Source organism: Periplaneta americana, chromosome 17 (assembly GCF_040183065.1).
Source record: "Periplaneta americana isolate PAMFEO1 chromosome 17, P.americana_PAMFEO1_priV1, whole genome shotgun sequence".
Lineage (NCBI taxonomy): Eukaryota > Metazoa > Arthropoda > Insecta > Blattodea > Blattidae > Periplaneta > Periplaneta americana.
In genome coordinates, this window is record NC_091133.1 from 13,892,000 (window position 1) to 14,018,566 (window position 126,567).

At 35.8% G+C, this 126,567-nt stretch overlaps 2 protein-coding genes across 12 annotated transcripts; one reads left to right on the top strand and one right to left on the bottom strand.

The window, feature by feature from the left end:
• Window positions 1-5,416: 5,416 nt before the first annotated feature.
• On the top strand, window positions 5,417-49,576 carry LOC138692620 (zinc finger protein 235-like). 10 transcript variants are annotated; one of them, XM_069815656.1, is made up of 8 exons: window positions 5,428-5,555; window positions 13,426-13,481; window positions 15,602-15,747; window positions 16,030-16,127; window positions 20,004-20,234; window positions 30,550-30,687; window positions 40,918-41,000; window positions 48,508-49,576. In XM_069815656.1, exons 5-8 carry the CDS (start codon window positions 20,130-20,132, stop codon window positions 49,370-49,372), a joined length of 1,191 nt encoding a protein of 396 aa, XP_069671757.1. In that variant the 5' UTR covers window positions 5,428-5,555; window positions 13,426-13,481; window positions 15,602-15,747; window positions 16,030-16,127; window positions 20,004-20,129; the 3' UTR covers window positions 49,373-49,576. The 10 variants fall into 10 exon arrangements, 9 of the variants coding, with proteins under 9 accessions (XP_069671760.1, XP_069671763.1, XP_069671757.1 ...); XM_069815657.1 differs by having other exon boundaries at window positions 5,442-5,465; XM_069815659.1 differs by lacking the exon at window positions 15,602-15,747 and having other exon boundaries at window positions 5,417-5,465.
• On the bottom strand, window positions 31,430-99,655 carry LOC138692619 (zinc finger protein ZFP2-like). Of its 2 annotated transcripts, none has more exons than XM_069815652.1 (5): window positions 99,555-99,655; window positions 87,431-87,528; window positions 83,344-83,454; window positions 79,514-79,596; window positions 31,430-31,643 (listed from the first exon to the last, which is right to left on the bottom strand). In XM_069815652.1, exons 2-5 carry the CDS (start codon window positions 87,521-87,523, stop codon window positions 31,631-31,633), a joined length of 300 nt encoding a protein of 99 aa, XP_069671753.1. In that variant the 5' UTR covers window positions 87,524-87,528; window positions 99,555-99,655; the 3' UTR covers window positions 31,430-31,630. The 2 variants fall into 2 exon arrangements, with proteins under 2 accessions (XP_069671753.1, XP_069671752.1); XM_069815651.1 differs by lacking the exon at window positions 31,430-31,643 and adding an exon at window positions 71,588-76,343.
• Window positions 99,656-126,567: the final 26,912 nt, after the last annotated feature.

A 126,567-nucleotide genomic window follows, 5' to 3' on the forward strand; every position in this document is an offset into this window, starting at 1 on the left:
ATGAGATAAAGGTCATAATGCTGGTGAAATGAGACCTAGGTCCAGCACCGAAAGTTACCCAGCATTTGCTCATATTGGGCTGTGTCCCCTAATCATTGTTTTAAATTTTATTAATGCAATTACACTACATTTGATAGAAATATATTTTACTCTTTATGCATTCCAATTAATTTATATGGTTGAAACGCTGCCCTTCGCGATCGGGTTAAGCCAAGTTCCCACACTGCCAGCTGCGCAGAAGATACGACTGGACCCAAATTGAAGCGATCGCTCGCCGCCATCTTGGGGCCTGTGACGATAGCGGACGGAAAGGAATGCTGATAGAACGCAATCGTAAAACAAACTAAGATTTATTACTATACAACAAAAAAACAACCAAACATGAGCCTAAGAGTAACAAGGATAAAGACAAATATGAATAGTAAAACGTAATTACCAGCATTCTTGTGGTATAACATCAAATAATCAAAGATATTAATCCTGCAACTGTCAGTCAATAATAGTCGTCGTCTTTGTGACTTGGGGATATTTATATTTACATAATTCATCATATCCGTAGGATGGGCTTCCTGAAATATATTTCAATAACCGAGTGAGAACATTAACTTAATCTTGCACATTGTGTGCATTTTGCGGTCGTGAAAATAGCGGACGAAAAGTAATGCTGGTAGAACGCAACCGCAAAAGACACTAAGATTTATTACTATACCATAAAAAAACAACCAAATATAAGCTAAAAGAGTAGCAAGGATGAAAACAAATATAAACAGTGAAACGTAATCACCTGCATACCTATAGTAGTCTACAACAGCAAATAATTGGAGAAACTGGAACTGTCAGTCAGTAATCGTCATCTTTGTGAACAACAAATATTAAGCTGTTATGCTAAAACTGCCAATTAAAAATTCTTGTCTTCGTGATTGGACCTAGTCATATTTATACAATTCATCAAATATGTACCGATGGAGTTCCTGAAATATTTAATTAATCGAGTTAGAACATTAACTTAATCTTGCACACTGTGTGCATTTTGCTTAGGCCTAATAATAAATATTTCAATAAACAAGGAAATGCATCAACTGTTATTATTAATTCGGATATGTGCAAGAATGTCAAAATATTGTAACTAGACCATATCTAGATAGTATGAAAATACTTACCCACATTTATTTTGCACTCACTTATTGGTTCATAAATAAAATTGATTTAGAGAGATGCTGTCTAACTATCTTCTTGTGCAAAGCAATACTGGTGGTGAATTGATGGTATAAATACATCGCGTTTTACAGCAGATAACCATTTACAGAGAAGCTCAGGCTTTTGCAATGGAAACCTAAAAATAAAGTTTGCGCTTACTCCTATAAAACATTCTCTTCTATTAACACAATAAATATGTACTAATGTTCTCAGTCATTTGCAGTATCCTAATACAATATGTAACTAACTTACTTGTGAAAAGAAATTTCCGAATTCTTCTTACGTCGATTCGTACAGTTGTATGCGGCACAACTATGCACCATGATTCCACTTAGGGAATTTATATAGGAGTACGATGAAAATAAATGATAAAAGAACACTATTTGTACAGTTGTATGCAGCACAAGATCACACGATGGTTTCACTTATAACAAAGAAATATGATTAAAATACTATTTGTATAGGCCTCATATGCAGCACAATAGTAGGCCTACACTGTGATTTCACGTATATCACAGGAGAACGATTCATTTAAACTATATAAACACTATATATATATATATATATATATATACACACACACACACACACACTATTGATTAAATTAATACGCACGTACTCCTTACACATTCAATAATACTGAATAACCTTCTATGTTATTTCAAATTAAGCGGAATTGTGATGTAAACATATTGTAATCATATGGCTCTCTGCCCCAAGATGGAGATGCGTGAAAGTGTTCAATTTTTGGTCGAGGAACAGCGCTCGTAGTGAGTCTAGGTTAAACTATAAAACGTCTTTGGGTTAAGCGAGTCACATTGCCTGCCTTAAGTCCTGTATTAGATCACGATGGCAGTGACACAGTCTATTGTTCCTAGTACTCACAGCGCTCCAAGCGGCTAGCAACTATCGCGAGAAATGCAACTCGTTGGCAAAAAAATCATCCCAAGAATCGTGACTGTATGTAGTAGACTGTGACCACACTATACGTTTCTCTTTCTAACTGGTTGGTCGTAATATATTATAATATATAATGGTTATATACTGTGTCGAAATTACAGAATAGGCAAAGGGTGCGGCGGTGTAGCAGCTTACATTAGATCTGATCTTCGACCTAAAGTTATTCTTCATTCTCCCTCCGAGTTCAGTGCAGGGCCTGAATATTTGTTTATTGAAATTTATGCAAGTCTACAAAAGTGTCTTCTGTGCGTTGTCTATATACCACCGAAGGTAAATCATTTAACTGACGTAGAAAATTCACTTTTAGATATTTTGCCGCTTTATGAATACGTTGTAGTAATGGGTGACTTTAACAACAATCTTCTAGTAACGTCCTCTTCCAGTGTACGGCTCTCAACCATGTTTGCGGCCTGCAATATGACAATTCTACCGCTCCAAGACTGCAGAAACACTACTTGACATCATAGCAACTACAAATCCCCACAAAATAATAACGCACGGACAACTACCGGTGCCTGGGATTTCTGCACATGATCTTCATGATCTTATATTTGTAGAGTATGCATTGCAGTGTCGTAAGGCAACACCAAAACGAATTCAGTATAGAGAACTGCGACATATCAACGACGCCTCTTTAATTTCTGATGCGTTATTACTGCCATGGCGTGATATTTGGACTCTCCGTACAGTAGACGAAAAATTACAAGCTTTTAACAACATTGTTGTTACTTTATATGACAAACATGCCCCAATAAAAACTAGACACATTACGAGACCTCCAGCTCCATGGATGACGACAGAAATCCGATCACTGATGAGAGACAGAGACGAAGCTTTTCGGAAATTCAAGAGACTGAAAAGTGACACAGATTTCTTGCGGTACAAGCGACTAAGAAATATGACCACACAGACGATTAGAAATGCTAAGCTTAGAAATGCTTACTGCCTCATTGAACCTGATATTAGAGCATCCGATATGTGGAGAAATGTTAGGTCAATGGGACTGGGACAATCTAAGTCACAAATTGACAATACTATTTGTCTAGATGATCTAAACAATTACTTCACATCCACCACTACCCATGCACCTGACGCCGCAACGAAACAACAGACTATTAATAAATTCATCTCGACACCCGCCACAGCACGAGATAAGTTCTTCTTTTCCTACATAACAACTTCTGACGTAAAATCAGCACTAAAGCGCATCAAGTCAAAATCACAAGGAATAGACAATATAAATATAGAACTTCTGAGCAAAATTATGGACATAATTCTTCCGACACTAACCCATATATTCATTGCATCCATAATGACTTCACATTATCCAGACATATGGAAAAAGGCTATTGTTGATCCCCTTCCTAAAATTAAGCTACCTGTAACACCTAATGACTATAGACCATTTAGTATTCTTCCTGTTCTCTCAAAGGCTTTGGAACGAATTGTGCACAAGCAACTGACAGATTACCTCAATGCTCATAATATTCTTGACCCTTATCAGTCAGGCTTCAGAACGGAACAGAGCAAATCGACTGCACTGCTTAAAGTGACTGAGGATACATGTGAAGCTTTAGACAAAGGACAGATCACAATACTTTTAGACATTGACTTACTAATTGCAAAATTAAGAGCACTGCATTTTTCTGATAATGCCTTAGCGTGGATGGACTCCTATCTTCGTGAACGCCAACAGTGCGTGTCTATTAATAATCGTTATTCCACTTGGCGTACTACGAAGACTGGCGTACCACAAGGCTCTGTTCTAGGACCTTTACTATTTTATATTTATATTAATGATATTTCTTCTAATCTAACATACTGTCGATACCATATTTATGCTGACGACATACAAATCTATCTGCATACCCGACCTAACAACATAAATGACGCTATAACTAAAGTTAATGATGACTTGAATTCAATATCCATATGGTCGAAAACGCACGGACTTAATCTAAATGCAAGTAAATCGCAGGCTATCTTAATAGAACATCAAAGATCAAAGTGTGACAAACAAAATTTGCTACCGATAATTGTAAATAATACTACTATTCCATACAGCTCAACTGTGAACAACCTTGGCATTTTTATGGATTGTCACCTGGAATGGAATGAACAAATGAATCACGCTTCCAAAAAAAAAATATTTTCTATTACTCACTCATTAAAGCGACTGAAGCACTTTCTTCCTGATAAATTAAAGTTAATCCTTGTACAAACACTCGTGATGCCACACTTCGAATTCTGCGATATTATATTAAGTAACCTAAATGGAAATTTGGGCAGCAGGCTACAACGTGTGCATAATGCGTGCGTCCGTTATATTTGTAATATTCGTAAGTATGATCATGTTTCCCAGTCTTTCCAAATTCTGTCTTGGCTAAGGCTAAGCGATCGACGAGCCCTGCATTCTCTTGTTCTCTTATTTCAAATTCTGCGCACCGCTACCTCAATCTATTTGGTTTCTCGTTTTCAAAATTTATCCGCACATCATTAGCTAAGTACAAGATCTCATCACAACAATTTACTCATTATACCCTACCACAAGACATCGTTATATTCTTCATCTTATACAGTTTCATTTGCTAGAAATTGGAACTCGCTTCCGAGTGATGCAAGGGGTTGTTGGACAATAACTTCATTTAGGTCAAAATTACATAAATTGTTACTTAACAAATTAACTGCTGATTAATATTTATTACATATAATGAAACTGACATCTGTCCATTCTTATTACAGTATTATCATTAATTTCTCTAAATAGATTTACAAAACCTCTAATGGCAATTACATTAATATTCTCATTATAGAAATATATTTTAGATTTATATATAGGCCTATATATTTTTTTTTCTCCCTGTAACATAGTCTAGTAAGCTTATATTAAATTAATTTTCATCTCAAATCTCAAATTAATTATAATTTATTGAATTAAATTAGCTCATAAATTAAGTTGCTACTTTACCTTATAGGTTTATCTAAATTTAAATAAATGTGTAGTCTACTAGTCGTTAACTTAACTGAAGAATATTGCTAGAGAACCTTTTAAGTGTAATGTGAATATTCGTAATTTAAATATGTATTGTATTGATTAAGGCTGATTGAGTAGAAGAGGAGGCCTTATGGCCTTAACTCTGCCAGCGAAAATAAAACATTATTATTATTATTATTATTATTATTATTATTATTATTCGCACTTTTTTTAACTTGTTTCCGTGATCACGGCACACTTGATCGTAGTTGAAGCTGTTCATATCCCGGAATCGTTTATTCTAGTTATTGTGACGGACAGAAGGCAGAGTGAGGTTATCAGATAAAATTGTTGTTTATTTTCATTTTGATATTTTATAGTGTTAAGTCCGTATCTGTCGCTATTGCCACCTTTTGTCTTTGGAGTAATTATTATTATTACAGGACTCTTATTGTGCGGTTACAGGCATTCATTAATTTTACATTCATGCTACTTTGTAAGAGGTTATAGCTTACACTACTTGGGGGCACTTGTATAAATGACAAAGTAAAAGTTTGCATATACTTAAGCTTAATAGGAATTACTTTCAGAATGCAATGTGGCATTTTATAAAAGCTACACAAAATATAACGAACAGAAAATTATGATTTTTCGTGCTTGAACTAACATAGGGGAAACCGAGGATATTTGATACACAGGGATCTGTGGTGTTATGGCAGAAGCTGATATGTACAATGTTGGCAAAAATATATTCAAGGCATAGTATTCACTGGCCACTGAAGGAATATTGCACATTTATCACTGCCAATGTGGCGCTATAAACCAATTTTCAATACTTTTATTACAGTCACAACACATTTCAATTCTTATATGTTATATATATATATATATATATATATATATATATATATATATATATATATATATATAATTGAACAGGTTATTTGAAAAACCACTCGTCCATTTTTTTTTTCAAAATTGAGATACGCATCATATAATATCTTTTGGGGTCGATACATCGTTTTATGAAGAAATCCCTCAAATTTAGTCATTCTTCTAGCATAAAGAGCCCGTTGAAAAATGCATATATTTGAGAAACCCCTCAAGTACAGGACATGAGGGTTTTCTCAATTACATCACTTTCTATGATTTTGGAATAGCTTTGAAACTGTTTAATATTTATATGTTGGTAATGTTAAAAAGTCTCGGTAGGAAATTAAACACAGACTAAATACGGGAAATGTCTGTTATTCGGTTGAGAAACTTTTATCATCCAGTCTGCTTTCAAAAAACCTGAAAGTTAGTATTTATAACACACACAGACACATTACCGGTTGTTCTTTATGGTTGTGAAACTTTGACTGTCACTTTGAGAGAGAAACAGAGGTTAAAGATGTTTGAGAATAAGGTGCTTAGGAAAATATCTGGGGTTAAGAGGGATGAAGTTACAGGAAAATGGAGAAAGTTACATAACGCAGAACTGCACGCATTGTATTCTTCACTTAATATAATTCGAAACATTAAATCCAGACGTTTGAGATGGGCAGGGCATGTAGCAGTATGGACGAATCTAGGATTGCATATAGAGTGTTAGTTGGGAGACCGGAGGGAAAAAGACCTTTAGGGAGGCCGAGATGTAGACGGGAGGATAAGATTAAAATGGATTTGAGGGAGGTGGGATATGATTGTAGACACTGGAATAATCTTGCTCAGGATATGGGCTGATGGCGGGCTTATGTAAGGGCAACAATGAACCTCCGGGTTCCTTAAGAGCCATAAGTAAGTAAATAATGTTAAAAAGTTGTATATTTATATGTTGGTAGCATTAGTATGATTTGATATAACTGGACATTGCTGTGTGTGTGACTTTACCTAAGGATGATTTAATAGAAAATTCTTATCAACCAACTTTTTTCACAGTATTATTGACTCATACCAATAATTATTTTTGTAGACATCAAAATATAGGGTGTGGCAGTGGGATATGACGATTTTTAGAGCCCTGTTGTGGGGCACTCGGGAAGAATTGAAAGGGAACACATTTACTGAAAGTAATCCAGTACATTGCAATTTAATAATGTTTGATTACTTTTTAAAAATTACATTCCATAAGTAGCCTCCACGGCAATGAATACATTCCTACAATCTGCTATGAAAGTTCTGCACAACTCGCCCCAAAAACAGGTTCGGTAGCACTAATTTCGTTCCTTATGTTTTGTTTCAGTTGGATGATGGTTCGAGGCTTGTTGCAATATACCCTACTTTTGAGATAACACCGTAGGAAATAATCAGCGCACACTGCTCATGGTTCAATGAACTGACTGCGAAATATGTTTCCAGGACAAATAATGTCACGATTTGAAGACATTGCCTTGCCGCCAAGATCTCCAGACCTGACTGCAGCTGATTACTTCCTATGCGGTTATCTCAAAAGTAGGGTATATCGCAACAAGCCTCGCACCATCATCCAGCTGAAACAAAACATAAAGAACGAAATTAGTGCCACCGAATCCGTTTTGTTGGGGTGAGTTATGCAGAATTTTCATTGCAGATTACAAGAATGTATTCGTTGCCATGGAGGCTACTTCGAAATGTAATTTTTTAAAAGTAATCAAACATTAATAAATTGCATTGTACTAGATTACTTCAGTATATGTTTTTCCTTTCAATTCGTCCTGAGTGTCCCACAACAGGGCTATAAAAATCGTCATATCCCACTGCCACATCCTATATAATACGTGTATTAATACTTTACAACAATACAATACTTTCTATCGCATTCTGCTTCATTAATAATGACATAATTTCCCACATTTAATCTTTTATTTGAGAAAGCCCTCATGTCACAAATATTTAAATAATTTTCCTGAGGAACTGACTTGTGTTAAAACCTCAATTTTGAACTTGAAACATGTAGTTACAACGTAAAATTAAGGGAAAAATATATATTTCCATAAAATTATTTTCATATGGGAAATATTTAGTTTTTTATCTCTCCTGAAAATTTTATGATTTTGGACATCAGGGGTTTCTCAAATAACGTGTTCAATTATCGCTACATTAACACTTTAATATATCACAAAACATACACTGAACGAACTAAATGTAATTATTATGAAAGTCGCAATATTTTCTTCCTGGTATTATGGCAGAATACGATCCACTTCCACTAGATGGCCCCCGACACGAGTAGCAGGTTTGGTAATACATGCATGATACTAAACGTGAGTAATGTTACTCGAGGTATATAGTATTATATGACAGGTTAGGTTAGGTTATATTAGGTGTGTATTATGTTACAAGTTAGGTTAGATTAGGTGTCACAGTGTTCAGTTTTCTCTCCTGTTCAACAGATTTTCATCAAACTTTATGCAAATCTTCAGGGTAACGTATTTAATTTCATTACAAACTCTGGTTACGTTTGTATAAGGGGAACTACCCTTTTCTAGGGAGTAAATTAACACAATATTACTAACTTCTTTTCTGTCTAACATATTTTTCATAAAACTTTATGAAATATCCTTTTATACGGGGTGAATTTAAACAAAATTAATAACATTTCTATCAAAAATATTTTCATGCAACTTTAAACAGAACTTATAGGTAGAATGTTCGATTTGTGTATAGCTATCATTTATATTGTCTTATAGCTGTCAAAAAAAAAAAAGTTTCTGCACTCGTGAAGAGCGAATATTTTCTGAGTCCAATTCGGATCATGGTGATGTTATACGATGCTTGCTCTTGTAGAAGCAGTTTCGGAACTATGGAGTCAATCAATATCTCCGTCTCGTAGATTCGAAGGTTGTGAGTTCGAGACGTGTTCAAGTTATCATTTTATTTTGTTATTCTTTAGCGATGTAAATAATATTCAATTTGCCATTTATATTCTGTAATCGTTCTTTAGCGATATAAATAATATTCAAGTTATCATTTATATTGTCTTATCGTTCTTTAGGGTTATAAATAATATTCTCATTATCATTTATATTCTGTCACCATTCTTTAGTGAAATAAATAATATTCAAGTTACCTTTTATATTCTGTTATGTTCTTTAGTGATATGAATAATATAAATTTAATGTTAGATTTGGAAAAATACAGTTGCGTAATAGTAATGTTATTTTTTTCTTATATTATTACATTCTACTGTCCTGTAACACAATAAAATGGAAAGGAACGACACACAGTGGTCTGGATGGAAAGGAACGACACACAGTGGTCTGGATCACTTAAAATCTGGTAAAAATAATTTTTTCATCTTCGATACAGAATATTTAAATCACATTCTAATAATTTTACAATACTTGACCTTAAAAAATTACAGGTCATTTATTAATAATAACATACATATTTCACGATATATTTGTTCAAAAGTGACATCCTAACTTGTGTAATTTTACCTTAGTGATGTGATTTTAAAAGAGCCGTGATCAAGTTTCAAAAATGGATAAAAATAATAGTAAATATTTTTATTATATAATGTTATATGTCTTTTACATTATACACACTAACACCTAAATTAATATTATATTTTAGTATTAATTAGAATTTTTTAAAGGCAAGTATAATTTTTAAAGAGGTACCCAAATATATAGAGAGTATTAAAAAAAATGTATAAATATGTACACTGTGAAACTTACACAGCTGTTAAGGGAAGGCTTCGTTTAGGGAATGTTGAAGGTTTCATCTCCAAGATTATCCAAGAGTAATCTCTACGAGCCCAAGATTACCCCTGTGCACTGTTTCCTCAATTCTCATATGCCACAACTGTGATAGCTCATAGTCATAACTCGCGTTCTGTTTACTTTCCATTTAAAAGGGGGTTCTTTCCAAGCTGACTGAAACACTAACTGTATTCAGTCATCTTGATACATTAAGTGGTTCAGGGTGAGTTTATTGTGCAAGTGCAAAATGAATTTCTCTGTGAGTCACCGTGAACTTCACCATAAAATTAGATAATGGAGAAACAAATCGCTTATGCAACAAGAAAATTATATCACGTCATATTTGACTAATAAATTTGAATTTAATACTGATTTTAGTGCTATAAAAAAGTTATACAATGCCATTAGACTACATTTTTTTCTTCTGTATTATCAGTGATGGGTGAAGTGTGGTTATAGTGAAACAAATTTTTCAAACAGATATTCTCGTTGGTTAGATCATGACATAACATTGCCTATTGAAAATATTTCATGTGTATCAACGCTGAAAAAGCATACAGATATTCCAAGCACATCGGTAAAGCTGGGTCACTGTCGTCCTACAAAAGTATTTGGGGAATGAAGAGAAAGAAGTAAACGAAGAAAAACAAAAGAAACGAGAGAAAATGTGTCTTCTGAAGAGCTCTCTTATGCAACAGTAATGAGTTTAAGGTCAGGAGGTGATGAAGCAGCAGCCAAATTGTTAAAAGAAGTAATAACCCAACACAAAGCAGAGGCAAAAGAATTAGTCATTATTGGAGGAAAGAAAAAAAGGGAAGTACTAGACTCACAAATGAAGAAGCTCTTTCATTAATAATAAATTCAAATCTGTCCAGACATCAATATAAAACAATCAGAAAAATGGCAGTTACACATAACCATGATCTCTACCCCAGTTATCAATCCATTTTAGAAGCTGAAAAGTAAACTTACCCCAAAGGCATACAAGTGACCGAAAATGAATGAGACGTCAAATTACGGTCTCTGTTACATCATACAGCCTATAGAATCTTGAATATTTCACTTCTAAGTAACAAAGATAAAAACTACATGTTGCATTGTAAATGGGATTTTGACTGCAGCTCTGGTCATTCGCAATATAAACAGATATGGAATCAAAAAGAGAAAAGTGACGTAAATTTATTTCTTACGTCATCGGTTCCCTTGCGCTTGGTTGATACTGAAAGTGGAGATGTTGCATGGAAGAATCCCCGTCCTTCATCAACGCGATTCTGCAAACCTATTCGCCTTCAGAGGGTACACGAGACTACAGAAATAGCCCAAGTAGAGAGAGAATATGTAGAAAATCAGATACAGGACTTGCAACCATTTATATTAGGTAACATCACAGTTCAGTTTTCACTAATTGAACTATGATAGACGGGAAAATACGTAATGCATTAGCCAAGTCATCCAGTATGAAGTGCTACTTCTGTGGTGCAAAAATTTCACAAATGAATAATCTTGAATTTTTACAACAGTCAGAAGATACCTCAAATTTTATTTTTAGATTATCAATTATATATGCACAGATAATGTTTTTTGAATGAGTATTACATATATCTTACCTGCTTGAATTTAGAAATGGAAGGCAAATGTACGAGATGGAAGTCGAGAAATTATGAAGAAAAGAAAGAAAACTATTCAAGATGCATTTCGAAATAGATTAGAGCTTATTTTAGATACATCGAAGCCTGGATATGGGACCACACATGATGGGAACATGGCAAGAAGATTCTTCAAAAATATTAAAGAAGCATCTAAAATAACTGGAGTTGATTATTATTTAATTTCACTATTCAGTGTGATTCATACTACAATATCATGTTTTCAAAATATAAGTGAATCGCGATTCAATATATATTGCAGAAAGACCGCAGAGCTGTTCGTCAAATTATACCCATGGTATTATATGCTACCAACAGTGCACAAAATTCATATTCATGAGGCATCTATTGTGAAATCAGCTTTATTACCAATAAGAGAACTATCCGAGGAGCAATGGAAGCATTAAACAAAACTCTTCGAAGATTTCGACAAGAATTACTTCCAACTCTGACTTATTCCGTAGACTGTTTTTGCATCAGATCCTTTAATTTCCAACCTGTAGTGGACTGCAGAGACGTCCTTGACTTTCCCCATCAAGTGCACGTCTGATATAAAATGGGCTGAGAGTGTAATACTTATTTACTTTAGAGGTGGCATATAAACATTGATATTCTCGGGAACCAGAACCATAGCCGTGTTTTTCATACGACCACCAGTAACTGTACATTTTTTGATTCGTCTTTTTTAGATTTTTTATGAGGAGTGGGGGAAGAAGAGCACGGAACATTTTTAACTGGCCCCCTCTACGGAACCGTTAGTGTCAGCCTGCCACCAGGGAGACGTAAGAAAAAACACTTAAAAATTCTTCGCAGTCTGTGCTGGCTATGAGAACCCTCCCACAGCCCGATCCCAAGCAAACCAACTCACTCAAGTTACCCATCAAACTCGACATTACACACCTAATGACAAGTCTTACACTAGAGGCAAGTCGCAGTTTTATGCCCCTACCACGAGAATAACCGCCCATGGCTCCTCACTCTACACACTGGACTACTCGGCTAACTCTGACCTCGGCCACCAAAGCCGGAGTAATCTGATAGCGTGCAACTTCAGAGAACTTGTGGTTGCGACACCCATTAGTCAGTGGTAACACGTCAGAGCGATATATCCGTCCCAGTGAGCAGAGTCGGTTACCGGAGCGTCTAAATCGCCTCGGGCCCCCATTGGGGCTCTACGTGAGTGTACTTGATGTCTGGTCCGGGCTCGGCACCTAAACTTTGCATATAGGAGCAATATGAAGGGTCCACTATTGCTTCGTTGCTGGGCACCCTGTCTGGCCACACAATTCGGAAGTCGCGTTCGAGACCGTGGGACAGGACCACAGAAATAGGAAAGATTTCCGCTAGTGAGACGGGCGTTATAAGCCTAGGGAACTTAACCTACTAATGGATATAATTAACTAGAAGAGGAGGAAATGAGGCCTAATCAGGCATTCTCAACAAATCCAGTCTTGCAAATCTGTACAGCGGTGATACAAGGAAGAAAATGGGTGTGATGATGTGGTGGGCGTTCCACGTGCAAAGGTGGTCGGGGAAGAGAAATAGAGCGATGAAAAAGAAGAGAAAACAAAAAGGGCTGGGTGGTGTTATGTCGATTAATTTTCGAAAAGAAAAGCATGAGAGTCACCATTCCATCCCCCAGTCAACAACTTGGCGGAACCCACCTCGACCGTATTCACCAAAAGTATTTTATTGTCTGGATAAGTTAAATATGTTTGTTTGACGTTACGGGAAAATATAGTATGTCTACTCGTATTAGCTACTGCTAGTACTAATAAAAAATTTAATTTTCTTGTAATGTATCCCTGATTTTTCCTGAAAGAACAACCTTTAAAACTGCTCTCCTTTGAAATAAGGAACCTGTACATTTATCAGCTTATGCCACAATACCACAGATATGATACAGGATAAATGTTGGCCCGATCGTTACCATTACTGTTCTGAGATTCATTTGTTTCTGTTGATGGTTTGTTGTCATTTGTAGCAAGTTTGGAGTGGAAGAATGATCTATAGCTAGAATTGCAATCCTGACTGATCAAAGTAAGTATTACATCATTTTTCAATAATGTGGATAAGATTTATCAATAATTATTTTGTGGGATTGTTATCTACATATCTTTAAATAATTATATCTGCAGCCCTAACCACTTTTCAAGTAAGAGTATATTGTTTGTTTGTTCCATGGAGATGTATGATACAGGTGAACAAGGGATATGTGATACGTATATCAGTCATCTCTATGTGAAACTGCATTCACATTTATTATTCATACAAAAATTCTTGTGCTTTACCTATCATTCTAAAGGTGAGTTAAAGTTAAAAAAATCATGATCCATATTTGGTGAAGCGTATAGTGAAGGAGTTTGCGGACAAAGGAATGGGACTAAGAACCACTGTAGATAAAATGACTTTAAAGAAGTGTGTAATTCAATATAAAGAAGAAAACAACATTAGAACCAAACTGGAGGGCTAGACAAATTTTCATCAGGGAAGAAGAGACTATGTCATTAGAATATTAAAAAAAAAAAGCCTCCAAAATGCATTTTGGGCTTGGTACTGTAAATGTAGACAATTAATTGGCTTATGAATTCACACAAACAAAATCGCAAAACTTATCCATCTACATGAGGTGAGAACCAAATGGCAAAGTACGATTGGTTTAGGGGTTTTATGAATCGCAACAAAGAAGTCTGTTCGACTACTAGGAACAACAAGCATTGTAAGAGCAATGTGAGCAAGAGCAATTGCAAGCTTTCAATAGAGCAAATGTGAAGATTTTCATGATACTGTAAGCCTAGGTCACATATATAACAGATTGCTCATCCCTATGTTAAAATCGGTAGCACTTTGAAGAGAACAATTGCCAGGATCGCCATCCGTCTGCCATAGACGAACACGAGATGGCAGTACATTCACTAATGCAATTCAAATGGGAGCTATGACGTGATTCCTTATGTAACAACTAAGTGGCAGCATAGTAAACCTGACAAAAGTTTTTACCGTCAAAGCCTATAAGGCTGAGCAATCTGGGTATATATGATCTAGGCTGTAATTTAGAGCATGTTCTTCTACGAGATAACTTGTAGACTTATTGGATGCAGTTTAGAATCAACATGTAAGTGGTAGAAAATTTTAATGGTCACAAAAGATATTTCTGTGATTTTAGTGAAGGTTTTGAAGGACTATCTGTGGAATAGATCTAAGATGTTGAAATGTATTGTGATTAGCTTTAGCAAAAGTATTATTTATATTCCATTGTACAACTTTGAAATACCTTATCAACATGAATCATTAGTATTGCAAACCAAAATCTCATTTAAATTTTGTGAATTTTGAATATAAGATAACTATCATATATCCCCAAGGAGTGTATCACATATCCCCATGATAGGGAGAACTGATACTCTTTGCTTACAGATAAAAATTGATTGTTTTTTGTGTGTTCAAAAAAGTTTAAAATTGTGATTTTGTTAATATTTTCAATATGCTTTGTGTTAAGTAGCAATTAAGTAAAGAAAGCAATAGGAAGCATATTTAAGGCCAGAATATTATTTTTTTTAATTCCTGTGTATCAAACATCCCCAGTCTCCCCTACCAAAATGTCCACTAACAATGGCGGCATTTTTGACACGTTTTCAATACTATCAGTGTGTCAGGCCGCGAAATTTTCAAACGCACTTCGTATTGTAACCACTGAACATAAGCTTCTTTGGTAATTTCTTATAAGTTGTCAATGTTCCTTATGCTGTTTCTTGCACTTACCTACTCTGTTGTGTTCTCTCTCGCGTGTCGCACGCTGCGCTGTACAAGTTGTCTTCCTCTTCTAAATCTAGCTTACAGTGCCTTTTAAGGACGGGATTAACTGTTCGGAATTTAGAACAAACAAATGCGCGGATCTCTCATGCAGTGTCAGCGTGATTCTTACCTGGATTTATTTTCGCATGCACATTCCATATCAAATTCAGAAGTTCCCTTCGTGCTCTGGTCATACATGTTGCATATACGAAGATTAGGTTTGGTTAGTTTAGGTTTTTATTAACCAAATCAATTCATTCCGCGCATACGCAGTTATCATCTCACAGCTGACAATGTACATATTTCGTCTGAACGATTAGTGATATTAGTGCCCTCTTTTGTTTCACTTTTTAAACTTATACAAGAGAACAGAAACATACAGTAAAATAAGTTCAAAAACGACAGTTGGGTCTACAAAACCAGAGTCCCAAACCGCTTCCTAGCATAGTGGTAAAGCGTCTGACTACAAATCGAAAGGTTATCGGAGCGAATCCCAGCTACTGCATATGTGGTAAGTTAAAATAAAAATGTGTAGTCATAATTAAATGTAAGATAAATAAAAGTAGAGTCATAAAAGGAGGATACATAAAGAACGAGGAGAGATAAGATGAAAGGAAACAGAAGATGGCGAGGAAAGGGGAGATAATAGAAACAAAGAATTATATTTTAATTTCTTATTGACAGACACAGTTTAACGTAACTGCAATAACGACCTATGAAACATCGAAAGCTTGTAAGAAATTACCGCGTCTTTCATTCTGCAGATATGTTAACACTTAAATATCTGTTATAGTTGCGATGGATGTAATCAAGAAGGAATCTGAGGTTGATCCTTTGGCTATACAGTGGAATGATGAGACTGATAGAGCTGAGAAGAAGCCTATACCAGAGGTAAATGGATTGTCACTGGTTGCAATTCCTATGTGAAACGTGTTTGACATTGTAGAATATTACATGAAGGTTTATGAATATGTCCCACAGTTTGTAGTTAGCAGACTTTCAGTACCGTAAAACGGGGTGACTTGATACGCCTGGGGGGACCTGATATGTTTTGTAAGTTCATGTTTCGGAACAGAAACATTAACCTATAAAATGTATAAAGTCCTCCCAGCATGTCTAGTCTCCCTGTTTTATATGCTGGGAGACTTGGTACATTTTGTACATATCAAGTCACCCCCAAGTGTATCAAGTCACCCCGTTTTACCGTATATTCTAAGAAATTTCAAATCTAGTGTCGTTTTTTGTCATGTTTGCCTTTATGTCACATGTTACATGCTGCTTTTATATTCTTTCATAGTATTTTAAGAGCTGATAATAATAGTTTTGGTTTAAACTGAGTTTTGAAATAACCTTCAATCACAATGCTCTTCATAAATCCTTTTAGATTCTAATGCCTTCTATTTGTAATAAATATAGTATGTAAGATCAAGAAGCTGAATTCTAATACAACTGATTAGCTACTTCCATATCTTTGAAATGCATGCTGTAGAGCAGATATAGGCCTACCTCCAGAGTATAGTAGCACAATCGCAACAAAAGTACGTGGAACGAGGCACGTTTTTGAATAATTTCTCTATGCAAGATAGTTTAATTGTAATTTATAGTAATTAATTCAAATTGGTAGATGTTCCAAATCCATTATCCTTTTCACTTTGCTGGTCATGTGTGTGATGTACATGAAATATAAATAGATATTTATACAAATGCAGCCAATTATTTCCAATTGGAACAGTAGCAATATTAAATTATGGTATAATACGCTGTTTGATCAAGGCCCTACAGTCTCGGCTGCGCAGAACAAGGAAACCGGGGCAAATTGAATGCTGTTGGAGAGCAGACGCATAATAGCAGTACGTAAATCACGCAATTTAACGCTGTGATGATCTAAAATTGAAAGATTATGGCCATTTTCGACGTTTAACGTAAAATTAGGACGAAATGAACATATTCAGTTTCATTGATATGCGTCACAGCATTAAAGGAAAGAAAATACGTACGCAGCAATTTATAGAAAACATGCTCATATGCCTATAAATAGGCCTACACAATACACATTATAGAATGTATAATTTTACGATAATCAGCATATTGTTAGGTTTCAGAGAATCGAACATACATTACTTTTAGATCACAAGACATAAATATATGCACCTTCATTAAACAAGTTCTTATTATAATGAAATTCTTAAGTGAAATAAATATGTGATAATCCGTACCTATAGACCTGTTGTTAAGTTTTAGAGAATCGAAAATTATATTACCGGTACTTCCAGACCACAGGACATAAATAATCTGGCAAAATATAATGCGTGAAGGTAGCGAAATTACATTGAATTCATTCTTCAATTAATAAAGAAAATGCTATCAATTACAAAAGGTACCAGTACCTAATAGGCTACATTACAAACAATAGGTAACGTGACGATCTAAAAACAAAACATAACCACTTTATGCAAAATAAAACGACATAATTTTTATGAGTGAATTTCTTTACATACTATATTGTTATTTTAAATAAATAAAAAAATATATATATTATCACTGCTTGCGGAGTGGTCGTACATGCTTGTAATTTTTATGCATACCGGTATATGTAATATCAATAAAATAGCATTACTTGTTTTTTTTTAGTAAGATATATTCGGCAAAATATAAAAGGGTTATTTATAGGTGAACTGTGAATCATAAGTTCACAAAGAAGCCTTAGCTATTGTAGCCATTTATTTATTTATTTATTTATTTATTTGTTTTGTTTGTTTTGTTTTGTTTTATTTATTTATTTATTTATTTTCAATGAAAGTTTATTATCTTGCAGATAAATAAATTTACAGAATAAAAACAAAAAGTTATCTTTCCACTAATTGTGTTTAACATCTGATGTGTAAGTCTAAATAATTCACTCAATGGGATTTCTCTACAGTCTGATATACCTGTACTAACAATTAAGTATTCTTTATTGTTGTAAACTACTGATTGATTTTTAATGATAGTGATATTGTAACAACAGAGATAATATTATATCGTACCTTTTGCAAATGGCTTGGAAAATGAAACAGGGATGTTACATCTTTCAAAATTCTATTGCCATTACTTTCCCAAAAATCTGTATCTTTAAAATGAGACGAACACAATTATTTTACATAATGTGAAGGCACAAATTTGTCTCTTATTATAGCAACAAGCCACTTAGGAAGTAACTCGGGCTTCTTCATAGGGAACCTGTAAAGACAGATTGTTGCCTAATTATAAACTTTTTCAGCTATGGTATCTAAGATATACTTATATTACAGTTTCAATGTAGCCTCCAGAATTCAATTTTATTATTTTAAAGCGTGTGCACTTACTTGTGAAAAGAAATTCCTGACCCTCTATGCCACGTGTTATTGCACTTACACGCCGCACAGGAAATCACCTTTCACACTATTTACAAAGCACATCACTTCATATCAACTATAATAATATTAACAAAACAAAAATTAATACTATTATCACATCAATTTACATTACTTTCACAGTGTTCACTAAAAACACCCGAGATAAAACAAAGGACAAGTATGACATTATCGTGTTTACTTCTCTGTTTCTGCCAGTAACATGGCGGCGTAAACATGCGCAGTCTGTTTTCAATTTTGGACAGAACACCAGCTCTCTGTGTGAGTCTAGTATACTATATAACGTCTTTGTGTTTGATAGTGTATGTATTAGTGTTCTGCTTCTATTATTGGAGAGCAGTTGATATGCATTACCGTGTTAGTGTGTTGGTGAGGAATAAATAACATGACACCTGAACTCTATTTGGCAACCATTCTACTTTTTTGAAACAGATAATTGAAGGGATCCAAAATAAAAAAGTGGACTTCACATTACAAGAATAAAAAAAAAAACAACTATTCTAGAGATCATTCGTGAATAAGAACAATCATAATAACTTAGATATAACAGTGGTAAATGAATGTTATATAATTAACTTAGCTATTATTATTTGTTTTTCTTGCATCTGTACGAGATTAAAAAAAGAACTTATGTTATCATTGATTCTACGTTAAACTTTGGCCTATATTGGTGTACATGTTTGTGATCTTTTACATTAAAATATATTCGCCATTATTGCAACGGAATTTTATGGAAGGGTGTTATATTGTAAGAATTTATGATATAGAACACATTATTCCACAGGTCTCCAAGACTGATATTTATCTTGAAATTGCAACTCCTGTGAGGGCGAAAGAACGTACTTAGATAAATGTGCTTGTTATTTACAAAAATAAATTTACAGGCCTAGGGAAAGATGGTCCACCTTGAGACAGGAAAATTTGTTAAATTTTTTGCATTAATGTTTGCTGTGGATATTGACATTTCTTTGTGAACAATGTTCCATCATTATTACATTTTATAATTAATCTTATAAATTTGTGCTAATGATAAGGATTTTCAGATTAAAAGCTGAATTGTACAAAATGGCAAAATGTCTCGTAGTGGTGAATAGTGTTCCACCTTGAGAAAGTGACAGTTCCACAATGAGACACTTTATTTTCTGATCGATTAATATAAATATATCAAGGAAGTGACATATATATATATATATATATATATATATATATATATATATACGGGCTGTTTAAAAATACGGGGCATAATTTCAGGTATGTATTTCCCACATGTAGACAATCAAAATAGTTCATTACAACATGTGTCCGGAAATGCTTCATTTCCGAGTTATGGCCTTCACAACATTGCAATTCACCAGAACCTTTTTTCTTTCCGCAGGTCGTTGTCATTACAGAAGAAGTTCAAAATGTCCACCTCCTGCTTGAATACAGACCTCACATCGATGTCTCATTGACCTGCGAACACGATCCCAAACTCCAGGAGTAATGCGTATATCCTCAGAACATGCCACAATTCGATTCCGAAGGGATTCCAAATCAGGCACCGGAGACGAATAAACCAATGATTTTAAATGGCCCCATAAGTAGAAATCGAGAGGGTTCAGATCAGGTGAGTGTGGAGGCCAAGCAATTTGGCCACCTCTACCTATCCATCAATCAGGAAACCTTTGATCCAAGTACCGGCAAGCCATACGACTGAAGTGTGCAGGAGCGCCATCATGCAAGAAGTGAATGTGTTGACGATTGATAAGTGGAGTGTCTTCTAAAACATGAGGTATGGTGTTTTCCAGGAAGTTTGTGTACGCCTGCCCCGTAAGTCTGTTTACAAGAACATGGGGTCCAACTAATCGATCACCAATGATACTGGCCCACATGTTGAGGGAGAACCGCACTTGGTGATGAGATGGAACAGTTGCACGTGGGTTTTCATACGCCCATACATGCTGATTGTGGAAATTTTTATGCCATCTCATGTGAACTGTGCTTCATCTGTAAATAATACTAAGGCAGGAAAGTTCGGATTTACACCACACTGCTGCAAGAACCACTGACAGAACCTAACTCGTGCAGGGTAATGTGCCGGTGACAGGGCCTGTACACGTTGCAAATGATAAGCATACAATTGATACTCTTTCAACAGTCTCCCGACAGTTGTATAAGGAACATTGACTTGCAACGCTATCCTTCATGTGCTGATAGAAGGGGTCATGTTCACAGCCTCCAGAATCTTCTCCTGTACTTCTGGAGTTGTAGATCTTGGTCGTCCCCTTCCCAAACCAGGAGAGTTAAATTTTCCATACTCGCACAGACGGTAATGGAGACGTACAAATGTCTTCCGATCTGGACATTGTCGCTGTGGGTACCTCTCCTGGTACAAACGACGAGCCAGCGCAGCATTGCCGTCCACCTTACCGTACATGAAGTGTATCTCTGCCAGCTCTTGATTTGTGTGTGTGTGTGTGTGTGTGTGTATATATAATACGGGGCATAATTTCAGGTATGTATTTCCCACATGTAGACAATCAAAATAGTTCATTACAACATGTGTCCGGAAATGCTTTATTTCCGAGTTATGGCCTTCACAACATTGAAATTCACCGGAACGTTTTTCTTTCCGCAGGTCGTTGCCGTCAAAGGAGACATTAGGAGGGCACTCTGACAGTTCATTCCGAGGCGAAGGTTACATTCAGTGTTGTGTAGGCGTTATACTGTGCGACATGTATTCAAATCAAGAGCTGGCAGAGATACACTTCATGTACGGTAAGGTGGACGGCAATGCTGCGCTGTCTCGTCGTTTGTACTAGGAGAGGTACCCACAGCGACAATGTCCAGATCGGAAGACATTTGTAAGTCTCCATTACCGTCTGTGCGAGTATGGAAAATTTAACTCTCCTGGTTTGGGAAGGGGACGACCAAGATCTACAACTCCAGAAGTACAGGAGAGATTCTGGAGGTTGTGAATATGACTCCTTCTATCAGCACACGAAGGGTAGCGTTGCAAGTCAATGTTTCTCATACGACTGTCTGGAGACTGTTGAAAGATTATCAATTGTATCCTTATCATTTGCAACGTGTACAGGCCCTGTCACCAGCACATTACCCTGCACGAGTTAGGTTCTGTCAGTGGTTCTTGCAGCAGTGTGGTATAAATCCGAACTTTCCTACCTTAGTATTATTTACAGATGAAGCACAGTTCACATTAGATGGCATAACAAATTTCCACAATCAGCATGTATGGGCGTATGAAAACCCACATGCAACTGTTCCATCTCATCACCAGGCGCGATTCTCCCTCAACATGTGGACCAGTATCATTGGTGATCGATTACTTGGACCCCATGTACTTGTAAACAGATTTACGGGGCAGGCGTACACAAACTTCCTGGAAAACACCATACATCATGTTTTAGAAGACACTCCACTGATCAATCGTAAACACATTCACTTCTTGCATGATGGCGCTCCTGCACACTTCAGTCGTACGGCTCGAAGGTTTCCTGATTAATGGATAGGTAGAGGTGGCCAAATTGCTTGGCCTCCACGCTCACCTGATCTGAACCCTATCGATTTCTACTTATGGGGCCATTTAAAATCATTGGTTTATTCGTCTCCGGTGCCTGATTTGGAATCCCTTCGGAATCGAATTGTGGCATGTTCTGAGGACATACGCAATACTCCTGGAGTTTGGGATCGTGTTCGCAGGTCAATGAGACATCGATGTGAGGTCTGTATTCAAGCAGAAGGTGGACATTTTGAACATCTTCTGTAATGACAGTGACCTGCGGAAAGAAAAACGTTCCAGTGAATTTCAATGTTGTGAAGGCCATAACTCGGAAATGAAGCATTTCCGGACACATGTTGTAATGAACTATTTTGATTGTCTACATATGGGAAATACATACCTGAAATTATGCCCCGTATTTTTGAAACACTCTGTATATGAATTCTACAAACATCAGATGAGTAGATATCGGCTATGTAATCAGGTTATGTGTCACGGAGTCAATGAATGTTATCAGCAAACTCGATGCTGCCTTTTTGTGTGACGACAGGTTGGTGACTGGCAAAATCATTGTAATATCAGCTTTATTAACCAATGCTTCTTCCGGCACTTCTGAAAAAATGAAACTGTTCCCTATTTTAGCACTTCTACTTGGAAATGAAACATTGTAATTCTTAGTGCTAAGAGAAAGCACTTTTCCAACATAAAATAAATTTTTCTCATTAACTTGAAATTTTACAAGAACAAAGTTATTCACGTCTGCTTCTTGGGTTGTTGATCTATTGGTGACAGAGAATGTTTAACTTCGAAGTCACTTCCAGAAGATGACTGGTCAGAATTTGCTACATCTAACTCTTCAGAGCAATCCGATATCATTTGTGTAACTTTTTTTCTTCATCATTACATTCTTCTTTTTCTGTTTTAATTCTTCTCTGTCTCCTATCCAGCTCTTGTTTTATGGGAGTCTTCTTAAGATAGCATGCCTGTGTCTGGAATGAAAATCACATCTACCGTAACTGCTGCCCTATGTATGCTGATTTTTTCCTTCTAGAACAAGTTTTACAGCATATTTCATACTTTCGGCTGTCTAGGACCCTTTATTTGTTTTAATTTTACGATTTTTAGCCATTTCTGAAACATCAAATACGTAATTATACATTTATCGCATTAACTTGGTTGACAATGAGACAGCTGTTTAGTAGTGTCTCACTCTGCCCCACATTACTTCTTCAATGTAACAGGTCATAGTAAACTTTCTAAAACAAGTTATGTGCTTTTAATTACGTTAATTTGTAGTAAGTGAATATGTACTTCACCTGGAATAAATCATATTTTTCTTACCTGATTGAACAGATAACTAGACACTTCAATTGCTGAGGTAAAAAATTTACATACAGACTGGAAAATGGCGAAATGTTTACTAAGACGAAATTTCGAAGGTGATCGATTCGATATCTTGAAAACTACTGCCTAATAGTTCATGTAGGCTGCCACAAGAATGAGACGCTTGTCGGCTAAACCATTCAGATTTTAAAGGGAATGTCTCATTGTTGAACATGTCTCATTGTGGACCACTCTACCCTACATACCTTCATATTTATAAATACACACAAACATACATATTACGGAGGATTTAGGAATGCTGCTAAGCGATATAGCACTGCTATCGTATTTACGTCCATGTATATGTACTACCAGGTAGTGAGGAGAAAAAAGTATCAGTGAGTACCAGCTGGGTCAGCATTCGATATCCAATACTGTTCACAACTTGAAACACTGACAAATGATCTGGTTGAAAGGCGATTGATTTTTCCTGCAGAGTATACTGTAGACCTAATAGTTCGTAAACTTGACATCAGCAAGATATTTGTCCCGGTTAGTACATACATACATGCAAACATACGAAAACATAATGAACAACACCGAAATATTTTCACTAAATATAGAAGTATTCTAAACAGAAATTTTAGATATGGAACCCCTGTTCACTGACGTCAAATGTTTGCAGTAGAGGACATTAAAGTAATTGCAGTTTGGTTCTCATTAATTAAATGGTGGTGGTTTTATTGATGCTGTTGCCAATTTCGCTCAATTCCTTCCTAATGCTGTATAGACTTTTCTCCTGAACCTAAACACCGTGCAAGAAAATACTATAAACTAGGGAAAAATTATAACATGATTAATATCCAATGAGAACAATCGCAATCCACTAATCCCGAAAGGGAAATGAAACGTTATAGAACTAAGAGACAAGTCAAATTCCTTTACCAAATGAGAACAGTTTCAATTTCAAAATCAACGAGGAAAGGCTATCCATCGTATACTTGGTAATAAGGACTGCATTGTAATATTGCAACTTCAAAATTAGAAGATCATTTCCAAAACCTCTACTAAGCTAGGAACAACTGCGTCAGAAACAACTGTCCTAACGCACTATTGGATTCCAATAGGCTCGTACTTAATTATTCATCTTCATGTTCATATTCATGTTCTCTCATCATATCAGAGATGGAAGTCTTCCTGGCTATTTGTAGAATTGCCGTTGACACATCTCTAGGTCTTGATCACGTCTTAATGAGAGTCGTTAAAGATTTCGTCATGGCTGACCTAGCACTGGATTATTCTGTAATTCGTATTGAACTAGAATTATTAGATTATTGGAGTGAGTAACACTTTTTTTTCTTTCAGTTTGTGTTTTATACATGTATCTTGAGATATTTCGATTCAGAGAAAATATGTACAATGTACAGTGATTTTTTTTTACCCTTCAGTTACTTATCAGACATGTAATTACGATATATTTTTATATATTTTATTTTATTTTTGTTATTGAACATAAAACAGACAAAGCCCAATTACAATGTTCAAGTCTGAAAATTGATATAATATATAAAACATAAACAACATAAACGAGGAAAAGGAAACATACTCTTATTACAACTGAAACAAAGTAGAAAAGAGAGAAAAAAATACATTGAAAATAAGGTGTGACAGTAGCTTGAAATTAACTAATAACAATATTCTGTAAAATATGATAACAAATTATTCTGTATATAGAAAAAATCATATTGAAAATATCAACATTCGGATGAGAATGTAATTTATTGTATAATTGTAATATTTGGAGAAGTGGGGAATTTTTTGTGCGATTCAGTATTTGCTCTTTGTATGAAAAATAAATTTCGAAATTTTGTTTTTATCTTGGACGCATATAATGTTATATAATAAAATAAACCAGCACAATCCAATTTATTGTTAATAATTTTATAAAGAAAGTTGAAAGATTGACAGTTTCATCTAATTTACAAACTAGTAAAATGGAAATGTTGTAGTATTGGAGCATAACTTTCATAAGTGGAATAATTATTATAAAGTCTATACTATAACCATTTTAGAAATTTACTCTGATATTCTTCTAGTAACAATATATTTATTATGACTTGAGGCTTTCCCGGTGTTTCAGGTAGTATAACCCTTCTTGGGTTCTCAGCCAGATGAGTTGGAGATTTGCTTCCAAGCTTTCGACGGCTAGCTCTGCCATCTTCTTCAGGGAATGAAGTGTTTTTTCGATGCATTTCCTCCCCGTAAAGGTGAACAATGTATGACTTGAGGCTTTCCCGGTGTTTGATGTAGAATAACTCTTCTTGGGTTCTAATGAAGATGGCAGAGCTAGCCATCGAAGGCTTGGAAGCAAATCTCCAACTCACCAGGCTGAGAACCCGAGAAGAGTTATTCAATATATTTATTAGTAACAGGATTCTAGAAAACCGCAGCATATCTTAATTTATATCGAACAATGGAATTATACAAAATTCTTATAGTTTTGACTTTAAATTTACAAGAATTTCTCATAACAGAACCTAAACGTTTATAGAACAAATTTATAATATTATTAATATGACTATGAAATGTAAAATTACTGCTAAATATTATACCTAAATCTTTATGTTCATTTTCTGCTGGTAAAGCTTTTGCCTCTATTTTATACGAAAATTTAATTGTATTTTTCAATCTAGAAATGGTCTTATGCATACATTTATTAATATTAAATGACAATTTAGTATTAATACTCCAAATATGAAAGTTTGTAATATCTTTTTGAAGTAGCTTGCAATCTGATGATATTTTTATCCAATCATCAGCAAATAGTAAAATATCATCAGCAAATAGTAAAATTTTAGAATGATGTACACAATTCACAATATAATTAAAAAACAATAAAAACAATAATGAACCAAGATTAGAATCTTGAAGGCACACCAGAATTTATTGTGAAAGGCTTAGAAGTAAGTCCATGAAAATTCACAACTTGTACTCTTACTTTCAAAGATTTAATTAATGATGCCAGTGAGAAAGAAAATCCAAATTGTTTCAATTTTAATAAAAGAATATCATGATCAACCTTATCAAATGCTTTCTGAAAATATGTATAAATAACATCAACTTGTAGTTTATTATGTAGTTGGGTGAAAACAAATTTAGTAAATTTGTGAAAGTTGATCTTCCAATCCATGTTGATCATGTGAAATTGATTTTGCTGCGAAAGTATAAATTTGTTTATATATTAATGATTCAAGTATTTTAGCCGGACTTGATAAAACTGTAATAGGTTTATAATTTTTTAATTTCGTTAATTTTACCAGACTTAAATATTAGAGTAATTTTTGTACACTTCCATTCTTTAGGGAAACAATTATATTTTATAATAAGGTTGAATATACTGTACTAGCTAGTGGTGATACTGAATTATCTGCACAAGCTTTAAATATATAAGGTGGTATACAGTCTGGTCCTGCAGATTTTTTGGGACGTAATTTTGTTATAGTACATTTTATATCTTCATGTGTGAAATACATTATGTTTAAGAGATTACAATCATTGACTACATCAGTTGATACATCACACACAGGGTCCACATTATAAGTGGGTTCAGTTGAAGAATAAACATTGAAAATAGTTGACAAAACCTTCACATATTTCATTCAACAATGACTATTTTTTCCCATAATATTCCATAGAATGCAAGTAATTCTGCTTTTTCTTTTATTCTTAACAAAATTCCAGAAATCATTATAATCAAATAAAATTGTACTGTCTATTTTATTGATATATTGATCCTAAGCTTTTTTAATTTCATTTTTCGTGAGACTCCGATAAAATTGATACATCAGTAAATAATATCCTGAAATATGTTTCTTCTTTCTAAACTTCTATTTTAGTTTTAAGTTTTTTATAACACTATTATTAAACCATATAGGATACGTATTTTCATATGGTATAGTTCTGGGAACATACTGTTCCATAATGAAATACATTTTAGTATAGAATATGTGAACAGCAAGGACAACATCTTCACAAAGGTGAATACTTGTCCAGTCACATTGTTGTATAAGTCGATATAATTTCTCAAAGCCAGCTTCATGGAAATTATTTTGTCCAGATTGACTGACTGACGAATGACTAATTTAACTAATTTAAATGTTACAGACAATGCAGGAAGAATGACTAATATCTATCTGTGCTAAAGACGGAATTTCTTCTTCAGCCTCTAAATATTGCTTATTATGAGATCAAGAGTTCTGTTATTTATATTAGATATTTTATTATGAGATTTTAAATTGAATAAATTCATAAACTTCATTAACTCTTTTCTCTTTAAGCGATCCTCTCGAAAGACAATAAGTAAAAGGTAAAGGTATCCCTGTAACATGCCATGAAGGCACTTGGGGGGCATGGAGGTAGAACCCCATGCTTTCCATGACCTCGGCACTAGAATGAGGTGGTGTGGTCGGCACCACGCTCTGGCCGCCTTTTACCCCCGGGAAAGACCCGGTGCTCAATTTTATAGGAGGCTGAGTGAACCTTGGGGCCATTCTGAAAATTTGGCAACGAGAAAAAATCCTAGACAATAAGTATCATTAGTAATTTCAGGTATGTTAAAGTCTCCCAAAATCAGAATTTTATTATCAGAAAAATTATTACAATTTTTATAAACGTTTTCAAAAAGTGATTGTAAATTTCAATTATTAAATTGGGTGGGAAATTTACTACACAAATTAATTATTTTGAATGATTGTAAAATAATTTAATCCAAATACATTCCAAAGTATTTTCTATTTCGAAAATACGTTAAACTTCGAATGAGGATTTTATAGCTAATAGTATTACTCCTCCATGTTTTTTTCTTTGAAGTATTTGCAAATCTGTCATTCCTAAAAACAATATACCTGTAATTAATTACTTCAGAATTATAAAATGAACTACCATCAAATGGGCAAACTTGGAACAGTGTCTTAACTTGAAACATTATCATAGGGTGTTTTCGTTTTGTCACAGTAACACCAAACTGCAATAGAACCAATGTGCTGCACAACAAAGTAACAAGTGAAGATTATGTTGCCACTGTGAGAAAACGAAAATGTTCTATGATAATGTCCATGCCTGTGGAGTAACGGTTAGCACATCTAGCCGCGAAACCAGGTGGCCTGGGTTCAATTCCCGGTCGGGACAAGTTACCTGGTTGAGGTTTTTTCCGGGGTTTTCTCTCAACCCAATATGAGCAAATGCTGGGTAACTTACGGTGTTGGACCCTGGACTCATTTCACCGGCATTATCACCTTCATCTCATTCAGATGCTAAATAACCAAAGCTGTTGATAAAGCGTCGTAAAATAGCCTACTAAAATAAAAAAAAATCTATGATAATGTTCCAAGTTAAAACACTGTTCCAAGTTTGCCCATTTGACGGTATTTAACAAAGTTTCACTTATTGCTATTACATAAAAATTATTACAAAGCACATTTCTAAAAAAAATCATTACTTTTTGTCTTTAAGACCTCTAACATGCTGATAATAAATAGTAAAATAAGTTACTGCACTCAGTGAGATTCAATAAATTTAGTAATAGGTATCGATTTCATTTCTAATTTGGAAAACAGGAGATTGATCATGAAGGGGGAGAAATATATTTCCGGTTCTTGTCCATACATACTTGACATATTTAAGTCTTCTTGCTTCACGAGTCTTGGCTAAAAGTTTCCTCTTGTCACTGCATTGATGTAGACTGGATTATTGAATTTGTAGCTTAAATCAAAGGTGTTGAGATTACACTTCACTCTTCGTTGCTTCAGAGTATCTTTTTTAAACCGCTGATGAGTGAATTTAACTATAATAGCAGGAACTTGAGTGTCAGACCTGGATTTCAGGTGGTGACAAGCATCAACAATTCATCTTTGATTTCAAGCCCAAGAACTCTTCCTACATTTTGCACAACAGTAATAGGATTTTCTGCAGGTATCACAGGCATTCCGTGAATTTCGACCATGTTCGCTCTTGAGTACTGCTCAAGATCAACGAGTTTCATTCTCAATTCAATATTTTCTGCACGTAAATTATTGTTTGTAATTTTTAATTTTTCCACTTCCTGCATACATGCATCAGTGATATTGGCATGCTTTTGTAGTACCAGTAATTCAATATTTGCATCAAGTTTTTCATGTGCAAGATTCAGACTTTCCTAATTCAATTTCCCTGTCTTTACGTAGTCTCTTTAGCTCTTTCACTTCCTCAGACAAAGAAACAAGTAACTTATCAACATTCTTTACATTAACTTCATATTTCCCATACTTCGTAACATTTTTATCAGTATCCGTTGTTAGTTATTTTGCTCTTTACAGAATTCACATTTCGTTGAATTTTCTTCAGATTCATATCGTTAAATATCCTCATCCTTCATAACGACACAACTAATGTGAAAGAACTGGTTCCTCGTAACACAACATATTGTCTTGCTCATATAACAGTCTTATATACATATTTAGTAAGTATTGAGCTTCGTGACTGTATATACTAGACTGTGGTCATTTTTTGTTTTTTCACGCCTTTATTACATATCTTACAAATCATGATGATGAATAAGGCAGTGGTACTCCTATGTTTTATAATTAAGTACGTCTTTCTTTTGTTTTAGCATTAAATTGAATCAATCAGTGTAGGTTATGACTTATGACTTTTCATTGTTGCCATTACATTATACATAACTTGAAAGAGAATTTTGAGTCGTAAATATTATAATTATAGACAAAATTTCCGCCAAAGAATGAATTAATATATGAGTTGAATCACAGATCATTCATACCTGTAATGCATAAGTTTTTAGATTCAGCAGCACTTCTTTATAGATAAAACTCGATAAATTTGAGAAGTCCACCTAGCCATCAATACGCATAACCATATTCCTCACTCCTAGAAATAAACATTTCCTTTTTCTATCGTATGTAGCTGTTAGTGTCTTGTTCATATTTTACTATTCATTGTTTTCTTTATACTGTATTTTGCATGCACCTTAATGAGCAGTCAACTGGTATCACATCCATACAAGCTGTTATATTTTACATATTCATTATGTCCCTCTCTTCTGCAGGAAGAGAATTTATTCTATCTTCACGTGGCTGGAGTAAAGACGGAAAGTGTGGACCACAGCTATGAGCTCACTTCAGATATTAAAGTTGAGGAAACTGCAATGCCAACTAATTTTGTTACGACAAAGTGTAAAGTTGAGGTATGTTGATCGCATAGGGTTTGCTGGGTGTTCATTCAATAATAAGTTTGTTTTCTTTTTTTTACAGACAGTTACTATAGCAATGATCCTCCAGGAATATTAGCATATTAAAAAGTCATTAATATTTTCTGTGTAAAAGTATTTGATCCTTTATTGAATATATCCTAAATTTAAACTACACACACTACCATGTGATTCAAGAACATTGCGCAGTACGTTATTCAGATGAAAAAAAAAATCATAATATTATAAATATATGTCATACTTTTAAAATTTTAAGGTTTAAGGACTTAAATTATGTACGAAAATTGCAAAATCATTGCAATACATTCACATTTTACTCATCTGAGAAATCAGAATTAAAGCCGGTATTGAAAGACTCAACCTTCTTTAGCAATACACGCAGTTGGCGAATTGTGAATTGTGCATGCTGAGGTAAAGCATAACCATATGGAATCAAATCGAAAAATGTGGCTGGCCAAAAGTGAGGGTTCACCATGGTCATCCAGCATCCTGGGTATCCATATATATATAATGCTTTACTTCCCCTGAAAAGTGAGGCGGTGCACTATCGTGCTGGAAATACATTATTCCTAGCGTATGCTACGATATTTGCTCAAATAAATGGATATAATTATTCTCGCAAAATTTGCAACTACTTTTACCCCATAAGACTACTTGTCCACAGTGCTAGTTTTCTGTCCATTGCAAAGAATTTCCAGCATGTCACTATTTCACCATGTAAACTGCACAGCGAGCTGCTAGATTGCAGTAGCTATGAGGAAAAAGCATAAAAATGTCCACTGGCATACAGTGCGATCCTTGCACCGTGTACACAGTGATAAGGAAAGTCTGGCTCTACCTTTTTCTGGCTTAATCAGGTTAGATATTCTTGCAGCTGGCGCAGCAAGTCTTCTGTACAGTGCTAGATATTCCATTGTCTTTATTGAAGAAAACTGCAGAAGAATTAGAAAATACTGTAAGTATTGATATAAATGATGATATGAATCGTCCAATTCCAAAACTGTGTAAATCCATTTTTTTTTTTAATTGAGATAATGGCAGTTTCGTCATCTACCTAAATGTCTCTAGCAATTTTCTAATGAATGTTGTGCCTAAATTCCCTCTTTCCTTCCATAAATAAGCTTCAAATATGACGAACACTGCAAACAATTAGGAAAAAAGTTATTGGTTTTTGGCGTTTCCTGAAAATTGTTAAGAATGGATGTAGACAGTTTCGGAATTGGAGGCTTCATATATATTTGTATAATGTATTACCTAAACTTTAATTTATTATAGTGTGTATATATATATATATATATATGTATATATACATTCATGATTTACATCAACACACTCCCAGGCCCAGGCGTCGTTTAGTCTCTCTCTAAGCATTATTGCGCATTTAACCCTCAATGTCAATGGGAGGGACAATATTTTCTATGATGGATACAATTGCGGGAGTAGTAGAAGATAGGTAACTGTAGGTGGCTTAAGCTAACACAAATAGCCCAGCCCTGCACTATTACATTAATGTTAAATATTATGAGAGGCTGATATATAATATGCAGGAATGGTTCTGATATTGTGAATTAGCATACAGTATACACAAGAATATTTCTTATTTTAATGAACATTTTGTCTTATATTTTCACTTCGTTTGTTTAAGGTCAAAATGGAAAAATTACAAATGACACGTGAACGAGTAAGGCAGTTAATCTTATATATAAAAGTCAATGTGGCTATGTATGTATGTACTCGATACAAATCTACACGCTTTGACCAATATTTGCCAAAGTTTGCACATTTAACCTTCATAACCCGGAGAAGAACATAGGCTACATTAAAATTGGACAGATGGACGTTAAATTAATTAAAATATGAAAAATAAAAATAAATAGGTAAAATATTCATGTATAATATTAAAATGCAAAAGCTTCTACAATTCATTGTTCTTTATTATTGTCTGTTGCATTCAACATCGACTTTCACGAGGCCATGGAAATTATAACACGAAATTAAATTACATTGTTGATACATCATGAAGGCTAAAATCTAGAAGACAATTAATGCAATAAGTATATTTACACAGTCCAGGATCGTATTATGAATTTCTCGATGCAGTTGTGCATAGCGAGCAGGCTGTGTTTATCCAACTGAATTCTTTGAAACCACAAAGATTGCTATCACATAATTGAATACTTAATATTGAATCACCAATATTACTATTACGAAATATTGATCCACCAAAATTATGCAATGGAACGAGAATTGATGAGAGAAACTCATGAAAAACGTAATAGAAGTGACAATATTAACTGTCAAAACGAAAGGGGAAGATGTTTTTATCACATGTATTTCTTTGATACCCACTAACATGCCTTTTGATTTTAAGCAACTGCAATTTCAATGCGACCAGCATTTGTAATGGTCATTTATTAAAATGAAGCTCAAGGACAGTCGCTCAATGTTGCAGACATTAACTTAAAAACTGAGTGTTTTTCACATTCTCAACTATATTTCATACAAAGCAGTGAAAAAAAGATTTTACACATATCAAAAAGCACTTCAATGATAATTTTGTCATGTTGCTAATGTAGTACTGTATGTGAATGTACGTAAGCCCACTGAAAATAACACTGTATTAATTCTAAAATATACGTATTGTTATTCATGTCCAAAAATTTATTACTGCGAAATTCTATCAGTATAATCACATTGCCAATGTAGTACGTTATGCATTGTGGAAAGAGCAATCTCTTAATTTCCAAAATACTGGCATACGTCTCTCAGAATATTAGTCTTTATCTTAAAAAATGACTTCTTCCGAGTTTATATTGTATCTGTATTCTGTATATAAAAAATAATAATATAATTAATATGTTCTGAATTTGTGAGATACAATTTCTCAAGTCATGATTTAAAAAAAAAAACTGGGTATTACATTATAAGCGGGCTTACAGCGATCATGCAGTAAAAAAACTTCCAATGTAAATTAAAATATACGTAGCCTATAGGCTATATTGATTCTTTGGTACGACCGATCTAGAGATAAATTTTGGCTCAGAATGACACTGCAACGGGTTCAGACTGGGAACAAGGGAATTCCCTTTCATCGTCAGCTGTCTCTGCAATTTAAGTGAAAGCATACATAGACATGAAGTTACGTGAAATGTATGTCAGCACAGCATAGATCAATGTACAGATCTTATAATTAGTATATCTCTGCTTCTGTTCAACGTCACATTTGCGGTAGGGAGGAAGGAAGACGGCAGAAAGGTTGTAATGATTTTTAACATGCTGACTCTTATGACTAAGACAAGCCATTTGGAATTTAACAGTCTAGAAATAAAATATAAGATCTGTAGAACATTGAGTTAACGTTAAGTGGGCCGAGGGGTGCGTTTTTGTTTTGCTGAACTTCAAGGCAATGCTGGAGGTGTGCTGCTGACAGGAAAGATTGGGCGAGAGCTGTAGGAGAGGCCAGGGTTCTTCACGGACTGTAGCGCCAGGAGAATGGAGAATGAAAATCAAAGCAATGCTAACTCATTTAAAGTTTGTGTGGCTGTAGCCTGTATATATTTTCGTTTAGTTTTATTTTATTTATAGTTTAATTTTTCTATTATTTTATTTATATTTCTGGTGATGTGGAAGAGAAGGTCTGACGGCCTTAACTACGCCAAAATAAATAAATAAACACACACACACACACACACACATATATATATATATATCTATATATATACTTACTTACTGGCTTTTAAGCAACCCGGAGGTTCATTGCTGCCCTCACATAAGCCCGCCATTGGTCCCTATCCTGAGCAAGATTAATCCAGTCTCTACCATCATATCCCATCTCCCTCAATTCCATTTTAATATTATCTTCCCATCTACGTCTCGGCCGTCCCAAAGGTCTTTTCCCCTCTGGCCTCCCAACTAACAGCATTTCTGGATTCGCCCATACGTGCTACATGCCCTGCCCATCTCAAACGTCTGGATTTAATGTTCCTAATTATGTCACGTGAAGGATACAATGCGTGCAGCTCTGCGTTGTGTAACTTCCTCCATTCTCCTGTAACTTCATCCCTCTTAGCCCCAAATATTTTCCTAAGAACCTTATTCTCAAAAACCCTCAATCTCTTTTCCTCTCTCAAAGTGAGAGTCCAAGTTTCACAGCCATACAGAACAACCGGCAATATAACTGTATTATAAATTATAACTTTCAGATTTTTTGACAGCAGACTAGATGACAAAAGCTTCTCAACCGAATAAAAACAGGCATTTCCCATATTTATTCTGCGTTTAATTTCCTCCCGAGTGTCATTTACATTTGTTACTGTTGCTCCAAGATATTTGAATTTTTCCACCTCTTCGAAGGATAAATCTCCAACTTTTATAGTTCCATTTCGTACAATATTCTGATCATGAGACATAATCATATACTTAGTCTTTTCGGGATTTACTTCCAACCCTATCTCTTTACTTGCTTCAAGTAGAATTTCCGCGTTTTCCCTAATCATTTGTGGATTTTCTCCTAACATATTCATGTCATCCGCATAGACAAGAAGCTGATGTAACCCGTTCAATTCCAAACCCTCTGTGTTATCCTGAACTTTCCTAATGGCATATTCTAAAGCGAAGTTAAAAAGTAAAGGTGATAGTGCATGTCCCTGCTTTAGCCCGCAGTGAATTGGAAAAGCATCAGATAGAACTGGCCTATACGGACTGTGCTGTAAGTTTCACTAAGACACATTTTAATTAATCGAACTAGTTTCTTGGGAATACCAAATTCAATAAGAATATTATATAAAACTTCTCTCTTAACCGAGTCATATGCCTTTTTGAAATCTATGAATAACTGATGTACTGTACCCTTATACTCCCATTTTTTCTCCAATATCTGTCGAATACAAAAAATCTGATCAATAGTCGATCTATTACGCCTCAAACCACACTGATGATCCCCAATAATTTCATCTACATATGGAGTTAATCTTCTCAAAAGGATATTCGACAAAATTTTGTACGACGTCAACAAAAGTGATATTCCTCAAAAGTTATTACAGTTAGTCTTGTCCTCCTTAAAAATAGGTACGATTATGGACTCCTTCCATTGTTCTGGTACAATTTCCTTTTCCCAAATTGCAAGTACAAGTTTATAAATTTTTAATATATATATATATATATATATATATATATATACATACATATAAATTAAAAACATTTGAACATATGACACGTGATGAAATGTTTTCTTTCGCTGTCTGACCTACAGTTGTTTCAAATTGAGTTAATCCTTATCAGGCATTCGGCTAAGAAGTTCATTAATTCATGTAAATGACACTATGCAAAGATTTCATCTTCATGGACAAGGAAATCTTAGTAAAGACAATTCGTTTTGGTTGTCTATAGTTGAGTTTCTGAGATTTCCGAAGTCTAACAACCAGTGTAATTAAAAAAAAAAAAAAAAAAAGATAACCCGGGCAACGCCGGGTGCTTTCAGCTAGTTATGTTAATAAAAACGAAATCATGTCTGTGGGATGTTGCGTCACCTGATTATAAAAATAAACAAAAGAGACACATTGCAGGAACAGAGATTGGCCTTGAACTACAAACATCATCAGAAGCCATAAAACAAAAAATACACAGCCTACGGTCACGGTTCACATCTGAGAGAAATAAGGTGATGTGTCACAAGTCAGGCAGTGGAGCTGCTGTCACATACAAAACCAAATGGGAATATTATGATGCACTTGGTTTTATGTTTTGTCACGTGAGTAAGGACGTGTCACAAGACTCCATGGTAAGCACTTCATATGTACTGATTTTGCTAGGAAACGTCACCTTCCCTCCAGTAGTATTTCATGAGTTATTTTCTGATGTCCTTTGCAGACGCGGGTGGATTTATATTTGAATTTCTTTGTAGAGGCTGAAAGTGGCCTGGCTCATTTCGCCAAGTTGTAGGAGTGAAAGACCTATTTTCGTTCTCTTTATCGAAAGCATCCCTGGAGGCGTATAGTCGAAGAGATCATATTAAAAAAATATGCAGTACACATACAGCACAGACAATTATCGTTACTTTACTTGGCTCTAGTTCCACAGTTCTCCTCAGAACTTTAAATCGATCTGGCATAATGCCAAAAACATTCTCTGTTATTCTTCTTGCCCTAGACAGACGATAATTGATTCTTTCCTGTACAGACTGATGCTTGAATGCAAAGGGCTTCATAATATGAGGTTCCAATGCTAATGCATTGTCGGCAACAATCACAAATGATATAGCAATATCCCTTCCAGACAAAGGTCTGGCACAAGGAATATTTAATATATTATTGTAGAGAGCACTTGATAAGGCACAAGTCCTATCAAAAGTTCCTCAGTCAGAATTTTGACCTTATGATCCAGTATTTGAATCGTGGATTGGAGAAACAGCACATGTCACAATGTATGGCGTATTGACGTGTGCTGTTTCTGCAATCCCTGATTCATTTATAGTCTGCTATATTTTTCATCTGCTAGTGCCATCAAAATGATATTATGAGCATTCTTATAGTTAAAGTACAGACCAGAGAGCTGCAAAATAGCGCTTACAACCGGTTTAGATTTGACCAGTTAGAGAACATCACCGACTGAATATTCTATTTTCAACCATTTACCCCTTATGTTTTGCAAGTAGACAGAACACCAGGTGCTCTTCATCATACATGAAACCGACATTTTCTGAGTACATAAGCAGAGTAACAATTGAAGGAAATTTACTTTGTCTTATTTAAAAATGTGTTTGATATAGGTCTACAATTATTGATTGGACACTTTAATACACTTATCTTCATAATTAATATATAAATGAACAAATGGACACCAGTAACAACGGAGAAAATAAGTGTAATGCAGAATATGAAATCTGGTGCATAAAGAAATGCAAGATTAAAATAAATTAAAATTACTTACTAAAGAGAAGAGTAATAAAGTTCATAGGTCTACAGTCTAGTGTAATATTTACACTTTAAACTCAAAATGCATACCTCTAAAACAGTAATTGTTAATATATAATGCGTTTTAATTACATTATTATTTCAACAATAAATCATTTTTTAAGAAGATAGAATGTTACTAACAAAAGAAAAGTATTCTGAAGCTCAAATGCTTGTGCTTTCACGAAGCATGTTGTTGCCCTTGAAGGTACCCAACTGTAATATCTGGTCTACATGAATAAATGAATCAATGCATCTATGTATGAATCAACTAATTTATCAGTCAATTAGTGAATTGATGAATGAATCAATCCATACATGAATGAATCAATCGATATATATATGAATGAATCAGTGAGTAGATGGATGAATGGATGATGGATGAACCGATGGATGATTGATTGATTAATTGATTGATTCATTGATTGATGGTACTGAGACAAGATGAATTACCAGTTAAATGGTAGGCCGACACGATGATAAACACGTCCTTGTAAGGGTTCTTGTAACTCCTGCATGGCTTAATGTGATCTGCCTTTGCCATCCACTCACGAAGAATGAGAGACAACTCGAATATTCAATGAACCGACCCTTAGACACTCTGCGAGATGGGAGAGCTTTGCATAGTGACTATAGCGCCAGTCATTCAGTAGTAATATATAATTTCTATTTTTCATAACCGGTTATGCACGACTCTAGTACAGACTGCCACTATTAGTCGGCACTTTGATGTTAACATATTTCTCATCTAAGGCACCAAATAGATTAAGGAAATTCCACTTCTTATTAAACTCATTAGCTACCTGAAAGCACTGCTCTTCTGTTTTTGGCACCTAGAAGTACAAAATAGAACATGAAAATAATTTGTTATAATGGTATTACAATCACAAGCCATAATTTATTCTCCAAAACTATTGGTTTCAGAGCACAGTCTCAGAAAAAGGGGATATGCATAGGGCAGAAACTCCAAGTGATGACATTCAAGAAGATGAATGCACAAATCACGATTCTTTGCCATCCTCCACGAGTCCGACCTCTCCGAGATCTACATCTCGGAAAGGAAAGAGAAAGAAAAGCATCGGATTGGAGGAAATGGCAGCGATAAACAGATGTATGTCAGTCTTCGAGAGTGGTACAGGTAAACAAACAGACGAATTTCACATATTTGGAGAATATGTTGCAAATGAACTACGAGTGATGAAAAATGACTACCTGAGGTACAAAATGAAAAACGCTATACAGCAAGCTATCATGAACGTAAGTGAAGAATATGCAAACAGGATATTTGGATTACAAATTATGGGTACCTCGTTCAGAGCATCAACTTCTACAGACACCTTGTAGGAATTCATTCTCTTGCCAAGTGACAATAATTGAAATAATTTCTGTTTGCTTGCTTTTATTTTTACTTCATTTTATTTCTTCAATTCACATGGTTTCGACGATTTTGTAATTGCAACGATATCCATTTAGTTGTATTGTTTAGTGTTCCTGAGGTAAGCAGCTTCATGATATCTGTATCCTTTTACAGAACTACACGAATTCTTTTCTAAAATTTAACAATGTTACTTTTTATTTCTCTCCAGTAATATTAATATTGTGATTGCTATTTAAAGATATCATATATGGAAGTACAAGAAAGGCAAATATTGTCATTATGTGCCATTCACTTAACCAGTAAATAGTTCTGTGCCTGCAGAGATTATATGCAGGTAAATTGAATTTACTTCCTATGACCAACATCGTGAGGTTCATTATTATTTAGACTGTGCTGTGCATTATTTGTTAGTTTAAACATACAATGCTACATACCTTTCATTCTTTAATAGAGCAAAAATGGCCTCACACACCTCGGGTGAAATTTACAGGTTGGTAAATGGTATAAATATATCAGTGACTGATAATTATCACCTGAAAATAATTTTAACATTTCAGAAACTTTGAATACGAAATAAACATCCCGTGTTTTTATAATACACGCACGCACGCGCGCACGCGCACACGCGCACACGCACACACACACTCTCTCTCTCTCTCCCTCCCTCCCTCCCTCTCCCCCTCTCCGCCCCCCCCTCTCCCCCTCTCTCCCCATCTCTCCCTCTCCCTCCCTCCCTCTCTCTCTCTCCCTCCCTCTCCCCCCTCTCTCTCTCCCTCTCCCTCCCTCTCTCTCTCTCCCTCCCTCCCTCTCCCTCTCCCCCCTCTCTCTCTCTCTCTCTCTCCCCCCCTCTCTCTGAAACTTTCATTTTTGTCGTCGATTTGCAAAAGAGGACATGTCGCAAAAACTATAATTAAGTTAACAAATTAAAATGTTCATATATATATATTTTTTTTATTTAGATCACTATGGATACATACATTCAGGATCTTTTTTTTTTTTTTTTTTTTTTTTGCGATTTCCCAACACTTTGTTATTTTGGACGTGTCCCCTTTTGCAAATCGACGACAGATTTTAAGCCATGTTTGCCTGTTGCTAAATACCTAAAGGTAATGGTAAGACATTCCCTTGGTGATAAAAATTTCCTCATTAATGTATCTTCCTTCTGAATTAGTGGTGCCACCTTCTCCAGCAAATATTCACGAAGCAAGTTATCAACACCACACTTTTCACAGTTCGAAATCGAGTCCTTTACCCAGCAGATTCTCCTTTCTTCCCTCCCTCTTAACCTTCGCAATATTTACCAAACAACCAGCAGCAATTCTGTTTTCGCCAAACATTACAGGCTACACTGTGACTGTCAGTGCTACAAGGTCAAACGTTCTGCTCTTGCGCTAGAGAATCCAGCGCGAATTTCGTAGTGACATGTAAACATATACTGCAAGATCTTCCTGCCAGCTTTTAGCACTATGTAAAGAATTGCAAATAACGCGCTATTCTGGTCGTGTGTTAAACATGCTGTGATATTTCTGTTGCGCGCTATATAACTAGCATCGTGGGCGAGTACCTTTAGATAACCCTCGAAAATGTATTGATCAATTTAATTATTGTTCATCAAACCGCACCGCACATTGCAACTGAAGCAATGCTGAAATTTATGTACCACAGTCTCTTGATTTTCCTCGGATAAAACATGTGAATTTTGTATTTGCGTTATTTCACGTCAAATCGCACAAAATGGTACAAATTGCGTTTTCTTCTCTTAGGTACTCAAATTTCTACTTGACCTCGGATTTAAAAGTAGGCATATGGCGTGAAAATAGATTTACTCTGAGTATACAGATGCTTCATTTTCTGTTCTGTTTCATCTTTATAATTTAGGAAGAACTCTGTGACCTGGACACAGTAAAGGACGAGCTGAAAATGGAAGTTACTGCAAGAGAGAATGAGATTCTGATCGATAGGTGAGTGTGGTGTGCAAGTCTTCACACTGTCCTTTCTTACATTGCTTCATTAATATTTTAACGTTCACAAGACAACAAATACCAAGTTAGAGATTATGTCAATACAAATTTTGTTCATATCATGCTTACTACCAAATGGAATCAATTATGTTGCACTGCCAAGTTTTCGTAATTTTAAGTGATCAAATAAACTATAAACATTTTATATAATAAGAATAAGGGATAGAAAAAATTATAGCCCATTTGCAATTCCGAATTTGAAAACAATCACACAAAATAGCTCATTGGGGTCCAAAAAACTGTAAAGCGAAGTTTAATTATTTTTTTTTGTAGCAAATTCTTCGACTAAGGTAATGTTCATAAATATACCTCCGCATGTTTCTCTGGTTATAAGAATGAGAATGTAATTGTAAGTCGAAAACGTAAATTCATATAGAAAATTATATATTGCGTATTTTCGCTCACTGGGGTCCAAAAACTGTAAAGCGAAGTTTATTTATTTATTTTTAGTAGCAAATTCTTGGACTAAGGTAATGGTCATAAATATACATCTGTATGTTTTTTTCTGTTTCTAAGAATGGGAATGTAATTGTAAGTTGAAAATGTAAATTCATTTAGAAAATTATATATTGTGTATTTTCCGTCCAAAATAGCTTATCAAATGCTAAGTGAAATTTATTCACCAAATTAGCATAATGTATAATTGACAATGTTACATAGATGAACGTTTTCGGTAATGTTTTGCCATCTTCAGATCATTTACATATGAATGTTACGATATATGAACACTTTACAGGATTAGAGTACGAACAATGTCAAGGTTAAAGTCACTTAACATGTAAACTAGTTAAAATATATAAAATAATTCCTGTTAATTGATAAGTTATTTAAAATGTTGTTTAATTAGCAGAATTATTTTATATATTTTAACTAGTTTACATGTTAAGTAATTTTAACCTTGACATTGTTTGTACTCCAATCTTGTAAAGTGTTCATATATTGTAACATTCATACCTAAATGATCTGAAGATGGCAAAACATTGCCGAAAACGTTAATCTATGTATCATTGTCATATACATTATGCTAATTTAGCGAATAAATTTCACTTACCATTTGATAAGCTGTAGACGGCAAATACACAATATATAATTTTCTATATCTGAGCTTGTCGGAACTATATAACATGCCTGTAAATTCTTTTGCTTTTAAGGACCTTCAAACATTAATTTTTACCCTTAACCCTGTTTTTAAACCAGTAATTGTGTCCAAACTCACCCGAATCAGCAGGTGACTTTGGACACAGTGATTTCTTAAGAAAAAAAGCAACCTAACGGTTGGCAAACATGATATTTTATATATAAAATTTGTTTTGTGAGTTAAGACCAAAATGTTGTAAATATTTTGATTCATCCAGTATTACTCATAAACAGCAGTGTTTAGACATTCTGCCATCCAGAGCTGTTTATATTTTTCTCCCCTGTTCTTTAATCAATTCGATTAATGCAGTCAACAAGGTCATTACTTCGAAAATTCTAGCAGTCATAAAACATTTTTACTCCATTTCAAACAGAGGTGTTCTGTTCTCGAAAGATTTTATGAAGAAATTGACAGTAATACAGCATAACTTAAAAATCTTTTTAAAATACTTAAATGATAATAAAAATAAATTTTTAAAATAACATTTAACTGTTATTTTTGATAAAATAGTTTGACATACCTTTTATTACATTGTACTTATTGGAGGAAATAAAATGTCATTGTCATTTACTAGCGAAGATTGTTATCTGTGTCATTTACTCTATCTGTATGATTTGAATCAACAATATTATCACTTAAGTCAGGAGCAGTGGACACAGAAGTACCAGGCAGGTTGTTGAGCCAAACTTTTCGATTCGGATTTCTTAAAAAATAATTACAGTTTTGGAATCATCGGCCTTGATAGCGTAGTTGGTAGAGTGCTGGCCTTCTGTGCTCGAGGTTGCGGGTTCGATCCCAGTCCAGTCGATGGCATTTAAGTGTGTATAAATGCGACAGGCTCATGTTAGTACATTTACTAGCATGTAAAAGAACTCCTGCAGGACAGAAATCTTGCACAGTGGTGACGCTGATATAACCTCTGCATTTTCGATCGTCGTTAAATAAACCGTAATTTTGGTTTTTAATTCATTGTTCCGAACAGCCCATTTTTTTATTGTTTTTTGCATTGCACACCACGTAATTTAACTTTGTGATCACTCTTTCTTTAATAATTAACCAATCACTAAATTACACTCAAACTGACCAAACTACCATGATACTATCACTTCATATATGCAACTACAAACCTAACATAACATGAATAGTTCAGCAGAGTGCACTGTGCAGTTTGAAAAATAAGTAAGGACGTTTTGGCTCATAATTGTTTGATCAGGTATGCTGTATTAAACCCTAAGTACACGGTCAGTACAGCTCGCGCAAAAGATATGAAAGCCTGACTGACGTCACAGGGGCGAAGCGGGGGGGGGGACAGAGTGTGGAAACAACAACAAATACGCTCTAAATATCTAACTGAAAACATCGACCTCTTACCTTGAGCTTCTAGTCGGAATCTTCAAACTCTGCTATCCCTTCCATTTCATCATTATAGCTAAAATCAGCGTCATCGTCATCATCACTGATTCCATCGAGATTTATGATAATTGGGTCTAAGACGTCATCAAACAGTACTTCCCGGCTCATATAATCTTGTTCTATTTTTTTTTTTACAAAGAGGACCCCAATCGAGCTCAGTCATACTGTTAAATTTCTGCTCACATAGTTCTCTTTCTGAATTTAATTTACGATCTATGTTTCTGGAAGCAACCCATCCTTTCACTATCGACCAAATGTTCTCGATAGAGCTTAATTCGGGGTGATAAAGGGGAAGTCTAAGTGAGATATGCCTGGCACTTTCAAGAATTTCCATAACAATAGGTCTTTGCAACTTATAAACACTTAAACTAATTGTATATACACACTTGAAATGTTTTATATATACACACACGCACTCTAACTCTATATACACACGATTTAAATAACTCTGTATAATCCGTATACACAATTTAAATACCAATCACACACACACAGATATATACCATATATATATTCGCACTTTAACTCTATATACACGATTTTTATGGTGCAGTATTACACACAATTAACCCTAGCACTGCTAAGGGGGGGGCAAAAATTGTCCGCACTATTTGTTTTATTTGTGTAGAATATGTAATTGTTGACCTGAAGAAACAAGATTGTAGGTAATTGTAGATTAATATCTCAAGTATATAATGACATGGACTTATAATTTTTATGATTTATTTAAATCTGCCTACCATCTTCATTTATAGTGCGGGCAATTTTTGCCCCCCCCCCCCCCCAGACATGGGTGTGACAATTTTTCTGTCTGAAAATATTGATCTATAATCAGATTAATATACATTGTTTGATTTTTGGTACCACTGGATATACAAATTTAATTCAAATTATGTTGTCATTGCTGCTTTTAAAGTAATAACTGTCTTGTTATTCAAACTGGACCAGTTGGAAATTGGTTGTGTGAAATGTCTCATAATAATCAGAGTGTCAAAATGTCTCGGAGTTTTCTCACAGAAAAAGAGGTGACAGCTATGGTAGGGAATATACTACTGCACCTCCAAGGCAAGTCCGCAGGTCAGTACAGAATATAGTGAGTTTCCATGAAGGTTTGACCTCTAATGCGTCAGAATCTTTCAAAAAGTTTATAACTCCTGAAATAGTGAACATTATTGTGCATCATACTAACGAAGAAGCTAGTATTAGGAATCTAAAACTTACAAACACAGAAGAATTATATGCCTTCATTGGTATTTTGATACTCATGGGTGCAAATAATGACAGTGAACTACCAATTGATGATTTATGGGGAAAAGTACTGGGCAAGAACATCTACACAGCTACAATGAGTCGTATTCGATTTGGAGAACTTCTGTCCTTCATTAGATTTGATGATAAGCAAACAAGAACTGAAAGACGAAAGCAAGATAAGTTTTGCCCCATTCGTGAAGTTTTCTATAAAATTGACGAATTGTTTGTAAAATACTACATACCTAGTGCACATCTAACAATCGACGAAATGCTCTCGCTCTTTCGAGGAAGATGTCCATTTAAAGTCTTTACGAAAGACAAGCCAGGCAAATATGGCATATTGATTAGGATGTTATCGGATGCACACACCCGGTACATTCTGAAAATGGAGGTCTATGCAGGAAAGGACGAGCGACCCGCCGAGGAACGGAGTGCAAAGGCAGTTGTTAGACGCCTAGTGAAGCCGCTGGAAGGAACCGGAAGAAATGTAACAACGGATCGTTATTATACATCCATCGAGCTAGCGGAGGAACTTTACAATGATGACAAGCTGACTTTGGTGGGGACATTGAAGAGTAACAGAAAGCACATACCGGAAGAGCTAAAGAAGACGCAGGGTCGAGAGCTATATTCCTCTAGATTCTTATTCACAGACCCGAAAACAGGCAAGGCACCAGTTACCTTGGTTTCATACATCACCAGACTCAAGCCCACTAAGAATCTCCTACTTCTATCCACACAACATAATGATAGAAAAGTGGATGAGTCGACAGAGAAAAAGAAAACAGATGTTAATCTCTACTATAATGAAACAAAAGGAGGTATAGACAGCATTGATCAAATGACGCGACATCACTCTGTGAAGCGGGGGACTAGAAGGTGGCCACTATCTATATTTTTCACCTTGATAGATATTACATGTCTCAATGATGGAACAATTTTCATGAAAAACAACCCCGACTGGAATAAGAAGAAGCATAATGTAAGAAGGCTCTATATGCTAGAATTGGGCCAACAACTAGTAAGGCCAGTTGTGGAAGAGAGAGCCAAGACATAATGTAAGAAGGCTCTATATGCTAGAATTGGGCCAACAACTAGTTAGGCCAGTTGTGAAAGAGAGAGCCAAGAATATTATAGGTTTGCAAAAGCCTGTCATCTCTGCAATAGAAAGTGTTCTAGGGAAAACGCTTCCCAGTACTAGTGTAGTTGTTCCTTCTGGTGCATCGTATTCACGGGGAAGATGTCACCTCTGCTTGAAGACAAAAAGCTCTAAAAGGGAAAAAGACAAAATGACAAAAGTGTCTATAGTTTGCTGCAGGTGCTGTAAATATGTTTGTTCCACTCATTCTGCAAAAACAATCATATCCACCAGTTGTGAAAATGAAAGTGAAAGTGAGTGAAAAAAAGGCTATTGACAATTGAGCAATTTGTGACTTTGATTTTTAGTTTTGTTATTTGTGATCTACAATAGTTTTGTTGATTACTTAGTACAGAAAAGCCTGAAGTTTAAAAAGTCAAAGCATTAGCCTATATGAGAAATATACGTTTTTATAAGACTATTTTCAAAAACTCATATACTGTATGTGTCTTTTAGAATGTTCCTGATATAGACAATTGTGTAGTAGGCTAAATATTAAAATAATGTTCTGTTCATTACTTAGTACAGAAAAGTCTGAAGTTTAAATATCCGAAGCATTAGCCTATGTGAGAAATATACGTTTTTATAAGACTATTTTCATAAATACTTATATGTGTGTCTTTTTTAATATTTCTGATATAGAAAATCGTGTAGTAACATATAAAGTAATTCTTAGTCTATTAAAAAATCAAAACAAAGCGAGGGCAATTTTTGCCCCCCTTAGCCATCCACGTGACAGATCGAAGCTTAGTAGTGCTAGGGTTAAAAATGCTCCAACTGAATACTTCCGTAATATAATACAGAAGACTACTACAAGCACATATTATAGTGAGCAAACGACTGACTGACAAAGAGAGAAATGTTTTGCAAGTGGAATATATGCCTGACAAGAAACCGTTTTCTACCGTTTAAATCTCAACAGTCTCGAAGCTTTCAGATCTTTCGCGCGAGCTGTAACTGTTAAAGTACATATACACGGTTCAACTTTTCTTTCAACTTTATGCATTCAAGCATTGAAATGCAAGATTGATGTTTAATATTAATTTATATACAGGGCTTAAACTTCGCAACTTCCCAGTTTAAATAACTGATTAATTAAAATTGAATTCAGTTTACAAAAAAAAACAAGTCAATTCAGATATTCAGTGGAAAGTCTGAAACTAGGCATAATTGCATTTTAGATTTCACCCCCACCCCTAGCTGCCATCACTTTGAAATTTCAAATGGCACCCCTATATTTTTATACTTTAATATGAAAGAGCATTCAATTGTTTATACACCTCATTCATTTGTTCTCGCATCATTTCTTTTCTATCGTCGCCTGGCAACCTGTATTTTTGTTGTAAGTTGATTGTAGAATGAAAAAACGGCATATTTTGTGTAATTTCCTAAATTTAATCAATAAGGATGATTTATGTTCTCTCTTGAAGAGTATACATAATTTTAAAATAATTTAATACGCAAACACAACTATTACATGAAATGCTCAAGAAGCTTTTGTAGCTTCATTCTCTTCAATTATAATCAATAACAACGATCCAGATTGCTAGACGACGACAGAAAACAAAAGATGCGAAAACAAATGCATGAGGTATATAAACATTGAATACCCTTTCCTATTTAAGTATAAAAATATAGGGGTGTCATTTGAAATTTTAAAGAGGGGGAAACTGGGGGTGGGGAGTGAAATCTAGAATGCAATTATGCCTGGTTTCAGACTTCCTCCTCAATATCTAAATTGACGTGTTTTTTTGTTTTTTTTTTGTTTTAATTGAATTGAGTTTAAATAATTAGTTATTTAGACTGGGAAGTTTTGAAATGAAAGCCCTGTATATACGTAGTAAAAATGACGTTCAAAACGGCGCACCATGTAGACCAGGATCTTCATGCATCTTAATTGAATGAGCGTTTTAATCTTCATTCCTTCAATATTGTTCCCATATTGTATCCGTATGGGCATGGGAAATTGAACTGTGCAGATGCACCTTTAGTTTGTCAACCTCTTTCCATTATTTTCTTATGATATTGAATGTCAATGTAGTTATTTTTTAGTCTAATTTCATACAAATTTAATATCACTGACTGTTTTAATGAATGCTACATGTTCATTGTTGGTTTGAGAATGAGAACGACACCGAACTCCGTTTCACAGATGAATTGGTAATTGCTGTTTGTTGTAGCAAAGGTATTCTTTCATTCGCTTTGGGCTTGTTAGCAAGTCGTATCACATTCTTTTTCTTTTTTGGAAAGATTTACTTGATAACAATTTTAAGTACTGATATTGAAAGTGTATTTTGTTCCTCACTCATAACAATGTCACCAAAGCCACAATGGGGAAATTTCTCCGGCCTGCCCATTCGTTGATATGGACTCACTCTTCACTCATAAATGATTTATGAGAATGTATCTCTAATGTTAATCTACCTCCTAGTGAAATAAATTTGTTTTCCTTTCAATATTCAGTAATTGAATGTATTTAATTGATACACATGATATATTTTCGTCAGGATTGCAGCTTACACCGAGAGGACTGTATCTTCAGAATTCGACAGTATTGCACATGAAGACGACGAGACTGTGTGTTCGGGAAAATCTCAGCGGACTAGTGAAGATGAGAAGCAATTGAAATTTGAAGTCTCTAACATACATTTCTCGAATTCGGCAAAACTTAACGGGGATGTACGCAAACACGTAGGCAAGAAACCTTTCAAATGTAATATTTGTGGTATGTGTTTCTCGCAGTCGGGTAACCTAAAAACTCATGAACGCCGGCACACTGGCGAGAAACCTTTCAAATGCGGTGTTTGTAGTAAATGTTTTTCGAAGTCTAGTAACCTTAAAAACCATGAACGCCTGCACACAGGCGAGAAACCTTTTAAATGTGATCTGTGTGGTTTGTGTTTCTCGCAATCAAGTGGCCTAAAAATCCATGAACGGCTGCACACAGGCGAGAAACCTTTTAAATGTAAAGTTTGTGATATCCCTTTTTCGCGTTTGTGCAATTTAAAAACCCATGAACGCCTGCACACGGGCGAAAAACCTTTCAAATGCGATGTTTGTGGCAAGTGTTTCTCTGAATCGAGTAGTCTAAAAAGCCATGTACGGCTGCACACTGGTGAAAAACCTTTCAAGTGTGATATATGTGGTATGTGTTTCTCGCAGTCCGGTCATCTAAGAATTCATGAACGCCGGCACACGGGTGAGAAACCTTTCAAATGTAGCGTATGTGGAATGAGTTTCTCGCAATCGGGTAATCTAAAAATCCATGAAGTCGTGCACACAGGCGTAAAACCTTTCAAATGCGATGTTTGTGGTAAGTGTTTTTCGATCTCGAGAAATCTAAAGAGGCATGAACGCCTGCACAGAGGTTAGCCTTCTAAATGTGATCGCTGTGACAAATATTTACCTAGTAGATCTAGTTTAATTAATCATGTACTCAAAAATATCAGTAAATAAAAACCTTTCTAGTGCGCTTTTTGTGGTGTTTGTCGCGGTGGGATAGCGTAAAATGCCCTCAACGCCTGCAGGCAAGAAGCCCTTCAAATCTGATAAATATATAAGCGGTGTCCAAACATACTGACGAAATGTTTTTTTAACATGATGTCTGTGGTGTGTGTTTCAATCCTGTAACCTAGAATTTCATGGACGCTAGCACAAGCGAGAAACCTTTTAGGCCTGGTCCACAATAAGTGGAGAAGGGAAATGAAAAGAAAAAAATGGTTAAAGTACCTACATTGAAAAGTGAACATTCAAAATAAAGAAAAACTTGCCGGGATCGGGAACGTGAAAGTTCAATTTTGCCGTTCTCGTTTCCGATCACAGCCTACTAGATTCTGTTGTCATCATAGATCTAATTGGTCGTATATTTTGTTGGAAGGAGGCCGGGACATGATTTATTTTTCATCCTTCGTTTCCTACTAGCACAGAAATTCATTAGAATCAATTTCAGTAATATGCTACGTGCATCTGACCAGATTAACACGTGAATTGAATTCTCAAATATCCTATCATACATTTTTTTATTGGTTAACCTGTATTTATATTGGTTAGCTTGTACATAAGTACGCCATATACAAATACTGTAACACCAGAAAGCGTAATTTCGACTTTACATATCGATATGCACACTCGTGTCCGTTCTCGGTTTATTGTGAATAAAAAACTTCACGTTCTCTGCTTCGCGTTCTCGTTCCCGATTGATTGTGAAACAGGCTTTACGGTCGTTTCTGTGAAACGCTTTTCTCTCGTAAGTTACATTTAATGAGTCAAGAAATCAAGACAGGCTGGCAATATAGTATTCTACTACCATGTCAGTGATAATTTTTTTAACATAAAAAAATTGAAAATTCATTAACTCAACCCTACAAGCCAGAAAGCATTCAGGTATAAAGATATGGCTCCGCTATGGCGATCATCGCCGACCAATTGAATCGGTCATTGCAGAAAGGGGATAAGTCATGAAATCTTACTTTTGAGATAATCAATAAAAACTGTTTTCTTCTTCAAATACTGGAGCAATCATTATAAATATTTTTTCTTACTTTGTTTATGACTAGTGAAATATAATACATCATGTTAGACATTTGACATCTCAAACACTTTTGTTTAAAGTTGTTTATTCGAACCATGACTTATCCCCTTTCTGCAAGGAATTGTTAAATATGGAAGAAAAAATATATAATTTACAATTTTGGGCTAATGTAATATTTGAAAACAAACTAAATGTTAATAATTATAATGATTACGATGATTTTGTGTGCAATTACTACATTATTCTCACCATTTACATAATTATTTTTGCATTTTAATCATTGTTCCTACTATAGAAATGTACCAATATGTGATTTTATATCACAGTTTTAAATCAAAATTCTACATTTAAACTAACACTCAAAAACTGCATATAGGAGGGCACAATAAAAAATACAATAAAGTACTCCACAATCATTTGTTTCAATTGTTATAGAGTGTATTGTTAAATGTTGGAAGCCTTTGTAGATTCCTTGTCACAAGGTGGCCAGTTCAGGATCTCTTCGTAAAAGGAAGTGTGTTCCAATGGAATGTATTGCCTCACTTTCGATACATCTCCAAGTTTTATTCGTATTAATGGAAATTTTCCCATTGTATACTTTTGTGTAGGCGTTACTATGCGTCCAGAACCTGGTTTTTTCATACAGAATCTGTGTTTCCTCATTTCACTACCAATGAACAAACTGGCAGTCACACATCCTGGATCATCTTTAGAGTAAACAAATTCACTGAATTGTGCTGAAGAAAACATATTCTTATCTTTCCCTTTCTTCCCCAGTGTGTCTAATCAGCAGGTGGTTTTCTTGTAATACTCTGGCCATCAGCATTTAAAAGTCAAAATATCATCAGTAGTAACTGATTCTACAGAAAATCTGTTGTTTATGTTTGCCTGGTGGATTAAGGTATTGTATTCGTCTGGCACATATACCCTGTCTGTCTTCCTTGGTTTGCGCTTCTCTACACCAAAGTTGTGGTCACAGAGAAGAAATGGATGGCCTCGTTGTGGAAAATAATGAATGATTTTGTTAAATCTCCCCATTTGGATCAGTGCAAGCAACAATCGAATTACAGTATGATTTTTATTTTGCCCTCCCTCCACAGTTATCAGAGAAAAGATACAATTCCTTGACTGAAGAAGGGACATTATTTTCAATGTAGTTCAGAAGGAACTTGGAGATTTGTGGCCTATACCTTCATGATAGGAATAGAAATGCGCCGTACGATCTTTCAAATTGTGAATGTTGAAAATTGATGACCCAAAGCTGCGTCTAAACAAACAAAGAATAGTTTTTTACCTACATTGTTCTCCTGTCGTACGGGCTGCTACAGACTTCCCAATGGAATTGACGTTCCAATCCCTTCAGTTTATTTCTCTTATTTATATTTATGCGGTAGTTAATTTCATTGCGTTTACGTTTGTCACTTACTACTTCTAGCTTATCTGTTATTTTCCTTATCAGCTGATGGGCGCGTAACTTATAGATCCGCGGGACTCAGTTGCATCACGTCGTCAGTCAGTGCAGAAAGAAGGTAAGTCGCTGACTTGTCCCCTTTCTGCAATGACTGCGCTGCTTATGGTACTCTGCTTCGCGTTGAGAATGAGCAAATTTGTCCCATTTCTTTGTGAAAATGTGTGTCTAGGTCTGAAGAAAGCAATGGCACTCTTAACTCATTTTCGCGTTTTTCATGACTTATCCCCTTTCTGCAATGACCGATTCAATTAATGTTGACAATGATAGCTTAGCTTTCACCTGAGTGGTTTCTTTACAGTGAACATTGTTGCCTTTGTTATTAAAAGTATTATACCCTCAGAAATTTGATTGTTGGAACTAAGATTGGAAGCAATAGTTCTGCTTAATCATTTAGGACGGGAATGAATTTTAGGGTTTATGTTTCTAGTAGAAAACGAAGGGCTAAATGGTATGAGTCAGATAGGCCTACATTGTTCCACATACATGCCACTTTTAATAGACATGTATTTAAATTATTGTCCGAGCTAGCTATCTCTGCCACCTAAATTAAATACCATTTTTTTGTAAATAAGAGTACTTACTATATTCAAGCTATTCAACTTAAAACTAGTTCCAAGACACACTTCATTACTGTTTTAAAAATATCTCAAGTAATTGCTACATCATAGCCATCTTAAAAGTTTGAATTGCTGGGAAGATATCTCTTGACTCTTTACATATCCTGTTCTAACAACACTAAATTCAGACTTTTTATATGAGGACTGTCTTTTAGAAAACGGTAATTTTTTCATTATTGTTTCTCTCGTGTGTTGGAATATAAGCCTATATAGAATTAGCTTGTGGTGAAATACATACCTTAGTAATCTCTCCTACAATTTCACCATCTCCCACATTTCCTTTTTGTGGGTATCTCTGTATCTTTGAAGCTCATTTCGTACAGTTATTTGTTACAAATTGCCAAATACACAATATTTTGCAGCCATATTATCTTATCGTCATTCGTTTGTTTTTTTTAAATGAACGACAATCATCGCTGTGACCACGTCAGTCCAGAGCAGTGAGCTCTATACTAAACAGGAGGCACAACTCAATGCTTTAAAAGCGTGACGCGAATGCTGAGCGCCTGAGCGTATTGCTATCTCTTTCTAACATAGTGTTGTCCTTGTCTCTCTTGCGGTGAAAGCTGTAATCGTAAACAATAAACAGTATTTTTATTGCTTACTGCGCATGTGCAACATGAACCTCACGAAAAACTCATTGAAAGACATTAGTTAGAAAGAGAGAGCAATACCCTCACCAACAGTCACGCTTTCAGACAGGAAAGAGCTTTGCGATGGTGCCTCCTGTTTAGTATAGAGTTGATGGTCCAAAGTGATGAACGCCAATCCAGATGGCTGTAGACTGTCTGAACGTTGCAAAGACACCAGCTCCGTATATTTATAGTCTGAGCAGTGATCATCGTCTTCGCGGAACCATACCTTAAAGCTAGGCACGCACTTACCGGAAAAAATTCGTTCGCCGCGTTCGGATTTTTATTATAGTATCTCTCACTTGTCCGTATTTCCGAATTAATAATCAAATAGTGATTTAATTTACCGCTAGAGCGCATTATTTCATTGTAGGCCTAGTGTTCTGTGATGAATCTGGAAATAAAAAGAATAGGTCTGTAACTTAAATAAATTATGACGGACATTACCTGGTTATTTAGCGTTTTCCCAGTCTTATCCCATACGTACTTTCTCCATATTACATTGGTATATTTCTAATTTCATAAATTATAAAACTCTTCATACTGTTGGACTTAATATACAATAATCTCGTAATCCAATTCATTATACCTTCAATATTAGAGGCTTTGCAATTGATATATTTGCCATGTCATTTTCATGACATTCTTTACAACGATCTTGGACCGTACGGAAATCCGTTCAGAATTCCCAGGCCAGATTTTTGAATGGAATCCGGTTATACGGTCCAGTGGGCGATGTGGACGATGCTCCACTTAAACTAATGCAAAGAATAAAAATCCGAACGCGGCGAACGAATTTTTTCCGGTAAGTGCTTAATGTTTGAGGAGAATAGTGTTCCTTTGTTTCCAATCTGACACTTCCAACCTCGCGAGCAATGTTGCGACTGCTGTGAACAGGATTTTCTTCGATCAGACTTAAATTTTCTTCTATGTTGGGAATTTCTTCAGATCGTTGTCACTTCTGATTACGACAGCTCGGAATTACACCACAGTCTAGTACATACAGTCCGAAGTTCAATACGTAGGTAATATGCATCCAATGACAATTGAACTTTAGTTCCTAGCCACTAGGATCGCTAATATCGCACGATCTATTTATTGTTCCTATTACTCTCAGTTGTATCGCCAGAAATGCAAAAAAATCACCTCAAGCTTCGTGACTGTATGACTGTCCTTATCACGGAATCGCTGACAGGCCACAAAAATGTATCAGCACTCGGGATGTTTCTGTCGGGAAACCTATCTTCATACAGACATTACATCTCGTTTCTTCGTAAATTAAAATCATATCAAGATTGGATAATTGTAGCATTGCCATAATCACTACACTGAATTGTTTTGAGATCTAAAGTTTAGTTGTTGCAATAGTTTCTTGAGAAGAAGTTTTAAAGTCAGAGAACTCTGATGATACTTCCAACATATGGATGGTCAATTTTTTTTACGAAACAGTATTTACTTTTATTAGACATAATGGTATCTGACTGTTACACTTACGCTTGCCCTGTTCGATTTGAGTAAAATCCCGGTCACATCTTAAGAAAGAGTATTGTGAAATAAGGTATTTTTTGACATCTTCATCAGCAAATCCCTTATATTTGAAGTAAAACGATGATGTTCATGTAGCCCAATTATTATATATTACCCCTCGTTTACTTCTACTGATCCTTGAAATTGTTCATTAATAAATGTTCATAATATGTGTGATGCTTTTTGTTAACTGTTATTGTATTATCATTTAAATTAAGTTTTAAAAGAACAAAATATTACACAATTTATTCCTTGTGTAATCTTATATCTTTTTCCACCTCTTTCAAGGATAAATTTCCAATTTTTATATTTTCATTTCGTACAATATTCTGGTCACGAGACATTATCATTATACTTTGTCTTTTCGGGATTTGCTTTCAAATCTATCACTTTACTTGCTTCAAGCAAAATTTCCGTGTTTTCCCTAATCGTTTGTGGATTTTCTCCTAATATATTCACGTCATGAGCATATACAAGAAGCTGATGTAATCCGTTCAATTCCAAACTCTCTTTGTTATCCTGAACTTTCGTTAACAGCACACTCTAGAGCAGGCCTGCACAAGGTTTGCGCTCTCCGAGCCGGCTCACAGCTCACGAGCAGAATACAGATATTAGCTGCGCTCTGTGTAAGGGTGGACTGGAAGAAGGGGTGATCTCGTACAAAATAAACACAAAAAGAAAGTACTATTACGAGTGCTGAAATGAATTCCCGTTCAGTGTTTGCAAAACTATCTTGGACTATTATTAATTAATAAAGAAATATTTATTTTACAGAAGTAACAGAAATTCTATAGCTACTTAAATGTACAATATCATTTTGTTATATTTTTATTTATCAGTACATCAAAACGAGGTTTTATGCTGTTGGCAGCTGAAAGGAACACTAGCCTACTGATCATAATGAAACATCAGTTACAGATGTTCGATATCTGCCTTTATTAAAGTTGATTACGGTATAGAAAACAGTTGCTCACAAATATAAATGTTGAGCCAAACATAGCGATCATTTTCACAACCAGCCTGTGTAGTCGTGGATATTATTGCTAATGTTTAGTCTTGTAAAACTCAACCAGGCTAGTAGTATTATTCAAACGATCTTTAGCCCTTAGGTCACATTAAAGATCAATAAGTTCGAGCTGTAAATCGTTAAATGTTATGTTCCGTCTTTTAGATTCCTCTATACTGTACTGTAGCAGTAGGTAAGCAACGTGAAACAGTTACTGAGAATAGGCCTACATAATGCACTCCCTCGATAATTGAGTGGTCGTTTCCCTTTCCTCTACCTATAGCAAGTCTATGTCATTCTGACGCGTCTTCCTCTCCGTTTCGGCGAGCGGTAAACACCGCTCTCTCGCTCCAAAGGAGCTGTTTGTGCAGGCCTGCTCTAGAGCAAAGTTAAAGTAAAGGTGATAGTGCATCATCTTGCTTAAGCCATCAGAGAAAAGCATCCAAAAGAAACTGGTCTATACAGACTGTGCTGTACGTTTCACTGAGACTTTTTAATTAATCGGAATAGTTTCTTCGGAATACCAACTTCTATAAGAATATTATATACATGCCTTTTGAAATCTATGAATAACTGATGTACTGTATCCTTATACTCCCATTTTTCTCCAGTGTCTATCGAATACAAAAAAAATTAAATAATTGATTAAATGGCGATCTTACTCGTGTTAATTATGTAAGCATGTGTGGCTTACAGCTGTTTCGGTGCTACTTGACACCATCCTCAGAGCAGATCTCGGGGCTATCTCAACTTCGCTGCCTGTTGTGTGGGTGCGTTCGCGTGATGAGTTTGTCAAATAGTGTGTGTTATGAAATTGATCTGTGTGTTGAGAATTTGATTAGGGTGTGTTTTAGTGTGTCTGTATATTTCATATTGTTCTAGTGTGTTGAGTTTTTGGTTTTTGGGTTGTATGTGTAGGATTTCCATGTCTGTATTTATGTTATTGTATGTGTGGTTAGCATTAGTTATGTGTTCAGCATACGAACGCACCCACACAACAGGCAGCGAAGTTGAGATAGTGCCGAGATCTAGTAGGCTCTGAGGATGGTGTCAAGTAGCACCGAAACAGCTGTAAACCACACATGCTTACATAATTAACACAAGTAAGATCGCCATTTAATTAATTATTTATATTCAAGTGTTAAAAGTAGTGTACGAAAGATTCAACATAGACAAAAAATCTGACCAGTAGTCTATTTATTACGCCTAAAACCGCACTGATGATCCCTAATAATTTCATCTGCATAATGAGTTAATCTTCTCAAAAGGATATTGGACAAACTTTTGTACGAGGTCAACAAAAGTGATATTTCTGGAAAGTTACTACAGTTGTCCCCCTTCTTAAAAATAGGTACAATTATGGACTTCTTCCATTGTTAGTTAGTTGGTTATTTAACGACGCTGTATCAACTGCGAGGTTATTTAGCGTCGATGGAATTGGTTATAGTGAGATGATATTTCGCGAGATGAGGCCGAGGATTCGCCATAGATTACCTGACATTTGCCTTAAGATTGAGAAAAACCTCGAAAAAACCCAACCAGGTAATCAGTCCAAGTGGGAATTGAACCCGCGCTCGAGCGCAACTCAGGATCGCAGGCAAGCGCCTTAGCCGATAGAGCTACGCTGGTGGCTCCTTCCATTGTTTTTATTTTATTTTAGTTGGTTATTTAACGACGCTGTATCAACTACTAGGTTATTTAGCGTCGATGAGATTGGTGATAGCGAGATGATATTTGGCGAGATGAGGCCGAGGATTCGCCATAGATTACCTTGTATTCACATTACGGTTGGGGAAAACCTCGGAAAAAACCCAACCAGGTAATCAGCCCAAGCGGGGATCGAACCCGCGCCCGAACGCAACTTCAGACCGGCAGGCAGGCGCCTTAACCGACTGAGCCACGCCGGTGGCTTCTTCCATTGTTCTGGTACAATTTCCTTTTCCCAAATAGCAAGTACAAGCTTACAAATTTCGCTAGATAATGCATTTGCACCCTTTTATATTAATTCTTCTGGAATTTGTTCGATACTTGGAGACTAGTACTTTTTCAGATTTTATATCGCAATTTCGACTTCAGAGAGTGTGGGTTCGGGTATAAACGGCTCGGCAGTTTGTGTTTCAATTTCGTCCCAATCATTTCTAATTAAGTCTTAAATATGAAATTTACAACTGAGATTACGTGTGTGCGATACTTACGGCGTAAACAAAGAGCAGCCATAGTAAGTACAGCCACTGCTACGAAAACATCGCAGGTTGTGGATTTACAATGCAGCGTGATATGGAAATACAGCTCTCAGCTGGTAACATAGTTATTTTTATTTGAAATTAATTATTACACACGTGTTCATTATTTGCTGTTATTAATTATCTTTTATTATAGTTTATAATTATAAGTAAATGTATTAAAATTTATTCTTTTATAATTTTACAGACTTCGAAGACTGAACATATATCAGGTAAATCAATGGCTGAGCCTTGTGATAGTAGGCTAAAATGCAAAATACGTATCAACCAAGTGCAAAGAAGCGAGATTTTAATTAATTATTGAAAATTTGGCAATATTAATAGACAACATAATATTTTTAACAGTCTTGTAGTGGTGACTGAATGTAAAAGAGAAAACAGGTGTAGGAAATTCTAAACGGTCTAAAACATTGAAATTCTTTTTAATGTTGATAATTCGCGAAAATAAATATGCAAGAAAACGTTTCTTAATTCTGTGGGTATTAAGAAGGGCGTATTAAATTTTGCTAGCAAGACAACACAAATGGACAAAAGGAGTGGGTATGAATCTATAAAAATATCTCGGGAGATGGTACCGTATCTTTAGTAAAAGATCACACTAGCAAATTTCTTAGTGTCATCCCACTACTGCAGGAACGATTAAAAAAAGAAATAGTTCAGTCCAAAATTGAATATTACCAAGATGTACGGACTATACAAAATTGACTGTAAGGCTAATGGTGCACAACCTGTCAAGAACAGTTTTTACCATCATATTTTCAAAACTTATTTTAACCTGTCCTTCCATAGACTATGTAAAGATCAATGCTGTAAATGTACAACCTATGAATTATCTAATGCGGAACAAAAGCTAATAATGCAAGATGAACATAACAGACACACAGTACTAAAGGACAGAGCAAGAGATGAAAAAGAACTTGACAAAAATGAAGCTAAGTTAAATCCTGATACAATACTGTACATTCTTGTAATTTTGATTTACAACAAGTTCTGTATGTGCCCACATATCCAACGAACCACATGCTCTTCTACAAAACAATGTTAACTACATTATAATTTTACTATATTCAATGTTGGAGATGGGAGTGGAAAATGATACATGTGGAATGAAGTAGAAGGTGAACGAGAGCCTTGTTAAATTGTTTCATGTATCTTTCACCACCTTGAAAATATTTCAGAAAGAGTGAAGTGTGTAAGACTCTTAAGTGACACATGCGAAGGACAAAATAAGAACCAGTATGTAGCTGCAGTGTTCATTTATGCTGTAATGGTGTTACCAATAGAAACTATTGACCAAAAGTTTCTTGTGCCTCGCCATAGTCGGATGGAGTGGGATTCGATGCATGTCAGAATGAAGCTGCGTCAAAAAATGTACCAGTTTACTTGCAACATGAATGGATGACGATTGCTAGAACAGCCAAACGTACAGTACTGAAGTATCAAATTTACGAAAATAAAGACATCAAGTTTGTTTACTGGAAAGCATTAGCAATGTTAGAGATGTTGAATAGCAATACATCTAATGAGTGCAGTAAAATGAATACGGTTTACAATGAATACCATGGAGGAATGTCTCAAACCATTGCAAATTGAAAAGAGGACAATTTCTATATTGAAAATGAAGCATTCACGAGAAACATGCAATTCAGGTAACGTTCCTAATGACTGCCAAGATTTGTTTTAGAATTTATTAAGTGATTCTGTTCTTGAGAATGATGAAACATTGGTGCCAGATATCAATGATGACGAAGATGAAGATTTTCTTTAAATGAGTAAGACTGTAGTTTACCAAGTATTTGACAATAATATCTGCCTCTATTTGTTAGTAAAGAGAACTCGGTGTGTGAAAAAATACACTGTTACATTCTACAATTTTTTTAATTTGTTCAGAAGTAGCACAATTTTTTTCTGTCATAATTTAAGTTTTTAAATAACTAATTAGCTTCGGAAAACAAGCTTTGATAAAATTAAGTACGTTTACTGTAGCTGACATTTATTTGTGTTTATTTGGAAATAATAAAGTATGGCTGATTATACATTAGTTTTATTTTAATGTTCTGCTTTTCCTACAATGACAATTCCAAACGTCGCTATCTTATTATTAAAAAAAAATCCTCAGAATGTATGTTAACTGATAGTGCTAAACATTTGTAGCTAGTAAATTATTGAAATTATTAATGTCAAAAATTTTTAGTGAAATAAATATATAACCAACTAAAAACCCTGATTTGATGTGTAGCTTCGAAGTTTAATTATTGAATACTGGAACTTTATGATTTTGGAGATAGCCACATTTGGAACCAAGCAATCTAAGTACATTCACGTAAAGCCCCAATGGGGACAGACTCTGTTCACTGGGGCGGATATATCACTCTGACATGTTACCGCTGAATGATGGGTGTCGCAGTGTAATCAACCACAAGTTCCCTGAAGATGTGCGGTCTCGGATTACTCCGTCTTTGGTGGGCGATGTCCGGCAGTTGGGTTCAGTGTAGAGTGGGGAGCCACTGACGGTTATTCCCGTGGTAGGGGCATAAAACTGGAACACCTCTGGTGTAAGACTTGCCATTAGATGTGTAATGCCCAGTTTGAAGGGTAACTTGCGTGAGGTGGGTTGCTTGGGATCGGGCTATGGGGGGGGGGGTCCTCAGCCGGCACAGACAGCGAAGAATTCTTTAGGTGTCTTTTCCTATGCCCCCCAGTGGCAGGCTGATGCCGATAGTTCCGTAGGGGGGGGCCAGTTCAATATGTCCTCGAGCTCTTCTTCCCCTATCCCTCATAAAAAATCGAGAAAAGAACCAAAAAGAAGGTACACTGACTGGTGGTCATACGACTAACAACGCTATGGAACTGGTCCCCGAAAATGTAAAAATATATGCTGCCTCCAAGGTATATTAGTATTACTCTAACAGGCACCGAAAAAAAATTAAACATATTAGCCCTTTTTACCTGAGACGTGTACTTGTTGGACTCGTTGGAAAAACCAAGAATGCCACTAGACTCCGCAATGGCAGCCTCCTCGTCGAGACTTTGTCTCCCAATCAAAGTGAGACGCTGTTGAAGGCTAAATTGCTGCGGTCGTACCCTATAAGTGTTGAATGGCACCCCTTGCTGAACACCACGCGTGGAGTGGTTCATACGGATGCTCTGGATGGCATGAATAATGAGAAGATACAACTAGAGCTTGCAGACCAGTTCGTGTCCAAGGCCTACTCTTTGTTGCGTAAGCGGGACGAACGGACTTATCCACTGAGCACTGTTTTCTTGACTTTTGAAAAATCCCTTCTACCTGAGTACATATTTGTCGGCTAAGAGCGTGCCCTGTACGTGCGTATGTGCCGATCCCAATGCGCTCCTTTAGGTACCAACGATTCGGATATACACAGAAACATTCCACGAACGAAATCGCATGTGCAAAGTGCGGCAGTGGTGACCATGGGGACTCTTCATGTCCCAACGCCGCGCACTGTGTGTGAATTGTGAAAGGAATCATGCCGCAAATTCTAAGGAATGTCCGAAATATCAGGTAGAGAAGGTAATAAAAGAGCTCTGAGTCAGAGATAATATTACTTTCTTCGAGACACTTAAACATTATTTTGATTCAGATTAAAAAACAGAAGGAAAAATCGTATGCCGCAGTGTTACAATAACCAACGGAGGGTATTAATATGACAACACAAACGCCATTTCTCAAGTGTATACCTAGGAAGCAAGTTGAAACCGCAACCCAGACGTATGTGGACACTGGCACTCAGACTGAGGAATCAAACGACAGCTGTGGCCTAGATATCAGGCTCTTTACACCAAAAAATAGTTCCTGTGACTGCAAGTCCAGATTTTAAACCTGAAAGAACCTTATGATTTCGCACTCATTGTTCGGGAGAGAAATCGAGAACAATATCTCGATCCCGTGCTAGATCAAGGCCACGATCAGGAGTGCGACCAACTGCAAGTGAGTCGCCACAGTCGGTAAATAAGCAATCTCAGTCACAGGGGAAGGCTACAAATTACACAAAATATACGAAAAGAAAATCACCTGTAAAGCCATCATCATGATTTAGCTCCACATAATGACTGATATTGTACAATGGAATGTGAGCGGTGTTCGCAGCAGATATACAGAACTACAACAATTGATCTATCATGAGAACCCTGTTGTTCTATGTCTACATGAGACACGCCTCCGACCTGAACACTCCTTCAATATATCAGGATACAGTGTTCAACTGTACGATCATCATGCCAGTAATCGGGCCAATAGTGGTTGTGTCATTCTACATCGACAAAGCATTTCTTCCTCAGTTAACAACATTAACACTCCACATCAATGTATAGGCGGTACATTAACTTTCTCTACCATTCATTTTTTAAGAGTCTGTGTCTATATGCCTCCAGAAATTTCTTTACAGTAAATTAAATTGAACATAGCCTGTCGCAGGTATGTGCTTCTTTCTTATCTGTTATTGCAAGATTTCAATGCATCCCACCACTCTTGGGGCTCAAAATCCGATGACAGAGGAAATAAAATAGAAGAAGTAGGTAACATTTTAAATCTCATTTCTCTGCAACACACCTCTCCTTGGCTTACGGTACATACTCCATGATAGATATCTCTATTTGTACCCAGTTTTGTGCACGCATTTCGAATGGTCTGCGATTCACGACCTACATGATAGTGACCACTACCCCATCCGAATGCGTATGTCCGCTTTACTTCCTGAGGATTCTCGCTCTCCAAACTGGGTTATTAAAAAGGCGGACTGGGTCGGATTTTCGGAGTCCATATCATTCGATGATAACGGACATAAAAGTGTCGACTCCGTAGTAGAACATTTCTCAAATCTGGTTATAAAGTCAGCGCAATTATCTATCCTACGGTCGTCCTTCAGCCAAAACGCTTCTCAGTACACTGGTGGACGGATGCCTGCAGAGATGCAATCCTAGACTGCAAACGTGCCTCACGATAATTTGAGCGCCATACGACCCAAGAAAATTTTGTCCAGTTTAAACGTCTTCGAGCTAAAGTTCATCGCACTGTGTGCGATGCTAAGAAGACGTCAATTCATTGGAAGAGAACGTCCCAGCTAACATCGTATGGGACAAAGTTCGTCGAATAATGGGGAAACGTAATTCTGTAATTCCGGGCCTTCTGAACAATGGCGTAACTACCGCCAGTCCCATAGAAATTGCTGAAATACTTGCTACCACTTTTGCACAAATACGCAACTCAATAATGTCCCGGTGTTTCTAAAAATCAAAGATGCTGCAGAAAATCCGGAAATTAAATTTTAAATTTGATACCACTGAACATTACAATACACCGTTCACATCCGAGGAGCTGGAGGCGGCACTAGACACATCCCTTGACACCTCCCCTGGCCCTGGTAATATCTATAACCGCATGTTTCGACATCTCCCACCAACTGGAAAATCCTTTCTTTTGCCAATGTACAACAATATCTGGACTAAAGGGATATTCTCATCTCCTTGGCGTTCCGCCATTGTAATTTCAGTCCAGAAACCGGGAAAGGATCCTTCTTTTACTGGCAGTTACAGGCCAATTTTTCTCACCATCTGCGTATGCCAGGTTATGCAAAATATGATAAGGAAACGCGTGATGTGGGTAGTCGAATCGGAAAACCGGCTATCTAATATCCAGTGTGGTTTTCATAAGCACAGATCTGTCGCAGACCATCTTGTTCAGCTGGAGACCGCTATTAGAGATGCTTTCCTAAATAAGGGCCATCTTGTGGCGGTATTCTTTGATCTAGAAAAGGCTTACGATACCACATGGCGATATGGCATTCTGCAAACACAGCATGACTTGGGACTTCGTGACAGTCTACCTACATTTCTTGCAAAATTCATAGCAGAGCGGTAAATCCGAGTTCGAGTAGGCAACATACTTTCTAACGAACAACTTCAACTAAATGGCGTTCCACAGGGGTCTGTATTAAGCGTTATTCTTTCCTACAATGGGATCAAAGGAATTTTAGATGGAAGAGTATCTTCTCTGTTGTCCATTGATGATTTCAGCTTATATTACAGCTCCCGATATCTTCCGTCCAATGGTAGACAGTTGCAACTGGTCATCAACGTGCTATCAGAATTGTCTGTTCGCAAAGGCTTTAAATTCCCCACCCTGAAAACGAAGTGTGTTCATGTTTTGTTACTATTAAACTATATAAATTAGAAATGTAAACGGAATTTAACCGCTTCTGCAATCATCGTGGACTTCATCCATATCCTGAACTGTGTCTTAATGGAGTTGAGTTGCAATATACAGACACTGCGAGAATTTTTGACATTATATTTGATTTTAAATTAACGAGGGTGGTGCATATATGTGATTTGAGAAGGCGTCGTGAAAAGTCCCTATGTATTTTACGCCTTTTGTCAGGGATTCACTGGGATGCAGACCGCATAGTGCTTTTACAGTATTTTCGTACTCTTATGCGATCAAAGCTGTATTATGGCTGTTTTATTTATGGCTCATCAAATAAATCTCAATTAAGCCTTTTAGAAACTGTCCATCATCATGAAATTCGACTCGATAAATGTGTCTTCCGGACGAGTCTGATAGACAGCCTGTATTGCGAAGCGGGAGAACCAACCCTGTATCGGCGACATAAGGTCCTGTTATGCACATTTGGTTAAGCTCCGCTCGCAGCCTGAGCACAATTTTTACGACTCGTTGTATCATTCGTCTCTTTAAGGCCGATACAGTGAAAATCCACGGAGACTTCGTCTAGCACCAATGTGATTTCGAGAACTGCTTTCTGAGTTCAACACCCATCTACCATCAGTCCCACACTGGAGTATACCACCACTCCCCGTGGATTATGTGACTTTCCATGTTTGATGTAAGTCTGAGGCGAAGTTTTAAGAATTTTACACCATCTTTTTTTATAGACTTTGTTTTAGTGAACTTTTATCACGTTTTTCAAATTAATGTTTAGTTTTTAAATTATTGTTTTGGTTGCTCCTACATTGGATGTGGGCAGGGTATTTCAATATAAATTGAGCGAATATAGCAGTGTTTGTACTGCAGAATTATATCCTTCTTACAGATCGTTATTTACTGCACTTAGAAAATGCAGGGGCAGATATATAATGTGCTCTGACTCTTTAAGTGTCATTCAGTCTCTGCAGTCTTTCCATTCAGATGATCCCCCTGTGGTAAGAACAAAGCAGCTATTCCATCCACTCCTAAGCTCTGAATCCGAGATTGGAGTAGTGCGGATTCCTGGGTTTGTTGGAATTCCAGGGAATGAGGCCGCAGATGCTATAGCCAAAGATGATGCTATGAATGACACTCTGATATATTGGCACGAGAGGTGGCAAGACTTACAAAATCACTTAAAATATAGAATATGGTGGCAATGGGAAGGAGAATGGTGTGCACTAGGGAGAAATAAATTACGAATTTTAAAGAGTACCGTCCGAGATTGGGATTCTTCAACAAGAGCGTAACGACACGAAGACGTTTTACTGACAAGATTGAGGATTGGCCATTGTCGTCTGACACTTAGCCATCTCTTAGGTGGTGAACGTCAGCCAGAGTGTGAGATATGCCGCGTTCCACTTACGGTGGAACATTTTTTATTGCATTGCAGAAAATATGACTGTGTCCGTTGGCAATATGGCATTCGGCCGACTTTACATGACGCTCTTGGAAAGTTAGTTAGTGGGGTTTAAAAAGGACGCGTCAGCTACTAAGGCTATTTGCGCCCTCCTCTAAAATCCTTCACAAAACAGAAACACAATTCAATAATCAGAATGCTTAAAAGAGGTCACTGTTAAAACGAGGTTCACAAGTTCAGTTTCAGCAAGGTGTTGCATAAAATTCATAAAAGTGAGCAGTTCTAAGACCCTGCCTAGTATTTAAAAGATACACTAAATAATGAAACAAATGCCACCAGAAATAACTTATCTGGCGCACTTCTAAAATGCTCGGACGTAAAAGATCCGAATGTCAAGTTTGTTAATAAACATATGCTGAATAACAAATACTGTAACCTCCGGATGTAAAGGGTCCGGAGGATAAGTAAACGGGTCAATAGAAAACTAAATCACCCTGTCAAGTCCAGTACTCGATAAAAATCTCAGAACTTCATTTTTATAATTAAAATAATTTCGAAGATCGTCACGTAGAGTCGGCTGAATTCCATATTGCCGACTGACACGGTAATATTTTCTGCAATGCAATAACAAATGTTCCACCGTAAGAGGAACATGACATATATCACACTCCCTTTGAGGCTCGCCAAGTTGGAGATGGCTATGTGTGAGATGACAGTGGACAATCCTCAACCGGATGAGTAGAACTTCTTCGTGTCGTGACGTTCTTGTGGACGGATCTCAAACTGGAAGAGTATTCTTTACTCTTCGTAATTTATTTCCCTCTAGCGCAGAACATTCTCCTTTCCATTGCCACCTTAGTTTACATTTCAAGTGGTTTTGTAAGTCTTGCCACCTCTCGTGCCAGTATACCAGAGTGCCATTTATAACACAATCTTTGTTAGCAGCATCTGCGGCCACATTCCCTGGCATTCCAACATGGCCAGGAATCCACACTACTCCAATCTCGGAGTCAGAGTTTATAAGTGTGTGGAATAGCTGCTGTTTTCTTAACACAAGAGGATCATCTGAATGGAAAGATTGCAGAGACTCAGAGACTAAATGGCACTTAAAGATTCGAAGCAGATTAGATAACTGCCCCGAGGTGGTCTAAATGAAAACAATAAAGGCCTGTAAAAAGCATATAATTCTGCAGTAAAAAGACTGGTATATTCGCTGTTTATATTTCAATATCTGTCCATTTGCAACGAAGGAGGAATCAACACAATCTTTTACACGGGATCCGTCAGTAAAAACTAAAGAATGATTTGAAATCATGATATAAGTTCAATACAACGAAGTCTATAGATGCTTTCTTCAAGAAGGAACATCTTGTGGCGGTCTTCTTTGATCTAGAAAAGGCTTACGATACCACATGGCGGTATGGAATTCTGCAACTCTGCATGATTGGGGACTTCGTGGCAGTCTCCCAACGTTTATTGCTAAGTTAATTGCAGAGCGGTATTTCCTAGTTCGAGTAGGCACCACACTTTCTAACAAACATCTTCAAGAGAACAGCGTTCCGCAGGGGTCTGTAGTAAGCTTTCTTCTTTTCTGCATTGCGATAATTGAAATTGCCCACTGTGTGGGTGACCGAGTATCTTCTCTGTTGCACGTTGATGACTTCAGTTTATAATACAGCTCTCGATATCTCACATCCATCGGTCGACAGTTCTTTTACGCCTTTACCGAGCTCTTATATGATCAAAGCTGGATTATGGCAGTTTTATCTATGGCTCAGCAAATAAATCGAAGTTACGTCTTTTAGATACTATTCATCACCATGGGATACGACGTTCTACATGGGCCTTCCGAACTAGTCGCATAGCGAGCCTGTATTGTGAAGCAGGAGAACCATCACTGTATCGGCGACGTAATGTCTTGTTGTGCTCATATGCTGTTAAGCTCTGCTCGCAGCCTGAGCAGAATTCTTACTACTCTTTCTATCATTCGTCTCATTACGCCCCAAACAGTGAAAATCCACGGCGACTTCGTCGAGCAGGCGGGAGATTTCGTGAACTGCTTTCTGAGCTCGACTTCCATCTACCATCAGTTCGCAAACTGGAGTATACCACAACTCCGCCGTTGATTATGCGTCGTCCCATGTTTGATGTAAGTCTGAGCCGAAGTTTTAAGAATATTACACCAGCATTTGTATATGGGCCATTCCATCTCAAATCGACCGAAATATAGAGAAAATTGACCTTGCAACTTTTGAATACAATGAAACTTTTCCTGTCCGTGGACAACTGTGATACAATGCTTTGTGCAAAGTTTAAGGCATCAGAACTTCATAGTGTTTAAATTAAAAATATTTAAATTTATCGTATTTTCATAAAATTAGCAACTTTAAACTGTTATGGCTCCGAGTCCCTTTCACCCAATGATCAAAATCATTTTTTTATTTTGATGCTGAGAAATTAAAGCTTATATTGACATGTAAACAGTTTTTCTTACTTTTTACGGAAATGAAGAAATTTAGATTTTTCTTCATTAAGATGCCTTTGCTCACGAAAAAACATTTTTAAAATAGATGGTTAGATTCCGCATTGAAAGTACAAATAAACACATATTTTTACTGGTGCACCGTTGATAAGAAAGTACTGAAAATATCAAATAAAGAAAATAAATAGTACGCGCGTGAACTAACCAGCTGACTGTGAGGCGGGAGCTAGCCGAGGCAAGCAAGGCCAGGGGACGTAAACATATGATGTTTCGTCTAGTAGCGCATAGCTAGACTAGCTTTCTCACAAGTTTTCATAAACACAGGAGTAAAATGACGCCCAACACTCGCTTATCTTCATCTCTCGGCCAGTTCGTGCGGTACTGCGCCGTTCAAGTCCAGGGTGTGAAAATAATTTATTTAATACCCTCGAAATTTATTGCCGAGCCACTAAGCAAACAATGCCGAATCCCTCTTAATAATGCAAGGTTTTTTCTCAATACTTTTTGCGTGTTTACAAATGGGCAAAAAGCCTAAAAGTAAGTAAAATCAGATTATCTGTCTCTCTGTATACAATAAAAATAAGTATTACTTCTTATCATAATCTACCAAATGTCAGCTTCAAAATGAGCTCTCGTTCAATGTTCTGCAGTAAATGGTTCCAGAGTTCTGAGCGCTGAAAGAGGCTTGTTTTTCTAAAATACGCTAAATTTGTCGCTCAATAGTACGAAAACCGTTTGGCTTACAATAGTATATTTTAAAAAATGCACTCTCCTCAGCACCTTGTATAAATAGGGTAAAATTAGAGTATAAAAAAAGCGAGTTTTTTTACTGATTGATTTCATATGGAAAAGCCCATATATACTTCGTTTTAGTGAACTTTTATAACGTTTTTCAAATAATTATTTAATCTTTACTTATGGATGCCGGGTAAATGATTGTGTTGGTTGCTCCTTCATTGCAATGGAGAGATATTTAAGTACAAATTGGGCGAATGTACCAGTGTCTTTACTCCAGAAATATATCCTTTTTACAGAGTTTTACTGTTTTAATTAGGCAACCTCGGGGCAAATATCTAATGTGCTCCGACTCTTTGAGTGCCATTCAGTCTCTGCAGTCTTTGCATTCAGATGATCCCCTTGTGGTAAGAACACAGCAGCTATTCCACACACTCCTAAGCTCTAACTCCGAGATTGGAGTAGTGTGGATTCCTGGCCATGTTGGAATTCCAGGGAATGTAGCCGCAGATGCTGCAGCCACAGATGGTGCTATGAATGGCATTCTGGTATATTGGCGCGAGAGGTGGCAAGACTTACAAAATCACTTAAAATATATAATATGGTGGCAATGAGAAGGAGAATGGTCTGCACTAGAGGGAAATAAATTACGAAATATAAAGAATACTCTCCGAGTTTGGGATACGTCAACAAGAACGTCACCACACGAAGACGTTTTACGTTCTTACGGTGGAACATTTTGTATTGCATTGCAGAAAATATCGCCGTGTCCTTCGGCAATTTGTCATTCGGCGGACTCTACGTGACGCTCTTGCATATGATTTTAATTGTACAAATGCAGTTCTGAAACTTTTATTAAATACAGGACTTGACAGGGTGATTTAGTTTTCTATTGACCCGTTTTACTTATCCTCCGGACCTTTTACATCCGGAGGTTACATTTGTTATTCAGCATATGTTTTTTAACAAACTTGACATTCGGACCTTTCACATTCGTGTATTTTAGAAATGCGCCAGATAAGTTATTACTGGTGGCATTTGTTTTATTATTTTATTGTTTCCTTTTAAATACTAGGTAGGGCCTGAGAACTGCTCACTCCTATGGTTTTTATGCATCACCTTATTGAAAGTGCATTTATTTACCTCGTTTTAAACGTGGGAAAGCTTTTAGATTTTTAAGCCTTATGATTATTGTATTGTGTTTCTGTTTTATGAAGGACTTTAGATAAGGGCGCAAATAGCCATAGTAGCTGACGCATCCTTTTTAAACTCCACTAACGTAACCGGTCTATAAACAAAAGCTGGTGTAAAATTCTTAAAACTTCGGCTCAGACTTACATCTCTTTTGGGAAACACTTTTAAGACAGGCTGTCGATTTGCAATTGAAACATTTGCCATATGACAAGGGATTGCCAATTCGCGAATACTCGCCATCACTCTCCGCCAAATCCATCTTCGAATAATAATAATAATAATAATAATAATAATAATAATAATAATAATAATATTCAGATGCGGAGAACTCAGCGATTTTTCTTCTTAGACATTGACAGGAGGAGTGAACTCGTCTACTCTAAATTGAAAATTTCTTCACTTTACCACAGTGACCGTTATATTCCATTAGGCTGATTGTGTGGTTGAGCACAAGGCTATAACTTATAAAAGCACAGAGGAGACTGAAATCAAATTGGATATGTATTGACTCAGCATGTATTTAGGACTGTCGCAACAATGTGACAAACTGCAAACATTTATGAGTGTCCGACTGTGATTAACACACATACCGAAGGCTAGAAACAAAAATTATTTAAAGGACAGTCTAATAATGCACGATAGTTATTATTATTCTATTCTTAATGTGGCTTTATATGTAGGAATTACCATATTAGAATTGGAAGGAAATATTTCATATAGTAGACAATGTACAATGGTAATAATTTATTTTGAAAGGAAGAAAATAAACCTTCAGTTGTATATATGTATAAATAAAATACTCCCACCTATACCAATTTTAAATCAATTTAAATAATACTCATTTAACCATGCATAAAAATAAATAATCTTTGATTTAAACTCCTTTTTCTCAACCCAAATAATCATTATCCTAAAATTACATCTAATTCATCGTCAATCTGTACATCATCAAACACTGCAATATTAAGAATAAAGGATGTTGAAAAAGATGTGGTGATTCTAGAAGGTGTTCGCAAACCTCCTCCCTCTCTCGCATTCCACGTGAGCCGCCAACGAGGCCATTTCTTTATGTCTTTTGAAAAGAAAAGTTAGACACAAAAATGGGACTTTAACAATGTTACACGACTCCTGCTTCCCAAAGCTCACTCAAGCTACATGATAAATTGTTTCAAATGTTATTACCACGTACATTCTCATACTATACTCGACTGCACCATGCCTTTGAGAAGAATTTAAAGTTAATTAATAGAAAATCCATTGCTTTCAGGATTTAGATTATTGTGGCAACAGATAATGGAATCATATATAACACTGCACTGTCCGGTAATTTTTATACTACTTCCTCTACTGTGTAAGTGGATTCAATTTATATTTGCTTCCATGAACGCCGCAAATGTTAATATTAGACCAGATATAGCCTACCCATTGCCGTGATGATACTGAAGAATGTGTTAAAATCAACTGTCGGTATTTAACTTCGAATAACAGTTAATATATAAAAAACGCTGTGGAAACTTTAGGAATATGAAGAAATAAGATACATATTAATTCATCATTTGTTATCCATTAACATTATAAACTCAATATTTAATTAAGAATCCAGTGATCAGACAACCATAGAAGAAAACTCTCGACATCCCTGTCACTAATTACAGAACATAGGAAGTCACAAAAGAAATATATTTCTTACATAAATGTTTGGAAATGTCAGAAGTAGCAACAGAATGCAAGACATTTATAATCAATTTCCATTGACATCGCAGAAAACCAGATTCAAACTGACGATGAGGTAGTGATGTAAAAGTAGTTTATACAAAGAAATGCAGTCTTACAGGGAGGCCTACAGAACCACAGCATGTATAGCACATTAGTGTATGATGTAGAAGCAAGCATCAAGGAACAAGTTAAATTCAGGCTATGTACTCCATGTGGATTTCACAATACATAGTGTCCAGAAATTAAGTATCGATTTTATAGAAATAGGGCGTTTAGGGGTAAGATGTATAATAAACTGCAAGTAAACTGTGACTCTAAGCTTGTAGTTGCTGCTAGTGTCCATGCATTGGTTTTGTGTCAACAGCTAAATATGTGTTCTGTCGTTACAAGTAACTGAATCTGCATGATCTTCAGCTTACCAGAAAAGGTTGCTGTGGTGACATGGAGGCTAGACGTAGTGACATTCAGACGAAATTTCATTTCCGATTCCATTAAGCTGGACCCACAGACAAAACACTTAACACGCTGGTTAACAAGTTTAGGCGCACTCAGACAGTCACAATGGAGCTGTACGAGGACGTCCATCATCCTCTGAAGTGCCATCAGATTGTCCATCGCACTTAGTCCAAAATCAGTGCAGCGTTTGTTACAGAAATTGAACATTCCGCGTTCGATGGTGCATAGGTGTTGCGTTTCACGCTGAAGAAGCCGTACCAGCTGCAGGTTGTGCACACCTGCATGACGAGGAGTTTGCACAGCGTCTGACATCTTTGTGTGTGGATTTATCAAAGGACGTGTTCTCACTAAACCCATTACCACATTGGTGGAGCTCCACCTGCAGGTGGTTCAATGGACAATCTGATGACGCTTCAGAGGATGATGGACATCCTCGTACAGGCTACGTTGTGACAGTCCGAGTATAATTAAACTTGATCACCAGCGTGTGAAGTGTTTTGTCTGTACGTTCAGTTTTATGGAATCGGAGTTGAAATTTTGTCTGAACGTCACCATACGATGACTCCACCTAGCCTCCACATCACCACTGCAACCTTTTCTGGTAAGCTGAAGATCATGCAGATTCAGTTACTTGTAACGACAGAACACATGTTTAGCTGTTGTCACCAAGTCAATGCGTGGACTCCTGCAACTACATAATTTAGAAACACAGTGTACTTATTACCATACACATCTTATCCCTAGACGCCCTATTTCTACAAAATCGATACTTAATTTCTGGACGCCCTGTATAACACATATGGATTTAACACTGCCATTAGAGATGTATACATAAACAACTGAAATTCTGTCTTATGTAACTGGCAATGTTTATTAAATAAATAGGCCCAGAATCTAGAAAGCTTGTCATTATACATAACACTCTAACAATATATTATTATCGCTGCGGTCTCATGCTTAACATATCGATATCATACAATAACGTGCGGTGTGCTTTTAAAACATAATTTTGCCAACCAATTGTTGCTCTGTAGGTTTCACTCTAAGCATCACGTTGTCACATCTACTTCCTCGATAAGAATAAGCACTAGTTTGTTATATTGTTAAATGTCTATTCTTATTCTTATTATTATTATTATTATTATTATTATTATTATTATTATTATTATTATTATTTCATATAAGAGTACGTTGACATTCTTAACTCTTAAATAATAACTCTTTAATAATAAGTTTTAATCACATACCTTAATGTTCGTCCTCAGCTCAAGACATTGCAACCTCGGTTTTAGTCCACGTGGATTAGACAAGTAGGTGTCATTTAATAATGGAAGCAGCTTATTGGTTGCAATATTTAAATTGAGGCGAGTGATTGGAGCGGCGACATAAGAAATTGAAAACAATAATACAATTAAATTTCAAAGACCTGCCGAATGTTATGCACGAGGCCACTCAAAGACCTGCGGAATGTTAACCATGAGAGCACAGCGATATCAGGTTAGGTAAGGTAATACATAAAAAAATATATCTTTGTGTTACATTTGAAATTTGTAAATTTAAAGTGTTATTACTTGCGTTAACTTATTTCGCGGAAGAGAATAAGAGCCAGTATTACTAAGATTACACGTATTTCAAAATTAAAATACCATATTCACAACTAAAAACAGAAATTCATTCCAAACAATTCGTACTCCCAGTTCATTGCTCCATATTTCAACACCAATTTCTTATGGCTATGGAAAGGCGCTTTACTATATTGTAATCACGATCACAGTATCTCCAGCGATTTTCATTTTATCTCAATAAAGTTACAGAATAAAAGTCCCCAGTCTACAAATAAAGTCTCTCATCATGTATTCCAAGTTTAATTGTCTAACCTGATACTCTGGGAAAGGATAGGACCGACAAACTGGCGAAAACAGCCGCTCAATGTAATGCAGTGTGTGCACACATTGAGAGTCTGACTGCGTATATTAGAAAGTGGTTTCATATCGTCATTTATAGCAACTTGCGCAAGAGAGACTTGACTTGCCCTTTCAGTTCTACTTGCAGACATGAATTTTTGCACTTCATAAATGTGTGAAATACTGTCCATACATTTTCTTATATTGGAAACACAAACTACAAGATTTTAGATAAAAATTAACGAAGCAGTTCCCAGATACCACATCTAAACTGAATCTCAATTATATTAATTACCGAGTAAGGATTTAACTCTCAGTAACATCGATATTATCTCATTGGAATGCTAGCAGCTTTTATAATAACACATATGATACGAATTATCCTTATGGAGATAAAAATATTGTTACTTTAATTGGCGCTGATGTGATCACGTGCATGGATTTTCAAAGTCCTTGCCTGATAGAAGCATTCTCCATATTAGGTTTATTTTTTTTTATTTTAGTAGGTTATTTTACGACGCTTTATCAACAGCTTAGGTTATTTAGCGTCTGAATGAGATGGTGATAATGCCGGTGAAATGAGTTCGGGGTCCAACACCGAAAGTTACCCAACATTTGCTCATATGGGGTTGAGCGAAAACCCCGAAACAAAACCTCAACCAGGTAACTTGCCGCGACCGGGAATCGAACACGGGCCATCTGGTTTCGCGGCCAGACACGCTAACCGTTACTCCACAGGAGTGAACCCATATTAGGTGAAATGTATTCCTCCGGAAATGTGCTGTGAGATTTCCCATTCAAAAAAAGATGTTAAAGATATCAAATTTCGTCCATGTCCTTACTTAATGGGTTCTAAGGTTTCCCAAATATGAGGACAAGCATCGCATGTGTATGACTTTTTCCCAGTGTGCGTGCGTACATGGATTCTGAGATGTTCCTAGTCTGTGAAACTTTTACTACTAGTATCGCATTTGAATCATTTTTCTCCCGTATGCGTGCATACAAGCTTTCTGACATATGCCAATCTTGAGAATTGTTAACCACAGATACCGCTCTTTAATGACTTTTCTTCGGTGTGTGTCCGTATATGTTTACTGCGAGAACTGGCCTGTGAGAAAGTTTTCTCACATATATCACATTTGAATGGCTTCTCGCCAGTGTGCGTGCGGACATGACTTCTGACAGAGCTGGATTTTAAAAAACGTTTCCCACAGGTATAGCATTTAAATGGCTTTTCGCCAGTGTGTGAACGTACATGAATTCTCAGAGAGCCCGATACTGCAAAGCTTTTTCCGCAATAATTGCAAATAAAAGGCTTTTCGCCGGTGTGCGTACGCACATGGTTTGTGAGAGAGACACTTCGTGAGAAACACTTTCCACAAGTATCGCATTTGAATGGTTTGTTACCCGTGTGCGAACGTATATGGGTGCTCAGGTAACTCGAATCTGAGAAACGTTTTCCACAGAAATAGCATTTGAATGGTTTTTCGCCAGTGTGTGAGCGTACATGATTTCTCAGAGCGCCCGATACTGAGAAGCATTTTCCGCAATAATCGCAAATAAAAGTCTTTTCACCAGTGTGCGTACGTACATGGATTGTGAGAGCACCCCTTTGTGAGAAACATTTTCCGCAGTTATCGCATTTGAATGGCTTCTTACCCGTGTGCATACGTAAATGGGTAGTCAGATAGCTCGAATACGAGAAACTTTTCCCACAGGTATTGCATTTAAACGGTTTTTCACCGGTGTGCTTGCGTATATGCTTTGTGAGCGAGGAGCTTTCTGTGAAACATTTCCCACAGTCATAGCATTTGAACAGCTTGTCGTCTGTGTGCACTCGTACATGGTTTTTGAGATGTCTAGTTTTTGAAAAATGTTTTCCACAGGTTTCACACTTTAAATGGTTTTCGCCAATGTCTGTGAGTGCATGACTTCTGACATTTCCAGATTTTGAGAAACGTTCATCAAAGCTATCGCTTTTGATCGACTTTTCGCTGGTGTGCGTGCATAAATGTGTTGAGAGAGTGCCCGGTTCTGAGAACTGTTTGCCACAGGCATCGCATTTGAATGTCGAATTGTCGGTGTGATTGCAGGACTGTGACGGCATATTGTTATTACTCGTATGGAAGTGGTTGTAAATCTCTGACTCACACGCACTTTCGGAAGAATGGATCCCTGCGGCGGGACATTTTTCTGGACTGATGTGTTTCTCCTGAGGCGTTTGAATTCTCCCAGTATAAAAAATGCTGTAATCAAAATCAAGACAGTGAAAATTTGACCATCAAGACAGGAATGATAATCAAACTGTCAAGAAATGGTGTAATATATTAATTTCATAAATTATTATAAATATGTAAGCTTTTTGTATTGAATATCAGAGCATGAATTCCATTCATCTAATATGTGAAAACACATTCCATACCCACAATAATACAAGTCAGCCACATGAAGAGAGACAATCTGAGTAAAAAAATTGCAAATACACTTCGGCGAATAAGAAACGCTCTGTACCAAACCAATTCTCGTATTTTAATATATACAAGCGAAGTCTTTCTCCATCTAAATGAGTGGAGAAGGATAAAACCGCCTAAAATGATGCAAATTAAGTGGAGGGAGAAAGCCTTAGCCTGCCAGTTTTCTGAAAAGTCGTTTGCTACAAACTCAGCCCATTATACATAACACTTGCATTGTACTGAAGGAAAAGAACGAGTGTTGATGTATATTACATAGATAATTCTTACATATCTAATGTATATTAGGGTTTCAGATATTAATACGAATGATACTAATTTATTTAAAAACAAGATAGTGTTTGGGCTGCTTTCGGTTGCAGTAATAGGACATTTTAGAAAAAGCACAAACACAAAGAAAAACAAAAATTATCATTTTAAACTGTATGTCAAAAGACTAAACGTTTATTATGTAAAATATAATAAAGATTAGCTATATTATTGAGAAAGTATTATTTTACATTGTAGGCTATGAGATATAATGCAACCGAACATGTAGAGAGTTCAAAACAATTTTTAAGAGATTGCTTATGTTTCCATGAAAATTACACTGCATTAGTAAATTTGAGTATCTTGCACATGACTTTCTGAGTGTCCCCTGAGTCAATTATTAATTATTATTATCAGATGTTTGTGTGATCGATGACAACTCATATTTGGGCCGAATAAATTACAACATTCTAAGTGAATTTTGTTACAATCATGGTCGAAATGAAAGACAGCAGGTCGGAATGGCATTCCAGTTCATAAATTTCAGAAAACTTTCCATTCTGTTTCTCAAGAAATAGCTAGTGTCCGTTTCTGTACGTTTTAATTTAGTATAGGCTACATTAATTAAGGCATGGTATTCCAATATCTTTCTTTCTCAATGAAGCGTGACTTAAATATATTATTAAATATTGACAATAGCACTATCGGCAGTGGTCTATTATATTACAATATTCTTATAAACTTTCACTACTTTTAGGCCTAATGCTCTTGCATCATGCCTTTCTTATGTTTGATTATGCAGTGAGTGTCGTTATTCGGAAGAATAGCGAAATTAAAAAGAAAGGAATGTAGTAAAACTTAATAACTCCATATTTAGGCAATGATCAGAAGTCATAGACTACTGCTGGCCAGTGAGTCGAATTTCTAATTACGTTGCGACCTGAGTATCCATTTAAAAGATTTTGCGAAACAAATGTTCCAATCATGAGTGTAGCATCGGAAATCATTCTCTTATACTAATAAAATATGCGTCGAAGTAAATATTAAAGATACTCATGCGCATTTTATTAAATATATTCTTTCAGCTGAATGAAATAGCTACTCTTGATTTCTGTCTGTATAAATATTATAAAGGGATGAAAATTTCCGTAGACATGCATCTGAAATTATGTTCATTGATGTGCATATAAATATCTCAATGTTAATTATACACATAAAGTGTTTATCAACAGTAATCTCATTAAATGTTTTGATTTATCTAGAGACAATTAAACTCGAATAGGATTTAATTGACTATTACACGATTAGAAGAAAGTATATAAATATTAGAAGAAATAAAGTACTCTAATACAGTAAAATATTAATTTACTTGCTACAATTCTATTTCACTAATGTTTGCTTCACCAAAACGTTTGAACGTAGCCGCCATTTTCAGTTGACTATCTGTGCGGGAAACAAATGACGATCACAAAGTATATTTTATAGTACTATAAAGAATTTGTATTTTGAAATGTTGGCAAACAAATGATAGGGAAGTGATAAAAACATTGGTAGGGAAGTTATGAAAATAAACAAATGCTAGGGAAGTGATAAACTTGTAGTGATAAACAACTATGATTGATTGAAACACGTCCTTTCTTACCGTTGTATTGGTCAAAAGTTGTATGACGTAGTAAAAGTGTAATAGTCGTGGTAATACTCGGCGTTATCTCACTGGTCATGATTTGAGTTTCTGTCGTCATCAACAGCGTGTACACGAAAATAAGAGCGTTCTGGTTCGTGAGAACGTACATTTCGAACAAAATGTTATATGTTGTATAATAGGTTTTGTAGAGAGGCATTCTTAAAAGCATAAGTGAAATGCAATCCTTGTGCATAATGTTTAACGTCTCTGGGCAATGTGTATTCAGAACTGATATTTATTAAAAACAAATGTCGGGACCACGGGACCAACACACCATGGCTCCCCGAATATATGTTCCATATGTTTTGTTTTTATTAAAACTAAAACTTTAAAACTTTCTGTAAGAGTTGTCCTTACCACTTTTTCTCTGTAATGCAGATTGTGAAGGAAACAATATAGGCTTCCTTTGTTTTTAATTTTAATCTGAAGATACTTTGGAAATGAAATAATGTAAATATAATGTTTAATAACACATTAACTGTGAACACTCACTTTGTTAGTACCCTTTACAATGTTTTAAACATTATTGTAATATATTAAGCCCTTATCTTTTCCACATAACTCACAATGAAATTGCATTAGTTCACTGCCTTCTTAATTCGGTGCTGCACTGTGATGCAATGATTAAAAAAAAAATAGTCTACGAAGAAGATTGTGTTTCAAGCACACATTTCCAAAGCTCCCTAGTTTGTAGTTTACAAGTCACCTAGTTGCTAGGACTTGAGCTTTAAGACGCGGCTTTAAATTCTATATATTCAGTACTTGAGGATATTGCTGAAAATCATTATATATGTTTATTCACTGCATGTTTTGTGTTTCACAACAACTCTGCACTCCTCTATTGCATCACGAATGCTACCACAGCCATCTGAGTAGTGACGGTCGACAATTACAGGAGACCTCGCTGTTATTTTACTGTACATTGCACTAACACTTAAGATTAATGCTCTACTTTATAATTTACTTGAACCAGCGAAACAAGCACAAAATTAACACATACACCTACACTCACCTCTGAGACAAGACTTCAGATTCCACTGTCGTTACTTCCAGCACAGACTCCTCTTTTACTGCACACACGCCAAATGTATCAACCTACAAATAATAAATATACCAGAGAAGATGGTAAGAAATAAACGCAACATGTATCCTGAATTACAGGCAGCGAAATAAAACATACGAGCAAAAATGAGAGATACAAAATGGGATCAAAGATATGAAGGCGTGCTTAAAGAATTATAGTAACAATTAATAATGTACACACTCTATATATATATATATATATATATATATATATATATATATCAGGAAAACTGGAAATATGTCTGAAAATGGGAAGACTGACAAGATAAATAATTCGCTAATAACTGAGAAAATGATGAATAGGATGCCCAATGGAACAATGGAGGGAAATGCAATGGGCTACAATATCTGGGTATGTGCAGGCGAAACGAACTTCTGACAATTTGTAAAATGCATGAAGAGATAGAATCAGAAGAGCCTAGGGATTGTTTAGCATATATATGGAGACTCGTGGTTTAAGGAATATGAGTAAGTTGGGGGATAAGACACGCATTACAATTCAAATGATGCCAGCTAATTGAAGCTATATCCTTAACCAAGAACACATTGATACAGAAATTACGAAATGGTAGTGAAATACGACAAATATAGACGTGTAATTGTAGGATTGCACATTTCTGTTCGAAATTAGTAGAGCAGCACTTTGACAAGACGGAAGTATCTACAAATTTACGAAAAAGATGAACTCGTATTGCACAGACGGAGAATTTCACTTTTTTCTGCTTTCTTTTGTACAAATAACTCTAAAACTTCTACGTATTCAGTTACATTATTTCGTTCGTGTGCTTTTCTTACATAAAGTAAGTGTTCAACAAATTTGATTAAAAACGAAGTAGGTGGGTTTGAAAAATTGTTTTGATTTGATACCGGTATCCAATAACTGTTTTATAAAACATCATTAAGGAAAGGATATGGTCATAAGGTAACTCAATTATTTCAAAATTTCTTACAGAATATTTGCTGGTGGTTTGGCAGAAGTTCGTAACCTACAAACAGGAGAAGGAAAACAAGATTTTTGATAGTTCAATATTGTCGTATTCACCTTTGCAAATATGTATAATATTAGGAAAAGAAAAATTTTGTATGTATTTATTTACACTGCAATGGGTATATACCCGGTGGCAGTGGTAACTAATTACACCCAACAATGACAATAATAAACTTATTAATTAAAAATACAATAATAATACTAATAATTAATACTAACAATAATTAATAATAATAATAATAATAACAACAACAACAACAGGGAATATACTAAATTAAATGAAACGATCACTTAAAATAACATTTGAAATATTCTAATTTGTATCTTAAAACTAAGATCGAACTAAAACCCACGAGTATGATATGTTCATATCTGCACAAGTACCTTTCAACATTACACTCATTTCGCTGTCAACTCACTCACTGCACTGGAACTACGACACATTTCACTGATTCTATCCTGATTTCACTAACACTTCAAAAACATTTCACTGTTCAAATACTTTGCACTGCCACTATAAACTATAAAGCTTCACTGACAGGAACACGTTTCACTTACACAGCACACTTCACTGACACGACATACTTCTTCACTGATACAACACAGTTCACTGACACAACATAATTCTTCACTGATACAACATTTCAATAACAACATATCATTTACACCCTTTAAATAATGTGTATAATTACCGCCTATTAGTAAGGTCCTTAAGCCTATTTTTAAATGCATTTTTGGTTGTTGGTAAAGTCTTTAGTAAGTCTGCAGGTAAAGCATTCCAGTCCCTGATAGTACGATTGAGAAAAGAAAACTTTCCAGTGTCCGTCCTCTGCCTTCTTTCCCTCAATTTATATGAGTGGTCGTTCCTTGAAGAGTAATTTGGCGGCTGCAACCTATTTTTTATTTCTCTCCAGGCAGGCTCACCTCTGTATGTTTTGAACAGTGCGCATAATCGAATTCGCGTTCTCCTGTCCGTGAGTGTGTCCCATTTTAATGGTGAATTTTTCCGACAACACTTAAGAGCCCGTTTTTTAATCTTTTCCAGTGTCTTAATATGTTCTAATCTGTAAGGATCCCAACATGCAGCACCATATTCCATTACTGGACGTACTAGTGATTTATATGCAATCTCTTTGGATTTATCAGGACCTTTTCTTAGTACCCTCATCACAAAGTGTAACGCTCCCCATGCTTTTCCCGCTGTGTCTGTAACGTGTTCCCCCCAGCCGAGATCGCTGCTAAATGTTATTCCGAGGTATTTACATTTGTTAACTTTCGGAATGGTTTGTATTGGCATTCAAAATTTAAAAGAATACACCAATTTAAAAATAGATTATAATTATGTAAAAATCAGAAATTAATCTGAAATGTGGTTTAAGACATTTTGCCATATTTTATCACCATGATTTTAAGGGAACAATACAGTATAAATTACTTGGCCCCTGATGCATTTTTTAAATTTTTTAATTGTAAATAGAATTATTGTGATACAACCTTGTCCACAGTAAAGCATAATATAATTATGTTGAATTTTAAACAAGGATTTCTGTGAATAAAAACTAAATAAGAAATAATCCTTTGTCAAATGAATATATCGAATTCTAACTATTGATTACAGTTCATTAATTCCCTGGATAATCTTTGGTGCCACCTTCTTCATAACTTTCTACCAACACGTCAGGAATAGATGACTTATGAGGTACAGACGAATACTCTTTCAGTCTTGAATTGTATAGTGCACGTTACTACCATTGCTTCAGTTTGTCGAGAATGCCCTTTCTTTTTCATAACATTTATTCCATGTTTGGTTGAATTTTCCTCTAAGTTATAAAAGAAAGCAATGCTGTCACATAACTTGGTGAATTCAAGTCTTCTGATATCCCTGAATCCCACTGGATCTTCATTCCATTAGTTATACCTTTGTTGTGACAATATATTGTTCGTAAGGCTTTCCAGTATTAGAAATATTGTTCAATACAATTAGCTACTACAGTTTGTTATAAGAGTAGGCCATCCTAATGGGGCCCAGCCCACACAACTTTATTTCGAACTTCGGACTGAACCGACAGGCATCATTGTATGCCCAGGGAGCAGAAACATCAGTGTTATCTTATTAATATTAGAAGTTTCTTCCAACACTAAGAATAACATCAATATAATTTGTCTGTTTTTATTTTACTAAGAGCAAGAATGACAGTATAGAGACAACTTTTTTGCATTATTTGGTTCAACATCTTTTTATATACTGTAACAAAATCTTGCAAATCTCATTTACTCATCGTTCACCATCACACCCTCCCCAAAAATGGCAAAAAGTATTTCTTGTTCCACTTTCATAAATTGTAAAATTAATGTAAAAATACTTCCTAATGTAATACAGTAATATGTTATTTCTTCCCCAGTGGTGTGTTCAGAACCTTTTGTAAACCAAACGTTGCACAAAGTTGTCCATCAGTATTTCATTTAATTTGATCAACCTTGAATATTATAAAAATGAAGGAAATAATCAAAAATAAATCTACATTAATTGCTGACTTAGACCTACCTGTCTTAATTAAAGAGATGTTGATGTATTTGTGGGTGTACAAAATTTGTTAGTACATTATGGGAGTCCATCATATCATAATAAGTCAAATTCTGTGTTAATAATCTTGAAGGCTCAATCACGTCATTCAAAGCTCTGTTAAGACTCGTAAGGATGTAATTAGTAACACAACAGAACATGAGGCCAATATCAAGACAGTTAAGAACAGAACAATTATATCACTCACCTGCGAGTCACAATTTATCACAGAAACCTTAACTGGAACAGCACTTTCCTCAATTTTGACTTCCCATTTGAACCAACAGCTGGAGTCCTTGCTCTCCACTGTTCTCGCTTCCTGTGGAATATATAGATATACAAATATTATAATTCATTACATTTTATTGGAAGATTTAGTTTGATGGATCCATTAGCTGATAAGTGCCAGGCAACTGGAGCAAATATGAGTAGAAAGCACTATGAACTCTAGTAAGCAGGAGCTGAGAGCAGTGTGTTGGCTCTGTTACATGGTTAGACGTGCATTCATACATCTGACTGCAGTATGACAGCACATTGAGATTGAACATGACGACACTCATTATTTCAAGTGTTGAAAAAATAAAATAAAATAAATGAAAAAACTCCAAAAACGCAGGCACAGCACGTTAATGAGGAGAAGTAAGTCCTGCATCCCGTACCTAAGTGAGAAATATAACATTCCCACTAGTCAATGGAGTGTTTATGGTCTTCTGTTTGGTGCACATGGCATACTTCCTAAATTCACGCTAAATATTTTAAAAGCACTCTGCCTCCGGTTATTTGAAATTAAAAAAATCTAACTTAATATTCTTAAGGATTCTTTAATGGGTCTATAGGGTTTGCATTTCTCTGAGTTCTTTTTACTTAACAATTCTTATATTTAATCATTTTTGCCTTTCTGATCATTCCGTAGTGCTTTTATTCTTGATCTTTATGGTCATCCTCACTGAGGGGAGATTATTTTGTTAAAAAATCCATTTTAATAAGAAATACTTCGAGATCATTGAGATGCCTCATCAGCTTTTTACCTGTTTTTAAAAAATGCGAAAATTTTACATAATGTAAATTTAATATGAATATTTTGGTGAAGTATCAAAAGTAGTTTTTGAGCAACAGTCATATATTACCCGCATGCTTCAAGGCTCACTGAAAAGAGGGTGCTTTTGAGGAGCGAAACTCGTTAAGTTAAATCTTCCCATAAAGCTGTGGTAACTTCTCCTTTCTCGATGTAGGTAACTACTAGATTACTAAGACACTCTCCAGCTAGAGTAGGTCTGAAGTATGGTTTAATTAGTTTCAGTGTTGTAAAACTTCACTCTCCAATGGCAGTATTCACTGAAGAAGCAATACAAACTTAAATAACTATATTCTGCTTTTCCTTGAAACTCAATCTTTTGCAACACAAGACTGAGTAAATAAAAGAAAAATGGCTTCGTTATCTCTCTTATTTATTTTATAAAAATTACAGAGAATTTTTAAACGCATAATTGAGAAGTGTTTTTGCAAAAGTCGATAGATGCAGAAATCAAGATTTTACAGAAATTACACTAAGTGACAGGATCTATCGAGTTCTGAAAACAAACTGGAAGGTTTGGTAGTCTCTACATACGGTATGAATCAAGTTTTAGTAAATCTGATTTCATAGATCGATTCCGGAGGTAGAAAACATACGATATCCATATGTAACTCACTTCCGAAAATTTCTGCATCTATCGACTTTTGTAAAAACGCTCCTCAATTAAGTATGAGGTAGGATAACACACAAACAAAAACAGGGTGAAGTAAATCAGCATTGTCAGAGAATATCCCAGTCATCCCCTGTAACATACTGCCTATTATCTAAAACAAATGTGGCGCTCAATCATCTTTCACTCCTTTATGAAGTTTCTGAATGAGATTTAACAATACACGATTACAAGATAATTTTTGAAGTCAGTGTTTGCATTGTATTTAAGCCTTTGAGAATGGGTGCTATACAGTCCCTTTTCATTTAACAGAATTTCGGACTTGTTTGCTATACCCACTACTTCCTTGTACTATTCAATAAATGTAACTTCATTACTTATTGGCCTATATCTTATTGATATTTTTGTGGCATCTAAGCGCTTCATGCATTACTTATTTCCTATTTCTGGAGACTGTAGATGTAGAGAAATAACTTAATTTGCGTGCAATATGACTTTGGTTCTGTAAATCTATTTCCATAATTTGAATTTAGTTGAATTCAGAGATTTAGAAATATCAGTTTACAGGGTATTAAAAGAATCATGCATACAACTGCAAAAGGGAAGTTCACTTTCCTCTCTCCTTGCTATTTTCTTTGTAGAAACATTGTTCAAACCAACCAATGTCAGTGTATTTCTCATTGCTATCACATAATATTTAATTACTTCGTTAGGTTAAAGTGTAGTTAAAAATTACATTTATTTCCATCACTACATACAAGAAACTGAATTCTTGTATTATTCGTCTATATTTCACATAATACTATTTAATTATTTCCGTAGGTTAAAGTTTAATTAAATATTACATTTATGTTAATCACTACAAATAACAAACTGAATTCTTGTATTATTTCGTTTTTATTTTCACGGCTAACAAAGTAATACTACTCCCTTAAAATATTCAATACTGTGCAAATCATGTTCATTGTTGTGTTTGACAATTTAAATATTGCAGTACTGAACTTGATAAAAGAATTTCAAATTTTTTTATAGAGAAAAATAAGTATGCCAATGCGATCTTGTTTAATAATTTTCACTGTAGATATCATTGTTGTGTCTTGTCAGATACGCGAGATTAAGAGAGGGAACACTAGAAACAGGAAGACGAGTGAACGAGTTGTGGAAGACAAGGAAAGAAACCAATAAAGTGTTAACGAGAAAAGTTGCCCAATTTCCATTTTTGAAATCTATTTTCAGTGAGTGACATTGGAATAATATTAACTAACATCTTGTAGCGCAATTGAGCTTCAATGTGAATATCATTATTAAACAGCCATATTAAAACCATTAAAATTGCGCGTTTACCTTGCACTTGCCATACCAGTCTAAGTGTTGAATTGATTTTTCATGTAGTTTCCGTTATGTTTAAGTAAAAAATTTTTAGATTTTGAGAGGGCACATATCCACCTGGCCCAAATGTTGAAACTGCCACTGCTTATCAACGCGATAATTCTTAATATAGTCTTCAAAGTAACCAACTGATTTAGGACTGAGTAAGGTATGCAACATCCAGAATGAATTGCAACATTTTAAGTACAAGCATATCAGCCCTGAAAAACTTGGTAAAACTATATTGTGTGGCTTGAAACGGAATATTTTCGCCTCTTGACTTGATTTCTTTCACAATTTGGTCATTACTGTACGGTGTACATACCTCAACATAGCCAACCTACACCCGGTGATGCCAGGAATGATCTGGTTTCATAAAGCTAGGAACAGTCTAGTTTGCATAAAATTGTTAAATAATGCCTCACTAGTCAGGTTAGACTTTGTTTCTTTGTATCTATGCATAGCTTGGAGGAATGTCTCAAATATTTACTGTGTAAATGGCTCATCCACAATGAGTATGGAAAGATGAAAACGACGATGTAAAATATTGTAGCAGTGTAAATTTACAAATTTCCATAGCAATTAGTAATACACAAAGGTGTGAAGATATAGAAAAATAACAAATGTTTAGTTATATGAATAATAAAACTTGAGTACAAAATTAGAGGAAAGTTGAAGCTGTATCTAGTTAAGAACTATAATATAATAATATGCGACAGAAATGCTAAAATTGGTTTTGTATGGATTAGCTTAGGATTGTGGAAATTGAAGGGATTAGGAGTAACACAGAAAATGGTATATGTATATTATGTGGCGAAAAAGAAGATATTATGAACCATATTCTGTTAACATCTGTTAAGAGAGATTGGAGTCAACTCAGTTTTATGAAAAAGGAATGGCTACATTTTATTAATGATACTGTATTAGCTAAAATAGTAAGAATTACAAATGAACAGATAACAAAATACTTAAGAACATATATTTGGAAAGGAGAAGATAAGCAAATGTGAGAAATAAGAAGTTAAAGCAATGTAAAATAAGTTTTAAAATATGTGCGTGTAATGTAGGTAGATATAGCTAGTATGTAAAAAAATCTACATTTATGAATGACAGCTAAATCACTTGAGGTCAATGGTGTCACTCAACACTGTAACGGACTGCAGCCTACTAAATAAGAGTAAAAAAAAAAGACTAGTAATATAGGAATGAGCAGTAGACAAGGGGATAGAAAATTGGTCTTACATCTGATGAAGGATTTTTCTCTTCTTTAATAGCGTCATCATGCGGCTGTACTGCCAGAGGATCGACCTCGGGTTCTGTCTTGATAGAATCCATTACAACTGAAAGAAGAGTGTTAGAAAATTACCCGTTTGCTGGTAATATTTCCGTATGAATGTCTTTATTAACCTTCAATAGGAATCATAATATGTGATACATAAATTAAGTATATTAAGTTTGTCAAATGTAATAATTGGCTACAAATGTTGTCTATTTCAACCCCTATCATTATGTCCAGAGAGACAAACACATGCACAATATTATAAAGTCTACGTAAAAAAGAGTGATCCATTCGAAACAAGACACAATCTGTTATTACAATTTTTTTCTTTCTTTCATTACAGTAACTTGTAATACACATCTACACAAATTAAACACATCACTGGAATGTCTGAGCTTGCGTAACTGAGACAGAAGTGCCAGATAATTTAAAACTATGATATTACCACAACATTGATTTCATTATTATCTACAAATAAGCCCAAATATTATTCCCTGTATTCCATATGACAGATATATTGTTAACAGCTAATTTTCACACCATTATTCCAATTACATTCAATTTTTGTTTGTTTTTTTTTTGTTTTTTTTTTTTTTGACAAAAATTGTATATTACTAGACTACTATATTATACTAAACTAGGCCACATCCCCATCAGTTTATTTCAATCCATTCTATCAAAAGCCTTTTCTAGGTCCACAAAAACTACATACACTACTTTATTCTTCTCTATGTATCTAGCTTTCACCAAATGTCCATAGCAGTCCAAATGCATCTCTCATACCTTATCTCTTCCTGAAACCAAACTGCTCTTCTTCCAACTGTTCATCCACCTTAGAATAGAAACGTCAATCCATTATTCGCAGGAGAATTTTCTCCGAGTGCGATATTAGGTTGATAGTCCTAAATTCCTTATATTGCTTGGCATTATTTTTCTTCAGTATTAGAAGCAACACTGTCTCCGCAAAATCTTCAGACCATTTGCCTTTCTCATATATTTCGTTGGATGATAGAATTTGCTTCTTGTCTTCACCCAAGCATTTCACTAATTCAATGGGCATTCCATCCACTCCTGTTGCTCTCCATTATTAATTTCCCTATGCGTTAGTTCAACTTTTTGCCTTAAAACAGAATTTTGTTTTTCGTTGTGTGATACTACTACTTCGTCTTCTATAGCCAAGTCATCTGGACGATTCCCTGTCTCATATAACTCTTCTACATATTTCCTTCATCTATTTACTATTCCTTGTTTGTCTATTAATTCATTTCCGATTTCGTCCTCTATCAACCAAATGGATTTCCTGTTATTTGTGAAGTCCGAACATTTTAGTTCGCGGTACATTGAATCATATCTTCCTTTACTCTCTAGATCCTCTATTTCTTCACATTTCTCTTTCATCCAGTCTTCCTTCACCTTACCAGTTTGTCTTCTCAGTTCGTTGTTAGGTTTTCTTTACTTTCTTCTACCTTCTTCTGTGTCGATGTTTCTCCATTTTCTCCTTTTCTCCATTTTCTCGGAACATTTTCCCTGTCACCCAAGATTTCTTAATTCTCACATCTTCTCTGTGTCCCGTTGTTTCATTTGCTGTTGTCTGTATACAGCTCTTTAGATGAGTCCAGTACTGATTAATATTCTCAGGAGTGAATTCTAATGTAGCAGTTTTCTCTTGAAAATGTGCTTCAAATTTTCTTCTTTTCTCTTCATTCATCAGTTTTTTCACATTCAATCTCTTCGTCACCTATGTTCCTCCTATCTTCTTCAGACGAGTATCTACTTCGCCTATCAGCAGGATATGATCTGAGTTAATATCCGCTCCTGGTAGAGCAGGCGTTCTCAACCTGTTGCTCGCGAGCACCATGGTACTCTTTTAATGACATTTGGTGCTCTCGCCATATGAGTAAAAAAAAGTACTCGCGAGCACGCACGCTTCAATTCAAAGTTTGTTGTACGAACTTGAACAAATAGCGTTCCTATCCATTCAATATATCTTACAGACCTGATAGATCTTTTCGTATTTCATGCTGTATCCAATTCAGTATGGACTTAGTCAGAAAAATGAAGATCATCCCTAACACGTAGTATTGTTCGTTTTATACACAATGGAATTAGTGCAACTACAATCAATGATGCCATTAAAAACTATATAATATATAGTGATATTATCACTCATATACAACACATGGACACAGATTGATTTTATGTGTATTCAGTGCTTGGATAAGTAATTTTCAATATTGGAAATGCCACTCCCTAACATACTGAATAGGTTATTTTACGACGCTGTATCAACATCTTAGGTTATTTAGCGTCTGAATGAGATGGTGACAATGCCGGTGAAATGAGTCCGGGGTCCAGCTCCGAAAGTTACCAGCATTTGTTCATATTGGGTTGAGGGAAAAACCCGGAAAAAACCTCAACCAAGTAACTTGCTCCGACCAGGATTCGAACACAGGCCACCTGGTTTCGCGGCCAGACGTGCTAATCATTACTCCACAGGTGTGGACTATATGTATCAGAATTAAACCGAAAAAATTTAAGGGGTTGTGGAGGGGTTCAGTTAAGTATTTTGAGATGGAGAACTAAGGATCTGCGGGTTTAGACCGGCTCATAATGACCTGAAAAAATTTGTGGGCCAGTACGCTACTAATTGAACCTGCACGTTGCATAGCAGTACAATATTGCTGTGTTTCTGTGGCATAATTGGTAAACAGTGTAGATGGTTTCCGTCAGAGGATGAGGTCGAATTTGGAAACTTCGGCAGGTATTAAATAAATAAAATAACAAAAATTAATAAGGCTGAAACAAAAAGCAATGAAGTGTCTCATAATTTGCCGGAAATTTTATATATTCTGTAAAAGCTAAATTATGGAGAAAAAAAAAAACAGCTGATTAGTTCTTAAGAGCTGGGTATCATCCAATCTCTAATAATGTCCGAAATCCTCCCATACCATTCCTTATTAGAGATGGTAAAAAAAGCTGGAACAGTTTTTTGAAACTGTTTCACAACTGAAACTGTTTCGATACGGAACAGTTTCGTGATATAACCTGTTCCAACTGTTCCAAAGAGTATTACACTGCTCCAGTGATCACTTCAACATTCCACATGGTTCCAAGAGATAAACAGTATAATTTCTAAACAGTTTTCCTCCTCTTTGCTATCTGCAAAGACCACGTGTAGTGCTATCATCAACCTCCAATCGAAAGTAGATATATTATCCATGTTCCACACGATCTTCGTGCAATAGTAGCCTATGTAGGATCGCGCAATTTAATTGTACGAATCAAATCTATACTAATAATAAATCTGTAGCCGAAATTTTTCTGGTAATTTTCGATTTTCCAAAAATAAGTGGTCCTAACATATATAATTAACCACCCTGAGACCGAAAATCGTTTTTTTGAAATTTTTGTTTGTATATCTGTCTGTCTGTCTGTCTGTATGTTTGTTACCTTTTCACGCGATAATGGCTGAACCGATTTCGATGAAAATTGGAATATAAATTAAGTTCGTTGTAACTTAGATTATAGGCTATATGGCATTCAAAATACGTTATTTAAAAGGGGGGCTATAAGGGGGCCTGAATTAAATAAATAAAAATATCTCGCTTATTATTGATTTTTGTGAAATATGTTACATAACAAAAGTTTCTTAAAAATTATTTCTGATAAGTTTTATTCTCTGAAACATTTGGATAGGACTGATATTTAATGAGATAAATGAGTTTTAAAATTAAAATAACTGCCATCTAAGGCAGTGCATTGAAATAAAAAACAAATGACTTCGTCTATAAGGGGCCTTGGACACAACAATCGAAAGCTATAAAACATAGCCTACAGACAATGTTTCTGTGTTTGTATGAAGTAATATCGGAAGCTAAATTAACCGAATTGTATAATTAATTATTATTTCATCATTGGAAAGTGTAATTTCTCTGGATGGACATAATGCTATAATGTTATTACAGTAACTTGTGAGTGAATTGAGGACAGGTAAGATTAAAATAGCTTCTTATGCACAGAAAACTTGATAGTTATTCTGTATATTCATTGCCTGTATTTCTTATAATAATGTTTATGAACATATTCATTTTTATCTCAGAGAATTAACGAACAACGAGAGTGTATTGATTTAGTATGCAGTAATAGTACGTTAGCTTAGCAATCCATTAGTTTATAATTCAAATTTTAACTATGCTCAATTGAATCGTGTTAAAATACATATGCAATAAATGCAATGCAAAAAAATTGGTTAATGAGCCAAGCAGATTATGTTGCGCTGTTGTAAAAGTTGTTCCTCCTGAGATTCAAGAGCTCCCACAACAAATTAAAAACTTTCTAATTCGAGTACATCCGTTATCAACACACTTTTCCATAATATAATATAATATAAACATAATAATAAATCTGTAGCCAAAATTTTTCTGTTAATTTTCGCTTTTCCAAAAATAATTGGTAATAACAATTAAGAAACATGTTAAAGGAATTGTCATTGCACCAAATGAGTGGTCTCTGGATCAAAATGATCGCATTTTAATATTTTAAATACAATTTAAATTAAGTAACATATTAAACGATTTATCCTTCTATCAAACACGAATGTTCCCTGGATCAAATGTCCTATTTTAATTATGTAATTACTTTATATGTATTTCTAACGGGTGCAGCGGAGTGCACGGGTACGGCCAGTTCCCTAATAAATCTGATATTAATTATTACCTGTTCATTGATGGAGAATATGTTCATGGTGCCCTAATATAGAGTTAATTATTAATATACCGCGAAAAATATCATCGGCTAATGTCATCGTTATTAAACTCTCCTAGGGTTATATGCATTATATTTACTAAAATCGATTCATTTTGAATTGAAGTTATTTACTGTACCCATAACAGTAACCTACGAAAAATGACTTTCGTTGTCATAATACACTGAACAGCTGATTTTAAGACGATTCAAGGGCTTTGAAACATGTTCCTGTAGCAGATGAGAGATTGAACACTTGGAACAATTGGCACTGATGTTGTAAACATATTTTCATGAAACTGTTATTTCGGAACAGCTTCGTCCATGAAACAGTTACAATCGAAACTGTTACTTAAAAAGAACAATTTATCCCATCTCTAGTCCATACTCCTATTTCATTTTAATGGATCATGAGTATCAAATGTAAGCAACTTTAACTAACAACTCTTATTTTTCGACGGATATCCTAGGATCCCTACCTTGAAGGTTACTTATGAATCAGCCACTAGAAAAAATTGTTAAAATACCTTGAAAATACTTAGGATTTATAGTATGGAGTAGTGGAAATTGGATGTGATCACTGTGAGAGCTCTATGCCCACCCAGTCTGCCCCAAATACGTACTTTACCGTAAAACTGGGCAATTTTGCACCATCTACAATTTTTTAATTGTACATGTGATTTTATAGATCTCCTACAGAATATTCCGTTTGTCTTGTAGCTGTTTTTCAAGTCTGTGATTTGAGGTACCATCTGGTGCAAGTCAAGTTACCAATCGTTTATTTGTCCATCATCTACGTAATGAGTTGTTCAAATGGTGATGAACGTTTTCTGTTGAGTTGCTGAAACTTTCGTATCACATAGTCAAAAAGTAAGTTTCTAACAATAAATTTATAGTACTTATAAGTTAGATAACGCAGAAGTGCATGCATTTTACTCTTCACCTGACATAATTAGGAACATTAAATCTAGGCGTTTGAGATGGGCAGGGCATGTAGCACGTATGGGCAAATGTAGAAATACATATAGAATGTTAGTTGGGAGACCGAAGGGAATAAGACCTTTGGGGAGGCTGAGACGTAGACGGGAGGATGACAAAATGGATTTGAGCGAGAAGGGATATGATGGTAGAGATTGGATAATCTTGCTCAGTGTAGGGACCGATGGCGGGCTTATGTGAGGGTTCCTTAAAAGCCATAGGTATAAGTATACTTATAAGTTTGGTTTGCACATAGCAAAACATTAAAATAACGATTCACATGGATTAAATGAGTGAAATTAAGAAATGTTCAGTCACATTACTCTGAAGTATAACTTTGCACCACAAACTTCTTGAAGGCATTTACAACAACACACATTGTGTACCAGTGAGCCACATTAGTAGTCAAATGCAGTATGTATTACAGTAAAATAGCTTTAGAATATGCGTTCTTCACTACTTACTAAAGCATTATATCACAGTCTGCTATATACAGTCACGAAGCTTGGGATGATTTTTTGACAAAGAGTTGCATTTCTCGCGATAGTTACTAGCCGCTTGGAGTGCTGTGAGTACTAGGAACAATAGACTGTGTCACTGCCATCGTGATCTAATACAGGCCGTAAGGTAGGCCATGTGACTCACTTAACCCGATCACGAAGGGTGGCGTTTCAACCATATAAATTAATTGGAATGCATAAAGAGTAACATATATTTCTCTAAAATGTAGTATAATTGCATTAATAAAATTTAAAACAATGATTAGGGGACACTTCAGACATAATTCCTTGCGAGTTAAGGTGTAATATTATTTTTGTTGCGAAAATTAAGTTGTTCGTATGTGTAATACCTGCCTTCTCGATTAAATATTGCGAAATTCTTGTACATTCATTTATGCAATATTCAATAATTTTCAGTTGCACCGCATGGATATTTAGATATGTTGAAATTATAGGTTATGTTTACTGTACCAGTTGCCCCTTTCTGTTTAATTTTAGTGGTCTCCAATGCCCTGTCAAAACTTATGTATGTTATATCATATGGATATTATAGGTTATGTTTACTATATTTAACATATATTCCTATATTCACAAATACCCATCATAATTAAACATAATGTCATGTATGACACCCGTCACATTCTATTTGTCTGTATTTTAATACTACAATTGAGTACTGAATTATTGTATTTATCTACTACCTAAGAGACGAAGTAACACAATCGTAAGTACACTAATTTCACAGGAGTGGTATGGTAAATTTTCTACCCACAATTAAGAAAGGTAGATGTGCTAAATTAAAATCACAATATAAATTCGTTTTTATTGAACCTCAAAATAGCTTCCATTGTAAACTTGAAATGTTGACACGTACAGATTATGTTAACATGTAAAATTCTCTTCACATTAAAATAACACAGTTTTGTAATTATTTCTGCAACATATTATGCAACAAGAAGTAAACGGAACTTATGGACAAATTACACTAAATAAAGCTTAGAAATGATATGAAATAAAGTTATAATATAATACACTCAGGGATAAAAAAACCGGACACTTTAATATTTGCTGGTATTTTGCAAAACATTATCTTCTCATACAATATTATGGTAGCCATCTGTTGTTATGGAGACGTGTATACATTGTTGATTGTTTTTTGTTTTATAAACAAGCCATTACAACCAAATATTCCAATTTTGCTTTCGGAGTCTCAGCTATAACAATTTTGTCTCAACCATTTTGTGCTTCATTATCGTTATCATTCGTTATTTCTTTATTTTTACATTTTCTGAGTTTAAGTGGGGTTGTAACATTTGTCTTGAAACAAGATGCGACCTGAAGATGTGGCTCGAGCTGTAGCCCTTTATGATGATGGACGCAGTGTACGTTACATTGCAAATGTTATGAATATGGCTAGAAGCACAACCCATGATGCCATAAAACGGTATAGAGAGACCGTAGAATATACCAGAAGACCAGGTTCGGGTCGTCCAAAAGCTACAAATCCAAGTGAAGACAGGTATATGGTGTTGAGAGTTCTTAGGGAGCGCAACCTGCCAGTTACTAGTGTAGCCCAGCAATTTGTTAACATGCATGGACGCCCAATTTCGGCCAAAACAGTTAGAAGGAGGTTGAAAGCAAGTGGACTGATATCAAGTAGACCTGCAACTGGTCCCAGACTTCTCAGGATGCATCGAGTTGAACGACTGCGTTTTGCAAATGATCACAGGGACTGGAGAAATGGACAGTGGAGCTGTGTTCTGTTCACCGATGAGTCCTGTTTCAATCTGTGCTCACCTGATGGACGTGAAAGAGTTTGGAGAAGGAGGGGGGAACGATTTTCACAGTGTTGCATTTCCGAAAATGTGTCGTATGGAGGTGGTGGAGTGATGGTTTGGGCAGGAGTGTGTATGGATGCTCGTACAGAGTTGGTTTTTGTTGAAAATGGAAGACTAACAGCTGATAGGTATATAAATGAATGTTTGGCTGATCATGTTGTGCCATTTGGCCAATTTGTAGGCGATAATTTTGTTTTAATGCATGATAATGCACAGCCGCATACTGCCCATGCGGTCGGAGATTATCTCCAAGAAGTGAGAATCCATGTTCTTCCATGGCCAGCAAGAAGTCCAGACATGAACCCAATTGAACACGTGTGGGACATGCTGGGACGGCGTGTTAAGAATAGACGACCGAGACCAGAATCGTTACAAGAGTTGAGGCGAGCACTTGGCGAAGAATGGGAACTTATTCAAGAAGACATTGCTAACCAAATTGAGAGCATGCCAAGACGTATGGATGCAGTTATTCAAGCCAGAGGGGGTGATACCCGTTACTAAAAAGAGTTTTTAATGTTTAAGGCACCATAAAATGAAAAAAACAGTTAGACCAAACGATGCCATAGTTATATGCCCTTTGTAATTTTTTGTAAATTTTCTCATCAGAGATTTTTTTTTTCAAATGTTGTCGTATAAGGTGCTAAATGAAACATTATTTTGTTTAAATGGGTTTTGTTTGATTTTGAAATAATTGGCAACAAAATACAAGCAAATATAGAAGTGTCCAGTTTTTTTTTGTCCCTGAGTGTATTTCACTGAGCTCCATACACTGAAATAGAAAACCCGAACAAACATTACGGCCTGGTCTAGATCGAAAAAGCATTGACTGTGCCGTATTTCGCATTTTTGTGAAAAGCTATGTAAATTGTGAAATGTTCGTTATCGGTTGTAATAACTGTAAATGGCTAAAATACAATAATTTGAATAATACAATGGGACAAGGAGACGTTTGTAGTACTATAAATTGTAAGAAAAATAGGTTAGAGTTATCCTTCTTCCGAAAGATCCAGGAAGGTGAGTTTATAGAATATAATATATATTTTATGAAAATAATATATAAACTTTAACTATTTCATATTTCAATAGTGGAAGAAAGGTGTTAATTTTTTCAAAAGAACACGATATCGAAAGTACAATACATTTTATCGTCTGCTAGGGAAAGAGTCTGTGATGAGGCGATAGTAGCGATCCTGGTGGTGAGCAACTATCTATGGATGCATATTTCAGCTGTCTATGTTTGCATATTTAGTAAGTATTAAGCTTCGTGACTGTATATAGTAGACTGTAATTATATTATTCCATTCTAGTAAGCATGACTCCATGTCTCATATGAGGAACTACAGGAGAGACATCACAAGAAAAACAGAAGCAGAAGAAGACACTCTAAAAAGTCAGCAAAGAGGAAGACTATTGCAGCAAATCAGTACTCTGATACTTAATCCCATATAAATGTAATTTTGGATGATGAAACTGATATCAGCATTGTGTCTTCTAAGTGTAAAAGCCGACCATGTGCTGCAAAGAAAACAGTGACAAGCTCTGAACCCAGAGGTGTCAAACGGGGATACTTTCATGTTCCAGAGATTTTTAAATATTTGATTAAGAAACAGGAACTATGTAGGATGTTAAAAAAAAGTATCCAATATTTCAGGAGGTGCTAGTATGCATCAAAACAAGAAAAAATGTCTAATAAACATGGGTCCTACAACACATACTTTCTGAGATCAGAACATTTGTTCATAGGAAGTGCTCAATGTGATGTCCATTCATGGCAATGCATTCCTCTGCCCTTCGGCGTAAGGAATCACTCACTTTTTGAAATTGACTTGTTTGTTCTTGATAACCAGAGGTCTAAGGGATTTAGATTTGAGGAACGAGCAGGCCAAGGTGTGAGGCCTCCCCAATCAATCCAGCGGTCCTGAAATGTCAGCATCAGGTGTTCACGCTCATTAGGGAAAAATGTGCTGGTGTGCCATCATGCATGAACCACATCTATAGTCTTTGCTGACATGGCACATACTCCAGCAAGGTAGGCAATACAGTAATTAGGAAGTCCTCATAAACGAGCCTCAGTTAATCTCTGTGGTAGCATGTATGGCTCTTAATCTATCGCCAAGAACGCCTGCTCATACGTTGACTGAGAATCAGTGCTGAAGCCTCGTTTCTTCAAGTGCATGGGAATTTTCATTAGCCCACACATGCTGATTACGAAAATTCACAACACCATCTCTGCTGAACCCCACTCATATCCACAACCAAACTTTTCTTTTCAGTATTCCTTGCGACATATCAGTATTCCATGCCAGGGATGTCAACTACGGTATGATTATCTGGCAGCCTGCAGTATTGTAGGCCACAAAAATTCATTGCCATAAATCGTCACATTGAGCATCTCCTATGAACAAGTGTTCAGATCTCAGAAAGTATGTGTTATAGGACCCATGTTTATTAGACATTTTTTTCTTATTTTGATGCATACTATCACCCGCCAAAGTACTGGATACTTTTCTTAACATCCTATATATGGTCATGTAACAATGATCTAATTGTTTGATTATTGTTAGGATTCATTATTGTAATAATAAACATGATCTCTATGATGTGAAAGTTGAAAGTATTGTAATTTTGCACTAGTTGAAGTGTAGTAGGGAAATATAGCAAGAAGAATCGTTTGGTGCAATGATGTCCCACATTGCTCTACAAGACTGCACCAATTTTGAAAATTTTTTCTTATTGTATTTATTGTTCCAAAGACCTGAATTAGAATAAATGTTTAGGTTCTAATCATAGTATTGACATATTTTTTAAGAAACACGGAAATTATTTTTTGTCGATTTATTGTAAGAAGACCTTAAAATGTGGTGCAAAGTTGTCTACTTTCACGGTACTTTACTTATATACAAAATACGTCGTGTGTGAACATGGCCATATTTCCTGAATGTGACGGTGTTTTCAGTGCCGCCAATATCTCAAATAATACTACACACCTAATCTAACCGAACCTACCCTAATCTTTCACATAATATAAACATTCAACCTAACCTATCACATGAGACACACCTATGCCAACCTAACCTGTCACATAATACTACACACCTGTAGTAACATTCCTCACGTTTAGTATTATTTCGTTTGCAAATGTTGCCCTCCTTAGTGTATGTCGTGTCGGGAGTCATCTATTGGAAAAAGCGGAAGGTGATGGTGAGAGATTCTTGTCTCCATTTTTCGTTAGTTCGTTAAATGTGTGTTTTGTGCTTTAATCAATGTATTATTGCAGTGATAATTCCATATATATAGTAAAGTAGAAATTGAAATGTGTTGTGGCTGTGATAAAAGTGTTGAAAATTGGCTTACGGCGCCACATTGCCAATGATAAAAGTGTACACTATTTGTTCAGTGGCCGGTGAATACTTTACCTTATCCAAAATTGCATGCCTACAACCCCTTTGCAATGAAATAAATCTCTTCGGTTCAATTCTGTAACCGGTAGATAGTGTGTGTGTGTGTGTGGGAGTGTATTTTTATTGGGTTATTTTACGACGCTGTATCAACAACTCAGGTTATTCAGCGTCTGAATGAAATGAAGTTGATAATGCCGGTGAAATGAATCCAGGATCCAGCACCGAAAGTTACCCAATATTTGCTCATGGAAAAACCTCAACCAGGTAACTTGCTCCGACCGGGATTCGAACCCGGGCCACCTGGTTTCGCGGCCAAACGCGCTGACCATTACTCCACGTGTGGACTGTATGTATGTATGTATGTATGTATGTATGTAGGCCTATGTATGTATGTGGGAAAATTTCAGTATACGGACAGTTACAACTTAAAATACTAAAAGGAGCAGATTTGTCTGCATTTGTCGAATGCCCATCATCATGCTTTCGAAAAGGCACTTTTCAGTGCCAATAATTTATTTTATGTGCATAAGGTTGGAATTTTGAAGTAAGAGGGGAAAGGAAAGAATCCGTGTTCTGAAATTTATCCGCAAAAACTTTCAATACTCACGGACAGTTATTTACACCCACCTATGAAGTATGAACATGAAAATGAACCGAGTCAGCAATATCCTCACTTTCACATTCTGAATGTAGGACAAATCATGCCAGACTTTGCAATTACGATCAAGTGTGCAGTGACTACGGATTTCAAGAAAAAATACTATTAAACCCAAATTAAAATAATAAATATGACAAGGGATTTACCCGATTTGGAGCAATAGCGGTACGGTCTGCGGTTTAATTGGACATAATTTTATTCTTATTTTTCATCATTGGGAAATGGATTTAATTCTTAAACATAACGAAAATGCAACTGAATTAGAGGCGAGCTATGATTTCTTATTTCTCCGCTAAATGACCGACACTGGAGTCCAATATGAATTCCGTGCAGTCAGTATTAAATAGAGAGAGCGTATAGCTTTGCAGAACTACGCAGAACGCTAGGGGGTGTGTAGTAGGAGCCAGCGATTTTGGCAGACGGATTTTGTTAATCTAAACTCCAGAGCGAGTTACTCACCGATGCAAGGTCGGGTGATATCTCTGCATCAAGCAAACTGAAGCTGGAATGGGTAGGTCATAACGGTAAACATATAAAGATCCGAGTGGACTTAGACGGACAGTCACTTCCAAAAACTATGCACATATAGCTAAACTATAGAACTACAGTAACTATAATGTGTGCATGTAGTAGCCTATATGAAAAGAGACCAGTTCCCGGCACATCTTTTTCGAGGTAATTCCAGTTGCCGCTGCGTAGTCTTTTCGTCGTTACTATAAAGTATAAAGACTATATAATAGAAAAAAAGAAACTATTCTATAATCAACAGACTGATTAATTAACTTACAGCTCCTTAAATCCTATACTTAGGTTTTTGTTAATCCTTAATAGAGAAGACTGAGTTTTACTAAATTCGAACATTAATAAGAGTTGGAAAATGGGAGCAGTAGGCTAATGATCAAAATAATTATACCGATTTATTTTTTTAATCAGCAGACGTGCAGCTTTCTAACTTAAAACAAAAACTCACTCATAAAATTGGGTTAGACTATTCATCTCATCTCTCAGAATTGTTTCAAAAATGTATAAGGAATGTAAAACGATTCAAATACATGTACTCCCTTCATATAACTTTTCAGGTTTTTCTTACTTCCTAACTTAGCAGAGAGGAGAGAGAAAGGAGTTGACTGTTTCAAAAATTCACTAAAGCATATTTAACAAGAGACATAAAATTTAAACATTTACAATTTAGGTTAAACATTCTTAGATTTTTTATATACCATCTCCTAAGGTGCTGATGAAAATGCAGAAGGGAGTGAGAAATCTCATGTCATCCGATCTCGATGAAAGTCGACTCTTGGGGATCTTTTCGATCACAGAATACGAATAAGGTATTATTTTGCCCGACTTTGTCCCTAAAGTGATGGACTGGGACAAAAATGAATGAGAAATTAAATTAGGTATTTTAGGGGTTTTCGAAAAGAAAATTACGAATAATACAATTTGTTCGAATTCAATATGGCAGTTTCAGTACTATGAATTATATGTATTTAAGAAAATAAAACATCGGATAACGCAGATAGACATAAACGCAGTTACCGGTAACACATGTACAGTATTTAAGGGAGTATGTAACAGCTTTCGATAGTATACATTTAGTAAAATCCAAAAATGTAATTTCTATATATTCTGAATGAATTTTGTGCTGGAATTTAGTATAGTAATCAGCCAATACCTCTAGATTAATAAACAACTTTTTAGAATCCAACTTTTATTGTGAATGGTAATTATATTTTTCAATTGGTGCATTTTGTGCAGGGAAAATTGGTTTCTCCGATATTTTGTTAAAATGTTATGTATTATTTAACGATCGAACCCGCAACCTTGGGCATAGAAGGCCAGCGATATACCAACTCGCCAACAAGGTCGACCGATATTTTGTACGATTTCGGAAATTTTAAAATGCTTTCTTCCCTGTTTTATTCACAATGTGTGTGTTGACATTGTAATATCCATTGCAATTCCATTTATTATACAGTTATATAAATCTAACTTCCGTGACATGCAATTTTATCCAATTAACCAAATTATATTTTGATCAATAAGAAGACTCGTGAATAATTTCAAGGGAAAAATTGTTCCGGGGCCGGGTATCGATCCCGGGACCTCTGGTACGTTCAACCAGAGGTCCCGGGATCGATACCCGGCCCCGGAACAATTTTTCCCTTGAAATTATTCAAATCTGCTTTACAGGGAGCTTTACCTGAAAGACTAGATTTGGAAGAAGACTCGTAATTTTATTAACATGAATTGGCTCACGACCAATAGAAGATCCCTACATTATTACTGGACATATCTTGTATATTGATCTGGTAAGGATAGGATTTTATATATGTATATAATATATGCAATGTTTTTTTCCTTTCAATTTAGGAAATGTAGGAGGTGTATTGTAAAATTAATGCGAACGAAAATCATTTACATGTATTTAAGGGATTCTTTAAATCGGACTGTATCCTGGTGTGTTTCATAATAACGATATGGGCTGCCGGTATGAAAATATGACGATACAGAACGTTATCGCAAGTCATTCATGCAGCTCACACATACAATATTGGCTCGCCTACTAGAAATGTTATTGAGGTCACCTGCCAAAATCTCTGTCTCCGACTATATCAACATCCAAACGCTGACGAGTCACGTGACTGGGAAGATTGTAGCCGAATTCTATAGATTGACATACGCGCGTGAAGAGTTTCAAAGGGAATACTGTCATTTTTTAAACCTAGGACAATATGTGGAAATATTACGTTGTTCCTATTTTATAATGAAGTTTCACTAATTGTCCAAACTCCCAATATTTGCTCAGGATTTTGTTTATTTGAATGCCCAGACACTTCTACTCTTAAAGCCCATGCAACATTGCACACTGGGAAGCAGTGCTGCCAGTGCTTAATGAAATTTCCCACATATGATCCTGAAATTACCCGATTTTGCTCCAAAAATAAGTATAATTAAATATAAAAATAAGTATAATTAAATATAAAAATCAGAAATATCAAATAGATGGAAACCAATTACATATCGAGTTGGAATTTAAAAACTATTAACTTACTTAAACACAAGTTTCTGGCATTGCACCATAGTTATACCACACACTGCTCCTCATCATGTCTTTAATTGGTTCAAAGGAAACACATCCTCCCTTGGCTTCTATCCCCTCATTTACAGCCATCAGTGCTACCATTGTTTCTGTTTTCAGTCTGTTCCTATGTACGGTTTTCAAGTCCTTTAAGACACTAAACACTCTTTCAACCGAGGCATTAAAAAAGGGGTGACTAAGGAGGAGGAGGAAAATGGTTTTATGTAAATCTGGGAAAATGGGAATATTTGTTGGAGATTCATTTCAAAAACTTTCCTCCAGTACTCTTCAGCAGGTTTAAATGGATCTAGACCCAGTTTTTTTTTATGTTCAAGCAAAGAATTATCTTTAAAACTGGGAACCTTGGAACTACAGAGAGCAACGATTTAACGGTGAATAACTTGCTGTGATAGGTTCAACTATGGAAAGTATTTCGAAAAGAGGATCTCAGAAGTCAAATCGTCTCTTAATCTATGATACAAGTTCTATGTGGAAATTCAAGCAACTTTTGAGACAGAACATTATGTCTTGTTCCTATACTTCAGGATTGCTTTTGAGTCCAGCAAATATTTCCTGGGCTGCAATGCCAAAATATATGGAATTCAATTCAACAAAGCTTCTGTGATTTGCATGTTCTAACTGCAAAATTCATTTTGTCTTAACAATATCCATTCTTATAAAATTAGAGCACAGATATTTAACATTTTTTCTACTTCTGGCTTTAATATGTGAAGCAAAGGGAGTTCATTCTGAAAAAAGTAGCTGTTGAATTCTGTAAGAATGCCGAAGACGTACGACATGAATTCCAAATAATCAAAGTGAATAGATTTTCCATAGTTGAAAGCACAGTTTCTGTAGTACCGGTAGCAGATTGATCTTCCATAACTAAATTTCTCAGATATGCTTTAAGTACTTGATACTGTTCCAATACTCTATCAACATACATTTACAAAAACAACCAATGAGTAGTGCAAGGAGAAAGGATATTATGTATGCCAACTTGAAAGAATAATTGAAATTCTTTAAGTGCTTCTTTTCTACCAAAACTTCGACTGAAATAAGAGCCTAAATTTCTCAACAAGTCTTCAACACTTCTTGGGAGTTTCAGACATGCTCTTGAATAACAAAGATGAATCATGTCACACGAATACTTAACACATGCTATGTGAAGGAAATCTTTTTTTTTAAACAAGAAAACACTGAAAGATGTTCTCCAACCATAACATTTATTGTATCCGAGATAAAACCCACTAGATTGTCAAGATTAATGTTTTTTGACTTCAAAGAATCCATCAGAGCATCAGTTGTACCTCACGTAACTTCAAAACATATAAAAATTGGTTTTAATCTTGCCTGATTCCAAATCAAAATAAAAAACTGTTAATGTACATTGTTTAATAGTAATTAGATCGGTTGTTTCCTCCATGATCAAAGAAAATAATGTGCCTGGACACCTCAGTTTATCAAGCAATGATTCTAAAAATGATTTACCTAAGACATTCCTCGTATAGTTGTATATTTGGTAAGTTTCAAAGCAAACTTTTGGGTGATGGTCGAATCAGGGAACATATTCCTACATAGTGGAACCAATGTATCCACTGTGTAAGTGGTAAATTATTTGCAGCTGTCGTACGCCGGACTCCTCGTCGTTTCACTCTCCGACGTGTTGTCGAGGTGGGGAGAGGAAACGGGAGTGACGTGACAAGATGGTTGTGGTTTGTGGGTGGGGGGATACGAAACTGTGGTTAAGTTTAAAGGAAAGACTGTTTTTAAAGTAACATTGTTTATTACAGAAATAACAGTGAAAGTGTAACTATAGTTCCCTCCTAGTTCTGTGGTAGGGGTAACGGGGAAGTCGTGATAGAAATTGATAGTTTAGAAATTCGTCCTGAGGCTTCGATGCGGGGAGAGTTATGATGGGTGATAGTAAAGTGCAACTTGAGTGAGAGGGAGGTAGGGGTAACGGGAGTCCTGGGGAAAATCGGCTTGCTCTCAGGTGTGTTGTGGGGGGGTAGGATAACGAGACAGATGGAATGAGGTAGAAGGTTAGTTCTCTAGTTCGAAGGATCAACACAGCGTGCTGTGCGACTTACCGACTTCGAGAAGAAGCTCCTGGCATCGGAGGATCAACACAGCGTACTGTGCGACTTACCGACTTCAGGAGCGGGGAAGGGTGACCTCTATCATCGACGGATCAACAGAGCGCACTCGCGACTTACCGACTCTAGAGGGGGGCTGAGGAGATGGTTGTGTTTAATCGAACAAGCCGGGATAAGAACTGGGAGTCGAAGTCAGGATGGTGAGAGATAAGGGTAATCAGGGGAGAGAAGTGTGCGGGTTGGAGGTGGTGATGAGGCTTGTAGCGAGACTAGAATAAAATAAGTTTAGAATACGTAAGAAGTGAGGAAGATTCGGCTGGTGTAGGAAAGAATAAAGGAGACAGGGGCGCAACTTGGCTTCCTGTTTCCGGAGTGGTGGCCGTGTGTAGGCACGTCCGAACAAAAGACAACCATAGCGTAGGCCTGGTTGGAAGACTACTGCTAGTGACGGAGGACGCGTTAGAGCGACCTCTTTGCCAGCTAGACAACCAGTGGCCTGGCCGATTTGATTTTCGATTCAAATGTTTTATTCCGGTAAAATATACAAAGAATATACATTGCCGGCGGCTGTTTCAGGGGCTTATTTGTGTGCCCTCTTCAGCCGTTGTAATTAATACACTTGGAATACATAACATAATAACAAAGAAGTTGTTTACATAATACATAATAGAAATGTGGAAAAACAGATAATTAAAAAAATTAAAATTTTAAAGGATAAACAATGTTTTTTTTTTTTTTGGGTGCCAGTTTTTAATTTTTGGAACTAGAAATCCCGATGCCTTTCATTATATCTTTGGACAATTGTAGTTTTCTATTAACTCTATTAAGGTTGTCTGCTGGTTCATGTTTTTAGTGCTTAGGGATGTTGGTCACCATCGTCTCTCTCTCTCATTTTATTGGTTAGCGACGATACACAGATGAATCAACATGTAGTTGTTGTATGTTTATGTATGTGTTACTGTGGATGTTGTGGGTCGTGATAGTGTGTGAGTAGTTTTTCAATTGTCGTTCTGTTATTTGTGTCGGGTGGTTGTGTGAAGAGTGTGTGTGTGTATTGCCTGTTGAGTGCGGAGAATGTGTATTTGTCGTTGATGTATTGTAGGTGTGTGAAGAGTGGTGTTGTGTTTCTTGTTTGATATACGGTGTGATTGGTGCTTCGTCTTGGGAGTCCGGAAATTGATCTTAGAATGCGCCTTTCTCTTGCCTCAAATTTGCGTCTGTTGGAGTTGGATGTTTGTACTAGGAATATGGAGGGGTGCATACAAAGGGATCGAACCAATGCTTTGTAAAGATGTAGGAGTGTGGGAGTTGAGCAGCCTGGGCGTCTGATGCCATTAAGATAGCTGATTGCTTTGGTGGCCGCATTAAAATTGTTCCAGGTGTTATTGGCAAGAGTGGTCCAGGATAATTTGGAGTTTATTGGGATGCCGAGATATGTGAGTTGTCGCCGGAGTGGGATTTGGGTGGTACCGATTGTGATGGGATTTGCATTTACTATGCGGGAGCGGAGGGAGGGACGGAGCACGCATGTTTGTGTTTTGTTTGTGTTTATTTGTATTCGCCACATGTTGGCCCAGGTGATATATCGCCGCAGTGATCTATTTATTTTGACTCTGGCGGAAGATAGTCGGGGGTGTGTCGCCCAGAATGCGACATCGTCTGCATATTGAGCTAGTCCAACGTTATTGTCTATGGGGGGAGGGATGTCCGACACAAAGATATTGTAGAGGATTGGAGAGAGGACACAACCCTGTGGGACTCCAGCTTCGATTCGGAAGGGTTGAGACAACTCGCTCCTTCAGAGTCTCACCTGTCCCGTACGGTTCGATATGAAGCTAGAGATCCACCTGGTTATTTCATGAGGGAGAAGGAGTAGGGAAAGTTTGTACTTAAGGGCGTAGTGGCCTGGCCTTGTGTCCAAGCTATATTTATACCCCTCGGAACAATGGTGGTTGAGGACGCCGTTGACGTCACAGTGCCTGGGGGTATTTCTACTGCCAACGTGACTCGTCGCCGCGCGATCTTTGCTTTCTCCCTCACAAGAGGGAAAAAAGCGAGCCAACCTGCTATCTGAGAGACAGAAAGCAGCGACTCTCATTTGCGCGGATAGGTTTGAACCGTTTAAAGTAGGACGCACGGGCATCGAGAATTGATATACACAACACAGCAATAAGTCCAGTTAATATAACTTCTGCTCTTTTTACATCGTCCACATTGCTTTTTAGCATTGAATATATCAGGATTGGATGCAACATCTTTGATTTTATTGGTGCGCTTAGCAGATTTTGCATGTCTTAAAATTTCAGATTTATATGCTGTTATAATACTATCACATACCTTACAATGTGCCAAATCACGCTCGCTTCTTCGTTTCTTGTTCTTTTCTAACCATGCAATGCACTCGGGTAAACTTAACCAGGAATCATTAAATATATTTATTTTATATTTTATATATTTCACATTTGAAGAACACGCTGCCGATGTAGATGGAACAATTTCATCTTCTTCAACAGGTTGGTTGTGTAAATCAGGAGTTTCAGAAAAATCGGGATTGTTAGGATCAACAGGATCGACAGGTTCATTTGAATTTTCAACTGATTTCACAGGAACTTTTGCTTTACGCATGCACTTATCCATTTTGAAGAAACAAAATACGGTAACACTATCACAATCACAACAGTACCAATTAATTTCGTTCATTAGGCCACTGCCCACATCACAGTACCACCCGGCATCCAGTACAGAAACTTAATAAAAAATGATTAGGCGCTAGGGAGTGGGGATACAAGCAGGGAACGTGAGTTATTTATAGCAAGGAGACTTACCTATCACGTGGTCATTACATCATAATCTGAAATCGTCATGCAATGCTCACGCTTCCGACTGGCTAGAGGCTACAGTGAACTTGATCATGTGATTAGGTGTTATAGCAAGGGGAATAACATATCCACGTGATCATTACATCATGTTGTGAAATCGTCATGCAATGGTCACCCTTCCGACTTGCTACAGCGAGCTTCATCATGTAATTAAGGGTTAAAGCAAGGGGAATAACCTATCCACGTTATCATTACATCATACTGTGAAATCGCGATGCAATTATCTCACTTCATGAATTATAATTTATCATCACTCATGTCATTACTTTGGACGAGTAGTACTGAGGAGCCTATATGCATTTATTTATTATTATTTTCATATTAAGAGAAATTCCTACATTTTCTTAAAATGAAGCGAAAAATCCCTCAATCTCTATCGGGCCAAAATATTCCTACACCGAGGGATTAATTTCTCAATCTGGGAAACACTGACTTAGTGAATTATATAATTAGTTGCATTGCAGCTCTCCGATCGCAATGATCGCATAAATATGTAGCGACGCGAGCTAAAATTGCGTCAACGTCAGCATGACTCAGCACTCTACTGCGCTGGAGTGAAGGAAATTTAAGGGGAGTCTGTACTGCCTATCCCAGCAATGTAAATTTCATCTAATTTAGGTGCACTTTGCTCAGGACGTATGTACATAAGATACAAATTTGAAATTTTTAGGGGTTATTATTCAAGTATTATTGTATGTAACAGGCTAAAATTACGGTCTTTATCTTTTATTACATTGCTTTAGATTGCTAGGTTGGCAGTACAGACTCCCCTTAAGGTGAAGTTGCGAGCAATGATGGTAGGGATTCCCTGGGGAGGAAGCTTTAATACACCTGTCTCTTTTCGTCTAAATTGTACAGAATAAATTTAGAAATAAATACATATATAATACATAATGAAGGATAAATTAAATTAATATACTGATTCAAATTGGGAAATTCTACAAATATTAAATTTCCCGAAAATATCCGAAATGTCTTAATACCCGCTCAAATACCCTCCGACTACAATTTCACCCAAACATCGCGTAATTACCCGCCGATTGGCAACACAGCTGGGGAGAAGCCATTCGGTTGTTATATACGAGTATGTGGAAAAAAAATTTGTAACTCCCAGTCAGTTAAATATAATAATAACGGAAGTGCAAAAATTTGTAACTTCCAGTCAGTTAAATATAATAATAACGGAAGTGCAAAAATTTGTAACTCCCAGTCAGTTAAATACTGTATGATGACAATGGAAGTGCAAAAATTTGTAACTCCCAGTCAATTAAATATAATAATAACGGAAGTGCAAAAATTTCTAACTCCCAGTTAGTTAAATATAATGATAACGGAAGTGCAAACATTTGTAACTCCCAGTCATTTGAATATAATAATAACGAAAGTGCGCAAAATGTGCAGGATGATATACTATTTTAGCTTTCGCTGCTGCAGAACTTGGTGAGTGAAACTCATCGGTTTTTACACTCCATCACATGGTACCTTCCACATAGTTTGTCACACAGTAAATACATGCACTTTTCGTTTGGATCGTGAAAGCTGGTGTTGCGGTATATATATATATATATATATATATATATATATATATATATATATATATATATATATATATATATATTTGTCAATGATTGTTTCTTCATAAGTACCAGGTCGAATTTGACTCTTTCCTTTTAAAAGAAGTGTAGGAGATCATATGACAAGTTAGAACCTAAAATATTTCAAGGCAACGTTATCTACCAATAGCAGAGTGAGCAAATTGATAATGTCATGTAAGAGGAACCGGTATATTTTTACTTATTAGTGGATAATGGATGGTTGTGGAGGGATGCTAGAAATTTTGTACGAAGAGTTTTGGTATAATCTGAGTAGTATGCCAAGATCGTCATACAGTTAACTATTTCGGATGAGATAGTCCGCTCCAGTGATGGTTCTACAGATGGCTCGTTGAAGTCCGTCAAATCGTTGAATATGTCGTGTATTTGCTTGAGCCCATATTTCACAGCAGTATGTCATGTAAGATCGAATTAATACTTTGTACAGCATCGTTTTGATATTTAAAGATGTATAACTCTTGAAAAATGAGTAGACAAGCATACTGTATATCTTTGAAAGGCCTTCTCACGAATATGTGTGACGTGATGTTTAAAAGGAAGTCTCTTATCAAGAAGAACTCCAAGATACTTGCCCACATTTTTACATAGGACAGACAGGAAGATCCTTTCACACAAGATATAACGAACATATTAAAGCTATAACCAAACCCTACATCACATCAAATTATGCAGACCACATTATCAACAACAATCATGACTACAATAATATAGAAACAGATATGGAAATTTTACACATCACACCAAAAAGTTCACAGTTAAACATCTTAGAACAATACGAAATATATAAACATACAATAACATACCCACAACATATACTTAACACACAATTACATTATTCAACGTCATGATACGTCATAACGAGGGCAAGGCATTTAATGACCTATAAATTGGTAAAAAATGCAAAATAAAAATGCATTTATGACCCAAAAATACAAAAAATGACATAAAAAATAAAAAAATGACCAATAAAAAGTAAAGCATTGCCAATGAAAATACTTTTAATGACGTTAAGTACTCACTTGATTACTGAACTACATAAAATTTAAAAAAATACATGTCACAGTACCTTGTATTGCAGAAAATTCATTTCAAGTGCACTTTTACAACAAAAATGATTGTCTGCTAGTACCGACTTATAAATGGAAAAGCTTCTCTCTACTTCAACGGAAACAATTGGAGCAAACTGAAAGCAAGCAATATCTCCTGGATTTAACTCAAAGTCAGGAAGAGAAAAATTTTCACCAGACAAAGCTCTGCCAATTGAACACAATGTTGTGTACCCCCTGTTCTTGCTTAGACAGTTTTTCATTTTCATTAACACTGAATCACCCACTTTACCACATGCACGGCTCAAATCATTCACCACTTTATCCACTATTTGTAGCTGTTCCACTAATGTCACTTGGGATTTTTCCAGTGCAGTTATGACATCAGGAAGGAATCCAAAATTAGTATTTATGTAAGAAAGTTTACCAGCAATTTCTTTATCAGCTAACAGTTCTTGCGCCTTTTTTATTGACACTAACTCACCATTATCAAAAGAATCAACCACTTTCTTCACAACATCGAAATTCTTGCAATAATAACTGCTAGCTTGGAGCCATGTTCCCCATCTAGTCAAAACAGATGAAAATGGCAATTGGATTTCTGGAGCTTCTGTTTTGAATGCTGAAATTCGAGAGGGGGCTTTCAAGAATACTTTCTTCACGCATCCAATTAATTTGTCCACTTCAGGAAAATTTGCATGTACTTCTTCCGTGACCCGGTGTAATGCATGCGCTAAACACGTCACATGTACCATTTTTGGGTACAGTGCACTTAAAGAAGCAGCTACTTTCATCATGTAGGGTGCTGCATCTGTTATAAAAACCAATACATTGGAATTTCGAATCCCATCAGGCCAAAGTATTCTCAATGCATGGTCAAATACTAAACTGATCGTTGAGTAGTTGACTTTGTCCAGTTGCTCACAATGTAGTAGAAATTGTTCTCCAGGGCTGTGTGCTTCTAAAACTCCAACAATAACATTAGCTACATAACGGCCCATAGAGTCTGTTGTCTCGTCAATGGATACGAATACATTTCTTTCTCCAATCATTTCTCTTATTTTTTTCAAAGTTTTGTCATAGCACCGAGCTATGTATGTTCTTCTCAATGTTCTGGGATCTGGAATTAATTTTCCGGTCTCCTCTTCTAAGAAAGTTCGAAGCTTAGGATGATTCAGTTTGTGAAGTGAAATATCAGCCGATAGAAAAGCTTCACATAGTTTCTCACAAAATGGCGAAAACGTTGAACACGTATCCCCCAGAAGCATTTGCTGTAAGTTTACACTAGATTTATTTTCAAGTCTCTGCAGGCCACGTTTATGTTTCTCCCGTGACATGTGTTGTTCTATTGTAAACTTTTTCAGCAGCCACTCTCACATCGCAGATCTTGCAGAATAAAATACGACCGTCCGTTGAAAAAATATTTTCTCCATATTTTGAAACAAATGCCTTTAATTTAACACTAGCACTTTCCTTTACTTTAGGCATTTTGCTCTTGACCTGTTCACACAGAGGACTAGAAACAACTGACCACCTCAATTAACAGCATAACAATGCCAGTTTACCTGGAGAAAGGAATCTCTGTGGGAGTGTGGGTAAATTCCTAGAAGTGGGCAAGTTCATTATGCCTTGAAAAATAGTGGTACAAGCTATTATACGCTCTAAGAATTTGAATAAAATTCCTAGAAGTGGGCAAGTTCATTACGCACACACCTTGAAAAATAGGGGTAGAAGCTAGCAAACATCTACTTAATTCCAAGAAATTGTAGTGACAAGGAAAATACTGAAATATAATAAAAATCTCAAATCAAATACAAATAATGTCACAGCCTTCCTGAAAAGTTAAAAAAATGCTCAAAATGACCTAAAATTGCTAAAAAATGACAAATCCGTAAAAAAAGTTAAGAAAATACAAAAAATATGCCCTAACGAATTGCTTTTATTTAACCCGGTTTTTAATGTCATACATTTCCATATATGCTAGCAATGTTTAAACCTTCATAAGAAAAATATGCAAAATCATTAATTGCCTTGCCCTAGTCATAACACACAAACAACCAGCCCCCACCATAAGAGCAACACACCCCCACTCCTACAATCGACAGCTGCACATCGCAGAGTTCAAGATCACCAGTAGTTCAGGAGACAATGAGGAAGACGTGACATCACGTCGAAACGAGCGTCTGTCAAAAAAAAATATAACACTTTTTAACGTATGACTAAGTAATTTTATGTTTTAAAAAATTAATGTGTTATTAATTGTCCGCATCACATCTTTGCTACATTAAATGCCTTATTGTAATTAGACCATTTGGTAACGCTCTATAAATCCAGTATCTTATTTGACCTTAGCTGTTTTACCAGATGCCACTGTCCAACAGGATACCAGTGTGAGTCAGTGAGGGAAGTGGGAAAAAGCCAGAGACTGTATCCTACCCCAAGATTTTCCCCTGGCATACCTCGATTTAAAAAAGGCATATCCTCTTCCTTATAACATACACGCACATGATGTATAGGGTAAAGGTCGATAATATTGTGATACGAGTAATATTGTGACAGCTCTATTTGAGAATTTATTAAAACTTTACTGAGCGAGAGAAGGACCGATTTTGTGCAGAAATTTGTCCACGAATATTCCCTTAATACGTTGACGCAAAAAACCGAACTTTCTCTCGGTCAGTAAATTTGTAATAAATTCTCAAAAGGAACTATCACAATTTTACTAACCTTTATCCTACAATAAATTGTTTCATGCAATCAGTAATGTGAATCTTTGAAGCTCACGCAACACATTAAATTTATTAATAAAATGATTTCAAGTTATTTCAGTTATTTGCTAGATTATTTTGCAATGTCCATTGAGACTTATCATTTAAAATAATGTTAAAGGTTCAAAGTGCAACTACAAAAATGACAGTCACTAAATTGGCAACAATGGCCACCACAAGGTACAGACCACAGCCTTCCATATTTGTAAGCATTCCAAGGGTTGACGTATCAAATAAACGTGTCTAAATACACGTTGAATACAGTTCCTGAAGGCTGTCGTTTAGATTTGCTAAGCAAACAGATAGTACTCTTTGTTGTGAAGAGATGTATAAACAAATTTTTATGGATCACATTTTCTCTCGACGGTATATCATTTGTCACTAACAGTATGTCTTCTGGCCGTTGCTTACGAGATTATACAAGCTGGCGCATAGAGCTTGAAAAACGAGTCTGAAGTGGTTCCCTCGTAATGCCAATTCCGCCGCTCGGAGCGCTGTTCTGCCCTATATATTCATAGCAGAACACTTAAAAGACATTGACATTTGGGACATTTAAAGGACTCATCATTGCTTATTAAATGCTTCGTACAATATTTTATGGACAATAGACGTAATTTGCAAACTTCTACTCCTCAATTATATTACAATAAAAGGCTGTCATTCTTGATATTAAAACATATTACATATAAACTGAGGGACTGTCTGCTCTGTACTTCACTTCATACACCAAACATTTCCGGAAATAAATTAACTTGACATCTTACATATACGCACTATAGCCTACCCTTTTCACCTAATATTATTAATATTGTTATTAAATAAGATATTGCAACTAATTAAGGTACTGCATTATCTTTAATTTCCTTGAATTCATAATTACGCATTTGCAAGAAGGCCTAACTTTTCCCTCTCTTTTTAAAAAAATACGGACGTCACAATAACTGAGAAGTATAATTATTGCGCGATTTTTTCTTGCAGTGGTGAAAACATTTCTATAGACCTACTGATTAATCTATTGAGCATAGTAATAGTAAACGATGTAGTATTTTAGTGCGTGTACGCCTACTTAGCTCTTGTAAAACGAAATTTTCACTTTCACTTTCAACGGAACACTCACTTATATTCAGTTCTTGTATCTTGCAGTAAATTATCCATTTGTGATCATCTTTCCAATATAACCTCCCATTGAAACGACCACTTAAAATCATGAGCTAAAATTTATTATTTTAAAAACATTTCCACGTACATACTGTTATAATTGTTGTGAACCACAATACAAAAGACAACACTGTGAAATTGGATTAATTTACCAAGATCAACATCAATACCGGTAGTATAAAATCACATATAGGCCTAGGCTATATTATTTCGTTACTTTATGGTATTAATTAGAAGAATTAATTTTGAAGAATTTACAAATATGCTGAAATAATTTATGACACCTCTTATAGAAATGTAAAAATATGTATGTACATTTTGAAACAATGGGTATAGCACCACTTGAAAATGTTGAGCATTTTAACAGTAACTTGTAAATTGTTCCATCACGTTGTCTATAGTGTTCATTTATTGTAGCACTTTTAGAACGAACGTGGTTCACATACATAAGAAGAAATGACGATGGAATGAGTCGAACACATAGAGTTTTCTTTAATTTTTAGCAAATGATGAAGTTGAATATATACTGTTACTTCATATCCTAACATAAGTAGAGTTGCCACCATAGATGTAACACCTGAAATGAATATAAAATAAATTAATGTATTGGTAATGATACAAGAATAAAAATAAATTAGGCTAGACATAACCTCACAAAATTACAAACACATGCTAAAACAAACAAAAAAAAAAAAAACTTTACGTATCCGTATATAATAAAACTAGATATTCCAGATATAATTTGTTTCACACGATAACCACCTCAGCCTATTTCGGCAGCAGCCATTATTAGTTACAGTTTGAGGTGCATTACCTAATCTCATACTAACCTTGTTAAGTTCTCTAACCTAATTCACTGATAATTACGTAACAATACACAGGTCTAAAATACAGACAAATACACATTAATTACCTAATAAGTACAGCATGAAGATAATTCATTACTTTTGTCGGTATTTTCTAAAAGAGAAAGGGAAAACAGTAACAACATTATCTTCAATGTTTACATCACGTCGTTCACATTTTCATTAGGCCTATATCAGTAATGCTTGGTAAGTGAAACAATGCATGAAATTATTTTACATTTCGGGTCACATCATTCGAGAGTCGGAAAATGCAATTGGCCACTTTTAACATAGCATTGCTTGTTATATGAGAGAACTTTGACATTTACCTTAACCTATAAAGATACGACCTATTGGTACCGAGTTCTTCACATAGCAAAACACAGACAATTTTCGAATATAACTTAGCTGAACAAACTTCAAATAACACTTAATATGCTTGGCATATTTATAATATTCGTACTCAATCAGTAATGCACAATTAATCGAACAATTTTCACGATGCACAATGCTTTGTAATGGTACTATTCATCATTTCATAGGGCAGAGAGGCGAACCTAGCGGCAGAAATTGTCATGACTCACAGAGACCTACTCTCGATCGTGCAATGCGCCAGCTTGTGTAATCCCGTAAGCAACGCTTCTGGCAGAGCCTTCTTCAGTTACAAGCCGGAGCATGGGTAGGTTTGGCAACTCTGAGTGGAGGCGGGAGATTATAAAGTGATATTGATGTAATTGTGCTTGCTTATTGCTTTCGTTGTATGTAACGTGTGTTTTTTCAATATTACTTTATGCACAAATATAAGATCAAGATTCAGAGTAGTGATGTAAATTATTATGGATTCGAAAATAGTGTTTTATTGCAATCAATTAGCTATACTTCAGAATACGGCGTAAGTAGACTACTTACATACAAAGACTGCCACTTAAAATAATTACAAAAACAGGTTTTTTATTTATAGTACAAAGGTAAATAAATAAGATCTTCCTTGCACCGAAAATAATAAAATCAATAATGCAATAAAGACGTAAGTTCCACGCAGTATTCATAAGTTCCATACCATTAACAAATTTGTGGCTAGCAATTGACAATGTTCTGCAACTTTATGGTGTTTCACCTGTAAGGTGCGGGCGTCGGAAACTGCACACCAAAACTTTCTACCTGGATTTCGGTCATATAGGAACTGCACGCCAACATTTTCTACCTGGATTATGGCCATATGGAAACTGCGCAGCAAAATATTTTCTACCTGCTTTGCCGATACTAGGTCTATACATAATTTTAATTTACCAAACTGTTTTAATTTTGTTCGAAATGAAGCGTTTCTTTACATCTGAAAGTGAACGGGGAAATTTAGTGCTAGTATATGAGGACTGTAAATTTTATAAAGCCAAGGAATTGAAAAACTGTGAAGTAATGTGGAGGTGTTGTGTTAGAAAACGCAATGCGAAAATTTATAGTTTGCTGAACAGTATGAAAATTATTAGAGAACGTGGTGAGCATAACATATGGTGGACATTGGCATATTAAATCGCCAATTAATAATTAATGCAGCTACGAAAAGAATAGCCACCGATGACGATAATAGTAAGTCATCAAAAATATTTCATGCTGTTTGTCAAATCTTGCCTACAGAAAACCTGAAAGTGCGTGACATAGGCCTATATCGAATAAAGGATAACTTATACAGATCACGGAGAAAATTTCAACCTATTCTACATCGCAACCCGAAGTTCATGACAGACTGAGTCATTGAAACTTTATTACTAACCGAAGCGAAGATTTCGTTCTTTTCAATGACAAAGACAGTGGAATGATTGTGTTTACCTGTTTCCAACCCGGCCTATTTATGTGAACGTGATACAATATACATGGACGGAAGTTTTCGTTATTGTCTTCAGTTTTCATATCAAATATTTACACGGCGTAAAGAACGATCAATATGCCCCTTTGATTTTTTTTTGTACAAACGTGTTCAAACTTATGAAAAGCTATGCAGGTAATTACGTATAAATAAATGTGCAGCGTGCAACATGAGCTTCACTCCATCTAATGCAGTAATAGACTTTGAACTAGCTATACATGGTGCAGTGGTGAAAACTTAGGACTACTTTACTATTATACTCGTAGGTTGTCTCTTCCATCTTGCGCAAGCATGGTGGCGTAAAATACAGTGTGTAGGACTGGCGAAGAAGTACAAAGAAGACAGTGAGAAAGGACAGTGGCTCAGGATTGTTTTTGGAATAACGTATTTGAATCCAGAGGAACTCGTGGATTTCTTCGCTATTGAACAGGTTGTGGTAAAACCAATAGAAACTAGGCTTAAGAAATTTGCAGATTATTTACTAGAAACGTACATCTCCGAAAATGCAGTTTTGCCTCCTACTGTGTAGACAACCGTGATTGCATCGATCTCTCGCACAACAAATGGCTGTGAATCATTTCACAAGCATTTTAATTTCAGTTTTCACAGCAGTCATCTTTAATTGTATAAATTCGTGAATCAACTTTTGGACATACAAACTGAGACTTACATAAAACTGCAAAGCAACGAAGAAAGTAAGAGAAGTTTCAATGTAAAGTCAGCAAAATGAAAAAGAAACATATTTTGTAAATTGTGCAGATTCCAGGTAAGATTAGTAAAACCCTCGTTAATCAGTGTGCAGTATCCGGGTAGGATTAGTGGGTCCCTCGAAAAGCGGTGTGCAGTTTCCGGATCAAAGTGTGCAGTTTCCACCTACCGTAACGTGAAAGGTTTAGGATACATTTTAATATTATCTTATGCGATTATCTATCGTGTTTTTCTATAAATACCGTATTTCAGAAGTCAATTTTAGTTTGAACCTGGCCAGTCACTATAACAATATTGTTATCCTAAATTATTTGTTATAAACTTGTTAAGATATAATTTTAAATAAATATAACTACAGAAAACAAGGTAATAATGTAAATGATGCAAATAAAATAAAAATGTAAATAGAAGAAAATATTGACATATTATAATAAAATATGAGGACGTAAATACAGTTAGGCAAAATATAAAGATCTCTAGGAACAATCCCAGAAGCATGGAGAACATCGACAATGAAAATTCTCTACAAAGGAAAAGGAGAAACCAACAATCCTCACTCCTTCCTAGGTATTGTCCTCGAGAATGTCGCTTTCAAAGTACTCACAAAAATACGAACTAACAGACTAGTAGTGGAAGTAGACAACCGTATCCCGGAATGCCAGTTCGGATTCAGGAAAGGCAGAAGCACCCTTCATGCCATAAGCTACCTAATAGAGCAAATAGAGAATACCCTAAGACACCCTGGGAAGAAATACCATGTAGTCTTCGTCGACTACTGCAAAGCTTTCGACCTAATAAACAGGGAAACACTAATTAGAAAACCAAGCAACATGATCGGCGAATCACATGCCTTAACAACAATAATTGCAGACATTCTAAGCTGCAACTACATTCAAATATCAGACGAAATTACACTATCTAACAAAATAATACAGACAAATGGGGTACTACAAGGAGATCCTATCAGCCCGGTCCTCTTCAATATCATGACCACAGACATAACAAAAATCACAGAGGACACCACAGCATCGATGATTATGTACGCAGACGACATGGCGATAGGCTCGTCCAACATAGAAGAACTACAACAGGTCCTAAATAAACTCGTGAGATGGGCCGAGGAAAACAGCCTACAGATAAACCACCAGAAAACAAAACAAATGAACTTCAGAAACGGCGGCAAACAAAGAAAAAAAGACACCCTGACACTGCAGAACGAGCCACTTGAGGTAGTGCAAAAATTTAAATATTTAGGAGTAACACTTCAAACAACACTAAAATCATACAGAATCCACATTCAAGAAAGAGCAGCCGCTGCAATAAAAGCTATGTACAATATTAAGAATCTGCAACAACTAGAAACAAAAACGGCAATGACCTTATTTAGGTCAGCTATAGCACCAATAGCAACCTACGGACTAAATATCATATGGGGAAACTTAACAGTCAGCGACATGGGAAAAATTGAACGAGTCAAATCATCCTTCATGAAAAGAGTACTAGGAGTAGGAAGAACAACTCTCTCGAGACTAACATACGAACTAATGAAGGAACGCTTCTTCATCGAAGATATTAGAACACAACTCTGCATGCCGAACACCCCAGCATACGAGAAAGCCCTGGAAGTACTCAGAGGAAAGAAGAACGCCATCTGGAGCGAGTTCTACATAACAGACGCCATGACAACCAGAGACTGGGCAACACACAAACTACGAACTGAGACACATAGTGACCCGTTACGCAGTACATGGTTTTCACCATAAGATCTGTACCACCAAGAGATACCACGAACCCAACGACGAATGTGTGTGTGAACTGTGTCAGAAGCCATGTGGACGATATCACGTTGAAAACTGCCGAGAAAGGAAAACCTCGCTCACAGACTTCTGCAAAGACTAACCTACAAATCCTATGCACATTGTGCGCATTTCATTTCATTCATTCATTCATTCATTCAAAATATAAAGATCTATGAAAAAATGAAGAAACATACTTTTAATGTAATACATAACAAAACACATCATTATCTATTAAGTATGTGCCAATTAGCGTAAACTCAGTGAACTTTAAATCCTGTAATTACAAAGTGAAATGAAACATGTTTATAAATAATTTATTACAAAAGAAATAATATTAATCAACAAACCTAGAAAACAACAAATTGAGTGTATGCATCTACCAATTATAGGTAGTTCTGACGTGTAGCAGGCATTCCGAATCTTCAACAAAACTGCAACATTTATGGGATCACAAAACAGCTGGTTTCAATTAACTTGAAAATCAACTATGTAACTTTAATGAGGTGAGACCCAACAATTAGGCTAGAATTCTGATACACCACAAACCACAAATAAGACTATAAAAATGTAGTTTATACAATATTTAATATTTAGAAGAATAATTGTCAATCATTTTTTCATTATTAATAACCGTAAAAATTGCCAAATACTGGAGCCATACTTTCATTTGTTACCGGGTATCTTGTTTTTATCGCCAACACGCATTTAGTTTATAATACATCAGCAATTAACTTTTGGCAGAATCGCGAACATAATTCCATCGACACACACTTATGTATATTGTAACATTAATTTACACTGAAAATCGTCATTAGCACAAACACGTGTTCTGTGTGGTAGACCTCCGGTTGACAGTTAATTACAGTGTTGCCGACGTATAGCTGCGGCTTGTAACTGAAGAAGGCTCTCCTTCTGGCCATAGAAACCAGTAGCGGTATTCCATACCGGCGCATACTAACGACTTAGAAAGAGATTATACAGCGACCACTGCGCCGCCATGTATGAAGAAAATTGAACGACCGTCCGGCATTAGCTTTAGCGCACGAAACAAAGTGGGCATGGCGATACGGTTGTAATAGTCAAGCTGTCAAAATTTCGTTTGAGTAAAACAGTTAAACTGATGTGGGAAAACCTAGTATTTCGTCAAATACGTGCTAGTAACTTAATATAAAATAAAGAACTTATGTACGCTAAATTTAAAAAACTTGAGCTATTCCTAGAAGAAAAGCTTAAACGAATAACCTAAGCAAAATTGTCATGTACGTATGACAAGTACTCCTAGCAAATATACTGAAAAAAATGTTAATATTCCTAGGTTCTTTTAAATGCAACCTGCAGGATTGCCTATAAAATGGATGAGTATGATTCGGATGATTTTTTAAAATTGTTTTCTCAGTCTCTACACGTTGAAAAACTATGTATTATACCATAAGATATAGAATGAAAGTAGGCCCTAACTGTAGTAAACAATCTTTACCTCCAAGCTTGTAACTTGGGTAAAACATGACCAAACACACTTTCAGTTTTTTTTTTTTTTTTTTTTTTTTTGTTAAGTCGTATATAATTATCGAAATGTGAATGTGGGACCAACAACCGGCTGGTTTGTCTGGGCCTCTCAAGGGTTGTGGCACCACAGTTTATTATTATTAGTACCGGTGGTAGTAGCAGTAGCAGTAGTAGTAGTAGTAGTGGTGTATAATTGAGAACCCACGTGCAATAATGGGGTAAGTAGTTGCAGTCATACTTACCCCATTATTGCACGTGGGTGCTCAATTATGTTCTTTCATGTTCTTCCAGTCAAAATACTAACAACAATAGCCTACCCGAGAGTTCTGCGGAATTTTGGATGCGAGTGTCGAAATACAATTGTAATATTTTATTGCTATTAGTTTTTCACTGGGTTTGAAACGGAATTGTAGCATACTGGTTTTCTCCGTATTTTGTTTAAGTCCATTACCAGTGAACATTTATTTGGTTTATCGCTTGTCTTCGAAATAGGCCTACTTTTCATAAGCTACAGCACATCGTCTTCTTCTATAAGCAGTGATGAAGGTCACAAGAAGTGTCATGAACACAAAAAGCTATGCTCGGAGGGACACATTAAATTTGTCTCATTTCATATTCATTACACACTGTTTCACCAGTCCCTTTCTTTTTAAAGAGAATCTGCAAGGAAAGGAAAATAATGTAGTACATACGGTATGTATGCCGGGCTTTGTTACACATTTGCGCATGAAAAAAAAATGCTGCTAATTAACAAAACTATGGACTTCACTTCATAAAATTTATCTCAAATATGATATATCAGTTGTCATTTCTCTTTTGATATCGCAGTCATATGCAGCACACAAAACAGACATTTTTTTTTCGTAGCTCTACCTTCATATACACAACGTTGTAAGCAGACGAATTTTTAGAATGGTAGGCACTTATAAAAAAAAATAGTTCATATCTGCTGTGTTTCGCGGTGGCACCGCAAAGAGCGCTGTACAGGACAACTTGGCCACTCTATATTCTCTTTCTAACTCATTAGCGCATACCATCTCACTTTCCTCAGTGTGACCAAATGTAGCGGAATTAAAAAAAAATCAATTTAGATGCTTAAATTTGTATATATTCACAGAAACATCCCAAACAAATTTCATTCGTTTTTCCGTAAGATTTTGTATAACTCTAATGTTACCTAAGATTGTAATCACACCTAAAAATTAAAATATCACAGCTTTCTCAAAATTAGCATAGAAATAGGGTATGACGACCCACTGTAGCCTAAGTGCTTTACTGAAAGTAAAATTATATCTCCAAATTTTAATGTATGCAGCGAGACCTACCATATACGAGATCATAATATATTAGGTGGCTCAACCATAGAAATAAAGCAACTTGCTTTCAGACCCATCTTTATAAAATAAATACAGTATGTTATAATAGAATATCTTTAAGCACAATTTATATTTCTGCTATAAATTACCTCTTTATTTAAGTTTATGCATTTGTGCATATAATATGAACTTAAATTAAATATAATTCACACCTTTGATTTTCGAACATTATACATTAAGAATATACAGTAAGTGTGTGTGTGTGTATATACAGGGTGTTTCAAAAATACGGGGCATAATTTCAGGTATGTATTTCCCACATGTAGACAATCAAAATAGTTCATTACAACATGTGTCCGTAAATGCTTTATTTCCGAGTTATGGCCTTCACAACATTGAAATTCACCGGAACGTTTTTCTATCCGCAGGTCGTTGCCGTCAAAGGAGACATTAAGAGGGCACTCTGACAGTTCATTCCGAGGCGAAGGTTACATTCAGTGTTGTGTAGGTACTTGGATCGAAGGTTTCCTGATCGATGGATAGGTAGAGGTGGCCCAATTGCTTGGCCTCCACGCTCACCTGATCTGAACCCTCTCGATTTCTACTTGTGGGGCCATTTAAAATCATTGGTTTATTCGTCTCCGGTGCCTGATCTGGAATCCCTTCGGAATCGAATTGTGGCATGTTCTGAGGGCATACGCAATACTCCTGGAGTTTGGGATCGGGTTCGCAGGTCAATGAGACATCGATGTGAGGTCTGTATCCAAGCAGGAGGTGGTCATTTTGAACATCTTCTGTAATGACAACGACCTGCAGAAAGAAAAACGTTCCGGTGAATTTCAATGTTGTGAAGGCCATAACTCGGAAATGAAGCATTTCCGGACACATGTTGTAATGAACTATTTTGATTGTCTACATGTGGGAAATACATACCTGAAATTATGCCCCGTATTTATATATATATATATATATATATATATATATTGCTTTCTCGTGTTAATTAAATAGTCAAAAAGCGAAACCTAGTTAATTAACACGAGAACGGAATATAGGTATATACACAATATGTATTATAAATTATGTCAGGAAACACACTAAAACATATTATGTGTATGATCTATGATCTATGTGTAGAATCTATTTCCGATTGCTCCATCCCCAACCGCGGTATAATGTAGCGAAATTGTAGCAGCTCCATAGCGGAATTTGTGATTCTGGAGTTGGGGATAGTGCAAGATAGGTACTGATTGGCAATAAGAAAATACGATGTTTGTTTTTTGTCTTTGTATTGAGATGCGGAAGAGAATAAATGTAAAAATGTTATTCACATCGACTACCTTACCTGCAGAATAATATTATGAACGTACAAAGGAATATTGATCGACGTCACCATACTTCGTAAAGTGGGAAGTGTTCGGTATGTTGTGCCTATTTAATTCTCTTAATTCACATATTTACAGAGATGTGGTAGGTAGGTAGGAGTAGGGTTTAAAAGGGCGCGTCAGCTACTATGGCTATTTGCGCCCTTATCTAAAATTCTTAATAAAACAAAGACTTGAATAACATAATAGTGCTAAAAGAACTAAAAATCGTTGTCATGGTACAGAGATGTGAGGAACACATATTATGTAATTACAAAGCTCAAGAACACTAACACATATACAATTCATGTTAGTGTAGCCTTATTATTCTTTCAGAAATTGAACGTAAATACAGTCTCGGCATAAATACTATTGCAGACATGTGGCATATACGGTACATGTACATCCTGTTTTCATGGTATTAAACCACACTGTTATGGCGGCCAGTATCCGCAGTCGGCTTGCAATGTCTCCAAGTCTCTACACTTGGAAAATATCGACGTCCAGAATTCTTAGTGATGATCTTGGATCTCATCATCGATGTATTGGGCATTTCCTGACCGAAGGTGAACAAGCAGAGGGTACTGTAGTCAGGACTTCTGCAGACGTATGGCACAATTGTCATCATAGGACTATCTCCAGAGATGAAAAATATCACCACTGAAGTGTTTTAGCCGGAACGATAAGCTCTATGAATCGAGTTCTCGGGAACCTCGTGAGAGAGCTCGGAAAATTTGAAATTTTGCATGGGTGTGAGTTATACAGGTCCAACTCAGCTGTGTATTTGTGAAAATATGTTAACAAGAGATAAAGTGTATCAAGAAACTGTGTTGAAACCTCTCTTGAATTATACGAGCTATAACATATTTAGAAATGAACTGTGGGTTTCGCACCAATTTTCTGCAGCGCCTCAAAAGTCTACGAAGAGATAGCACCAAGATGCTAATTTCATGCCAACTAGTGATGGGCCTTGTGGCATGGCATTCCCGATCTCAAAACCTTGCACTTGAAAGTGTTTTCGGAGGTTGAGGGCATTGTCTGCAACTAAAGGCATTTCAATGTGAAAGACTGAAGTGATGCATGGTGGGCGCAATGATAGAATTTCCAATTGAAAACATCTGTATTGCAATAGCTGACAGATCGAACGTTTTCAAGCCTGTGCATAAATAAGGAGAGTTTTGATAAATGATTGATGTATTATGTGTGAATCCTGTGTAGCTATTAAATATCCAAAAAAATTTAAAAACTTCAACCGCATTTTTTTATCATCGATAAAAATGGAAGGAAAAAAATTTATGGTAACAGTAACAATTCTATTAACAAAATCAATAGAAATATAATCTAACACAAAATTTGTCAGGAACAGGACTGATAATGTTTTTAATGCTTAAAATTTTATATTGCGTAAACATATTTTTCCTTCCGACTCTATGGCAAAAAAAAAAAACACGGATCTAATCAAATTTGAAATATATTTCCGGCAGTTGACTATACAACAAACATGGCGAGAAAACAATCCTACAACTTCACATTCAAGAATAAAGGCATAAATACAGTGAGGTTGAGTTACGTGACGCATTAGCTCAGCGAAGTACTGAGAGAATCCATTGGTCAAAACCCCAGGGCAGATTCCTTATCTCCTCCAGCTCTTTAAGCGCCATTCAGTCCCTGCAGCGTTTGAATTATGATGATCCGCTTGTGTAGAGAACCCAGGAACTTTTCTACACTCTCCTAAACTCTGATTATGAGATTGGAGTAGTGTGGAGTCTGGATCATGTTGGCATTCCTGGTAACAAGGCAGCGGATGCTGCAGCAAGGGATGGTACTATGAATGGATCTGAGGTGTATTGGTGTGAGAAGTGGCAAGATATACAAAATTACCTGAAACTAACAATATGGTGGCAATGCGAAGGAGAATAATCTGCACAAGAGGGGAATAAATTACGAAGAATACAGATTACTGTTCGAGTTTGGGATTCATCCACAAGAACGTCACGACACGAAGTTTTACTCACCTAGCCACTGTCATCTGACACAACCATCTCCTACGTGCCAAACCTCAGCTGGAGCGTGATAAATGAGTCATTTCACGTCAAATCACACAAAATTATACAAATTTTGACCTTCATATTTCTGATTGCGTTTATATTTTTTTTTACCAACTCTATGAGTCTAATAAACCAACAAGTATATTTTTATTTCCTCCTAAGTCCACATGTTTTTAAAATACTACATGTTACAATTCGTTACAAATGTCGCACAATGCAACATTTAAAGCGTCATATTTCTGACGATATTGATGTTAAAAATGTTTTGAAAAATGCATTTAAAAGCTAAAAATACTGTCTTTTATTAAATATTTACCAACTAATTTTAATATAATTATTACAAATATTTTTTTATAATTAAATTTTTAAAACATATATATAAATGTGAAATAGCCCTATTAAAACTAAAAAAAAAATGCCTACTAGGTGCACTGAAGTATTCCTAATAATTCCAGAAAAAAATCAGAATGGGATCTCCAATAGTTTAATGGAAATTTAATTACTTACGACAAAATGTGTCCGGTCGGCACAGCAGCAGTGGACGGGAAGCGTTAAAGCGTTTTGGGAGGTTTATCGGCACTGGATGATTGACTGAACGTTGCAACATTACACCCGGTATGAATCAAGTCACTCGAGGAAACGCTGCTAATTTACTTATTATGATATCTTCAAATAATTGTACATTATGCTTTTTAAATGTTTCTTTTCATTCACACTTTAAATTTTCATTCGCCTACCTTCTTTCTTGAAAGGAAACTGTTTTACTAAATCTTCAGTTTTTGACAACAGAATGAAAAAATGTAATTTTAATGTACCATTTATTGGTTTTAGATTATGGTATCTGGCCTGCAAATTTTCAATGTGGTTTTTGTGCTTACCGAATGGACAAA

What these genes read in the sequence shown, in the direction of transcription:
- LOC138692620 (XM_069815659.1), top strand. Translation starts at nt 20,130, where the DNA reads ATGCCACAATTCGATTCCGAAGGGATTCCAAATCAGGCACCGGAGACG. An exon ending in CGACAAAGTGTAAAGTTGAG is followed by an intron (nt 30,688 to 40,917) that starts GTATGTTGATCG and finishes TTTATAATTTAG; the next exon opens with GAAGAACTCTGTGACCTGGA. An exon ending in AATGAGATTCTGATCGATAG is followed by an intron (nt 41,001 to 48,507) that starts GTGAGTGTGGTG and finishes TATTTTCGTCAG; the next exon opens with GATTGCAGCTTACACCGAGA.
- LOC138692619 (XM_069815651.1), bottom strand. Translation starts at nt 87,523, where the DNA reads ATGGATTCTATCAAGACAGAACCCGAGGTCGATCCTCTGGCAGTACAG. An exon ending in TGATAAATTGTGACTCGCAG is followed by an intron (nt 79,597 to 83,343) that starts GTGAGTGATATA and finishes TATTATTTGTAG; the next exon opens with GTTGATACATTTGGCGTGTG. An exon ending in TCTGAAGTCTTGTCTCAGAG is followed by an intron (nt 76,344 to 79,513) that starts GTGAGTGTAGGT and finishes TTTTGATTACAG; the next exon opens with CATTTTTTATACTGGGAGAA.